The sequence below is a fragment of the Triturus cristatus genome, chromosome 2_1 (genome assembly GCF_964204655.1).
Source record: "Triturus cristatus chromosome 2_1, aTriCri1.1, whole genome shotgun sequence".
Lineage (NCBI taxonomy): Eukaryota > Metazoa > Chordata > Amphibia > Caudata > Salamandridae > Triturus > Triturus cristatus.
This window is the reverse complement of record NC_140581.1, coordinates 46953529-47097707: the sequence shown is the minus strand read 5'-3', so window position 1 is coordinate 47097707 and position 144179 is coordinate 46953529. Positions and strand designations below refer to the sequence as shown.

At 47.5% G+C, this 144179-nt stretch overlaps 1 protein-coding gene across 1 annotated transcript; it reads right to left on the bottom strand.

The window, feature by feature from the left end:
- Positions 1–64845: 64845 nt before the first annotated feature.
- LOC146863699 (uncharacterized) lies at positions 64846–91202 on the bottom strand. The gene is made up of 3 exons (XM_085627839.1): positions 90685–91202; positions 86907–87028; positions 64846–69612 (listed from the first exon to the last, which is right to left on the bottom strand). The coding sequence occupies exons 2-3, from the start codon at positions 86989–86991 to the stop codon at positions 67505–67507; spliced, it is 2193 nt and encodes a 730-aa protein (XP_085483965.1). The 5' UTR covers positions 86992–87028; positions 90685–91202; the 3' UTR covers positions 64846–67504.
- Positions 91203–144179: the final 52977 nt, after the last annotated feature.

Genomic DNA, 144179 nt, shown 5'->3' with positions numbered 1-144179 from the left:
GGAACCACGCCGTCATGTGTCACGGGCGAGCTGTGCTCATGACGGCGTGGTTCCGTCATGACTCCACCCACTTACGCTAATCGCCCGCACAGGTGGGGAATTAGCGCCGCGTGGGCGGAGCGGCCGCCAACGGCCGCAGCATGACGGAACCACTCCGTCATGAGCACACGGCGCCCGTGGCTCATGACGGAGTGGTTCCGTCAAGGGCATGCAAGGGGTTAAGAGTTTGCTCTCATATGGGACAACTTTCATTTTGGCACTGGACTCTAGGACACACCAGTTGTTCCGAATTCCCAAGACAGGATTTCCGCTACACAAATAAACGTACTATTAAGGTGGACTTACATCACAGCAATGCACCAACAACAAGACTAACAAAAGAAAAGGAGGCAAGGTCAACTTACCCACCACAGACACATGGGCTCACCAGCACGCCAGCTGCAACACTTCTTAAGCCAGGCAGGCACTCACATAGCAGTTTAAAACATCTCCGGTCAGGCACACTTACTGTCACATATTAGAAAATCCTGCTCCCTAATAACCATCATGCAGCAAAAATAAAAGCTACCAGGTCTCTCTGATCTGGACACAACCTTAATCATTCCAAAAAGTACTCCTGGCATAGGCACTGACAAAACCAATAGTCTAGTTTTAATGTGACATTGGGGTCTGCCCTGTGGATTCTAGCAGCTGAGAGGCTGTTCCCTGCAATTGCGCCATCTTTTTACGGAAACAACTTCGATAGTGAAGCTCACTCCCCCCTCCCAAGGCCTAACTCTGGGCCTAAATGTACTTTTGGGGGGGAAACTGGAGGTGTCGTAATTAGCGGTCACACAATCTGCACAATCCGCACCTAGGTGATGAGTGATGAGTGACACTTTCTTGCGAGCAAAATCAAGCAATGAAGGTGAGGGAAACATACAAATATTCACAAATACACCCACTTGAGCAACAAGAAACAGGGTCAGCATAGTACATTCATGCTATGTATATATGTATATATATATAGTACATTCATCACACAATGTTCTAATGCAACTATATATATATATATAAATAAACAGTGTTACAGGAACAGAAACTACATTGGAGACTGTTCAGCCTATCATAGCAAATTACAATATCCCCTCTATCTATTCAGAACAACCCAGGAACACTGGAAGCAATTCTGTAAAAGGGCACACATTCTGAAATCATCCCATAGATGAAGGAGAAGTAGATAAGACATCAATCGTGTCATGGAGAGAAGGTGGGTTAATAGGAATGGAATCTTCTCCCCCTAAATTTTTTATCATGCAGGGTTATTCCATTTGACTCTTGAATTAATTCAGCACAGAATGTTGTATGCTTTTAACGCACTTCCGGTTTTGGGTTTAATAATATGAACACATGTATGTTTGAAGAAGTGAGATACAGGATGACCATATATATATCGTTCAAGGATTACTGTGATCGGATAAATTGTTCAAGGATTACTGTGATCGGATAATCAAAAGCGTTGATCTACTTTGTTATAAGGCACGAGGTCACAATTATGGCTGTTGAGACGCAGGAGCTGTTGGACCTCAGGTGAGGTAAGAGTCAGCTCATGTCCCACTTTTTTCTGGGAAATAACAAATAAAGTAGGTGATAAATTGTATTAGCCTTTCTCGAATTTTATCTACATACTAAGTATGAGAGCATTTGTGCACCAGGGGAGGGAAAAGAGGGAGGGGACATATACGAGGTTCCTGGCGCAAGCGCTATCTGAAATGTGTGGTTATAACTACACCTATTGTGATGCATGAGTTATGTTACTGCGGATGTGGTGGAGCCTAGTCATGGCCTGTTCTCACCGGGTATGGCACAAAATATGGGGGTAGTTATATACGTACTAATGCTCTTTAACCCGGTCAACATATGGATGATGGGGTAAAAGTCTGGCACGTGAAAATATGACAAATGAAGCTCGTAGACGAAATTGTGCACCCTAGAAATGGTCAATCCTTAATTACTTATATTTTCAAATTATTCATTGTTGCGTTTCAATTTATTTTCATAAAAGCAGCCAAGACAACTGCCAATGTGTTTTGTTCAATAACATTGAACTTCCCCACAGCTGTAAATAATAGACTACACAGACCAGTGACCTTTCCGGGGTGGGGTGGGGTGGGGTGGTGTGGTGTGTGTTTTCCAACTCTCAGGAATGCATGCAATCCACAAACCTGAATGGGATGGTTCTTCCACCTCTATTTGCTCTTCCGAGGTGCTGGGTTTCCAACATAGAATCCACAAGCCTACATGTACTTTACCACAGCCAGGCACACATACATTACCGCAAACACTACACAGAGCTAAACACAAACATGATGTAGGCCAAGGGTGAGTTAAGTACACAGCAGGAGAACTCGCCATTACTGTGCCTGTGGGTCCTACCCCAGTGAGACACGCAAGATAACAAAACAGCTTTTGATACACAAAATTGGAAGAACCTACATATAGAGACGAAAGATATACAAAAAGGGAATGAGTTTTGAAGCTGGACTGCACTGCTGTATGCCAACTCCACATCAATTACGGGGACTGGGAGAGCAATCTCAGTACCATACACAGAGGAACGAGGCAAGGATGACCCTTCCACGCTCCTCTTCGGAACAGAATGGATCCATTTGCAATCAGACTATGGGCAAATTAAACTAGATTAGAAAATAAATTGTTTGTATAACATAGTAACAGGAAAAAGCAGCCTTATTTTGTTCAAAGAACCTTTACCAATATATAGTAGTATACTAAATGCTTGATGTGGGTGAGGATTCTAAGCCCAAAATAAGTATAATCTTTTCACTTTACACAATTTCTTTTCTAACATGTTTCACCTGCTTTGTGGTGATTTTGCATGTAATTTTGGGAGCTGGTATGGGTGAACCCTTAACCCTCTCACTCCCCCTTCTTGTGGTTTAATGGAAACCCAACTAAACATGAAAGAACATTCAAAGGGATCAGGGTGGGTAACACAAGCCATCATATGTCTATCCGCAGATGACAGTGATAGTTCTAGAAGCCCTACATGTCAAAGAAGAGAAGGCAATCTAAGTATTAGAGAGATTCGGCACCATGTCTGGTCTTAAAGTAAACAGGAGTAAGTCCTACATTTACTCAACACAAAACAACATGGATGCACAGTCCCTTCCTGAAATCGCAGCGATTGAAATGGAATATATTGCAATGAGAAAGCTGGTGGTACAAATAGGCTGAGCACAAAGTGATCTACTAAATGACAACACAACGCCTGCACTGCAGTGAAAAGAAGTGGAAATAGCTTCCTGAATACGCTGCCACTCTCAACAAGTGGGAAACTATCCATTTCTAAAATGGAGGTGCTATGACACCTATTATATTACTTTGCAACACCATTGATATGCATTCCCAAATGAATGTTTAGGAAATTCTAAAAAACTCTCTTACAATTAATATGCTGAGAAATGAGACAGAGTAGCACTAGCCAAATTGAAATTGTCAGCAAAGTTATATTATATATATTATATTACGCAGCTGGGCAAATGTGTTGGCAACTAGATCTATAATTATTTAAACCAAGATGAAGGTAGGACACAACTCAAGGCTATTAGAAACCCTCAACTACAGATGGAATCGTTGCACAGGACAAAAACAAAACCCTCCTAAGCTTGTGCCATCCAACACAGGGATTGCAGTCACTCCAGCAGAGGAGACTAGAGCTGTGAGAAGAGAACAGGATCATTTAAATAGGTTGCTTTTATAAAGGAGGAATGCATAAAACTTTCAGCACCCTAACATCACCATAATCATACATAATGGAAAAAACTGCGACTCACCTCTCCTAGACGGCAAGCCAAATCGCCCTGCACTCCCGACTCCACTGAAGAGAGCGCGTGGTGGCGTGCTGCGTCACTGCTGCACTTTAAGCAGCACAGTGCGGGGGCAGGCCAAAATGATGTCTTGGGCCGTCATTGGTAGCTTTTTTTTGCGTGCTACACGATTGACGGCCCTGGGACCCACAAAACGATAGGCAGCGCACCACACCACCACCACTATGTTGGGTGGTGCGTGCACCCTGCTGCCGCCTAGAGCCTTCACCGCACACCGCACCACCACTTGATTGGTGTCGTACCCTGCTGCCCCCTAGAGCCTTCACCGCACACTGCACCACCACCACTATGCTAGGTGGTGCGTGCTGCCCCCTAGAGCCTTTCACCTGCTACTGCAGTGGCGGCAGATAGCACTCACCAGGCCGGTCAAGTAGGCCGGAAAACTGGCTCGCCCTTCACAAAAATCACTCGCCTTTGCGAGCGGTCGAGTACATTTTTCAAACCCTGTTGTCTATATTTTGGAGTGGGTGTAGCAAGGATTATATTAGGGTATGAGGAGGTGCATCAGATTAACACATGGACGATGTCATCAGTAATGTCATTTGAGATGCCATCAGTGATGTCATCAGTGATGTTACTGACCATGTCATGAATGATGTATTATGTGAAGTCATCAGCAGTGCATTGCAGGGGTGCGAGATATAGTTAGCTCAACTAACTATAATGGCCGAAATTCTCTGGTTTTGTACGACTAAAATGTTCAACTAAATATAACGTTCCTGAAACCTATGTTTTTTTTCAGTGCATTTCAAAGGTTTTTTAAATGCTAATTTCTAACTATAATATCCCTGAAACCTATGTTTTTTCAGTCAATTTCAAAGGTTTTTTAAATGCTAATTTCTAACTATAACGACCCCGAATCCTATGGTTTTTTCAGTGAATTTCAAAGGTTTTTCAAATGCTATTTTCAAACTATGCCTACATAGGTAGCACATATGCAGAAAGAGGAAGAAAGCCACAGAAAGAAGCAAAAGAAATGCAGAAAAAGGCAACAGAAGTCCAGAAAGACAAATAAAGGTGCGGAAAGAAGCAAGAGATATGCAGAAAGAACCAACAGAGGGGCAGAAAGAGGCTTTGTTGCAAAGTCATCCTGTGCCCCAAATTTTTTGCTGATGGGTACTGATGGTAATTGAGTCTGACTAACCAGGCCAAGAGCCAGAACTATGCTAAAACACACTTAGAATACAGTGAAAACACCTTCATACACTAGGGTACACTATGGGTTGGGGTACCCCTGTGATTGGCATGACCTCCCTTGTAAGGCCCTAGTACATAATAGGGCAGGAGTATTAAAACTACCTCTAAGTCATACGTGCGGAAATATGCTTCTTTAACTAGTAGTCACATTTGTAGAGTGGTCTGCGAGGAAGTTGGTTTGCAGAGTGGTGGAGAAAGGGGCGTAGCCTCCGAAGATGTCTTAGCAATCCTACTGTGTGGGACTTACTGGAGGTAACAAGAGGGGCAGTTGACCCCTCCTATTACCTCCAGTCTGTAGCACACAGCACAATTGCTAAGTTCTCATAGCAGGCCACGCCCCTGTGCCCATCACTCTGCAAACGCTCTCCCTGATACTCTCTTGGATGGGGATTGAAGTCCCCTTCATTGCTGGGGGTACTTAGGGGCCAACTAGCCTGCCTCTTACCTCCAGTAAGCCCCACAGTGGGATTGTTGAGAGGTGGACATAGGCCACGCATTTCTTCACCACTCTGCAAACGCGCGCTCTTGGTTGTGAGATGAAGTTCCCTTTCCTAATGAGGGTCTCTGGGGGCCAAATAGCCCACCATGAACCTCCAGTAAGCCCAACAGAGCTGGGATACTGAGAGTGGTCCGAGGCCATGTCCCCTTTTTACACCCCTCTGCAAACGCGCCTCCTGGTGCACTGCTGCTCGGGGGACGAAGTCCGCTTGTGTCCTGAGGTACTCAGGACACAAGAGGACCTCATCGCCCCACCAAGCAAACAGAAGCAGACACACATTTCACATTGCTTCCCAGGTTATTTCAAATTAAAAAAAATAATTCTATTGGGTACACATATCAACCCTTTCAAACTGACCTCTAACTGAACCGAAATTGCTTCTGGAATTTTCCGGAGTTGCTCCTGGACCATGCACCATAAGCGTTGCCACTGCAGATCCATACGAGAGTTGAAAAGTATATTACAAATAATTTTAGCTTTTTTTTTTATTAACACACCACTTCTAACCATAGCACTGACTTGGGAAATCTCACTGCAATAACATATTACTTTAATATTTATAACAAATACACATTTTAATGCCACAGATAACTTCCAACCCTACCCCCATTCTGCTTAATGCCTGTTTTCATAGTAACAGTTCATGAAACACTCAACTGAACTCACAGGTCACAAGTTCAGCACAAAATGTTGCAAATAAAAACAGCAAGTGTGCTTGATTTTCCAAAATATCAGCTTATCCTATCTAATGTACCTTTCAAGCATTTTTTACTAACCAATAAGAAACATGCTTTTTAAACACAGAAACATGCACCCTATTTTTCACTCTATAATGTTCTTAAACAGCCAATCATTTCTCTTCTTTCTTAAAAACGGCATTTTATCCACTATGTTAGATATCTCTTATTCTACCAACTGCCTACTTCAGCTACAGACATCATTTCAGTGCATCCAGACTTCACTTCAAGATGCTTAGAGTATGGATTGTGGGACACAGCTATGTTTTCTGGTGCAATAGGTATGCTGAACATAGAGGTATTGACAAAGATCTAGCTTTGCAAAATGTGGACATTAAATGGATTTGACAAAGAGGATGAAAGTGGCACCAATTGATGCCTTTGGTTGAAACCTTTTTACATCTCAAACCCCCTGACCTCATGATTGTGCACTGTAGTGGCAATGACCTAGGCACATTGACTGGAGTAGCTGTCGAAATGCTAATGAAGGACACTTTTACAGAATGATTTTATGACTTAACAACTACTGCCTAAACCACGACTTCCTTAACAACGAAAGCTTAACAACGAACATTACTTAACCACTACATTTTTATCAACTACTTCCTAAACCACGAAATTAAAAAGATTTAATTACCCATTTACAATTAAGCCCATTTTCTTGTTTCGAATATACTTGAAAAGAGCTGTGTCCAACATCGTGCACAATGTAGCAGAGTGAGATTATAGGCTGTGTTTTACTGCTTACATCTGTTACATCTCTCATGTTAAACAAATAAATCAAGCTGAGCAGCTCTGCACTTACAAAATAATGGAGTTTTGACTCGTTTTCCTTAATTAAAAAATGAGGGTGAGCTTGAATTATTTTCTTTTTATGAATGTTATAAATAATTATATATTTAAAACATATTGTTTCAGTAACGTTTTTGTAAATCACCATATTTTTCAAAAGACACTGCAAAATACCGGACGGGCATGAAAAAAGTAAATCATTCACAGTGTCGCGAATTATAACGTCCATGATCTATTTTCGAACAGCTGACAGTAATGATCACTAAAATGGCTGCATAACGAACTTAAAAAGGTAATGAAAAGCACTTTTTAAAATGATTAAAAAACTCACTTATACAGACATATTTAAACATTAATTTTAAAAACGATTACAAAACATATTTTTTATTCACTAACATTAAAAGCACATTAAACAAGCATTTGCAATGCAATCGGTCTCGCCTTTGGGACCTTATAGGTTTTTAGCTATGCAGCATATTATCCTAGGTGCTAAGAAATGTAAGAAAGACAAATTTCTTTTTGGGCCCATGATGAAACTGTTAAAAGGCCAAACTGCAAAGCCCATAATGCAGCGAGCACATGGTTGAAGAAATCTAAAATAAAAGATGGTTTCCTCTGTCCTCCAACCAAAGAATGGGGTTGTGAAATGCTACATAAATGTTAGTTCCTGGCCTTCTTACATTTCTTTCTCATAGGCAATGAAGGGTTATACAGCCCAGAAGGGGAATGGGCAGAGAGGCCTTTCAGATGTAATCATTAACATTAACACTCCTTAGAAAATCTGCGCTTGGTGTTCTTTCCAGAACAATAAGAGCAGTAACAGTTAGAAGTGTCCAAACTTGACACTCAGAAATATGGATTTCGTTGACTGCTTACACCACCACTGTGAAGTGCACTGCATGAGCAGGTGAAGCCCATGCTGCACTGCTAACCAGCGACAGACGTCAGGGAAGTCAGAAAGGGATTTATAAGTACGTAAACTTCTGTAGCACTAATTTGCTTATTTAAAAAAAAAAATTGCACAACAGCAGGAACTTATGATGCAGTCCAGGCTCCTTAGTCTCAGAGTTTTTTAAACTTGGCTTTTGAAGTTTAAAACAAAAAGTGTGATGCTGCAATGCCACTGCCACAAAACCTCAAGCGCACTAAAATGTCCTATTATTCTCAAACAAACTTGTTCTCTTCTCTCCTGATTTCTAACTTCTTGCTCAACTTTCACTGCTTATCTCTTGTTTACCAGCCTTCCAAATGCAACCTACACGACGGTCGCGCCTCACAGCATCCCGATGTTGCAGTTTCTCTTGTACTTCTCTCTCATTTCTACTCGTGCATCACAATGCCAAGGCTTCCTTGCATTTAAATTATTTGCCACAGTCTCATTCATACACCTTCAACTGTGTGCGGCCCCCTACAAGAGTGATCGCATATTTACTAAATTCGAGTTTTAAAAACATGACTTTTGTTGGAATATCATTGTGTTGAGAACTGTTTTGCCCCCATCTTCCTGAGGATCTGATTCAAATTTCGCACCTCATGCCTATCCTTTCCTACCACACTGACCACGGTTTGCACACGAGCATCGTACATACACCATAGTGTTTACCTCTCTTGTCCAACTGTCACCTTTTAACAGTGGACACAGTCATCAAACGCCATGTCGGTACCCTGTCCACTGCTTGTTATCATGTAATGGGGAGCTGTTCTAACACTCCTCCCTGCTATTAGTCATTAAATTACTGCCCATGCTGACTGAGGGGTGCAAGGTGCACACAGCGGTTTAGAAACGAGCCTCGGGGAGCCATGGAAGTGAGTGGCCATATTTATCCGAACACTTTGAACAAGCAGTAAACTGCTTTATAATATATCTACTCTTAACAACATAGCGTCAGCATATTCGTGTGACATCTATTGTCACACATTCATGTGCTAATCAAACAAATTAAACCTGACGATCACTACTGTATTGAGCCCATTTCATTTAGCTTATATGCTTCTGTGCCCTGGTGGATTTCCACAGCTACCACTCGCTTTTGCAAAGCACTACATTCACAGCGGTCTGCTGTATTGAAGGGTGTGCTCGTCCACTATTAAAACAATCCTGTAAGGACAGCATTCAAGTCACACATGTTTAGACAGGTGGTCTCCCGCTTCTTAAGATTGATCTAGGCGCTTTGTGCCGAGCCTCTAAGAAGGCAAGAAAAGGCAAAAATAACACCCGATAAGATAAAACAAAGATAAACAAAATAAAAAAATAAACACGCACGAGATGCGACTGCCTCCTTCCTTTCGTCTATGAGCCCAGCACCGAATCTGCACTCCACCAAGCACAGTAACTTTTTCTCGCTGTCCCATGTTTCGCTGCAGTCCCGTTTGCAGACGCAGGTTCCGATACATGGGCACAATTTCCTGTTCTGAAAGGAAATAGAAAGGGGACCAGCATACATTTCTAGTGACTCAAGCCTCCGGAAGGCTGCCATAGCGGGTCAGAACTCTCGTCTTGGCTGTAATAATAAAAGTATTTTCCTTGCATCGCATCTAAAGCAGACTCAGGAATGTGACACTATGGCGCGCATGCGTATGCTGTTATTAGCGACCGGGCATAGCGCGCATGTTAAATTTAAATGACTGCGCATGCTTCTGCATGGACACTGTAGGATCCTGTGTCAGAACGAACTACTTTAAAAACAAGCATTTGCAATGCAATACGGCTCGTATTTACGCGAGACGTATTGCATTACAAATGAGAGTGACGGCATTTAAAAAAGCAAGAACAGGACTGGAGGGGGTTATTGGGGGACGAAAAGTGAAGAACTGCGGGAGGGGGCAGCGGGGGGGACATAGGGCATGAAATAATGTTTGAGTAAAGGGGCCAATAGCCTCGGATGTGCACAAATTACGCCATGGCCATCAGGAGGAGGGACTTCCAAGTAGAAAACGAATGAGAAGGCAGCATTTAGGCTGTAAGCCACACAAAAAGATGGGCGGAGAGTGGGCGGAGCTTATGCGAAGCTTCCCCCACTATAGTATATACTACATGCCTCGCAAAGCGAGCAGCGCGGTGCTGTAACGCTATGCGAGACCTAAAAAACGGACACCCACCATTTTGATGTCATTTCAACTGTGACAGCCAGAGTTGAGAAGCATCGAGAAGAGAAAGCCTTCACCATAGTGTAAATTAAAGCAACACTGCCATCTACCGGCATAAACAGGTAAATACATTTCAAACCTATTTCAACCACAACGTTAGCTGTATTAGAAAATGAACTCATTATTTTGAAAAATTTATATTTACCAATTTGCTGTAGACAATAAGAATCCGACTAAATAGCTATCCAAAACAAGATTAATAAGCGACATCTATATTTTTTTTAGCAAATATAAATCAAATGTTTAAAACATGAATTTTTTTGAAGTTAAACATGTGTATAGTAATCTGTAAAAAATAAGATCAATGATCCATCCTCATCCTCATATTTTCCTACACCCTCTTCTAAAAAACCTTTTTTTTTTTAACCGATTACAGATATACCTCTTTGAAAATCAAATGATTTGAAACTTTGAGGATTATAACGACAACCATAAATCTCAAGTATGTTTTACATTTTTATAATGCAATTATATATTTCTTTTTTTCAAAAAAAGAAAAAAAAATTGTTGACTTTTACTTTTTTTTTAAAGTAGATCTATATGTATACTTTCTATTTTAAAAAAACAATGTGTTTGTGAGGGGAGACCCCCCACACCCCCCCAAAATCCCCTATTCAACGTTGTAAAAGCATGCTTTGAAAAAGTGAGCTTTTGAAAAAAAATATGCATTGCAAAAAGAAAAAAAGAGAAATCTAATCTTTTAATATAAATCCTTTCCTTGATTCTAACAACCAAACAACGGCCTTCTAGAATTTACAAAAAGACAAATAGATTTACAAAGTAAGTACCAATAAATCTCTTTAAGTTTTTTATAGTTTCCATTTCTGTACCAAAAAGTGAGTATTAACGTAGCAATTACCCGCCAGCATTGCTCGTTGCCAAAATAGTGACAGAAATCCAAAACCATCAATGCAAATCAACCTGGAAGTCATCACAGAACAGCTATGCACATAATCACTTATTGTACCATGTCAATTCTATTTTCAGGAATCTATTCCTTTTAAAAAACGTTTCCTTGTTTCAAATAACCAATCAGCGACCTCTAAGAATCAACATTAAAGAACAACAGATATACATGGTAAGTACATAAACAAAAGTAAGAACTGATTTTTTCAAATATTGCATGCCACCACCATGTTTTTTTTCCCCTAAACACGTTTTTAAGCCCAAACATGCTTAGATAAGCCAGGCCATTACGACGCATTTTTTTTTTTTTTTTAAACCAACATGTTGGTAGGTGGAGACCCCCCACACCCGCCAATCTTCATCTTATTAACGTGGTAAAAGCAAGCATTGTAAAAGAAATTTGCGCTCACAAACATGTTTTGTAAATAAAAAAATGTGTGTTAAACAAGTTTAAAAAAAAAAACTTTCAAATTCAGACAAAATAAGTGCGTACCAAAGAAGCAAGTGTGTTACAGTGATTCTTAAGCAATATTTTTCAAGCATTTAGAAAGCCATAAAAAAGATATTATGAGAATGCACTAAGACTTTACAACCATGAAATTTGAAAATATATAGGTGCTGATTCCGCTAAAAATAATTTGCGTACGGCCCGTATCCGTATTTTTTTACGTACGAGTCGTACAAGTACCGTACAAACGGCCAAGTACGATTCGTACGTGAAAAATATCTACGAATAGCGTTGGGAAAAGTCTACGAGAGTGCATCGGAAAGTTTTTACGTCCGAATATCGTTGGGAAAAGTGTACGAGAGTGAGCCGGACATTTTTACGTGCAAATCGTAAAACACAAGTCCGAGCGCGCAAGTACGATCCCGACCGTCCGTCCAAATACACAATCGCACATAAAATGGCCCGTACGGAGCCAACGCAGTAGCACACATGTACACGGGTAAACTTATGCCAGTGTACAAGCCGTACAGCCCCCCCACCCCCAAATATGTCAGCACCGTACACCACCCTGTCCGCACTGTACCCCAGCCCTGCAACTGTACGTGCCGTACCCCCCATGTACGCGTCGTACCCCCCCATGTACGCACCTTACACCCCCTTGTACACGCCGTACCTCCGCAGGTATGTGCCGTACCCCAGGGCCACACGTGTACACACCGTACCCCCACTGCATGTACGCACCTTACCCCCCATGTACGCACCATACCTCCGCATGTACGCGCCGTACCCCAGGGCCGCACGTGTACGCACCGTACCCCCACTGCATGTACGCGCCTTACCCCCCCTCATGTACGCGACGTACCTCTGCATGTACGCGCCGTACCCCAGGGCCGCACGTGTACACACCGTACCCCCACCACATGTATGCACCGCACTCCAACACCGTACCCCAGCACCCTCACCCAGCATCGCGTATGTTCGGATCGTACCTACGCGAAAAAGACTCATACAGAACCAGGACACTGTAAAACAGCACAAGGAGGGTCAATTCGACTCGCACAACACCACAAAACACATCTACAAGACAAAATACATCTCAATGACTGACCTGTCACATCCAAACAGCAAACAAATGCCCAAAATCACAACCACCTCTTATAACACACCCATCAAAATTCAAACACAGCCACACCCAAAAATTGACCAATAAAAAGGGCCCACACACACAACCCATGAGCCTTTGCAACAGACCCACTGCTGCCAGACCCCACAGAGAAACAACTCCACATTACTCATACCTTCACTACACCTTCACTCACACACCTTCACACAACCTCCTCCACAAACATCCCCCTCTTCACATTCACACACACACCGTCACATTCACACCCACACACCCACAACCATCCACACCCACACCCACACCCCACACCATGCCCACAGACAAGAATCCAAAGTTCACAACGGCGGAGCTGGACCTCCTTGTCAACGAAGTCATCAGAGTCGAGCCACAGCTGTTTGGAACATTGGTCAGACAGACCAGCATATCTGAAAAATCAGCCATGTGGCAGAGGATTGTCGATAAGGTGAATGCTGTTGCGCCCATCCGAAGGACCAGGCATGAATGCCAAGCCAGGTGGTACGATCTGCGCAGGGCAGTCAAGAGGAAAATGAATGAAGAATATGCCCAGAGTAACATCACTGGAGGTGGGCCGCCCCGCAGACCCGTACACTACCATCCCTGGGAGGAGAAGGTGATGGCTCTGCTACCGCCGGTGGGAGTACACGGAGTCGAAGGAGTCGCAGAGCCTGGTGAGTACACAAACAACTTATGTAGCATGGGGGCAATGGGGTCCACATCACATATACACCAAATGCACGCAACTTCCCCCAAGCACTCACCGCACACAACCACACTCAAAAACCACGCTCATGCCACTAACGTCTCCATACACTCTTCACATATCAAGGCAAGGCCATGTCCAAGGCTACAACTACCACAAACACAAGCGTGGATATCCGGGAGGCTGGGAGGGTGGGCCCCACACAACACATTGAGAAAATGAGACGCAGACACCAATGCCCTCAGCCCAGAGCATAGGTACATACCCATGCACAATGCACAGGGACTGGGAAAGTACTGACAAGGTAGCTGACACTGGGCTCTGCTGTATGCAGCACAAGGCCCTCCTGGGACCACTGTACACTCAAACACCAACTCCACAAGCATGCACCATGAGGGGACAGACACATCACCTGGGAGACCCAATGACAACTCACACTACACACAACAGCAGGCCTGGTCACAACCCCCCCCCCCCCCAACACAAGCACACACCCCCGGGGCAGGCAACGGATTTACACACTCCCACAATGGACATGTGACACAACAAGACCAATCCAGATCCAAATAAGCATCAGAGCAAACAATCTACAGGTCAAACACTCAGGAGAACATCCCAATCTATCCCCCGCAACATACCCATCCCCAAGTGGACATTGAGAGGAATGCTAGGCACATCCAACTACCTGGAGGAACTGTGTCAACTTGAATATGTATGAAACATAGATGTCGCATGAAACACCATTAACATGGTCTCTCTCTCTCATACACAGGGCAACGTCGTCGATCTACCCCCAACACTGGGGGGGAAGAATCACAGTCCCAGGCTCCGTGTGAAGACGATCCCACCGGCAGCAACGACTCTCACCACTCCGTGGATGACCCTGACCAACCTGGACCCTCTGGTGCCCAAGCCCCTGCAGCACCTGCGTCAGGTACATCTGTGCCATCCACCCCCCCCATTCCTGCCACATCCCAGGACACACCCAGGAGCCCTGCTCACACTGAACAACAGAGCCAGTCTGACCAGGAGGGACAAGGTTCTCCGGGCACCCAGGAGGAGGCAGGCAACCCTGCAAATGCCATCCCTCAGGGGTCCTGTAGACCCGATGTGCCCACAAGGGCAGGCCAGGCTCAAGTGGGCAGGGGTGGTGGAAGTGGAGGCACGCGGAGGCGCGAACCTGACCAGCCAGCTCAGGACACTGGTATGTCACACATAAGCAACATCCTGGACTCATACCGGCGTGACACCAGAGGCATCAACCAGGTCGTGTCAAGACTCTCCGAGATGCAGGGGACCCTCGATGAGATTAAGAACCTGCAGGTCGAGCATCATGCCATTCATGAACAACCCCAAGGACGGATGGAGGCAAGACTGGCTGAGCTCCTGGGGGTGCACAGGGACATGAGCCAATCACTCCGTCAGATCGCCTAAAGCATGGGCAACCCTCCCTGTGCCACTAGGCGTAGACCAGCACCAGACACAGGGAGGGAGGAGGAGGGGGAGGATTCATCTGATGGAGCGTCCCCAGCATCGTCAAGGCCTGCATCTGAGGGTCCCCGGAGGAAGGTGCCCTCTGGCGCAACAGCAGCACCTCATCCAATGACATTCTCTGCCACATGGACTTGCTGGTCACAGTCTGACCAATGATGACCAACACTGTGCCCTGGACTCTGATGACTTCCAATGCCAAGGATACCATCTCCCCCTGTGAATTTTGGATTCTATTCCTCCGGTAGAGCACCTAATTTCATCTACCAAAACACGTACCCCACCGCAAATAAATATATCACTTTGGTCATGAGACGTTCCTGTCATTTTGCATTATTCAACGACATATGTGTGTGGAAATGTCTAACTATGCCTGAGTGTTGAACTAACTCCAGCCATCCATACCCTGGGATCAGAGTCTGGTACAGGACACACATGGGTCACAAGGTATCATTTTTGAATTGAAATAAGCTTTATTTCCATAAAACATATCTTAAAAAGCACATACAAATGTAAAATACAAAGTGAGCACAAACCGTAAAAAATGCGGTAACAATCATGCAACCCAAGATATGCAGGAAAAGTTTAAAAAGTACATATAGACATAATAAATAAGACAATATAAAAGGGGAATACATACAGAGGGGAGAATCAATCATCCAGCTTAACTAAGCTTAACTAAGGGCTACAAGGGCTTTAGTTCTTAACAGCCAGGACCACCTCAAGAATTTCGACAGAGCGCAGACATGGAGAGGTCGAGCATCTGATTTCAGAATGCGCAGGGCTATGCGGTGGTCACGTGTTCCCAGAGTTTTGCATAGGGGATTAAGCCAATAAGATCTTGGGATTTTGTATTTCGGGCATGCGAATAAAACATGTGCAATTGATTCAATTATGGACTCACAAAAAGGGCAGTATGGTGATGTCTGGGAGGGTGGTTTCCAGGGTGCAGTCAGCTCACGAACCGGGAGAGTGCCAATCCTAAACTTAAGATAGAGGGATCGGTCATACGGCTTTTGAATTATATCGAGGTAAGGCTCGTAGCACACTACATCTTTAATCATGAGGAATTCAATAGTTCTACTGCCACCAAGAGAGCTAGAATTTCTTTTTGCAATGACCCAACTCCAGTAAAGTTTCTTGGGCTCTGCTTTTGGGGGAGAAGTTTTATTATCCCATGCATCTCTAAGGCCGAGATCAAGAAGTAGAGCTTTGACATCTTTCAACCATTTAATTTTATGCCAAGAAGGGATGGATAATATATCAGATAAACCCTCCGCGTATTTAGCTAACTCAGGGGTCCGCCAAATCCGGGCCCATAGGAGTAGGGGGCGTACTTTTGCCAGGTCTTTCATTGAATGGCACCCTAGGTCCATTAGTAACGGAACTAGAGGGGTGCTCTGCGGAAGTGCCAACAGTTCTTTATAAAAGCTAGATTCAGACTTGGCAAGCTCGTCAATGTTAGTTAGGCCCCATAGTTCGGCACCATAAAGTGCCGAGCTCACACCTTTTGCTTTATATATGTCCAAAGCTGGAGCTATTGGCCGGGACATGGAGGATCGATGCTCCCTGAGGAGGGCGCCCGTAACCCTCTTGTGGGTTAGTAAAATTTTTCGTAAATGGGATGACCAGGACATAGTGTCTGTAATGCGAATACCCAAGTAATCGAATTCTTTTACCCGCTCAAGAGTAACCGAATTCAAAACTGGGGGCCGCCCTAACTTTCTAGGTGGATTTAAGATTAGGTACTTGGTTTTGGTAGTGTTTATAATGAGGCCTCTAGCACTACAGAAAGCTTGAAAGCTATCAAGCAGGATTTGTAATCCCTTTGGTGATTTGGATAGCAGGAGAGTGTCATCCGCGAACAGGAGAGTTGGAATACGGTCGCCCGCCAGGGATGGTGCATCAGAAGGGACTTTTTTCAGATGATCCACTACACCATTCACATAAAGTGAAAATAGGGTAGGGGCAAGAACACATCCCTGGCAGACGCCCCTGTTCACTGGGATTCTCTCCGTTTTCTGGCCCTGAGGCCCCCATCGCACTTGGGCATAATTTCCATCATGTAATTTCATTAGTAAGGCCAACAAGTAAGGAGGAATATTCATATTGGCCAAAACACGCCACAAAGTATCGCGGGGGACAAGGTCGAAAGCTGTTTTCAAGTCGATAAAGGCAAGATAGAGACTACCCTTTCCAAGAAATACGACCTTCCAATAAAGGGGAAACACCAGTCAAAAGGCCTGCTCTATGGTGCCTGTCCCGACCCTAAAGCCTGCTTGGTAGTCTGAGAGGATATTGTTGTCATTTGCCCAAGATAAAATCCTCTCCAAAACCACTTTCCCAGTCACCTTCTGAGATGACTCAATAAGACTGATCGGGCGATAATTCGCTGGATCGTCTCTGGCTCCCTTTTTAAATATGGGAACAACCTCCGCCCCCTTCCAAGACTCGGGGACCGGGACACCATTATCGATGGCATTGATTAAGGTAGAAAGAAGCTTCCCCCATCTAGATGGGTCAAGTTTTAAAACATCGCCAGGAATGCCGTCTGGGCCAGCTGCCTTCAGGGGAACAATAGACTTAATGGCAAAGACTACTTCCTTTTCAGTGAAAGGAGTAATGTTCGAAGCTTTCACAAGGGGGCGGGACGTCTTCAATAGAGGGTGTCCCCAAATCTTCCGACCGGGAAGAATAGACTTTAGAGAAATGTTCGAACCAGGCCATGCTCGTGATGTTACATGTTAAAAGTACATGGGCTGGTCTGGTTTTGGATCTAATTATTTCCCAGAAGGAGCCAGAATCTCGTTTGAGAGAAGCCTCTCTTAGTGTCTGCCAATACTGTTCTTCCCAGAGTTTTTTGGCATTAGAGACAGTAATCTTATAGTCCTTCCTAGCCAACTGGATCTTGGATGGGATCCTAGTTTTAATGGCCGCAATTAGGGCAGATTTTTTCTTCCTGCAAATTGGTGTATACCACCCATCGGTGGGGGTGCGTTTGGTCACACCGCTTGGTGGGCCACCTTTACCCTCTATACGGAATAAATTACCCAGCTTGCTTATAGTATCTTGAAAGACCAAAGAAGCCTTATCAAAGGGAGTCTCGTGGGTACTTAGTAAGGCCAGATCAACTTGCACTTCCTGCAGTATCGATCTTATCAGATCAACTTTTACATCATTTAGGCTCACGTTACGCCATTTAAGGCGTCTCTCGCAGTTGGCGGGACATACCTTATGGGTTTGCATAGTGCTAATTACTGGAAAGTGCAGAAACCCACGTATATCTTCCCATAGTGATTTTATACTGAGAGATAGCTGATTGTGGTCGCTATCGTGTGAGGGGATTATTTCCATATCTACCTCATATGCCCAGAGATTAAGATCAAGAAGTATGTAGTCGATCCGAGATGTATGATTGGTCCTATTGTAAGTGTGCGTACCTTGAAGGTCAGAAGGTGTTCTGCCATTTGTAGCCCTTAATCCAAACTCGAGAGTCATAGTATTTAAAAATATGGCTGTTTTCGTCCATCTCTTTATAGGAGTTAAGGATATCAATGGGATGCCTCTTTTGAAGTCATCCTCAAAAAGATCGGGAAGATCCAATGAGGCGAGAGGCTCATAGGAACAGTTGAAGTCGCCGGCTATTAGTATATGGGATGTATGGTGGGACTTGCGCAATTCACCCTCAAGGAGTGGAAATACAGGCGATAATGCACCACAGCCAAGACCCCTGGCGTAGACGTTATAGATCACAAGAGACTTCCTTCCATGGGAACCCTTTAAAGTAAGTTTTAGAATGTCAGGGGAAACAGTACAAACCTGCCTTACAGAGCACCCAATGGAGATGTTAACCCAAATCAGGAGACCGCCCGAGGGGCGACCTCTTCCTGTTAATGGTAAGATGGCCAGTATAAAGAAAGTGGTATAACCGACCATGTGATGGGGCACTGTACTCCATGTCTCCTGGAAGATACAAATGGAGTAAGGCGTTATTAAGGAGTTCCAATCTGGAAGGTCAAGTTTGCTGGAAAGACCAGCTACATTCCAACTAAGAACCTTAAGAGAGGAAGCATCAGTTGCTATGCCTTGCGTTGTGATGGGACCAGGAGAGTTGGAAGAATCCTGTAGAGAGTTATATGGAAAGGACGGCACAGGACAGTTGCTAGCCTGATGAAAAGAGGTAGACTGCAGGCTACACTGCTGGATATTTTGGGGAAATTCCTCAGTTAGAGCTGTAAGCGCAATCGGATCTTTAATTTTTTGGGCTCCTGCAGGAGGATAAATTTTGTCCCCAGAAAAAAAGGATTCATGTCAATAGGAACCATAGCGCCCATAAGGGGCACAATACCTATTTTGGACAAAAGGAAGGTGGACATTTCCACAAGGAGGCCAATTTCCCATGAGATATTCATCCTGAGGCAGGTGAAGAGGGGGGGGGGGTGTGAATGATAGGAATACACAGGGTCAGAATAAAATTGACTTAAGTCTAAACATTCTATCCCGTTGGTATTAGAGCCTGGGTGTCCATTGTTAAAAATTAGCTTGGTTACATGGGGATCCCTAAAATTTATAATGACGCAATCACCAGACGTTTGCTTTGGTCTATTCCCCACCCAAGAAACCCTCCTAACATGAAGAACATGACCATCCAGGTGCCTAGGGAGTGGCCTATTAATGTTCAGCCAGTATGTTGTCTTGTTCTTTAGCTCGGTAAAAGATTCTGACTTGCCAGCTTTAAGGTGTGGAACACCTGTTAAAACAGCAACAAAGGGCTGGCACTCGGGTGGAAGATTAATGTGAGGTAGTTTTTCCACAGGGTTACTGGCAACGCCATTCAGGTGGTCTTGGGCTGGGTCGTTACTAAGTAGTTTGGAAGAGTTCTGCGCGGGTTTTGCCACGCAACCTGGTGGAATAGCGGGGCTGTCGCTTAAAGCAATGGATAGTTTCTTCCCCTTGGATAAAGTACCTGATTGAGATGTTGATGCCGGGGACTTAGTACCAGGAAAAATAATTCCATTCTTTACCCCTGGGCATGAGGCCGCATTTAGGTGTGGTGGAGCAATTTTAGAAGCAGGGTCAACGTGTATAATTTGGTGGGGGTCATTGGTTACACGATTTTCTTGGCCCATTTTTGAGTGCAGCTTGATTAGAGATTTAAGGGAGAAGAAGTTGTTCAAGGAGGACTGTTCAAACTTCTCAAGCCTCTCGGACAGTATTCTCACTCTATCCATCAGAGGTAATAGAAGGGAGTTAATAAGTGACTTGATTTAATCGATAAGCAGGTGTTGGAATTCTGGAACCTCTAGCGAATCAGAATGTAAAGGGCGCTGCTCAGCAGAGTTTGTGGGAACTAAATTAGGGGTCTGTACGAGAGTTGGTCTAGACCTCTGGTGGTGAGGTTGAGAAGAAACTGTACAACCTGCTTTCTTTTCGAGAGTGTTACGCAATTTCCCTTTGCTTTTCTTGGGGACTTTTGTGTGGTCCTCAATATTACCGCTGCCCACTCTTTTACTTTTACTTAGAGTGGGGTTCGGTCCTGCTGGGGTAGGTGGTTCGGGGGAAACACAGATTTCGGAGGAAGGAGATGTGTTATTAATAGATTCAGAGACAACTAATGAGGTAGGGAAAAGAGGAGAATATGATAAGTTGAGCTGTGAGTGTGAGCCATGGGCTATGGGTCTCGCAAGAGGCACAGCCACAGTGGGTGACATGTGTTGTGTGTGCCCCAATGGCTTCCATCGGGTAAAATTTTATCTGGGGCAGGAGAAATAGCGGAAGCAATCTTTCCAATTGAAGAGCGTTTATCGTTGTGCGCGTCAAGGGACAGACGGCGTTCAGTGAGGGTAATTTCTTTTTCAAGTACAGAACAAGCGCGAATTATAAAATGGTCTAAAGTGCCACTCACTGATGGCCCGCTTGAAGCGCCTCCCCTACCCGACCGGGTCGACATTGCCATTAGCAGGTGGTATGGGAACAGTATAGAACATAAGGTGAGGCTAACAGTATGTTATACTCTCGAGAACCCAGTATAAGTACGGTCAACAGCAAAATAGTCACATTACCGTCCTGGAGCAAGGACAGGAGACCTGGAGGATGGGCCCGGCCCGGCCTCCCTCGGCCCCTGACGGCCACAGATGGCCCGCCCTCTGCCCGGGCTCAGCCCGGCGGCGCCCGCGCGCGTCCCGCGACGAGGAGGGAGCCTCTGTTTATGTAGCGCCTCCGGTTCTAGTGTTCAGTGTTCTAGGCTCACCACCCACCAGCCTTTTCCCTCGCTGCCTCGCTGTTTCACCACTCCAGGCCCGCTCTTGACCCAAAATTCAACTCAACAGTTTTTTGGCGGCGTATAACAGAGTTCAGACCGTGGGGCAATTACGGTGATTGGCCAGTGGATGGCCAGGTCCTTGCAATCCGTTCTCTGAAGGGCCAGAAGGGAGACAAGCGGGGAGACAAGTGGGAGCTGAACAGGGGGCCACGACCAAGCCGAGTAGATAGCCCAGCTCTCACTTCTGCTCCCCCCTTTCGCCCTCTTCCCGCCTCACCTCCGTGTGCAGGTGGCGTCGATGATCCAAGTTCCTGCGCCGTGACTCAGGCTTGTGACTCGAGTCCTGCAGTCCTGCTGCTGCTGCCTCTGTTAAGGGAGGGGCAGGGCTGTACGACGAGCGCAGTTCTCGCCCGACCTCTGCGTCTTGTCCCTAGTCCAGAGCGTCCTCTGCAACCCTCCGTACTGCTCAAAACAGCAGGCGGGCGAGGTCTCACCGATGGACTTGAGCAAGCACCTCTGCTCACTGGTAAACACGTGGGCCCGAATTCGGGGGAAGGAGGAAGCGGGACCTCTCTCTCGTCGCCGCAGACTTAAGGGTGCTTACAGCACTGGTTTCCCTTGACCTTTGAACTTGGAGCAGTGGTCGGGCTGGCAGGCAATGAATGAAGCAGTTGAGAGCTGCCACCGGGTGCCAATGAGAGCTGCTGAGTGCCGCCGCCACACTAACGAGGCACTAACGAGATGGTGCAGGCGGGGCTGCGGGCTCAGACTCAAGCTCAGGCTCAGACTCGCCACTCGCCGCCGCTGCCGCTCACACTGCTGCTCACGCTCACTAGCGCCACCGGAACTGTGTGTGGATCAAGGTATCATTTAATGTAGGCATGGAGCACAACACTCACCTGTGATGGCCTCTGTCTGCTGAGGGGGTGCTTGCTAAACTGTGCGGAGAGACCCATTTGGGAGATTATCATCAAGGCGTAGAGGTCATGGCTCATGTGGAGGTTCCCGGGGAGGGAGTCCCAGGTATGTGTGGCCAGGTGGGAGAACAATGTCCTGTATGCTGGAGTACGGTGGATGTGAAGAACGGTGGCCAGGGCAAGGTTGGATGCACGGAGATGGCCCAACGGGATCTAGGATGACAGACGTACAAGGTTGGTTTGGGGTCGGGGTTGTGGACTGCCTCCTGAGTGTGGGTGGGGAGTGTGGAGGTCATCCTGCAGCAGACAGTAATCAGTTGCAGCTATCTATGGTGGACGGTGAGGTGGCTGGGGCGCAGGGTGTTGAAGCTGAGGTGTGCAGATTCCCCCTGGAAGTGGACCAGTTTCCTGGGAGTTTGGATGTACTTGCTCCATAGAGGGCTGGGCAGTATTTGACATGGATGTTGTCATGGACCTGGGGGATGGTCTGTCTTTTCTTGGAGTGGATCTATCTGTGGATCATGTGCATAATGCAGAGGGCGTTGCAGCATGAGGTACAGATGCTGTGGACTAGCATGGCATATGTGAGCGAGCCAAACATGATGCACACCATCTTGTGTGTGTGGCCACTGGGTGCTTGTGCAGGGCTCTTGCGGGTGGGACACAGGCACTTGACCCAGCTGGAAGGGGACAATCCTCAGATGATCACCTCAGTCCTGTACAAGTCCAGCCTCAGGTGGCTTGTGTTCAGCCATTCATCAATGGATCTCATGCATACTTGAATGATGGAACTGCCAATGTCTGTGTCTTTGTTGAGGGTGAGGAGCACCTGGCTGTCAATGGCATACGAGCTGATGATGAGGTGCTGTGCGCATGTGATGGTGGAGAGGGGGGTCATGGACACTCTGTAGATTGACATGCTGAGAGATGATACCTGTGCCATGTCCCAGACGATGACACCATACTACATGCTGAAGCCTTGAGTCCCACTCCCATGCCCTTGCGGGGCTATAGAGCCTGTGGGGAGTATTAGGGACGTGACCTGGTTGGTGTGACAGGGCCTGGAAGGCGGGGCAGTGCAGTGTAGGCAGTTGGAGTTGCACACTCAGCATGCAAAGGTGTCGTGTGTGTGCCCAGGGTATGTCTGACAGCAGGAGTTAGATGTGCGGATGGACATAGCTCGGAGTGTGGCTGATACATCAGACTGTAGTGTGATGTGGGTTATGCAAGGACAGGATGGTGGTGCAATTTGCACCTTGCATGTGCTGATGGTCCAGCCTTTGGCACCGCGTGGTGGCAACAGTGGCATAGGCAAGCTGAGGACAGCCAAATGAATGGGTGGAGAGAGGAAGTGAGGAGCATCTTGGAGGCGTGTGTGTTGCCAAATCTGGATACTCTGTGGGCCCTTGCTGCAGGGGCCGCAGCAGCAGGCGGCATCTCCTTGCAAAATGACAGAATTTGCACACAAAGACTAGGATGGCAGAAGGACAACTGCAACAGGCGCGTGTGTAAAGTAAGGAGTGCCCAGTGTCACATGGCACACCCAGAGACAATGCATGCACAATCACCAAAGAAGCATGACACCGGATCAGGAAACTGAAGGCCGACCTGCGCACAGGAGACACAGCCTCAGCAGCTGTTGATGGCCCATTGTGTGGACCAACATGCCAAAATACATACACGACCATGTACTTCATGCCCAATAGGGAGCCTAATCCATGAGCAACTGCATGCATGTTGCTAAACTACACATGGACTCCTATGCATAATCTTCCACAACTATGCCAGATATGCTGCATGCAAAGTGGCAAGAGACCTGCATTGACAGAGATGAGGCACCTTGGAGTGTGACGAACACCTTCATTACTCAGCCTCACACCAATGGAAATGCATCAATTGGAACAGACTCACAGGTCATTTGGCTGACCATGTGTGACCTACACTGGACACCCCCTTCAACACACAGATGTGGGAAATCCTACTGAGCTGGCACACAAGTGAAGGGGTTGAGCCTAACACCCCTTGCTGCACACGGAGAGTCTACAATTCCCCATTGAGCCTCATATGGGGATGTCCCACACTATGTCCACCATTAGCATCCCGTATGTTCCTGAGGGACGTTATACACACATTGATGCCTTCATCAGAATCCACAAACCATTACAGATGACTGTCAGGAAGGGTGACTATCAATTCATGGGAGCCATGCAACACGTCATGTGGCCCATGGTGAGTCGACATGTATGCATGGTAACACAACATGCACAGGAGCAGTCCCCACATATCACAAACACGTACCACCCACAAAATACCTTGCTGCACTCCTTACCCCAAATGACTTTTCACCATGTCTGTGCATGTAACTCTGATCCAGCACACGTTGCAATACTCATGAGGAATAGCAGGAGGGCAATGATGACATGAGCAGACGACAGCCGCAAGAACCTGAGGAGGCCAGACACACAACAAGTCAGCGAAGAGCTAGCAATCCTCAGACATGTACATGTACTCTACAGGAATGATGTCGTCACCATGCCCTTAATAAATTTAGTGTCCCAGCTAATATGTGTGGAATGACATCATCACTTGAATGACACATCAGAACATACCTCCAAGTCACTTAGCACACAGTCAGCTCGACACACACATTACAACACATGCCACACAAGGCTCAAAGCGTGCACACTCAGACACAGGGACTCACCATCATGAGAAGAAGTTGCGGATAAGCTGACTCCGGATGTCCTCATCCTCATCCTCATCCTCACTTGCCCCGTGCCCGAGCCCTTCATCCTCCATGGGTGGATGATCCTGCTCATCCGGATCAAGGATGAGTGGCACGGCCTTCTCCACTGCCATGTTGTGCAGCATGCAGCACACAATGAAGATTTTGCAGACCTTCACCGGGGCCTATGGGAGGGTGCCGCCGGTCTTGTGGAGGCACCGGAATCTGCTCTTCAGGAGTCCAAACTCAATCACGCGCCTTGTCTGCCCATGGGTGTCGTTGTACCGGTGTTCTGCGGCTGTTCTGGGGTTGCGGAGAGGCGTCATCAGCCATGGCATGTTGGGATACATGGAAACATCATGTGAAGAAGTGGGTCAGGAGATGCCGAAGATACAAAGATAGCGCTGAACACAGGACTAACAGAGTATACCCACCAACAAGACATGCTTGTTCCGCGTGCAGCTGCAGCATCATTTCTGGCACCCTGCTACGCCTCATGATGTATGCATCGTGTGCGGACCCTGGAAAACGGGAACAGACATGGGAAATCAGCATGTTATCAAGACACACCACAAGGGCATTAATGGAGTGGTAATGTTTTCTGTTTCTATAGGCGACCTCCTGTGCCTGTGGTGGTACCAAAGCCACATGTGTCCCATCAATGGCCCCAATTACATGAGGCCTCCCTCCCAGGGCATAGAACTCACCCTTGACACCTGTCAACTGCTCACGAGTGGGGAAATGGATGAATTCATCCAGGTGCACCAACATGGCTTCTATAACATCATGCAGAACACGGCTGAACATTGTCTGGGACATGCCACCGACATCAGCTATGGTCAATTGAAACGTGCTGGTGGCAAAAAAATGTAGGGCTGCCATCACCTTCATCTTGGGCGTCAGAGCTGTAGGATACCTGTGTTGTGGTTGGAGGTGTGGTGCAAGCCGGCGGGTCAAGTCCTCTATCAACTCTTGGGAGAAGCGGTATCTGCGTATGCAGTCATGTTCACGCATGGCATCCAGGTCTGGCATTCGTCTGGGGATAGGCGGTGCCCTGCAGAGATTTGGAAGGAATAACGAAGAGTGAATACATTACCACACCAATGTCACTGAGGTGAGCACATGTTCAACAGCTAATACACATCTGCTTAATACAGAGTCTGTGCTGTGCAATGCATCCAGGACATGTAGGCCAGCCAGGTGATACTCCTACGAAGAGCCAGCCACAATAGTTGCATGGCAATGTTGACGTGACATGCCATTAAAATAGCTGTGGGCCAGTGTAAGTGACAAGCCAGACACATTACATGAGTGACAGACATCCACATATCAGCATTTGAAGGATGCCATCTCATACAGACAGCTGGCGGGAGTCTAGACACACAGGTCACATGTCATCTGGAAAAGGACAGATAACAGACATTTCCATGAAGGGGTACATGTCAAAAACTGATGACACAGACATTGAGAGAACGCAGATATTGCCTCATGTCAGGAAGTCATCTTCGAACCATCATGACACATGTAACGTGTGAGTCCACATGTGGCATGGTGTGCGTATATGTGTGTCATGCACATATGCACACAGACACATGTTGGATGCTGCAACAGCAGATGAAGTTGATGGAACACCAACAGAAAGCTCATGGGAACACATGACACACACATGACATAGTCACATCGTGGCATGCTGGGAGTCACATGTCAGGTGTAATTATCCGTGTACCTGGCATCAGGGGACAGTTGTGGGTGTTGCTGACTGTGCCATGCCAGTGATGCAGTGCTTGGCACGTGTGTCGTACATGCACACATGTGCAAAGTGTGAAGGGGAAGTGTGCCACGTAGTGCCTCATCACACATGACATGTGTAAACAGCTCATCACACATCTATTGTGCCACAACATGAGGAGACATGTGCCACATCACTGCCGGACACACCTAGGCCCTGCACATGAAGGACTGTACTGACAATGACTTGATGTACAGCCTTGTGCGAGTCTGACACCTCCATTCCTTTCATGTGCGCCTCCTATCACCAGTGTAAGCTGGGAAACGCAGTACACACGCTCTGAGGGCGTGTGTAGGGCCCGTACTCACGCGTGAGTACCTGCCGTACACGCGTGAGTACGTGCCGTTATCACTAGGCCCTACGGTACCCCCAACTACAGTGATAGGCACGTACTCACGCGTGTACGGCCCGTACACGCGTGAGTACATGCCGTATCACTAGGCCCTACGGTACCCCCAACTATAGTAATAGGCACGTACTCACGCGTGTACGGCCCCTACACACGTGAGTACGTGCCGTATCACTAGGCCCTACGGTACCCCCAACTATAGTGATAGGCACATACTCACGCATGTACGGCCCGTACACACGTGAGCATGTGCCGTATCACTAGGCCCTACGGTACCTCCAACTATAGTGATAGGCACGTACTCACGCGTGATACGGCCCGTACACGCAAGAGTACATGCCGTATCACTAGGCCCTACGGTACCCCCAACTATAGTGATAGGCACGTACTCACACATGTACAGCCCGTACATGCGTGAGTACATGCCGTATCACTAGGCCCTATGGTACCCCCAACTATAGTGATAGGCACGTACTCACGCGTGTACGGCACGTACACGCGTGAGTACGGCCCGTATCACTGTAGTGATGGTGCCCTAGGGGTACGTGTGAAACGTGCCGTACCTGTGTGGCGCTTGAATCATCGACCTTCTGTTTCCTATAGTATCACCCACGTCCTTTTGGATGATACAGTAGTTTTACCACCGATGGGAGTACCACTTGACAGTTTTTCTGTCATTTTGACCTGAATTGTCTGTTTTGATTGTTGTTTAGAATGAATGTTTGTCTGGATGTATTATATTCTTATGTGGGACATTGAACAATGTATGTATCTACACTCTTATGTCTTTTTTGAATGAATTGTGAACATTTATGTGTTTTATTGACCTATTAGTGTAATTATTGAAATCTTGAAAATATCTGTACTATCAAAAAAACAAAATAAATAATAGATATATTTTTGTATCCAATTCCATGTTTTTGTGGTGTTCTATGTTATCTATTCTGCTCCGCTCTGTTCCAGTTGAGTCTTGTGTTTGAGTAGGGACCTATATTTTAGGCCCAGCATATACCCTCGTGACAGGTACTGTTTTCTTCCTTTTGAATTGTTTTCTACCCCGTTTGTACCTGCCCTTTATTGAATCGTAGGGGTCCCCCTCTCTTAATTGGACCCGAAGGATTGCCAGTGTCCAGCTGAAGCTGTCGCCACCTCGCAGGAGGGGCGGACGATGGACACAGACCCCCACATGCTCAGGATTCTGGCGGTGGTCTTCCCGTACCTGGATGGGCAGTTAAAGGCTAGACAGCAGCAAGGAGGGGGTAAGTGCATGCATTCTCTGTGCCCAATGTCTCACATGCTCTTTGCACTCCCACATCCTGGTTACACTTCTAAAGATCTTCTGTCTGCTTGTACAGGAGTCATGTGGCAAAAATAGGTCATGTCCCATTCTCATCTGATACACAGGTGTGCCCCTTTCAGTCTGTGACTTGTGTAACTTGGGTTGTGTGTCCCTGCTGTTGTACAAACTTAACGTTGTGAACAGCATCTGCGACCAGTGCATTGTTTGGTCTTCATGAGTGGGGCACTTGATTTCCATGTGCCTGCACATTGCCAGAAAAAAAGACATGTACTCTGTGTGGGCAATTGATATGTGTTCCAATTGATGTTTTGGCAAACCATATGTGCCAGGGGTATTTGACACACAGCCATGTAGCAGCAACGACAGTTTATGGGCATCAGAAAAATGTACATCATGTGTTTCACACATGCATGGACACATGCCTGGTGTCCAGGGTAATCCCATGTTGCACATGTTCCTGGAGAGGTATGTCTACTCCGGACATGAAGTACACTCTGTTCTTCTACTTCTGTGTGTCAGCCTAACATTAGTGCATTGTGAAGTGTGCTATATGGTGTCTGCTGTCGTTGTGAGGTGGCCCAGCCCATTAGACTCCTGTGGTGTTGGTCATTTTGGTTTGTGCAGGTAGCTGGCGTGTGGCCAATGGATCATCACAATGGGTTCATGCATAGGTGTGGAATCACTTGACGGTGCATAATGTTGTATTGCACATCACAGTGCAGGCAGTCTCAATTCATTCTCATCATGCTGTGATGTCATCATGCTTACGGATATGTGCTTGCATTCAGTCATATGTTGCATTTGTATTACGTGTGATCATCAGATGCCTGAAGATGTGGTTAGCATTGGGTGTACCTGTGCACTTGACATCTGCAGGGCTTAAATTCTCATACATGTTAATGGTTGTGACACAGTGCAGCTTGTTTAAATTTGGATGCACTGCCCCTGAGACAGAAGCCAGTGCTGGCTGCTTAGCCATACTGGGCCGTAGCATGGTATCCCACTTGCTAATGTGTATCCCGCATTGATATCAGTTGTACAGCATGCACTCTATTGTGGCCTTGGCCATCAAAACATGTGCACATCATGGTGTTTTGGGAGTGAAACATATCCATTTTAGAGGCAATGAATCTGGCCATCCCTTCGCATGACACATGTACTGAGTCAGTGGCAGGAGATGGCATGTGTTAGTCCTGGCAGATTTAAATCATGAGTCCTGCAGTTCTGAGATATGTCCATGTGGTGCTTGTGCACACATATGAGAAGTGGCATACAACATGTCCCAGACAGATGGGCCAATGGAGGGGCAGGATATGAGGGGCATGGTTGCCTGCAGACTGACAGGTGTCATTTCCCAAAAATGTCTCCACTTTTCACAATATCTGGCACTTGATGCCAAGGCATACTCTGTGATGTGCTGTACTGACTGTGATGTGTCAGGTGAAACAGGTGACTGATGTGGATCTGTTTATCCCGATTGATTGCGGATACATCTACGGCTACTGGAGGACACAGCTCCATTGACCAAGAGGAGCCGCAGAGCCAGACTGGGTCAGCTTCAGAGGATTTTGAGGGACCCAGTGGCACTAAGGGTGAGGGGAGCCACACAGAGGAGACCTCAGCTACAAACACCTCTGCTGAGGAACACAGCATCTCCAGTGAGGACTCCCTTGTTAAGGCGGGTGTCAGCAGACCCCAGACAACACCTAGCGAATCTATCCCCGCCACCACCACCATCTCCACCCTCCCATCTGCTGCCATCCCAGATGTCCGTGGAGGCCCCCGTGTGAGGGAACATGTCACTTTTGGTCCAGGCACCGCACCCCCTGCCCCTATCTCCCCTGTTGCCAAGAGTGTGTAGTCTGTGGACTTAGTGAAGCAGCTCCATGTAGGGCAGACTGTGATGCTGAGTGTTCTCCATTCCCACACCACTCTGTTGACTCAACTGGTGTCCTTCATGGAAGGCATCTCATCCAACATGTCTGCCCTACATCGGACCATTCAGTCCATGGCCTCCACACATATGGCAGCAGTATCCCTCCTTCAACAGTCCCTCACCCCTCCTACCTCTGCCACACCCACAGTCCCCACTACCCTACCTGTCCAACGCACACACACACCAGCACCGGCACGCACCACAACAGATTCAGGCAGCACACATTCACGCAAGTCAAAATCAAAATCCGCAGGCACGCACACTCCAGGGACTGATGGCACACACACAGGGGATGGGTCACAGATACACAAACAGGCATCCACGAGCACTCCGCAGACATCAGATGCCTCTCCCTCCAAAAGCCTTCCCCTGCCTCACCTGCAACCCCCCTTTTCAAGCAGCTCTTCCTCTGTGAACTTGGACTCTTCTCCACCGATCCATCTGCTCAGACGCACAAGGGGAAGAGGAAGTCACCACACACAAGGATGAAGGAGTAGTTCCCCTGCCACACAGTCACCCACCCCCAGGTGCCCGGACACTGAGGCCCCCATCCACAAGTCTCCCCGGAGCAGGAAGAGCAAGACCACCCAATCCCACAGCTCAAAGTCACAGTCTACATCCTGCAGCCCCCTGACCCCCACTCCATAGGTCCCCCGCCACACCCTGCCCCTGGTTCCCCCACACACCGATACCGCATCCCCAAAATGCTTAGGCCATCCCCTCCTACCACATGCACTTCCACCCCCACCTCACATGCTCAGCCTATTCCTGCCACTGATGTGGGACTGTGTCCCCCTCTGTCCTGCCAACCTAACCTGAGCCCCATGACACTCCCTTCGAGTTTTGCACTGCAGTGGAGGCCCCGTCCCAACCATCTGTCCTTCCCACTACAGTGCTGCCAGTAACAACCCCATCTGACTTGGGCCCTGCATTGGTGTCAGCACACACCCCATTGGACTTGGGCCCTGCCGTGGTGACGGCGCCCACAGTGTCAGACACCTCCGCTGCAGTTGCCAGTGACACTCCTGCACCCACCAGCCCTCCCCTGCCCCATTCTGCTGTCCCCTGATCCTGTTACTGCAGTGCCTGGCCTGCCCTTGTGTATGCCCCTCCAAGGGGAGATGTCCACTGCCCATAGCAGTGCAGGCAAGCAATGGTTGACGACTTGTCACATCTCACCCTGTGAGGACTCCAGAAATGGACTGGCCATTGGCCTCTTGACATTGTGGGTAAATGGTTTCAAAGAGTTATGTCCCCAATAAAGTCAATTGTTGTTATCCAGCATTGTTGCATCAAATGTACATGATGTTGATGATGAGTGTCATGGACGTGCTGCTGTACAGGTGTTTTAAAGGTATAACAGAATGATTTTTTGATGGGATGTACTCCATGTGGTCCCTGAAATCTGTGTACTTTTCAGATATTTATCCATGACATCCTCAGCTGCAATTTCAGGGTGTGATGTTGGCTACATGTTCAGGGCCGGATTTTACTGTTGCACATAGGTTGTGCTTACATTTGGGCACATGGAAAGATTCCCTGACTTGGACAATCTCCACTGGACAGGCATGTGTGTGCATCCATGTTACACAAGTCATCTGTCCAACTTGGTGTACATGTGTATTGCATATGTGCAGATGACTGAGGGAGGACTCCTGTACACAAGCTTCTGCGACCGTAGCTTTTCTTGAGTTGTAATAGTTGGATCACTGTGCAAGTGTTGTGCTGGCATGACAGAAGCCTGCACAGACAAAAGTTGGCACAACTGACCTTCCCCAGGAGTGCAGTCCCCTCATGGTATTGTTTAGTTCCATGACATTCTCTGGGCACATGGTGTGTGTTGTGTGAGCATGTCTGTGTGTGTTCACTTTACGTTTTTGGATGCAGCCTGTGTTCCAGACAGATGTACCTGTTTTGTGGACTTGCAGACTTGGCCTGTGTTCATCTAACTTCTTTGCCCTGCCTTTTCTGGGATGTAGGTGCATGACAAACTACTGCTAATAAGGGTGGCATCCCTGGCTGTTTCAGTAGTAAATTCCAGGGATGTTGTCCAACGCACGTGGGACACATTTTGGATTACCATTGGAACTTATGTGTTACCAACATCATGTTGTTTTCCCTATGTGGTATCTGTCATTGACAAGCTCACTTGTGTGTGTGTGTGTGTCATTGCTGCTATGTTGTAAGGTGTCGACCTTTGTGCATTGTGGCTCTCCTTTGGTTCAACATTGGTGTAGGTGTGTGGCAGGGTTCCGAATGAATTGTGTAGTTTTCACGTAATGTTGATGTGCCGCATGCTGCACAGTGTGGCAGACCTTCACAGGTGTTGTTATCAGCCCACGTGTGAGGATTTGTGGGTACCTTGGATCCCCCCCGGGATTGTCATGTGTGCACGAGCAATATCACCAGTCCCTGTGTGACTAGCTGATGCACATTGTTGCAGATAAAGGTGTGTGGTGTTGAGGGAGGCAAAATGGGAGTTGTTTCATGTCTAGGCCCATGACTACTTTTTGCCCATTGTTTGCAGGCCATGGCCAGTGATTTGTGTTTATGGAGGTATGATGTGAGTTTGTGGTCCCGGACACATGACCCAGGATGCACATCTGACTGTGCTACGCAGTATGGGGAAAACCTAGCTTTATCATAACAGTGGGATTGGCCTACAGGCTAATGTCACTACAAATTAGGGTACTAGAGGGTAGTGCTGTGTTGGGTCTGTCTCTTGCTGTGTTGGTTGCTGTTCCACCCACCTTGGCTCACATGAATCCTTTGTGATCCCGCTTACCTGACAATGCCTGCTTGCCCCCAAAGGTGTGCCCAGTCAAAGACTTACTTTTGTATGGCACTGTGAACACATGTGTGTCATTGTAGTTCAGCCCACCGTCATGTGTTGTGTACTATCCTGGGGACACTGAGACACACACACGTGTTGTGTATAATATGCAGTGTGTGGCAGCCTATCTGTATTTGTGCATCTGCGCCTCTGCATTGGTGTGGCTTTAGCGTTCCATTGGGGGGATGTTGTTTGGAGGTTTGTCCCTAGTGTCCATGCTTCTTGTAGCTCATCATCCTGCAAATTGATCAGGTTTGGTATGTCCCATTGCTGCCATAGTATGTGACTTTGTTACCTAACATCGACAGTTTCCACAGGATTCCGCAGTTTGCGTGTCTGTTTGTAGAGATATGTGTGTATGCATCATGATGCTCACTTTTCACACAGTCTAATTGTACACTGTTGGCATTGTCAGGGGTCATGGCCAATGCTTGTCTGCACATGGCAGAGGAAGTTCTTGTGATACACAGCATTCTTTGCCTCTCATATCTATGTTTGTAAGTGACACAACCACCACATTGCCACTACGTTGGTTGCAATAGTCACAAATGCTGGTCTGGTGATGCTGCACTTGTTATGTCCACATTCACCTTTTGGTCACTGTAGTGATGGGGGTTTGTACCCCATTACCACAATGATCCGACAATGCTGTTTTTTTGGACCCCACACTCACCTTTTGCTGACTGTAGTGATGTGGGGTTTAGACCCCATTACCACAATGATCCTGAAATTGTGTTTTTGTAACCCCACAACAACCTTTTGGGCAGACATGTGATGTGAGTCACATTGTATGTTCACTGTCGGAATCTGGCTTGTGGTCATTTTGCACACACAAACATATGATTTTGCCAAGATGTTAAGGGGATGGTTTGCTTGGTCAACCTATGAGTGGGGAGGGGAGTGGTGCAGGACATACAGCCCCCTATGAGTGGGGAAGGGAGTGGTACAGGACATACAGCCCCCTATGAGTGGGGAGGGGAGTGGTGCAGGGCATAATTCCCCTATGAGTTGTGAGTAGTGGTGCAGGACATACAGCCCCCTATGAGTGGGGAGGGGAGTGGTGCAGGGAATAATCCCTCTATGAGTTGTGGGTAGTGGTGCAGGACCTACAGCCCCCTATGAGTGGGGAGGGGAGTGGTGATGGGTAACCCCCCAGGTGTGGTGAATGCTGCTAGTGGGGACCATGCTACTCCTGTGGTTTTGCTGTTGCTGGTGGAAGGGATTTCACCCTGCCAATGTGTGTGTAGCATTTCGCATGTTCGTGAAGTTAATTTGTGGGTGTGTCTGACTGACCATCTGCGTTTTGCGCGTCTGTTCCTGATCCGGTCATTGATGTACAGTACTGGGATGACCTGAGCGATGGGATTCATCGTAGGTCCAGCTCGTACTTGCTGCTTGTTGCTCCGTCTTGTACACGTTGAGAATTGGTTCGTCTCGTAGCCGTGGATCGTGTTGTGGCGCAAATTGGACCTGATATGCAGGTCTCACGGATGCTGTGACGTGCTTCTAGTGGCGACCCATCTGGCACATAGGATTTGCGCATCATACTAGTCCGGCCGGAAACTGCTGTGGGAACTGCTTCCGGGCGACACGAATCGGCGTTCGGAGGTACGGCTCGTACGGGAAATGCAGCTGGAATTGCAGCCTACGTGTCTGATGGAATTGTGTCAGTTATGCGCATCGTACTTCATCGCCAGGACGGACCGGCTCCCGGGACGAGTCGGTCACAAGGTAAGGCTCCGGACAGCTCTCGGAGGGCTGTCCGACCCGGATCGGAATTGACCCCAGAGAGTGAAAATCGGGACAAACTAGTTTATCTTTGCTAGCAGGATAGAAAGGCCCTCATTACAAGTTCATGGCTAAATGCCAACCACTTCACAAGAAACTCTGTGAGCACATCACCTAGAGCCACTAACATACTTGATAAAAAAGAAAGCTCTCTTTTTCAACTCTTTTCACACTAATCATCTAAATATTTTCCATATGATACATTTAATATGCACCTCATTTGGTTTTGTTCGGAACAGCACATTTTCAGGAGAGCAGGAACCTGCATATCTCCATCCATTTCAAAACTTTAAATAAGACTCATACCGTTTAGACTGTTGTATTTGCTCTTATTTACCAGAACTTGGCAGTTCAGGATATAATTTAGTATCATATATCTTAACTTTGAAAGATACATTGCAGCAATCAAGTATGTACACGAGGCATACATGCAATCACAGACACACTCACATTGAATGCCCACACAGATGCAAACACAAACATGAGCACAGAGAACTGCTGTGGAAGATAAGGGCACAGACACATACACTCACACAAACAAAACAAAAGCACACAGGTGCCCAAACACATGCACATCCACATAATGCATGCCCCCACAAAAGCACCCACAAACACGCACACATGCAAACACACAGAAACGTGCCTTGAAAGACAAAGCACACACACCGAAGCTTACAGAAAGAAGCAAAGGCAGGTGTTTGCAGCCCAGCCAAGTGCCACGCATCACACGTGATCCTAACGCATTTGAAGGCAAGTCCCCGCATCACTGCATTAGAAATAATCATCACGCATTATAGCGCTTCCTCAGTGTCAAGCAGGAGCACTGCAATATAGTAATTCGCAGTGTCTGTCTGAGCAAAGCTGGCAGTGCTGGTACGTGCTGCTCGCGGCTTGGGGGCACACTCAGCTGCGCTCCGCTCTGGATACATTTTACCTGGTCCCAACATTCTGATTCACGTGACCCAACGTCATGAGAGTGACTGTAAGGATGTATCCAAAGACTGTGCAGCCACGAGGGGACACGTAAAGGCGGGGCACAAGCGGGCAAGCTGGCAACACTGGCCTGAGGAGCTCGATGTGCTCACTGTTTTATGCTCAGCCCTCTTTCCTTCAGGTCGGATGACTGTTCTGACTGAGAGCAGTGACGCAGCGGCAGCCGAGCCCGCACAACAACTAACTGCGCAGCAGGGAAGGTGGTTCAGTGTAGCCCCTAAGGTAATCAATGTCAGGGACAATTCAGTTTACATTTCACATTTAACTAAATATTGTATTGCCTTGAATGCGGACAGCAGCTTTCACCATTCCACAAGTGTCCTGGGCTCCAGTCTGGCACTTAAATCCACATTACCTTTACACAAAAGGAGTATTCCCACCCATTCCCCAAAGCTCTAATAAATGACACTAAATTATAGAAAAGACTAATGACAAACACCAGCAAGTATCAGTTGAGGGGAGGTGAGACGCGAGAGTGTAAATATGGGAACGGGGCTAGAGATCCTTAGTTCCTACATGTTTATTATTATATTTACCCCAACAAACACGAATGAAGGTACTATGAATGATGTCACTATTATACGTAAGATTGACATTTAACCAACGGAGGGTTCTTGTTTAGGTTATCGAGGGCTGTATTGTGATAAATTTACACCCATGCAAAAACAACATAGCATCCATTTGCACCACTGGCAAAAAGCATGTGCACCAATGCCCTTCCGGCGCTGCCGTACTGCCCTATAAGTCTGTCCGACCCTGGCACCCAAAAGAAAAGCAAATATTATTCGATGGCGGCCACAATCTTTAATATGTTACAAGTTCCGTGTGCATAACGCACCTGCCTGTTGCAGCAAAAAATGTCTGCTTCGTGTGAGTGCATGTAAATCAGAGCCACTTCTCCCAGCTTTGGTCGTGCAGGCAGCATTTCCTCCTCCAATTATCTTCTATCTGTAATAGAGCAGCCTCCTACAAGCTGCTAAGCTGTGTGAGATGCGAGTTCGTTCTTGTCTATTTCGCATGTATCACTTGTGTTGCGCAAAATACTACTTTTGTTAAGTGGGCTGAATGTAATAATTGAGTTGACACTACTATAGTGCAATACTTTTGATCGCTTACAAAGCGATGGAAACTCAATCTGAGACATCTTGAACTTGCGTTGAAATAGAATTTTCATGAATTAGGTAAAAATTATCTAAAGGGCACAACAACTTTGAGTTTGAGTAAGAATGTAAGTAAACACAGGCACAGTGAATGAGTAGAAGTGTTTAATTGTAATGCATTTAGGGTGACAGGCCATAGATCCTTTGCATAATAGCTTCCACTCAACATTCCAAACAAAAGCTGTCATACAAATTGACCTTTTATACAACTGTGAATATTGTGTACGACTATTCTCATCACTCTGGTACTGTTTCTCATACTATACAAGTTTATAATTCCTTCTTGTTGTATGTAAGTTCTTCTTTGTGACTGTTACTTAACCTATGCATTTTTGCGTGCATCACTATGCTACTATCCCAGAAATTGTGATAGTCGGGTATTCTCACTGGGCGTCATAATTTAATGTCTGTCAGGGGCCCATAGTGGTTCTCGCTGCTCAAATGGGAGTAATTTCTGATATTTACATGTTTTTCATGTTTTCATTGATTAATTTTGCGCGCGAGAAAGTGTCCCTCATAGTCATTGAATTGTCACTCATAATTACACTAAAATTATGAAAATGTCACACATAGCAATCTGAAACCTTGCCAGCTATGTGCTTGAACTAAAGTAAGTAGATATACAAACATGCGTGCCCTCCACAGATCACGGTGAAAGTGGCACAAAGGCATACATGATTTTTCTCAGACACACAAATATATGCTCACATACCACAGAGATATTAGCGCACATAAACTTGAATAACATTTCAATAAAGATTTTACTGTAAATCACTTTTTAATCGTGCATCCTAAAAGAACTCTGCATCTGGGAACGTAATTGTTTAGCCAGCAGTTGGAAATGGCCCAGAAAAGAATTGTAATATGAGCTAATTTCAGAACCATGAATTATTTTCTCTCCTGTCTCCAAGACGTAAGGGATTCAATGGCTGTTTAAGAATCACCTAACTGCAATGCGTGCGTTTCTATCGGCAGCTCTGCTCGGCGCGCAGCTCCTTCTGCCTGCTGGAGCCGAGGTTCCTCTCTCCTGGCATGGGCGGGGCTGGTGGGGGCTCGTCCGAGCTGCCCAATAGGCAGGACGTACGGAGTATGCCGAAGAGCAGGGGATATAGGGTGACCAACTGGCATGGGTGCAAATTCAGGACAGTGAGTGTAAAAATTCAGGACAAAGGGTCAAAATTCAGGACAAAAATTCAGGACAGGAGGTCAAAATTCAGGACAAAAGGTAAGTTTTACAGACACATCAAAGGAGGTTGCGCAATAGTATATAAGTAAGTAAATAGACAACCACTTAAGTACAAGTGAAAGTAAGTTTATATTAGGTTGAGACAATTGTGCACTTCATGGGTTTTCAGTATGCGCGCAGCTTTAAGCAAATGTGCAGGTCTTTTTGTGGTAACAAAACCACCCCCACCTTTCCAGCTCCTAGAGAAAACGCCTGATGCCCGGTCCAGCCGATCTGGCCTTGCTACCACCCTCCAATGGCGCCCCTCATCTTCACATAGACCGTCTCTCATATGTATTTGATTTCTTCTATAGTGCTACTCATCCCAAGTATGTGGGGCAGAGTGTTGGAGTGCATTACAACACACATATTATATAGAGACAATCACTCATATAAATGTTAAAGTTAATGTATAGGAAATGTTGCTTAAGATAATGAGGCTTACAATGTGTAATCATACTTTCATCCATCATTCAGTCTTTCACCATTGATTCTGTCCTTCCATCTGTGTGCCCATCCATGTCCATATTCGACCATTTACAAACCTAACCATCACGTATCCTTCCATCCATCATTTCACTCATCCATGCCTGCATCCTCCCTTTTACTCATCCATCCATCCATTATCCATCCATCCATCCATCCATCCACCCTTTCACCCTATCCATTGTACACTCATCCATCCACTCTTCCACCCATCCATTCACCTATCCAGCCATCCTTTCACTTACTCATTCATCCACCCAGTCACTCATCCTTCCACCCATTCACCCGTTCAGTCATCTATTTACCCATCCTCCCTTTCTCTTTCAATTCCCCTTTCACTTAGCCATCCATCCTTCCATCCACCCACCCATCCATCTACTCATCCACTCATGAATCTGTCCATTGAACCTCACTCATCCATCCTTTTTCTCACCCATCATCCACCCTTTTACTCATCCATCCATCCATCATTTCACTCATCCATCCATCCCTTCACTTACTTACTCACTCACCTTGTCACATTAATTATGAGCTGAGCCTTTGTCTGCAGAGTTGCAGACAGAAGAGTCCCATCAAGAACTCCACCCTCACTGTAGTTTCTAAAGCAAGGGGTGGGGTGGGGCAGGGTTCACTATTCCCCTGCACATAGGTAATCTGAAAAAGTGGAAGGCATGAGTCATGCATGATGCACAGTGCCTGGAGGTGGGGTGACTGTGATATGGTGTTGTTTCCAGAGTTTTAAGTGGGATGAAAAAACTAGGGGGGTCACGATGTAATTAAGAGTGTGGCTTAAAACACATAAGCTAAAAATTTGTGCTTAGCATAATGTGCAGCCCGACTGGTATTGTTTGTTGCTTTTTTCATTGCATCCAGATATATAATACAAGAAGTAACGTTACACCTAGAACAAGTAACATTACACCTACAACAAGCCAGAACTATTGGCTTTGTCAATAGTTGTTAGTTGCATAAAATAATACAGCAGCAACCATGGCTTCCTTGATTATAATATTGAAAATGCGTCAGTTCTAAAACGATGCGACTCTGAGAGAACTATTATCCTTTCCTTTGAACTTCTTTCGACGCCTTCCTTTGATTAACTATTGGCATTCTGTATGTGGCAGTCAGCCCCACACAGAATGACAATGGGCGGGGTGGGGCTGCTCTTGCACTCAGAGGAGTGCGAGGCGGCCCCATCACTGAGCTGAGGCCTTTCACAAGGGAACAGCTCTGTTCCCTGAAAGGCCCAAAATTACAGACAAAAGGCGTCCGTAAAAAGGCAACCTCACGGACAACGGACGGGAGGTCCAATTTACGGACGGTCCGTGATATTTACGGACGGTTGGTCACCCTACAGGGGATACCAGATCTCGAGGGGATACCAGATATTACATAACACCGGCACCCATGTAACCAGACACTCAGAAGTGTTTTCACCCTGAGAGTAGCTACACCACGGACTAATTAGCCCGACTGGCAAAGCTCAAACTGTCCCACGCCAGGAGTGTACAGCCCTTTTCCACAATTTAATTATTTACAGTCTCATAATTGTTCCCTTCCCTGAAAACGGCGGTGTCACCCACAAGCCATCAAGGCCACTCCCTTTACGGTTAAGGCAGCTCAGGTGCTGATACCTGATAGTACATTTGGGCGTAGTCTTTTTTCTGCAGTTTGGAGCTCACATTTTCACTTTTCTTATTATATACGTTCATGGCGAAAAATGTTAGAGCAGGATGATATACTCACCTCTGAAAGAAGACAATGTGAGAGTTTGACTCGCCGTTGGTTTATCGGCAGGAACTGCAAAGATGTAACCCCATCAGTGCTTTAAGTGGGCCGGGTCCTGCTGGTGCTCAGCAGGCAGTTCTTAAAAGCATGTGCTGAGATGGGTCCCAATCGGCTTCCCATGACTGCAGCACCACTGCACACAGCCTTTGATGTAACTTCCAAGAGACTTGTTATAGTTTGTTCACAGTCTCATGATTTCACAACTGAAGCCTTTTCAATGTCATACACAACAAAGCCATAGTTGTTGCTTATTTGTCTTATGCAACTAACCATTGACAAAAGCCAATCATCCTGACTTGTTGTAGGTGTAATGTAACATGTTGTTGTGTATAGCTGGATGTAATGACAGGAGCAGCAAAATACCAGTCTGGGAGTTTATATGTTTTTAAGCCATGTCCTTCATTTCATCAGCCATGCCCCTGTGAGAGACCCCGCAGTTTTTTTATTCCACTTAAAGCCCTGAATGCCATGGTACCAAGTTGAGAGACTGAAGTAATGAGGTTTAATCCAAGAAACACCTCAGATCCTCTCCTTCAGCTGTCTCTCTTCCTTTTAAAAGATGCTCTCAGACTCCATCTCTGTGCATCATTCTATGTGGAATAAGTTGTTGTACATGTATAGTATTTATATTGTCTTCCAGTCTCAGCCAAATTGTAAAGCTGACTGCTTTAAAACTTTAAAGGCCAGATGTGTGAAGCGTTTTTAGGTGGAGACTAGCAGATTGCATGCGCTGCGAGGCACCCTGTATTCAGTACATAGACTTCAAGCCGGCCCTTCGCTTGCCATTCATTGGCTGTTCAGGGTGCCTTGCTAAATTCCTTACTTTTAAATGGTAACTCGTGCCCAATTGTCACTCCTTTTGGTCTGTCGTCCCCTCCCATAGTGACTGGCCCCGTTACAGGGCTCATTTCGCTTCTGTCCATTTCAGTTTGCTTCACGCACTATTTTTTCCGATTGCCTGCCTGGTGTGCTGGAAATGTTGCAAACGAGAGCAGCTGACCATTGTTACTGCTTTCACCTAAAGCCCACTGTTTCTCCGTGTGTTCTCCCTTCCGCAGCTTAGCTTCCACTTATAATCTACAGAGTATGGGTTACTGAGGATCAAGATAAGCAGTCACAAAATGAAAATGTTAAAAATGTGACTTTACTCGCTGGCTCCCTTTCACATAAGCTTTAGTTTTTAGCATTAATTATCTTTCACTCGCTGTGAGCTCTGTTGCTCCGTTTCTATAAACAGAGCTGTAATTCTTGCTCTTTTTCTGTCACAAATGTGGCAGCTGTGTCTCTGATCCCAGAGGTAATTCCCCATTCTTAGTCCTCTAGGCAGTCCTGCAGCTGTGTCTCTGATCCCAGAGGTAATTCCCCCTTCTTAGTCCTCTAGGCAGTCCTGTAGCAGTGTCTCTGATCCCAGTGGTAATTCCCCATTCTTTGTCCTCTAGGCAGTCCTGCAGCTGCTTCTCTGGTCCCAGTGGTAATTCCCCATTCTTAGTCCTCGAGGCAGTCCTGCAGCTGCGTCTCTGATCCCAGTGGTAATTCCCCATTCTTAGTCCTCGAGGCAGTCCTGCAGCTGCGTCTCTGATCCCAGTGGTAATTCCCCATTCTTAGTCCTCTAGGCAGTCCTGCAGCTGTGTCTCTGATCCCAGTGGTAATTCTCCATTCTTAGTCCTCTAGGCAGGGCTGCAGCTGTGTCTCTGATCCCAGTGATAATTCCCCATTCTTAGTCCTCTAGGCAGTCCTGCAGCTGTGGCTATGGTCCCAGAGGTAATTCCCCATTCTTAGTCCTCTAGGCAGTCCTGCAGCTGTGTCTCTGATCCCAGTGATAATTCCCCATTCTTAGTCCTCGAGGCAGTCCTGCAGCTGCGTCTCTGATCCCAGTGGTAATTCCCCATTCTTTGTCCTCTAGGCAGTCCTGCAGCTGTGTCTCTGATCCCAGTGGTAATTCCCCATTCTTAGTCCTCGAGGCAGTCCTGCAGCTGCGTCTCTGATCCCAGTGGTAATTCCCCATTCTTAGTCCTCTAGGCAGTCCTTCAGCTGTGTCTCTGATCCCAGTGGTAATTCTCCATTCTTAGTCCTCTAGGCAGTCCTGCAGCTGTGTCTCTGATCCCAGTGGTAATTCCCCATTCTTAGTCCTCGAGGCAGTCCTGCAGCTGTGTCTCTGATCCCAGTGATAATTCCCCATTCTTAGTCCTCTAGGCAGTCCTGCAGCTGTGGCTATGGTCCCAGAGGTAATTCCCCATTCTTAGTCCTCCAGGCAGTCCTGCAGCTGTGTCTCTGATCCCAGTGGTAATTCCCCATTCTTAGTCCTCTAGGCAGTCCTGCAGCTGCGTCTCTGGTAATTTCCCATTCTTAGTCCTCTAGGCAGTCCTGCAGCTGTGTCTCTGATCCCAGTGGTAATTCCCCATTCTTAGTCCTCGAGGCAGTCCTGCAGCTGCGTCTCTGATCCCAGTGGTAATTCCCCATTCTTAGTCCTCTAGGCAGTCCTGCAGCTGTGGCTATGGTCCCAGAGGTAATTCCCCATTCTTAGTCCTCTAGGCAGTCCTGCAGCTGTGTCTCTGATCCCAGTGGTAATTCCCCATTCTTAGTCCTCTAGGCAGTCCTGCAGCTGCGTCTCTGGTAATTTCCCATTCTTAGTCCTCTAGGCAGTCCTGCAGCTGTGTCTCTGATCCCAGTGGTAATTCCCCATTCTTCGTCCTCTAGGCAGTCCTGCAGCTGCGGCTATGATCCCAGTGGTAATTCCCCATTCTTAGTCCTCTAGGCAGTCCTGCAGCAGTGTCTCTGATCCCAGTGGTAATTCCCCATTCTTAGTCCTCTAGGCAGTCCTGCAGCTGCGGCTATGATCCCAGTGGTAATTCCCCATTCTTAGTCCTCTAGGCAGTCCTGCAGCTGCGGCTATGATCCCAGTGGTAATTCCCCATTCTTAGTCCTCTAGGCAGTCCTGCAGCTGCGTCTCTGATCCCAGTGGTAATTCCCCATTCTTAGTCCTGTAGGCAGTCCTGCAGCTGTGTCTCTGATCCCAGTGGTAATTCCCCATTCTTAGTCCTCTAGGCAGACCTGCAGCTGTGTCTCTGATCCCAGTGGTAATTCCTCATTCTAAGTCTTCCAGACAATGCTGCTGGCTGCTATTCTGGTCCCGTTGGATATTCCCACATTCTGACTTCTCTAGGCTGTGCTGCAGCTGTGTCTCTGTTCTCAGTGGTAATTACTCATTCATAGTCCTCTAGGCACTGCTATTGTTTAATATTTCTGGCAACTGCCTCTATTTAACGTTTTCTTAATACAAAATGACCAGCAAAGGTCAGTTAAATACCAGAATCACTTTAGCATTCTCCAGATTCCAGTCTATAGAAATTGTCTTCCACGAGCACCTATAGACAATAATATTTTTTAAAATATTGCTTTGCTGTGTCGCTGGGGGGCCTTAGCACATGGGCTCTTAGTACAGGCCTAACACGTGGGGCTCAATAACGACTCCCAGTCCCAACAATAAAACTTAAACAGTCTTACTTTACGTAGTCTCGTAGCCGGCACGAAGGCGCGGGGTGCGGCCTCAGGTCATATCGCATTCCGCCACGTTCCACAGCAGCATCCTGACCTCCGCTCCCAGAGTCATCTGCTGCGTCGTTCTCTCCAGCCTCGGGCACGCCCGCTACTCCAGGCAACAAAGACTCCGGCCGGTGCTGCGTAGTGTCATGTCCTTGACCTGTGGGCTCTACTCTCACACCCGCCTGGCCCTCGGGTTCTGAGAGTCCTTCCTCTCGCGGCCTGTCCCTCATGATCCTGTCCTGGCGTCGTTCATCCCCTCCAGAGGGCACGGGAATTTTCTTGAAGAATGAGACGTTCCTCGTTATTCTTTCAGCACCCTTCCGGGCTGTCACGCACGTGCCTCGGACTTTCTCCACCATCCAGGGCTGAGGTTCGAAGTTCAGACGAAATTTGCCCCCTGGCACCCGATTACGAATTAGTACATGGTCACCTGGGGCTATTGGTGAGGACACCGCCCTCCGGCGGGCGTCGGCTTGGGCAAACGCTCCACGTCGCTGCGCATCAATGGCACTGTCATTGGGAGTTTCGAGCTGCCATTCTGGGTGATGTGGAATTGAATCAGTGACAACTCGCCCCATTAACAAGTGCGCGGGAGCCACTCCCGTAATGGAATGGGGCGTTTGGCGATAGCTACGGAGGAATGTGAAAATGGCAAGTTCTACAGACTGGTTCTTTTCGTGGGCGATCCGTATCACTTTGTTGAGGGTCCTCATGAAGCGTTCTGCTTCTCCGTTCGCTTGAGGCCATCGGGGGGTGATTCGCCGGTGGTGAATCCCGAGAGCCTGTAGGTACACCGCGAAGTCTTGGCTCTGAAACGGTGATCTATTATCGGTTCTGATCTCTTTAACAATGCCATGGGTTGCCATGATTTTCTCGATCTTCGGGATTACTTCCTGAGCACTCAGAACAGTCAGTATCTCAACCTCCGGATACTTGGAGTGGTCATCTATGGCCACCAAGGTGTGCCGTCCGTCTGGTAGGCTGCCGAAATCGACGCTGATCTTTGACCAGGGCCTCCTCGGGCGAGGCTCCATCACCACAGGGGCCGGCCGGGGCATTTCACCGGTTAGCTGACACGCCTGGCACTCTCGAACGGTAGCCTCCACAATTTCGTCCATGAGAGGGAACCATACTTTGGTTCGGAGCCGTGACTTAGTCTTGACCATGCCCTGGTGACCGATATGGGCTAGATCCACCACTCTCTGGGTGAGGGACATCGGTATGACCAGCCGGTGGCCTCTCAGCAGGCATCCAGTCTCGTCTTCCGTCAGTTCTGTCCTCACGTGGTACAAGCTCTCCATTATCTGTCTCGCCTGAGGCGTCAGGCTCTTCCACTCCTCTCGGGCGCGGGTCCAGCTGTTATCTCGGACCGCCATTCTCGCTCTTTGTAGGCACTCGTCTTCACTGGTTGCCTGGGACAGGCTGGCCATGGACACTGGCCGGGGGCATGACCGCGCCGTGATGCACCGGACGTACTCTTCTGTTTCTGCCGCCTCTTTTATTTCTCTTGGAGTTGCTGTGCGGGGGTGGCGAGATAGGTAGTCTGCCGGGTTCCGCGCCCCCGGCTGATACTCAATCTTGCAGTTGTAGTCCTGCAGTTGCAACATCCACTTCTCTATCCTTGGCGGCGGCTTCGTTGAGGTGCCTGCGAACAGGGAGACCAATGGCTTATGGTCGGTGGTCACAACAAAGGGTTTGCCATAGACGTACAAGTGGAAGTGACGACACCCCCAATGAATGGCGATCGCCTCCTTTTCTATTTGGGAGTATCTCTGCTCCGTCTCCGTGAGTGACCGGCTGGCGAAGGCCACCGGGGCCCATTCTTCGGCATCCGTCTTCCGCTGCAGCAGGACTGCACCCAGCCCGACTGGACCGGCATCGACGGCAATCTGTGTCAGCTTGGCCGGATCGAAGAAGGCCAGCGTCGTGGCTTCTGAGAGTGCGTGTTTGACTTCTTCAAATGCTCTACTCTGGTCACTGTTCCATGTCCAGGGGGTTGATTCTTTTGTGAGTTCTCTCAGTGGCGCTGTGAGGTTCGCTAGATCCTTGATGAACCTGCCACAGTAATTCACCATTCCTAGAAAACTCCTCACCTCCGTGACGTTTGCAGGAGCGGCTGCCTCCTTGATATCCTTGACCTTGTCCGGATCGGGGTTGACGCCATCAGCTGAGAAGATGTAGCCGAAGAACTGGATCTTCCGGCACAGGAATTCACACTTCTCCCGATGTAGCGTGAGGCCTGCGTCTCGTATTCGTCGTAGCACCTGCACCAACCTCTCGTTGTGTTCCGCTACCATCGTGGCGTGTATCATGATGTCATCGCTGACGTTGAGCGCCCCGGGGATTCCAGCGATCAGCTCTTGTATTACATTCTGGAATACCTCCGCAGCGCTCGATACCCCGAAGCTCAGCCTCGTGTAACGCCTCAGACCTACATGGGTGGAGAACGTGGTTATGTTCCGGGATGCTTCATCTAGAACTAGCTGGTGATATCCCGAGCGTAGGTCCAGCTTTGAGAACCACTTGGCTCCGGCCATTTCCCCAACGATGTCATCGATGGTCGGGGTGATGTGTCGCTCCCTTTTGATGGCAACGTTCGGGAGCATCATGTCCACACATATACGGACAGCGCCTGGCTGCTTGGGTTTCTTCGCCACGACAATTGGCGACACCCACGGGGTCGGTCCGGACACTTTCTCAATGATCCCCGCTGCCTCAAGCTTCTTCAATTCCGCTTCCACCAGTGGCCTGAGGTGGAATGCTATGCGGCGATGCCGGAGTGCTATCGGCTGGACCGTGGGATCGATATGTAGGTGAACTTCTTTCCCCCGGAACTTGCCTATCCCTTGAAAGATTTCCTCGAACTCCTCCAGAGTGTGGTGTACTGACTCTTGGTGTACCCCAAACGCGAAGGTTACCACTCCCAGATCTTCCGCCGCTCGACAGCCCAGGAGCATGCCTTGCCCGTCTTCGGTGACGTAGACATTCGACGTGATGGACCTTGTCCCATGGGATAACACCGTTCTGAACTTTCCTCGTACCTTTAACGGCTCTTCCTGTCCATAGGCGAACACTGTGATAGTCGAGGGCTGTAGTGGGGGCTGTGGACGCATGGACGTGTGCATGGCGGCAGCCATGATGTTGATGCTGGCTCCTGTGTCTACCACTGTTGTAACTTCCTCTGACCCTACTCGGATGCTGCATTGCGGCAGTCTCCTAGTCCGGCGGGCCGCCGTGCCTATCATGTGCACCCGGTGTATGACTTTTTCCTCCTCTTCATCGTCGTCCATATCACTGGCTCCCGGACCTCCTTCCTCGACCGTGTGCACGGCCTGGCGGGGCTTTCGGAAACCCTTCGATCGGCACACTTTCTCAAAGTGGTTGAAGCGTCCACACCCTCTGCATTTGGTCCCCCTTGCTGGGCACTCCGACGGGGCGTGGGGTGAGCCCCCGCAATATCCACAGGACTTTTGCTGTTCTTGAGCAGCCGGGGCTGGCTTTCGTCGGGGCCACCTCTGTTTCGGCTTGACTGCCACGGCATTGACCGGCTCGACCTTCACTGGCACTTGCAGTGCCGCCTCCATGTGCGCAGCGCGCGCCTTGGACAGCTCCTTCGTTCGGCCCATCGTCAGGATGTCCGCCAGGGGCTTACCGGATTCCTCCAAGATTCTCTCCCTGAGCTTGGCGGACGCACACCCTTGTATTATCTGGCCTCTTATCTCCTCCGTCTCGTCTCGAAACCCACAGGTGGCCGCTAAGTTCTTTAGACAAGCGTAGAATTTGTCGAGCGACTCCTCCGGCGATTGGCGCGCTTGGCGAAATATGAAGCGTTCATAGTCGCGGTTTGCCATTGGCTCAAAGTATTCGTTGAGAGCTGCTATGAGCATCGTGTGCGTCTTGGGGGTGGCTTCCGCGAGCGTCTTCACTATGTTGTGAATTTCTTTTCCACCTAGGTGAATTATCATTGCACGCTTTTGATCTCTGTGGACCTTCGTGGCCTCGAAGAAGATGCGCACTCTGTCCTCCCAGTCTCTCCACCGGGCTGCTACTGTCGATGGGGACCCCTCGACGGAGAACGGCTCTATTGGCGGGATTGTCGCCATGTTGCGCGTGCGTGGCCTGCGCAAGGTTGGACCTCCCTCTCTCGTGCGCCCTCACGCTGGGCGAGACCTTCTGGCACGTGTGCGGCTGGCGCGATGCGAGACCTCTTCTCCCTTGGGCAGTTCAGATTCCCCTGGGCGAGACCTTCTGGCACGTGTGTTGCTGGCGCTAGGCGAGACCCCTTCTCCCTTGGGCAGCTCAGATTCCCCAGGGGGCGTGTGTGTGCCAGCCCCTCCCTTGTCCTGCGATGCTGAGGGTTTATTCAGGCTCAGGGGCGCTTGACCCTACCTTCCTGGGCCTCCGGTGAGCAGGACGACGCTGTGTGTGTTTCACTGTCTGGCTTCTGGTGTGGGGATGCTGGGCACGGCAGATGCTGCGCGCTCCCCAGGGCAGGAGGGCAGGGCACGTGAGGTCCTTGAAACGCGCTGGGGCGCCGATGGCAGAGACGGCCCCAGCGCGAGCAGCCACACACAACGGAACGCTCCGGCGCTTCTGCGCAAGTCCAGGGCACGCTATCAGCGCGGGGACTGCAGCGCACTCCAGCGGGGCACGAGCACCGCAAGCGAGGAGCGCTAACGGCCGCCACACCAACCGGACGCGCCGATTCTGAGCGGGGGCACGATCCCACCCTCGTCGCCAACTTGTTGTGTCGCTGGGGGGCCTTAGCACATGGGCTCTTAGTACAGGCCTAACACGTGGGGCTCAATAACGACTCGGGACACTGGTGGTGCTTGCTTGCCGTCTCCGCAGCCGTGGCCCTTCTGCCGGCGTTTCTGCGTGACGTCATATTTATTACTGTACGTACAACGAACGTGCCCTGACGTGAACACCATCGCATATCACGTCAGGGACGAGTATCGCGACACTACATTGCTTCATCAGTGATATGACCACCGAAGGGCCTGATTTTATATTAAAAACAGTGTGGAACCAAAGATGAGTCCGAACACGCAGGCAAAAACTAATAGCCAGCTTCGATGGAAACGACACTCAGCTAGCATGTAGGTTAGTCCGATTTATGAATACAGCAAATACTAGGTTAAATTTAACTACAAAATGACGATCCAATCAAATTAGGCTATTATCAAAAAACAGATTAAGCTGCATAAACTAGAATTCTGAAAGTCTGCCTAAAGTTTTGTTTGCAGACTATTGTACCGACAGAGCAAACCAGCCGTTTGCTTTGAGGTATTGCGAGCGAATTTCGACAACAGTTAATCTGGAATGTCTGGTTCGTTTATTGTATTTTTAACCCTACTAAGAAATGGAATTTCATATGTACTTTTAACGATTTTTTACCCTGTCTAATTGTAACTCATGAGAAATATTCAGCAATAGCACTTCCTAAAATACAGTTGTAAACGGCACGTCTGATGCTGTAGTAAGCGAGCTTACTACAGCATCAGACGTTCGGTTTGCGTGGTGTCACATACGGGAGCCGGCTTACCATGGCGTGGTCTTCCCTCTTTTAATTACCACTCTTGACGATCTGTTATCGTTTGATTTACACAGATTGCTGACTTACACAAGTCGTGGCTCCTCCTTCTGACATATTTACCTGCATTAGCTTTTCAGTAATCCACCGTACTATAGTTACTCAACATATACTCATTACCTGTACCATATTGGTCCTGCTGTTCCGTATTGCCGATAATTGTATATTTCCAAGAGAGCTATAGAGACTTTTTTGATGTGTCACGCCTTCTCGTTCTTTCTATTGGTTTTGACGCGCTCTTAAAACTTGAGGACCACTGATTCATTGCGGTTTTCCACTACCGATGCTGTTGCCTTGACAAAGTCTGCATACCTATTGTGGTACAGACGAAACACGTGTTGGCCCGTTTTTCATTTGTTGCTGGGAATTTTCGCACTCAAGAACAATCAAAGAAGACTTGTATACATCGCTTGCGGACATGCCTTTATGAATAGCATATATGAAACGTTTTCTGTTTAACTTAAGAGCAGACACTGCCGTTTACAACTGTATTTTAGGAAGTGCTATTGCTGAATATTTCTCATGTTTTGCACAGGTTTCTGATCTGTTGACCAGCACTGTTGGGTAATCAGTGTTTTCAGTACTCACAGCACTCCTACCCTACATACTATTTGGGCGCTTTTACTTTCTCAATATAAGAGATAGGTTTCTGTCTACCAGAAGTGCGGCTTACCCCTCATTAGGGATTGCTATTACCCTCTTCGTGTTCGCTAATTGTAATTCATGACTAATTTTAATGTAGACTACTTTGAATTAGTTTTTCCTATTGCAAGGATTTTAACTAATCACACAATAAAGAATTTTTGTAAAAAAAAAAAATACATATATTAAAAAGAGAGCTTTGGACTATACCATTTCCCGCTAGAAGGCAATATTTTTCACCCTGCGTTTCAATACCGGGTGTGTCACGCAGTTTGGTGCTTACTTTCTCGCCATGCTAAAGAACAGCAGATGTTTCAGCACCCAGGCTAATATGCTGCATAGCTAAATACATATAAGGACTCAAAGGCGAGGTCGATTGCATTGCAAATGCTTGTTTTTAAACGTGTCTTCTAGGCGTTTAATGCCAAGCTGAACACCATTCTCCACCATGTGAGGGAATAGATATTTCTGCAATACAAAAACAAATCCATAATAATAGAAGCCGCAGAGTTCTCAATTTCTTTTACCATGTTTTATAAAACACCACAACGTTTTTCAATCCTGCTAACAATACTTTATAAATGAAATAAAATATGAAATATCCATGATAATACACCCTACTCAAATGATATTTCATTATCAAACTAATGTCCTCATTCCTCTCCTTGTACCTGCTGTCCACTTTCGATCTTGTAACAAAGAAATTGCATTAATCTTTTACCATATTCGGCACCCATCATCACACAGAGGAGATGACGCTGACTTTAAGAAGAATGTTAGTCCTGCGGCTGTCACACTCTGGAGAGTAATGCACACACCCCTCTCCCCATGCATCCAAAGGCATCTCTTTACAGTTCCAGAAACTTGCTTACAGCAGCAGTTTGTATGTGCTATGGACAGTTGTTCCTGTCTTCATCAGCGAAGCAAAGAAAAATAAGCGACGGGTGGTATGTTCGTTGTGTAGAATGTTTCGGCCATCGGGGGGCTATTTTATGACTTTGGCTGATAGAAAAGGGGATTTCTTTTCTATCTCAACCTTTTGATGTTTTGCTTCACAGCCTTCCTCTTTGTCTTCTTTGGGCCTTATTAGGATTTCAGGTGGGACACTGTCCTGGCTATGGGTCAGACCGACCTCCCGTCGGCAGTCCCGACCGCTTAATTTTGATGCGATCGCACATGGTGCGGTTGCAAGCACCCTTTTCAGTATGGGACCTTGTGCTGCTGTCGGAAACTGACCGCAGCACAAGCTCCCGTGCAGAAACAGGAGTATGTGTTCATCCCTGCACCGCATGGCAGGCACCTGTAGGTGCCTGCCACCTGCTGCAGGGACCAACAGGGGGGCTCTTAACTGGAGGCCACAGGCAGAAGGGGGCTCTGCTACGGCCCCCAACTCGCTTTCCGAAAGGTTTTCCATGTCGAAAAGCCCGGCATGTAAAGCCTGTTCAAAACTGACCATCATAATCTGGACGGCGTAAAACCTGAGCGCATCAGAAGCCAGCTGGAATGTCTGGCCGGGGTCAAAACCTACAGCCTCCATTGTAATAAGGCTGTCGGTTTTGCAACCGCGATGAGGTTCTGAAAGCCTCCAAACGCTTTCCGAGCCTCATCATAATCGGTGCCTCTGTCGTCTTCTTTATCTTGAACTCAATCTTCTTCATTTACTTCTTCTTCATCTTTTTTGCCTTCTTAATATTTCTCTTTTTCTTCATCTCCATCTTCTTCATTTTCTTTTTCTTCTTGGTTTATTCTTCACCTTCTTCTTTTTCTTCATCTCATCTTGTTCTTCATTATCCTATTTTCGTCATCCAGCTCCTCTGTTTATTTTATATTTCTTCAAATAAATCCAGCTCCATAACATCACTAGAGCCTTCAAAGTCCAACTCCCACAGGTCTATCGTCTCATCATCATCATCTTAATCATTGTTCTACTCTGGTCTCTCTCTGCCGTTTTAGATGTTGCAGACTTTCTTTCATTCTGATAGCGCTGTCCGTAGGATCTTTGTCCACAGTTAGGTGTTTAGCAGAGGAATTTGCTCAGTGCCGGCTTTAGGGTGGTGTGAGCAGTGGGCGCTGACCTAGAGGGGGGCACTGACCTCAGGGAGGCCCTGTGTCTAGCAATAATGTAGGATTTTAAAGCCCCTGCTACAGAGCTCCTTATACACCCAGCTTTCAGGCACCTAAAAAATGTCATGATAACTCATATAATTAATGTTTCTGCTAGAGAGAGACTTTGGGGTTTTGTCTAGTGGCAGTTTTGATTCACCATAAAGTAGCGTCAAGGGTTAAAATGCCTGCTGCAAAGAACTGTTCTGTATTTCTTGTGGATAGCTGAGTGGATTAGTAAAGCCAGCCTTTACCAGCACTTTAAAAAAGTTAAATGTATTTGAGAGAGGGGCTATGGAAAGATGAGGGCATTTCACCGGGTAGTAGTGAAGGAATCTGAGGGGAAGGTCATGGAGGGGACGCCAAAAAAAGATTGTCGCACCGGGCACCAAGAGGAGCTGAAACCGGCCCTGGATGACATTGTATCCGTAGGTGTTGGCTCCCACTTTTCGTGTATATTGTAGAGAAGAATATCGGCATGTGTGTCATTTGCTTCCTTCAGCATTGATGTCATAGCCTGCCCTAAAGTCCCCTGTTTAGGTTTTTACCAGACATTTTCAAAGAGTTCTAAATTGTTTGCTTTCTTCTTTAGGAAGTTGAAAATTCTCAGCCTAAGGTTGCCTATATCTGATGCAAGCATGCTTACCACATCCCTAGCACAAATCTAGACTCATATATCAGCGTAAGGTTACTTCTCAATACAGATTGTTTTCTTTGGGAGTGTGCTGCAGTACTTGTGAGTGATCATGTTTGGCGGGAGGCTTACTCCAATGTTGGGCTTGAGTACATTTATATCTGTTTTGTGAGCTTTAGGGCTGTAGTACCCTTAGAAGTGTTGTTTGTGAATTGCAAAGGTCATACTATTTTGTGGTTATGTGTTTGCATTACGACGTCGCTCCTGAGCCCTTCCTTACCTTTCCATTAAAACCCTCCGATTTAAATAACACCACATCAGGCTCCTGTAATTGCTCTGCCTTTTTTACTAATGCATATGATATCAAAGTTGTTATGCACAGAAGTCTGCGATACTTTGTGCAGAGTAACGTCACTATTCATCGTGCAAGCATTAGTGCAGATAGTACATCTTATGCTAGGCTTCAGGGTACTTTAGAATGACGAAATGAAGGAGTAGGATTTTATAAAGCGCAACACATACGCAGAGATAGGGTGTCCTGGTGCTGGAACTGAGAAGCCGGAACCATCATATTGACAGACAGGTTTTCTAAAGGTTTACAAAAAGTGATGTATTATGTTGTATTATGAAGATGAAAAGGAAATAAGTTGCGAGAAACAGCTGTGGTTACAGAGAAGACTCAGTCTCCAGCAAAGAATTTGTGATCCATGAGGACATTCAAGAGACAAGAAAAGCTGGCGCAGAGCACTGTGGAGGGCATTGTGAATTTTATTTATTTATTTATTTTACTTTTTTTTTTATGGGATGGACTTTGCACAAGGGATTAAAGCACTTTATAAGACAGCGGGAAATAAGTTCTGGATAACAAACATTCTAAAAATAACTTATTTGGACCAAGAAAACAAGGACACAAGGGACAAACTGCTTGCACCATCAGGCCATCAGAGACATAAGAAGATAGGATGTAGTTAAGTAACCATCATAGTGAATCAACAATAATTAACCACAAGAGCAGAGAGAACAAGTATTTCAGGACAAGTCAACACTAGAGATGAGCAGCAATTCTCACTTTAACTAAAGAGTCTTCCAAAAAGAAGGTTGTGAGTCCACCTTTAAATGTAATCGGACAAGAGGCTGTGGGAAGGGCTGGTGAGAGGCAGTTCCAAAGCCTGTAGTGCCACCAGAGTATCTCCATCTCAAACACAATTCTGGAATTAAATTTGGAGGTCACCATTTCTTGATCCTCGTTGAGCTCCAGAGTCTTTCAGTTTTCCAGCCAGGTAGGAGGGAGTGCCAGTGTGGAGGACTTTGAGTAATGCACGCCATGTTAAATTGGGCATCAAAGGGGACCATTGCAAGCAGCAGAGAACAAGAGACATGTGGTCGAATGTCCTGTGGCCTGTCTCCATGAGGGCAGCAGTATGGAGCACTGCTCTCAGAGGAGCTAGATGCACTTTAGGCAGACCAGAGAGGAGTGAGTTACTTAAAGCAGACCAGAGAGGAGTGAGTTACTTAAAGCAGACCAGAGAGGAGTGAGTTACTTTAGGTAGACCAGAGAGGAGTAAGTTACCATAATCTATCTAAAAAAAACTGTGCCTGGACAACAGGTCCTGCTGAGCAATCAAGTGTCTTATCCGGTGGCATTCGCTTTAGGCAGTGACTGAGAATTGTGCATGAATATCGAGATGGCCGTCAAGGGTAAAGCCTGAAAAGTTGCAATCGCCACAATGAATGGACTACAGTTCAGGGAGGAGAAGAATTCCAGACACTCTTTGACAAAGAGGTTGGATGGTTGTGGATTTTAATAGTAGGTCTGTTTTCATTGGATCGGGTTTTGAGTGGTGGTTGGATACTCATTGTTGAGCCTTGTCGAGGGTGGAGGAGAGAAGACACACGTCTTTAGGAAGATCTGGGTATCATCTGCATATTAATGATAAAGAAGGTCAGATGCTCTCAAAATCTCACTCAGATGTTCAAGATCCATAAATTACACAGGGTTGGGGAGAGAATAGAGCCCTGTGAAATCCCTTCTTTAGCTTGGTTTTGCCAGAGACAGAGCTCTCTATTGTCTTGCCAAGAAGGCCAGATGGTTTACCCCTGAACTTCGAGAGTCCAGGCGCACCAGCTGCAACCTCGAGAAGACCTGGAGGAACTCCAAATCCACAGAAGCCCACAACAACTTTAAAGCCGCCACCACCGTCCACCACCAGCTCATCAGAAACACGAGGAAAACTGCAATTGAAGACAGAATCTCCACACATGCACACAACAACAAAGAACTCTTCAACATCATCAAACAGTTCGCCCAACCTACCAGCGAGTTGACTGACATTCCCCCCTCACAAGACCTCTGCAACAAAGTCAGCACCTTCGTCCACCGCAAATTCAAGAACATCTACGACAACTGCGACGAAGACAACCAACAAAAGGAACCCCCGACACTCTGAAGCCAATGATTGACAGCTGGACAGCCCTCACCACCGAAGACACACTGAAGACGATGACCCCACAGACCCCTGCCCCAACACATCTTCAACAGAGCCGCTGACACCATCGCACCCATGCTTCGCCATACCATCAACCTCTCCCTGGCGAACGCCTCCTTCCCCAATGACTGGAAACACGCCAAGGTCAACCCCCTCCTGAAGAAGCCCTTGGCGGACCCCACCGACCTCAAAAATGACAGACCCATCTCCCTGCTCCCGTTCCCAGCGAAAGTCATCGAGAAAGCCATCAACAGCCAACTCGCCTCCTTTATCGAAGAGCACAAAATCTTCGACCTGTCTCAAACCGGCTTCAGAAAAAAACACAACACAGAAGCCGCTCTCCTCGCCCCAACAGACGACATCCGCTCCCTACTGGACAAAAGAGAAACAGTAGCGCTCATCCTCCTCGACCTCTCAGCGGCCTTCGACACAGTATCCCACCGCACTCTAATACGCAGACTCCACGACGCAGGTATCCGGACAAGGCCCTCAACTAGATCTACTCTTTCCTCCCCGGCAGAACGCAGCGGGTCCGACTCCACCTTTTCCTTTCGGACCCTACACCAACAACCTGCGGAGACCCCCAGGGGTACTTCCTCAGCCCAACACTCTTCAACGTCTACATTACTCCTCTCGCCCCCATCGTCAGTACCTATGGGCTCAACATTGTTTCTTACACAGATGACACCCAACTCATCCTCTCCCTAGCCAATGAAGCCAACGCAGCCAAACAGAACTTCCAAGAAGGCATGGAAGTTGTCGCCAAATGGATGAAAAGCAGCTCTCTGCAACTCAACACTGACAAAACAGAAGTACTCATCATGGGCCCACACCCCAACACCTGCTGTCCCCCCGACCTAGGTAGCCCACCCACCCTCATGGACCACGCACGCAACCTTTGAATCATCCTAGACTCCGAACTCAAAATGGACCGCCAGATCAACTCTGTCTCATCCTCCTGCTTCCACATCCTCCGCCTCCTACATAAGACCTTCAAATGGATCCCCCTCGAACACAGAAAAACCGTCGCCCACTGCCTCGTCACCAGCAGAGACGACTACGGCAACGCTCTATACGTCGGAATAAACAAAAACCTCACCCGCAAGCTACAAAACATCCAGAACACCGCTCCAAGACTGGTCCTCAACCTACCACGACACCATCACATCTCCCAACACTTGTGCACGGTGAACACCCTAAATATCGATTCCAAAATATCGACTGCCCAGAATATCGAAGTTAAAATATAGAGTGGACAGAATATCGAATTATCAAAATATAGATTGGTCAGAATATCGAAATTGGGGTACGAAATATCGATTTCCATAATATAGAATGTTAAAATATAGATTACCATAATATCGAATTTAAAAATATAGATATCTATAATATCGAATTTTTTTTACTGTTATGTATGGTAGTATATGTGTTAAAATTATGTATTATTTTTGTAATGTATGTTTAATTTAAACTAATGAATGTTATGTTATTTAATTTTTGCGTAATTTAATTCCGTAGCAGGTTGTGGGTTTATAGGGGAATAGGGTGGGAAGTAATTTAATTATGGTTAATTAAATATTAATTATATTTATATGTTTTGATAATTAATTGATTGATATGTAATTATTAATTGGTAATTAATTGTTATTAATTGGTAATTAATTTATATTAATTGAATAATTGATAATTATGTTAATTGTATTTTTTATTATTTGGAGCGGGTTGTGGGTTTGTAGGGGAATTGGGTGGGAAGTAATTTAATTGTAATAAAGTAAATAATATTTTTTTTATTTATGTGTATTGCTAATTAACTGATAATTAATTATTAATTGGTAATGAATTTGTATTAATGGGTAAATAATTTGTATGAATTGCTAATTAATTTTTATTAATTGCAAAATTATTTTTATTAATTGATTAATTGATAATAATGTTAATTGTAATTTTTATTATTGGGAGTGGGTTGTGGGTTTATAGGGGAATTGGGTGGTAAGTAAATTAATTGTAATAAAGTAAATAATAATTGTTTTATTTATGTGTATTGATAATTGATAATTAATTATTAATTGGTAATTAATTTGTATTAATCTGTAAATAATTGTTATTAATTGCTAATTAATTTTTTTCAATGGTAATTAATTGTTATTAATTGGTCAATCTTTTTAATTAACATTTTATTGGTATTGATAATTAATGTAATCCTATTTTAAAAATAAATTATTACTTTCCTTACTTTTGCACTCTCAGGAGGGGGAATAGTATTTTTTACACTCCCGCTATCCAACTCTTTCCCTACTGTTGCACTCACTGGAGTGGGAATAGTAATTTTTACCATCCTGCTATCCAACGCTTTCCCTACTGTTACACTCTTTGGAGTGGGAATAGTAATTTTTACCCCTACACTATCCAGCGTTTTCCCTACTGTTGCATTCACTGGAGTGGGAATAGTAATTTGTACCCCTACGATATCCAACGCTTTCCCTACTGTTGCACTCACTGGAGTGGGAATAGTAATTTTTACCCCTTCGCTATCCAACGTTTTCCCTACTGTTGCACTCACTGGAGTGGGAATAGTAATTTTTACCCTCCTGCTATCCAACGCTTTCCCTACTGTTACACTCTTTGGAGTGGGAATAGTAATTTTTACCCCTACACTATCCAGCGTTTTCCCTACTGTTGCATTCACTGGAGTGGGAATAGTAATTTTTCCCTTCTTGCTATCCAACGCTTTCCCTACTGTCACACTCTCTGGAGTGGGAATAGTAAATTTTATCCTCCCGCTATCCAACGCTTTCCCTACTGTTGCACTCTCTGGAGTGGGAATAGTAATTTTTACCCTCCCGCTATCCAACGCTTTCCCTACTGTTGCACTCTCTGGAGTGGGAATAGTAATTTTTACCCTCCTGCTATCCAACGCTTTCCCTACTGTTGCACTCTCTGGAGTGGGAATAGTAATTTTTACCCCTACGCTATCCAACGCTTTCCCTACTGTTGCACTCACTGGAGTGGGAATAGTAATTTTTACGCTCTCACTATCCAACAAAATCTCTACTTTTTTTACATTACTTTTATTATGTTTACATTTTAAGCTTTTTTATATTATATTATGTATGTTTTATTTAATAGTTTTTAATATTTAATTACTTTTATATTATTTTTAATACATTTAAAAAATTCGATATTTTAGCTAACTATATTTTAACATTCTATATTTTGCAATCGATATTTTAGTACTTACCTGTTTGTAGATAGGGAGTCGATATTCTGTCCTTCTATATTTTGGCGTCGATATTTTGTGTAGTCGATATTTTGTCTCTCGATATTAAGTCACTGACCCCTTGTGCACACTCCACTGGCTCCCCATCGAGGCAAGAATCACCTTCAAGATCCTCACCCACGCACACAAAGCCCTCCACAACACCGGACCAGCATACCTGAACATCTGAATCAACTTCCACGCACCCCAAAGAACCATACGATCAGCCCAGCTCTCCTACGCCATGGTTCCCCACACCAGAAAGACCAGATCAGGAGTCCACTCCTTCTCCTTCCTCGCGGCCAGAGAATGAAACGCCCTCCCGGTCCACCTCAGGCAGACAACATCACTCCACATCTTCACAAGAAACCTGAAAACCTGGCTCTTCGACAGACCCCCTCCTTGATGGACTGGAACCTGCACCTCCCCTCCTCCCCAGCGCCTTGAGACCCTTACGGGTGAGTAGCCGCGCTTAACAAACCTGTGATTGATTGATTGATGGTGTGACGTTATACAAATAGGAGTTGAAGTGAGAGCTCTTACAAGGCTTCCCTGTAGAATGAAGGACTTCTGACTACGGCATAAGGTCTTAAGAGTCAACGTAAGCGATAGGAAGCCAATGAAGAAACTTGAGCTGACAGAAGGTCTTGTCTGATGGTGACAAGAAGCTGGTGATTGAAGCCTAACCTAAACCTGGCAGCAGCATGTTGTTGTTAGGGTTAAGTGATTTGTGTCCATATAACGTGTGATCTTGTTATTAGTTCCGTGCCTATGAAGCATGTAGGGTTACAAATTCTCTGGGCGCTACTCTAACAAATGAAGTGATATTAACTTTCACAATGCTGTTGGTTCTTCCTGTAACAATTGCAAAATTGATAATCTGTTTTTCATGTGCAATGTCTTTGTAGAAGGTCTCTTTTATTGTTTAATCATTTTAATAGGAAGGGTTTTAGAGCTAACTTGGGCTCCGAGCACACTGTGTTTCATCCATTTCAGGTTTACCAGGAGGAGTATTCGTCTGGCACGTCCGAAGCAAGCGGGGGCAAGTGACACAAGTACCTAGCTGAGTGTGGGCTGCATTACGGGTGTCACCTCACAGGATTGCGGGTTAAGGATCGGGTGGGGGGATGCCGACTTCTGCAGACTCTTCAGGGTAGGGATCGGATCCAGTTCATGGCTATTCCTGAAATCTCTTCTGTCACTGAGCCAGTCTGGCGACCCCCTTATTCTGGGTTTCAGCTCCTTGAATGCTCGCAGTAAACGGGCCTCCTGTGCCCAGGGCCTGTTAGTGCTAAACCCGAGCCTGGCTGGGTTAACGAGGGATGCAGGGGGGCTAACAGACGGGTGTGTGGAGCCATCAAATCCATCTCTATGGACAGAGCTCGCCTGGCTGCTTGTCGAGCTGCGTATAAACAAGCATAGGCCCTAGAAGGCTGGCAGATACACCAGAAGCGTGGGACAAGGCTGCATCCTTGCAGTAAAGGGCGGCAGCGACTTCTGGGAAGTCATCAATCGACCCCAAATCCCCAAAGCTCGGACTGAGGGGCAGCTGTCAGTGCAGAGCTCTCAATTATTCCTATTAAAATTATGGGGCATATCAACAAGCGACATTTCTCCTATTATCAAGGATATTGTTAACCCTCTTAGCGATAAAAAAAAGCAGCGCTAACCATGGTTAACGCTGCTTTTTTACGTCTGGTATTTTTCTGACTTAGCAATGTCTACCCCTATCAGCAAGCTATCGCCAAACCTTGTGGGATTATCGCTGTATTTCCAGCGATAATCTCACAATTGGCAGCTTGTGCTCTGAAGTTTATCGCTTTGGAGATAAGCGTTGCTGACAGCACGCTATCTCCGCGATAAAATTCAGAGTTGACCGGCGATAATTATCCTCATGCTAAGAGCGCTGAGCGATAATTATCGCCGGCCCTTGCTGATATGTCCCCAAGTCTTCTTTTTCGGACCTTACATATGGCAGCCAGGTGGCAGCCATGCAGAATTACCGCCGTCTCTCCCATTGAATATCAGAGTTTGTTTATCCGAGGTGTGTGAAGTGACAAGCGTCCACCGAGGATGGCCCCAGTCTGAAGGGTCCAGGTGGATCCTTACAAGGAGGACATCGGGTTTTGGGGCGCCTGTTATGAATAACGCGGCTGACAGTGACGCCATCAGCGGTCCCCATAGTTCCTGCCATACAGTTGTGGTCATTCCCGTTTAAAAGAAAGGCTGCAGACATGATCCCAGCTGTTACAGGCCAATGTCCTTGTTAGATTCAACTTTCAAAGAGATTGTCAGCATCGTCCTCGTAAGGATTGAGCCCTGGGCCGGCCCTGCAGTTAGAAAGCTGCTGTCATGGATCATCTAGGGCTGGGGAGCGCTCAGCACATTGACCTCAGTGTTTACAGAAACTGCCCCCAGGGTAGGCTGACACATCACCGCGCGCGCCACTGACACCCCTGTGGAGCATGGACACCCCAGGGACATGGGGGCGGGGCCACATGGGGCCATTGTTTGTTGTACTGTGTCTATGACTGAGAAAGTACTGTGGCTAATCTTATATCAGCAAACGTACTGCACCTCAATGGGCCATGTCCTTATAGCATAGAATTTAAAAACATGCAATTCAAAGTATAAAAGTCAAATGGAAAACAGGGTGATCTGCCACCCCCTGGGGCTGGCTGTGTGCATTGAGAGACGAAAGAGAGCGAACACCAGGGAAGGAACCGAAAACACCGATCAAAATGAAGGTACACACTGTGAGAATTCAGTGATGTGGCAATGCAAAGAAATGCAAAGTGTAACCCAGAACGTGTTTCCCAGATTGTGCTGCTTTGTGTGTTGTTGGGGCTGCACACTGTAGGAGAGTAGGGTCTGCAATCCTATGATCACCCAGATTTTTTGCTTTTACTTCATTGGTTTACGACTTTCCCCGGCTGCGGGCCTGCCAATCAGACCCACAGCCTAGCTGTTCTCTCTCGAAATTAACACACATGTACATTAGGTGCATCCACTAATTGGAACTGGGCCGCCTTATCAGTCCCTGTATCAGCATACCACAGGTATCCAGGGCATCGGTGTACCCAGGGCCTACCAGGGGCTGCAGCATGTATTATGCCACCCCTGGATGGCCGCCCAAATCTGACACAACTGGCTGCACGACAGCTGGGGCAAGGTGGTGTAATCACCCATTGCTGTAGGTGTAGTATTCCTATACCTAACCCTAAAATGGACGCATGGATTCCTGTCAGTCACTCCTATGGCAGGCCTTATCAATCCTGAAGGCAGAGTGCTGGGAATCATGTGAGATGGTGCTCTGGCGCGAGCTGAGCCCGTCGACGGCTTGCGGAACCAAATCCTAATAGCCGTTCCATGGTGACGCGGGCCAACTACTTTAAAGGGCATTATAATCCTCGCGGTTATTTGCTAACTTTGGCATCGCATCACCCAAACATGTCGAGTAAGGTGTCATACGAATTGGAATACGAACCCCTCGCCAGTTCTGGCGACGGGGTTAGCATTCCACCCTTCTAGACGGACACGACATGGAAGTAACCTTGAACCCCGGTTAAAATTGACTCAAGCCTCAGCATCACAAAATGGATGCTGCCACCAGGCACAAGTCTGACCTCCTGCTGCTGGGAGACCTTCCAGCGAGGGGAGCTTGGACAAAGGGTTTCCTGTCGAGGGCGGTGTTAGCACCATCCCAGACAGGGTTTGTGTATCCCAGGTAGGCAGGGCTGAAAGGAAGGTGATTGCAAGTGGCACCCCGGTGCTCACTGTGCATAGCCCGGCTCAAACCAGTTTCGGGGGCACACCAGCCCCTGAGCTGGGGCGAAGCCGGACAAAGGATAGGGGTGTAACCACCCCCTCCTGGTCCCACCCATAGGTAGGACCTAGTCACGGGCCAGACCCTTTTTCCTAGAATAAAGGTGGGAGAGGGTCCCCTTCCCAAATTGGATAATTCTGAATCTTGAACTACTTTCCACGAAAGGAACTCTTGCCTATTTCTGAAGACTCTCCCTTGTGGCTAAGGAGTAGCCACCCTGCACCAGCAGGCACCACCTAAGCGCTTGCGGTTTGCTGCTCGTCTCTCCCACGGATCAAGACTGCCCAGCTCGACGAGACCCGGGTTCCCTGCCATCTCTGACCTCTACCTACATCATCAGCCCAGCTGAGATTCGTAGGTGTGACGAGACCTGCGGGACCGGCCATTTTCAGAACCTGCACGACGCTTAACTAGCACGCCCACCGAGGGACCCTCGAGTGAGTGCACCTAGGGTTTGAGAAGCCCTAACCCTGAGCGGCTCCAGCACCGAAGTCTGCCTCCCCAGCATCCACGGGATCTGCGTGGGGGCCCTTCTGCTCCTTGCTGCTCACCGCGTTGTCCGACCACTCGCCGACCGGCTTGTGGCCCTCTTCACGACGCACCACGACAGACTTTCATCACTGGTCTGGTTGCTCCAGACTGGCTCTTGCTCCCCTTCAATAGAGGAGTACCTCGGACCCTCCTGGTCCACTCCCGACGCCATCTTGATTCTACCACGTGGGTTTGCCACTGCGAAGACCTGCTGCCCCATTCCTGGGCCCAGCATCATCGACAGCAGACACCTTCGTGGGACAGCTCGCCCTCCATCCTGGTCGCCGCCGCGCCTCCTGGTCCGAGGAACAGCCGAGTCCGACGTCATCCACTCACCTGGTCGAGGTGACTTCATCCGGTACCTTCCTGGTACCCACACGATCGCTGGCTAGCGGTCGAGAACTGAGTCCCCTCTGCTTTCAGGTTTTCTTCATCACCGATCCAGGCTTGGATCTCTCTGAACATCAACACTGGTCGCCTGCCAGCAACTTCTTCTTTCAGGCTCCTGAGACTACAACGAGGACTCCCGACATCTTGCTGAACCCCACGCAGCCGCAGCCTCTGGGCTAGGTAACTCGAGCATCTCGGTGCTCCATCGTAGGTTCACTCTACAAGTGTCCAGTTCCTTTTTCGTTTAGTCCCACTGATCGGATTCCTCCGGAAGCAGTAACTTTAAACTATTCAACCTTTCCCATTCCACTTGCAGTGTATATGGTTTCGTGCCCTTCGGGCATTTGTGTAAATTGTGCAACCAGAAGTATTTTCATAAGAGTTTTGTAGTGTGCTTAGCTCCCTGACTCATAAAGAGCCAGGGTAGTCTTGTTATAAATAAATATCCTTTATTTTCATAACAACTTGTGTGGTGTCCTTTCACTTGGTGTTCAAGGGGTATATGTGATGGTAAACAGCTGGCTTAACACGCCCTCTAGAGTTTAGCCTGAAGACTGCTCTTGTCCACGCTACTAGGATAGCTGGGCTATAAGGTTGACTTACAACCAATCATCAATAAGGGTCGTTTGGAATGATACACAGTGATCACTAGAATAGTGAGCACTACATATCAGGCCAACTTCTCACACACACACCGACAGAAGCGCTTGGAAAAAAACAAGCATTGCAACATGCAGCAACAGAGAGACCGCGCTCAAAGCTATCACGAAGAGCGGGAGAAGTCACGGGGGATACAACTGTGCAGTTGTGCTCGTAAAAGGTGTCACAGAAGGGAGCTCGGGTTGGGAGCTCGTGTTGGGAGCTCGTGCTGTGGGCTTGTTTTGTTCTGTTTTTCTCCCCTGAGTACATCTTCCCCCCGTGCAGAAACCCCGTGCATGGCACGCGGGACTCGGGGGGAGCTCTGATCCCACCTCCACTGTGGACACGGTTTCACTGCTTCCCTTGGCAGGAGCGGGCCTCCGACTATTTCCAGAACGAGAAAGAGCTTCAAATGTATGTGTGCATCATGCACACCACGCTCAGGGGCAACCCCACCCTGGACACGCCCCCCCCGCCCCCCCCATGGGAGCAGATTCACACATACTTAATATTGCACAGTGGAGACAGGATGCTCGTGAATGGGTTTACCAGTGTGCATGTGTAAGTTCACCCTATTAATGCAAGTGGCTTTGTGAGCCAAGGTTCTGGTGTAGCTTGAACAGCCATGATTATAGGGTCAGAACTAAAGGAAAGAACATGCAAGGCCCACGGATCCATTCCCATTACAAACAAAAAGAGACAGTGTGTAGAGAACTTTATTGATTCGCAGGTTACAATAGCTGCAAACAAACAGACACGTGTGTTAATAGAGAAAGTAGGAATTTGGAACATGATTTAAAGACAATACCCCCCTGCCACACGGAAGCACACACATTCTTTAGTTTAGAGGATGAATACAGAGGGCATTAGGGTTTACACCTGCCTGGCACCGCCCTTCTGCAGAGTGCCTGCCCGGGGCATTAATGCAAAGTGGAGTGATGCTCAGAAGACGTAGTGGGGGGTTGTTGCGTTCCAGGACAAAGGCTCTTGAAAACATTTGGGTGCAGGGGGAGCTTTGTGGAATCCCTTTGTGTTCAAGTGTTGACGTAAATGGCATGGCTTTGACTCCAAGGGTCGAGGTACTTGAAATGTTTTCACGTTGAACGGTCAAGATATATGCATAACTTTGAGTTTAAGGTTTAAGTTATATGGCATACCTTTAAATTTAAGGGACAACGCGTATGACATGCCTTTGAAATCAAGGATTTGGGTATATACCATGTTTTTGAGTTGAAGGGTAGAGCTTTATCAAATGTTTTTTCAAGCATCAAGGTATATGAGGCATATGAGGCTTTGAGTTCAGGGTCCTGGTATAAGACTCACCAGTGAGTTCGAGGGTAGAGCTCTCTGAAATGCCTTTGCGTGCAAGGCTGAAGGAATATGGCATGCTTTTGAGTTCAAAGGTTGGTGTATCTGAGTATATGGCATGCCTTTGAGGTCAAGGGCCAAGGTGTATGGCATGCCTGTGAGGTCAAGGGCCAAGATGTATGGCATGCCTGTGAGGTCAAGGGCCAAGGTGTATGGCATGTCTTTGAGGTCAAGGGCCCAGGTGTACGGCATGCCTTTGAGGTCAAGGGCCAAGATGTATGGCATGCCTGTGAGGTCAAGGGCCAAGGTGTATGGCATGCCTGTGAGGTCAAGGGCCAAGGTGTATGGCATGCCTGTGAGGTCAAGGGCCCAGGTGTATGGCATGCCTGTGAGGTCATAGGCCCAGGTGTATGGCATGCCTTTGAGGTCAAGGGCCCAGGTGTATGACATGCCTGTGAGGTCAAGGGCCAAGGTGTATGGCATGCCTGTGAGGTCAAGGGCCCAGGTGTATGACATGCCTGTGAGGTTAAGGGCCAAGGTGTATGGCATGCCTGTGAGGTCAAGGGCCCAGGTGTATGGCATGCTTGTGAGGTCAAGGGCCCAGGTGTATGGCATGCCTGTCAGTTCAAAAGCTTAATTATGTTTCATCCCTTTCAGTTAATGGGTCAAGGTGTATGCATGTCTATGAGTCCAAGAACCGATATATGTGGCATGTCTTTGAGTTCAAGGACTGAGGCATATGGCATGCCTTTCAGTCCAAGAGCCAAGTTCTGTGGCTTGCCCTTCAGTTCAAGCAGAGGTATAGAGCTGTCTATGCCCTGACAGGCGGACACGTGTGACAGGATTATGAGTTAAACGGTAGCGGTGCATGGCGTCTGAGTCCAAGAACCGAGGTTTGTAGCATGGCTTTCATCCAAGGGTGGAGGAGGTGTCAAGGGCATATGGGTTAAAGGACAGCAATATCTGGAAACCTTCCAAGTTCGACTACAGAGAGATGTGACACACTCTTGACTCAAGGTCGAAGTGTCACACATTCCTGAGTGCAGGGTCGAGCCAGTAGGGCCCGTCTGTGACTTCACTTAAATAGATTCCTGCAGGATTTAAGGACAACTTTCACTTCAAGGAAGATGACCTTGCTTGCCATGCTTGGGAGTTAGGCAAGGGAGGCATGAATGGCTTCTAAGCAGTGGTTCATTTGTAAAAAACAAGTGCCCAGACTCTCGTCATGAGGCCACTACCGCTTACACCACCATTGTCCCTGCTACGCTGCCAATGACAGTACCAACACAACTACTAACCATCACACTCCTACAAGTGCGACAATGCAGACTATTTCAGGCCCCCAAAGCTATAAGAATGGCTGTGTGGCAGGTATTAGTCATTTTTAATGTATATTGAATTAATAAATAACTGTGGTTGTGGTCATCTCTAAATTAGCCAGAGAGCGCCACCTTGTGGCAGACTGTCACAAGCGCCGGTGTTGACTATTAAGTGCCAGTGCCAAGCACCAGAAACCACCGGCTCAAACTAAGCACTGCCTGCCAAGATACAAGGACACATTTCACTTCAAGGTAGATGATCTTTCTTGACATGCTTTGAAGTTTGGCAATGGAGGATCCTGAATGGCTTCTAAATTCAAGGTCAGCACCATCAGTATCACAGGAAGGCGTTTGACATGCCCTGGCTCCAGCGATGTAAGGCCATCGGACACAGCACTAAAGGACCACAGTGTGCTGAGTGTTGGCAGCTGCAGCACACAGCACACTGTGCTCCCATTCTCAAAGGCTGTCAGGTTAGTTGCAGTTTAGAAGGAAGCATGCCTTTGTAGAGCTACACCTGGAGAAAACGCAGAGAATATATCATGACTGACATAAACACCCAAGCAAACAGGGAACCCTCTTTCACCCTCAAAAACAACTGATCACTTTATAACCTAAGTACAATAAAAAAAGAGAAATAATAAGACGTGTCAGCAAACTGCCCTAATCAAATTCCTACGCTCCCTTTCGTGAATAAAAACACAAAGGTTTGGTTGTGTTTTGTTGCTTGTTTTAAATGATCTCAACTTTCTGTAAATTTTTTGATGGCCTTTCCTCTTTTTTTCCAGCTTCCTCCGAGGGTTTATTTTCATCTTCCGGCAAGGCGCGGATGGCCGCGCCCAGCTGGCAGTTGATGGCATTAACCCGCGCCTCTACACTTTGATCAAACTCTTGCTTCTTGGAAATGACCAGCGCTTGAATGGCCTTCTGGGCATCCGTACAACCATCCTGTAACTTCTTGCGCTCGTCGTTGAACATCGGGCTTGAGGGGTTCATGCTGATGAGCCTTCCTAAGGCGCTCACGCGGTCCATCAGGTAGAGCTGGGACACCTCACAGTAGGTCGCGGAGATCATGTTGACCAGGTTGGCAATGTTGCTGGCTTTGAATGCTTGATTGTACAGCATGTCCTTGACAAAGTCATCAGTAGAATAGTTGGGCAGGCTCTGGGCACCTTTGGCGGTCTCCAGTAGGTCTTTGACAGACACAGCGAGGCAGGACTCAATGAGGTTGGATATCATCTGAAAGAAGCGGATCATCTTCTCCCACTGCTCCCGCACTCTCGCCAGGGCGTCCAGGCCTTTAATGAGCATGTTCTTGGCTCTGGTGAAATCAATCTCCTCTACTTTGAAGCTCCTCATTTCAACCAGGATTGCTGTTAGTTTCTCATTTTCTTTTTTGAGGTTCTCAAATGACTGTTGATACACCTCCTGAGTTTTTTCTAACTGCTGTGTGGCCATCTTCAGATTGGCCTGTGCGTTTTCTGCTGCCTGGGTGCCCGCGCCTCCACCTCCTCCACTCCTCGCCATCTGCGGCGGTTTTAACTGGACAGGTGAAGCAGTCGTCCTTTTGGAACAAAACTGTAAAACTTTTGATGCTGTGACGTACAGTGATTTTATTTTTTCAACAATATTCTTCAAGGTGTTCTCATTGGTGTCTTCAGATGTGGCAGCACCTTCCAACTCTTCACAAACTTCAATAGCCGGTTGCAAAAAACTTTTCATCTGTGTTTGCGCCTCACAGGCCTCTTCATTTTCTATCTCGTTCAACAGCGCAACTATATTATTTTTGGGGTAGTTGGTGTGAACTTTCTGAGTCTTCTCATCATAAACCTTTGTCATGTCAATTGAGTTCTGGTTACTGTTTAGGACAAATTTAAGGCTATCGGCCAATGCTTTCAGCCGTGAACACTTGGAACAAATACTGTTGGTGCTCATAAGTGCCTTTGTGTCAGACACAGCCTCATTGTCACCAGCTGGGCTGACTTCATCGGAGCCCTTTTTCTTTTGGTCAATGTTTACGCCCAGCTTGCTTCCTACAACAGCTGTTGCAGCTGAAGTTACTGTTTCAAAGAGGGTGCTCACAATATTGAGGCTCATCGTTTCCCACACAGAGGGGACTTTCTCCATCGCCGTCTTGTAGGCCTTAGTTGCTTCTTGTAGTTGCCCCTCAGTTTTTTTCTTAAACTCTTCTGCCATTTCCAAAGATTTGTTTGCAGATGCTTCTTTCAAAGTCAGCTGCTCCAGGGCGATCTTCACGTCGGTCAGTTTCTTCTCGTAGCCTGCCTTCGAGTTCTGACAGGCTTCCAGCACCTCCTGTATTAGACGGATGGCATCTTGGAAGCTTGCCTCCACAGCCTTAGCTAAGTTCGTGCATTCAGTGGCCAGTGAGAGTAAACTGTTCATCTGCTTTGGCAAGAAGACTTCAACGATCTTGATTGGCTGGCTCAGAGTCTTGACTATCTGTGTATTGGCCCTTGGGATCTGACTTGTGAGGAGCCTGATCTGGTCCATGTTTTTGTTTGCTGTGTTGAACGCAAACCAGGCTGAATTGCAGACCTGCATTAGGGATGCAGAAAAGGATTCTGGGTATTTCATGTATTTAAAGCCATTTTTTGGTGGATTCAGGTTGATCGAGAAGTCCCCCTGACCTGATGAAATGGCTGCCAGCTCTCCCAGAATGGCGATGGAGATGGGAGCAGGCATCAGGAACTCTTCCCAGTTGGCGTAGGGTTTCATCATCATCTCAGTATCCCTCCTGACGTCTTCAGCTTTGCTTACACTCTTGATTGCTTCATTGAGATTAGCAGCGGATGTTTTGCAGTCCACGTCTCTCCTGCGTCCTAGAGAAAATACAATTTTATAAATCAGTTGCGTTAGCTATAGGAAAGACACCCAAACATAATATGACAAAAGATTATTAACAACAAAATGGAACCCGCTGCTTGGCATTCACTATGTAAACCCAAAGTATCTTTTAAATTTTGAGCACAGAAGCTTCTTGACAAGCACACTTTCATGTGTTCATTGCCTCGTTAGTTAGCGCCTTGATGCCTTCTAGGGTAATTAGCCACACTTTAAAAATCCTGATAGATTGAATTCTCTCAAGCCAAAGAGCAAGTATGTGTCTCCTCCCATTCCTAGCCCAATCCATGATACTAAACGACTGAAGGGCCATCAGCATTGGACTCTCCAGCGGGTTAGTGGCCCCACCCATCGGGCTGGTCATACACTTGACTTTCTCTTCTCTAACAATCCAAACTTGGTCACAGCATCTCCCATTCCTCTCACATGGTCAGACCATTTCTTAATCCCGTTTCGTATGGTGATACCCTCTCGTTCAAACAATTCTTCCAGGGCCCGGGATTACAGCAGGAAATGGTTTAAAATTACCTGTAATGCTATGACTCCTGCTCTTTCCTCCACCCCCCTTCAGCTGGTTGGTGATCCGGAAGTAGATGTGTCTAATTTTAATAGCTGACCCTCCTCAGCCCTTGATTCTGTCGCCCCCCTGCAACCTATTATCTCCTCAAGACAAAAACCATCAGTCCCATGGTTTACCCCGGTACTTCGCACCGAGAAAAGTTGCTGTAAGAAACTTGAGCGGAGATCATCTTATGATCCCGGGGCTAAATTAATCTATAAAATAACTAATTTTCACAAACTTGAGCGCTCGCCTTGAGAGAGTACTTCATCAAAAAAGTCAACATCGCTGGTAATTCATCAAAAACTCTCTTCCAAATAGTTAAAGATTTTACTAAGCCTTCTGCTTTATCAAGCACAGTTCCTCCCACCCAGGCTCTCTGTAATGGGTTATCGGACTTCTTTCAAGATAGAATTCTGGACATCTATTCAACGTTTGCCCCTACACCTTGCTCCCCTATCCAAGACACCGAGGTAGCCAATAGTGATGCTTTGACGCTTTTCCACCCGATCTCCACCGATATGTCACTTCAAAACCTTCTCGGCAGTAAATCAGGTCCCCCAAGGGATCACTGCCTGGCACAATTGTTTAACTCCTTAGCCCCCCTCATTGTTTCCCCTCTGAATCTGATTTGGAATTCCTCCCTGCGCTCTGGGATTTTCCCCTCAATCTGGAAACAGTCCCTCCTAGTACCAATCCTAAAAAAATCTGATGCTGACCCTTCTGTCTTCAAAAACTTTCGTCCTATTTCTCTATTACCAAAGCCAGCCAAAGTCCTGGAAAAATTAGTTGAGGAACAACTGTCAAGCTATCTCGAATCCCGGCATCTTTTCCATGATTCCCAGTCCGGGTTTAGGTTCGGTTATAGTACTGAGCTTGCCCTCCTTGAGGTCTCTGAGACCGTTTGCGAATGCGTGGACGTAGACAAAGCAGCTATGTTGGTGCTTCTTGACCTGTCTGCGGCATTCAACACGGTCTCTCATGCTATTTTGTTTGAGAGACTCCACAGTCTTGGGATCCAGGGCACCCGTCTGTCCTGGATACGATCCTACCTTTGTTGCCGCACCCAACATGTTTCCCTGCAGCCATTTGTCTTCAAGGAGAAACCCTTAAGCTGTGGGGTCCCCCAGGGCTCTGCCCTGAGCCTACTCTTTTTTAATGTATACCTCTCCCTTTTGGCTACACTGGTAGAATTCTTCTGAGTCAGAGTGATCTCTTATGCTGAGAACACACAACTGGTGTTCTCATTTAAGATCACTCTGAAGCAGCATTTTCCAATTTCAGACGCTGTCTGTGTAATATCTCCACTTGGATGTCATTAAATACGCTCAGGCTCAACTCAGACAAAACCGAGGTGTTGTTTTTCAATCAAAAAATCCCCCCTCTTCCATCGCTTTGGTGGCCATCTGAACTGAATCCTCCCGCGAAACTTGTGGACTCAGCTAGAAATCTTGGGTTCCGGTTTGACAATGATCTATCCTGCAAATCTCAAATCTACCAGGTCTCTTCTGCTTGTTTTGGTAAACTGCATATGCTCCATAGAATCCTTCCCTTTCTCCCTCTGCACGCACATTAGACCATTACTCATGCCCTGATCACCTGACATCTCAACTACGCAAATAGTCTTTATGCAGGGGCACCAGCTTATCTAACCAGATGCTTGCAGATCGTTCAAAACGTGGCTACTAGGCTGATTTGTAACATCCCATTTCACCATTCGATTTCGCCTCACTTGAAGAAGCTTCACTGGCTTCCTGTGATCAAACGTATCCAGTTCAAGTCTCTTGTCTTGACTTTTAGAGCGATCCAGGGTTGTGGTCCAGCCTATCTTAGAGCTCGACTCAAGCACTCTCAGTCCAATCGTACCCTTAGATCCAATCATCTTCGCTCTATGGTGATTCCCTGTTTCCGCTGGTCCAGACTGGGTGGCAGAGCTTTTGCAATGATTACTGCCAAACCCTGGAGCAGCCTGCCACTTTCTCTGCGTATGAGCGAGTCTGAATCCATTTTCCGACATACTTTGAAGACCTGGCTGATTTCCCGCCCTTAGCCCCGTTCGGGTACTTGCATCTGCCGCCAGTCTTAGCGCCCGGACACCCCCGTTGGGGGTAGCTGTGTGCTTTATATGTTTCTAAAATAATAATAATAATAATTCATTCATGTTTCTTGGAATTCTGCTGATGGTGGCGCATGGAGGCTTCTTTGCCGGATACATGGTTCTCGCCAGGTCTACAGAGGGCCATCCGTTGCCACCTGTATTTTCACTAAGTCAGTCCTTCTCAGAGTCCTCTTCGTTTATTTATATTTAAGGGTCTACAGGTAGCATGCAGGAGGTTTGTGTTTAGTGCAAAGGGAGACTCAAACTGTTTCAGCATGTGAAGGGTTGACTGTAAGCAACAACAATGACTGGAATCCTAGGTCAGCAAACAAGACATAGCGCTGAGGTGCACGCTGATTTTTATATTTATAGAATGGAGATTTTAAACTGCAAAATGTCAGCATGGGAGTCCCACAGAGGCTCACTGGTCTTTGCCTGCCACCCAAAGTTTGAAGTGCTGGCCCAGAGACACACCCAAGCAGCTAAGCACAAAACCCTGATAGACCCCGTCCTTGGGATGCAACTACTTTCCCAGTCCTCCTCACTGGCCCCCACCTGGGATCCTGGGTGCTCTATGAGGTAGTTCCTCTACACCTACACAATCTCCAAAGCAATGTACACAAAGGAGAAGGATTGCACTACTAGAAAGCATCTTTGATACAGGGCAGGGATGCATCCAAAGAGGGCCCGTGGAGGAGGAACAAGTCTGTGGAAGATTTTTCGGAATGAGCAATGGTGATGTGTAGGGGTTCAAGAGCACTGACATGGGCAATGCATTGCAAAGCATGTGCACATGGCCCAACAGTTTGTTAACCATACTGAGGCAAGAATACACGGCTCTAGTACATTTAAAATGCATCCAAGCTGAAGTAGGGCTTGCACCATCCTGGTAACATACAGTAGGGAGAGATCTGTTTGTTATAATTTATGAGACTGAGTAAGAAGAGAGATGATACAAGGTGAAGTGATTTGTGAGCTACTTTAAGGGAGGGAGCAATGATAACCCCAACATACCATGCGTTGGGTGATTAATATCAGTTTTCTTATGTAATGTTACGATATGTTACATTAGGTAAAGGACTTTTATTCCCCGCTATCAGAATTGTAAGGAAGCTGCTGGACTCAATTCTTGAACCCTAGCATTAACTTGTGGTAGTCTGCCACCAAATCTGGTCTCTTGCTTAGCCACAACACAGGTACAATGGTAAAAAGTCTTACAACCTGCTATGTATGGCACAAAAGCAGAATTTTCCCCAGAGAAATGCACGTTTACTATTTAAACAGCATCCAAATAATATTAAAGTCAGGGAAACAAACAGGAAAATGATCAACACAATGGAAGAAAAGTACCTAACATTGGTCAAACACAGTTTAGGAGAACCATAAATATCATTTTAAAAAGCTTTTAATTCAAAAGCACAGAGAAACCAGATAGCACCAGAGGATCCAGTAGACGTAGACCGAGGCACAATTTGAGTCTGGCTGAGATGGAGCCGAACCAGAGGAACTATTCATTCCAGCATCTTCTAGGTCAATCTTTCCTCAACCTTCTGCTGGATGTTCTTCAAGATGCCCCTTTCTTAAGCTTTTTATGTCTTGAGGCCACGGTGGAGCAGCTGAGATTACCCTTGAGAGACCCCGCACAGCAATGATAGAAGCAAAAGCTGCATGGAAGGCTCAGTCCTTCTCCAGGCAGATAGCCGACAGCAAGCCGACATCATCTTCTTTCCTCAATCTCCTTTACGGTTACTTGAGTGTTAGTAGCATGTGGTGAACAGAAGTTCTCATAGGGTTTATGTGTCAGTGATTTTTTGACTAGGCATAATCCAGTCTTAGAACATTTCTGCTTAGGTCTCATTTGCACACTACAAATGAATCCCGGAAATCGCTAATCTAGGGCCTTCGAAATGTTAGAATCCTTGCGTCTGTGCACAGAACTTTTAGTGCCCACACTGGGAAATGTGGAAATCACCTGGGAAACGTATGGCGGCGGTTCAGAGACTCGGCCTCCTTTTTGGAACCGGAGCACGGTGGGAATGCCAGCAGTGCACTAGACCTTTTTTCATGCAAGCATGCAATCATAGAGGTTTCCGGCAGTGGTTTGTGTGGAAAGGGTCTAGATAGGTATGCAGCGATCACCCCTCCAGCCTTCCTGCCATCGCCACAGGCCCATAGTCCTCACACACTTCATTAGTGGCTCCTTACTACCACAGGAACGTTGAGAGAGCCCGGCCCATTGGAATCAGTTATAGGCTTGACTCTTGCAGAAAAAAGCAAGCTGGAATATTATCAGTTTTCAGTACATTTAGCAAACTGTACACCATAAACATAGGTCTTTGAGTAGGAACAAAGAGGGTGCAGTTGATATTTATAGCCACTTCCAATCTCGGCTTATAAAAGCTACTATTTTCCTTCGCTAGAAGGCTTTCACAATAAGAAACATTAATTAGCAAAGCGAGTGGATCTCGCCAATGCAAGATCTATGGGCTTTGTCAGTGTTTTTAGCCATGCGAGTTTCTGCACCTGCTCAACATCCTGTGATTCTGGACAAGTCACTTTGAGATCCTGTTCCTAAAAAGATAAATGCAAGCTTGTGTATTGTTGCTGGTGCTCATGTCAAAGCACTCAGGCCATGTTCCAGCTATATAAAAATTCACAAATAAACATAGGGAGTGGATGAAAATATTGGAAATAGGGTTTGATGTAGGCAGGACTGAAAGAGCAGTAGGAGGCCAGTGGAGATACTCACAAGGGAGGCTATAGGAGAGCAGGGGTCGGGTTATGTTGGGCCGACTTCGCACTAATAAAAATGTCCAAAAAGAAGAAATAGTACCTCAATCACAGTCCAAGCAGTGGAGGGACACTAATAAAGTTTCATCAATCTGTACTTGGTCCATGCTCCACACAAAGAAGAGGAAGTGATGCAAGAAGTGATGTGTTCCAAGCACTGCCCAATTAGAAGACAGCAAACAAGAAAGAGTATAATGGCAACACATGGTAAGTAATATACAGGCCAAAAGCCCCTTTTCAGTAGAGTTTTTTTTAAACACAAGAGATTGTTGTCATAGCAACAATGCTTGCGTGTTGCCTGCAGGTGCAACCTAAAAACTACAACAGTCTTGGCAATGAAGTTAACTTTTCAGTGCAGGGACATGCCACTATTCATACTGTCCATGTATCTTCTATTACATTATGTGACCAGGGAGTCTGGTCCAAAGCTCGCTAACATGAAAAGGCGGCTTCTGAAAATCTAAAAAGTGGTTTCTTTTAACATGTGTTGGTTGCAGAGCTGGCTGCAGATATCCCGACTTAGGATTGCAGCCCTGAAATTAGGTTTGTAGGGTGAGCATTGTGGCAAACATTCAAATGTAGCTTTACCTTCAAAAGGAGAGTCATAAAGAGTTATTTGCAGACTCTGGGGTAAAACTTGAATGTAGCAACCTGCTAGAGGCAAAGAGGGGAACTGAGAAAAATTAGTAACACAAATCTCTAAGGCTGCAACACATGCAGGGATGTGCAAGCGACCAGTACAGCAACTAGAAACTGCATTTGACCCTATATAAGTACACTAAAAAACAATAACGAAAGAGGTAAGGACATAGGAAAGTTGATGGTGTTGCAGAAGGTACTGAGACAAGCTGACTTTATTAGAGAAAAACGATAGGTCATTAGTGGGGTCATATTTGTTCTCATACTCTCTGTAGGAAATGGGTTCCGCCGATTTGATCCCCAAGATTTATTTGCTTTTTGACTGCAAGGTTTATTATTTTTAATGTGAGTGAGTCTCCCCAAATTCTGTGCAAAGCGACTGAGAGTTCAACTGCCAGTGTTTTTTCTTTTAAGAAAGATGCTATGGGCTGGTTACTCTCGAACGCGTGAGCACACACATATCCAGACATGTGTGCGGGCTGAGCCTGTAAGTTGAACATCTAGCACAGCTCAGTACCCTCGCACAAGTAGCCTGTTGCAGAAGGGACCAGTCAGGCATTGGTAGCGATCTGGTGTAGGCCTCATAATGCGAGTTGGTCTTTATAGGGTAGGTCTGTGGTGCTTTACTGAAAAGGCTCACTGCATTGTACCTTAAAGGCAAAATCTAAAAGAGTTCCACCATACTTAGGCCTAGAGAAGCTGTTCGGGTATGAATCTCAGGGTAAACATGTAGCAAGAGTGCAGATCTACTGTAGTGTCACTTTTGTGATTTCTGTACTCTTGATGGCACTTTGAGAATCATCATATGTCCCTGTCTCGGCCATAAGCAGATTCCAAACGTTTTTCTCCCCTACTGGGCCATGCTCATGACTCTGCTGGGCAGCAGTAGAATCAAAAGCCTCCCCACACACAGAGCCAGTTGCTAGTGCTTGGCCCAGTTCCTAGACAAGGAAGAGGTGAGGAGGGAATCTGCATGTGATAATTAACTCTTCATACTACACCTGTCCTGGGCAAGTCCAAGACCACAGAAACAAAGGTGGAAGCTCAGACCTCTAGACTTCTCGCTGGAGGGGCAAACATTTGACTTTTCCATACAAATGGATCAGCCCGTTGTGTAAGCTGGGTGCGGGGCTGAAGGTCTCAGGGAAGATCTTTCGATAGACCTCTGGAAGCGGCTGTGTTGAAATGGCACAGAATGCTGTGTAGGCGGAGCCACGCCCACTGCGAGGCCACGCCCACCGACCACTACAAAAACGCTAGGAAAGCGCAACTACTGCCATTCTTGATCCCCTCTGAGGCGGAAAGCCGGAGGTTTTGCTCAATCTGCTTTTTTAAAATTGTCACGAATTACTTGTTTTTAAACTCACAAAAACGAGCTGTCTCACCTGTCAGTCGAAGCGCTGCCGCTTCGCGCTCACACAGACCCCCTCCTTCAGGAAACCACAACAGCGCCAGCGCGCCAAAAGGCGGAGCCACGCCCACTGCGAGGCCACGCCCACCGACCACTACAAAAACGCTAGGAAAGCGCAACTACTGCCATTCTTGATCCCCTCTGAGGCGGAAAGCCGGAGGTTTTGCTCAATCTGCTTTTTTAAAATTGTCACGAATTACTTGTTTTTAAACTCACAAAAACCAGCTGTCTCACCTGTCAGTCGAAGCGCTGCCGCTTCGCGCTCACACAGACCCCCTCCTTCAGGAAACCACAACAGCGCCAGCGCGCCAAAAGGCGGAGCCACGCCCACTGCGAGGCCACGCCCACCGACCACTACAAAAACGCTAGGAAAGCGCAACTACTGCCATTCTTGATCCCCTCTGAGGCGGAAAGCCGGAGGTTTTGCTCAATCTGCTTTTTTAAAATTGTCACGAATTACTTGTTTTTAAACTCACAAAAACGAGCTGTCTCACCTGTCAGTCGAAGCGCTGCCGCTTCGCGCTCACACAGACCCCCTCCTTCAGGAAACCACAACAGCGCCAGCGCGCCAAAAGGCGGAGCCACGCCCACTGCGAGGCCACGCCCACCGACCACTACAAAAACGCTAGGAAAGCGCAACTACTGCCATTCTTGATCCCCTCTGAGGCGGAAAGCCGGAGGTTTTGCTCAATCTGCTTTTTTAAAATTGTCACGAATTACTTGTTTTTAAACTCACAAAAACGAGCTGTCTCACCTGTTAGTCGAAGCGCTGCCGCTTCGCGCTCACACAGACCCCCTCCTTCAGGAAACCACAACAGCGCCAGCGCGCCAAAAGGCGGAGCCACGCCCACTGCGAGGCCACGCCCACCGACCACTACAAAAACGCTAGGAAAGCGCAACTACTGCCATTCTTGATCCCCTCTGAGGCGGAAAGCCGGAGGTTTTGCTCAATCTGCTTTTTTAAAATTGTCACGAATTACTTGTTTTTAAACTCACAAAAACGAGCTGTCTCACCTGTCAGTCGAAGCGCTGCCGCTTCGCGCTCACACAGACCCCCTCCTTCAGGAAACCACAACAGCGCCAGCGCGCCAAAAGGCGGAGCCACGCCCACTGCGAGGCCACGCCCACCGACCACTACAAAAACGCTAGGAAAGCGCAACTACTGCCATTCTTGATCCCCTCTGAGGCGGAAAGCCGGAGGTTTTGCTCAATCTGCTTTTTTAAAATTGTCACGAATTACTTGTTTTTAAACTCACAAAAACGAGCTGTCTCACCTGTCAGTCGAAGCGCTGCCGCTTCGCGCTCACACAGACCCCCTCCTTCAGGAAACCACAACAGCGCCAGCGCGCCAAAAGGCGGAGCCACGCCCACTGCGAGGCCACGCCCACCGACCACTACAAAAACGCTAGGAAAGCGCAACTACTGCCATTCTTGATCCCCTCTGAGGCGGAAAGCCGGAGGTTTTGCTCAATCTGCTTTTTTAAAATTGTCACGAATTACTTGTTTTTAATCTCACAAAAACGAGCTGTCTCACCTGTCAGTCGAAGCGCTGCCGCTTCGCGCTCACACAGACCCCCTCCTTCAGGAAACCACAACAGCGCCAGCGCGCCAAAAGGCGGAGCCACGCCCACTGCGAGGCCACGCCCACCGACCACTACAAAAACGCTAGGAAAGCGCAACTACTGCCATTCTTGATCCCCTCTGAGGCGGAAAGCCGGAGGTTTTGCTCAATCTGCTTTTTTAAAATTGTCACGAATTACTTGTTTTTAAACTCACAAAAACGAGCTGTCTCACCTGTCAGTCGAAGCGCTGCCGCTTCGCGCTCACACAGACCCCCTCCTTCAGGAAACCACAACAGCGCCAGCGCGCCAAAAGGCGGAGCCACGCCCACTGCGAGGCCACGCCCACCGACCACTACAAAAACGCTAGGAAAGCGCAACTACTGCCATTCTCGATCCCCTCTGAGGCGGAAAGCCGGAGGTTTTGCTCAATCTGCTTTTTTAAAATTGTCACGAATTACTTGTTTTTAAACTCACAAAAACGAGCTGTCTCACCTGTCAGTCGAAGCGCTGCCGCTTCGCGCTCACACAGACCCCCTCCTTCAGGAAACCACAACAGCGCCAGCGCGCCAAAAGGCGGAGCCACGCCCACCGACCACTACAAAAACGCTAGGAAAGCGCAACTACTGCCATTCTTGATCCCCTCTGAGGCGGAAAGCCGGAGGTTTTGCTCAATCTGCTTTTTTAAAATTGTCACGAATTACTTGTTTTTAAACTCACAAAAACGAGCTGTCTCACCTGTCAGTCGAAGCGCTGCCGCTTCGCGCTCACACAGACCCCCTCCTTCAGGAAACCACAACAGCGCCAGCGCGCCAAAAGGCGGAGCCACGCCCACTGCGAGGCCACGCCCACCGACCACTACAAAAACGCTAGGAAAGCGCAACTACTGCCATTCTTGATCCCCTCTGAGGCGGAAAGCCGGAGGTTTTGCTCAATCTGCTTTTTTAAAATTGTCACGAATTACTTGTTTTTAAACTCACAAAAACGAGCTGTCTCACCTGTCAGTCGAAGCGCTGCCGCTTCGCGCTCACACAGACCCCCTCCTTCAGGAAACCACAACAGCGCCAGCGCGCCAAAAGGCGGAGCCACGCCCACTGCGAGGCCACGCCCACCGACCACTACAAATGTGTCGACCAACCAAGCGCAGCGGACGAGCGCAGCGGGAGCGCCGTCTGCGCGCCGAAGGCGCGCCTAAGGCAAGCCCGTCTGCGCCCGTCCGCGCCAAGACCGCACCTAGCGCACGAAACTCTGCGCAAACCTCAACCATCATTAGGTACCTCCCTGAAGACCTCTATCGATTACAGGGTGGCAAACACTGCCCCTGTATACTCGATCTAACAAAGTCTGCGGACACTATCAGCTGTAAAAATTGCAACTGGACGACTACTAATCATCCAGCCTCTATACCCACTCCCCTATTGCATCCCAAGGCCGCCCCAACGCTCTTTAAAGGAGGTTTGATCAACGCACGTTCTATGTGCAAGCATAATCAAGACATTTGCGACCTCATCTGCGACTCGGACCTGGACTGCCTAATGATAACCGAAACTTGGCTAACAGAAGATAGCAATCCTGATATTGCTGCTTCCCTACCTCAAGGCTACACATTCTTTAGGCAGGACAGACCAAAAGGCAGAGGAGGAGGTGTCGCCATAATACTTAGGAACACCTTCCCATGCCACTCCTTCAACCTAGAGCCCCTAAAAAACACGGAAGGTTTAGGTTTCTCAATCAAATTGAACGAGCAAACCTCCTTCTCTGGTGGCCTCATTTACCGCCCGCCCGGTAATGCCACTGAATTTCTTGATTCATTGTGCGACTCCCTGGGCCACTTTCTTCTCCGATACCCCCACTTCACCTTACTCGGGGATTTCAACCTACATCTCGACTCCAAATCTGATACCCAAGCCATCAATTTCCTCCAAACACTAGAAATGTTTAATCTCCAACAACTAGTCTCCCAGCCTACCCACCTGCTTGGTCACACCCTTGATGCTGTATGTACCAATCTCTCTTCCCTCATCACCCTACCCCCGCTCCCGCAAATCTGGACTGACCACAGCTTGATCTTGTTCCACATCCATAGCGTACATTCCCCCTCTCGCAATAACACTAACTCACGCCCCTCCAACCCTATCAATTGGAAAAAAGTCCAAGAAAGCTTGACTCTTAAACCTATGGATCAATCCCATACCCCTACTCTGTCCGGAAATGTAGAAGTCGACGACGACCTCTTTTACAATTGGCTCACACAGGAAATGAAAACCAGAAACCCCCCCAAACGTCAAGGCATCTCTCATAAAAAATCCAAAATCAATGCCCCCTGGTTTACCCCCGAACTTGCCACCTCTCACCTACTTTGTAGGAAAGCAGAGCGAAAATGGCGTAAGTCCTATGACATTGACGATCGTCTCTTATATACTCAAACAAGAAAAGCCTATCTTGCGAGTATCAAAACAGCCAAGATGTCCTACTATGTGAACGCCATCAAAGAATCCCATCAAAAACAAAAGACCCTGTTTTCTATAGTAAAGTCATTCACCCAGCCCAAAGCACTGCAACCTGAAATACCTCCATCACAAGACTTATGCGACAAAATCTCCGACTATTTTGAAGAGAAAATTGTTTCCATTCAAAGCAATTTCCCTCCTTTCTGTACCTCCTCATTCCCCCCTCCCTCTGACTCCTTTCCCGGAAATTTGAGCAGTTTCTCCCCTGTAACTCTGGCGCAAACTAAAGAAGTCATCCTGGCCTGCAAATCAGGCTCCCCTTCCGACCCCTGTCCCCCCAAAATTCTTCACCAAATTATCGACGTGATCAACCCAGCAATTAACGACATAGTCAACTCGTCGCTTAGCACAGGAATTGTCCCCCCCCGGTGGAAGAAAGGAATTGTCAAGCCTCTTATGAAAAAGGCCAATAAACCACCGTCTGACTTGACCAATCTTCGCCCGATCTCTCTACTCCCAGCCTTAGGAAAAATAACCGAACAACTGGTCTATAGAGAACTCAGACAATACCTGGAAGCAAATAACATACTCCATCCGCAGCAGTCTGGTTTCCGTCCCAAACATTCGACGGAAACAGCGCTGATAGAATTATCAGACACGATCAAACTGCTACAAGATCAGCGAAAAAATTCAATCCTCATTCTTCTTGACCTGACCGCGGCGTTTGACACCATTTCCCATTCCATCCTCATCAGTAGACTGATGAACATAGGGATTTCAGACTACGCTCTATCCTGGTTAAAATCATTCCTTGCTGACCGATCACAGACTGTCGCTCTGGGCCCTTTCCATTCAAAAGAGAAAACGATTTCCTCAGGCGTCCCGCAGGGTTCTATCCTAAGTCCCCTCCTTTTTAACATCTATCTCATTCCTCTCCTGTCCTTGATTGAATCCTTTGGAATACCTGTAACCTCCTACGCCGATGACACCCAGCTCATCGTGCCCTTGGATGGTAACTCCACCAGCGCCGAACTCAACCTCAAGAACTGCCTAACGGAGGTCTTCCATTGGATGAACGCAAATCATTTGAAGTGTAATTCAAATAAAACGGAGATTCTCCCAATTGGAAAGAACACCTCCTTCCGCCCAGCCCTCTGGTGGCCAGACGACTCAATCGCCCCCCCCCAAACTGTAACTACGGCCAGGAATTTAGGCGTCATTTTCGACTCAGATCTCTCCTTTGATCAACATGCTAAGACTGTAACCGGCAAATGCTTCGGGACAATAAGATCCTTAAGAAAGTTCTTCAACTTCCTCCCTCTCGACGCCAGAAAGAGTGTAACAGTAGCCCTTATAATTTCACGACTAGACTACTGCAACGGCTTACTGGCAGGGGCAAAAAAGAGCACTCTCGCGAAACTCCAGAGCGTGCTCAATACAGCTGCTCGACTTGTACTCAAACTGCCCCGTAGAGCTTCCATCTCCGCAGCCCTTCGATCCTTACACTGGCTACCTCTCCACAAGAGAATTTTATTCAAGATTCTAATCGTCGCCTTCAGAGCTTTCAATAAATCCGGTCCAAAATACCTCCACAGACGTTTTCCCCACTACACCCCCAGGCGATCTCTCCGTTCGTCCCAGGACAACCTCATCCTGCCTGCAAAGTATAATCTGAAGACGAAGGGAGGTAAAACCCTAAGCTACCTGGCCACCAAAGCATGGAACAATCTGCCCAAACACCTCAGGCAACTAACGCAAGAAAAACCATTCAGAAAGGCTCTGAAGACTTGGATCTTCAGCCTCCCCGATGATCTCACTAAAGCAGCCATCTAATCCCTCTCTGTCCCCAGACCGGTCATCAAGGATTCTCAGCGCCAAGATGCTCCTTCCGGAGCGAACGCCGCGCTTTACAAATACCCCTACAAATACAAATACAAATAGGGAGGTTGGGGTGTGGGTGGCACCTTAGGCTTTAAGCAGAATGTTCCAATCCACCGTAACATCCAGAACATTCCAACCCCACTGCAAAAAAACCCAGCACAAGGTACACACACTTGAGAAGACACTGCACCTAGGGCTTGCGCACTGGAATAATGGCCAGCTGGAAGGAGAGAGGCCCCAGAACCTCTGCAAGGATGGAATTTGGAGGCTATGAAACTACAGCTGGCACCCAGAATTTGGATGGGCCTCACCAGGGCCAATGGCGCTGGCCCACTTATTCCCCCTGAGGAGAAGAGGGCGAATGGAACTCCTAAGGGACCCTGGGTGTGTGGCTACCCTGGTTCTTCTATGGACTGGCTACTGACTCTACAGGCATCTAGGTGCACGAGGCTGTGGGACTAGGTGAGTGCAGTTGATTCGGTTTTCTGCTGTTGGCTGTGCCGGGGCTGTGGATGATGCCCTCGTAATAGGAGGGAGCATTAGGAGCACAGGCAGTGTAAATGTCTTGCGAAGAAAGACTTCAAAATGAAGCTCCAGGAATAAGAACTAAATAAAGCCAGGATACCTGAGGAAAATACACCTGGTGGCTAAAGTTAGCCACAATGAGCAAAACTACTCCTTATCTCTGCAAACCAGCCCTAAGGGGCCGGAGAAACTAAGGAAATAAGCCTTGCTCCAGGGGTGAGAGGACTGAGAACAGAGTATTAAAACTAAGCCTGGGCAAAGCACTACGCTACGCTCGCGTAGTTTGCGAAGTTCGCGCTACTTCGCACTACGCGAACTGCACGTAGCACAGTGCGAACACGCGTAGCGTAGTGTTGCTTAGTGCTGCGGTCATTTTTTGCTTGCTCGCGGTCCTCAACGTCAAGTTGGCGACCGCGAGCAAGCAAAATCACATCCCGGCGAGACTTTTTCCTTGTTCGCGATCAGCAACATCAAGTTGGCGATCGCGAGCATGGAAAATAAACCTCCCGGCGAGATTCCCAACGCGAGGAGGTCAGGTTTCTCATTGCGAGTGGTCGCGTATGCTCGCGACCGCTCGCGATGAGAAACTACCAGTTCGCGTTGAGAAAGCTGCCGTTCGAGTAAAAATCTACTCGAGCAGCAGAAAATTACAGCTCGCACTGTGCAAGATGCCATTTTCAATGATTGCACAGTGCCGGTTGCTTGTCCGTACTGTGCAATCATTGAAAATGACATCTGGCACAGTGCGAACAAGGAACTTCGCAGTTCGCGAAGTGCTACGCGTAGCTCGCGTAGTGCGAACTGCACTTTGCGTAGCTTCGCGAAGTGCTACTTCGTGAACTACGCCCAGGGTTAATTAAAACTATCCCAGGGGCCAGTGCCACCTCCAGAATACATTGTTATGGTGAGGGGCATGTGTGGGGCCCTTCTCAGTGATCACTTTGGCCAAAGAATTCAGGATTGTCCAAGATGACCCCATCCCCCTCAGGGCCAAAGATGAGGCGGGTGCTTCTCTCTCCACCATCTGGCTGGGCCTGGAGGGAGGTGGACACACATGAGCAGCCTTTCTTACCCACACTCCACTCAAGAGGGAGAAAAGTAACATTCTGACACAGAGTAGTGTTGGGTGAGGTGAGCCAGCTGGGCAGTGAGGGAGTGACTTCCTGGCATTGACCTATCCAGATATGGCACTGGGTGCCTGATTTAAAATGGGCATCTGAAGGTAGGAAAAAATACAGCATGAGTCGGTTAAAAGCAAAAAAGATAAGAGCTGTGTCAAAGCTGCTAACAAAATATACATGGTCCCCTCAGCTACATGTATATTTTCTCCAAGGCAATGCCAAGACAGCTGCAATTTTTAGCCACACAAAAACTTGGGCTCTGAAGGCTGGGGATGTGCAGGGGAGTGTACTATGGAACTCCCCAGTGTCCATGCCAAATAACACTAAATTCCAGTTTAAAGTGGGCCCTGTACCCACAACAAACGAGGAGACAGAAGTCTGGTGGGACACAAGCCGGTTTCTTCAGCTACTAGGCAGGGGATATACAAGAATTGTCTTGGCACCCTGTTTGCTCCCTTTCAAATGGCTCGTCTAGACCTGTCAGGAAGGATTTGACATTGTGGTGCCAACAGGATGGCAACCCTCAACCGTCAGAGCTCAAAGGAGTGATTTCTGCTTATTCACGTCAACCTTTCACAGTGACCCAATGTAGCTCCTAGGAGACTTTTCACATCTCATTGACACCTTATTCACTCCAATTACAAGCTGGAAGAAAGCTGGATAGTTAATGAAAATTAGTCTCCTGGAACTTCAGGGAGGGAAAAGGTAACTTTTTTAAAGTTGTCTTTCCTTACTATTTAAATCCAATGTAATCATTGAATTCGATTTTTAATAGCAATTAAACATAATTGCACAATTATCTTTCTAGCTGGTCTCATTCCCAAGATGGCAGAATTAGTATTTTAATCAGTTGTCCTATTTTCTGCATAGAGCAGCTAGGCCTTCCACAGTAAAAATAGCTTATAGGTCTCGTCACTGTAAGGACATGGTAACATTCATTTTCCACGTGTCATACTTTTAAATACCATGCAACCTGTCTCATGGGCTACAAAGCCTACATAGGGGTGCCATAGTAATATTTAAAATGGAGGTTTTTACATGTCAAAAATAGTTATTTGAACAGGTCACACTGCAGATTTAAACTACAGCAATCAGGATACAATGTCAGACTTGAAGCCATGCATTCCTTGTTACAGTAGTGGGTGACACAGATGACAATTAACTTTCTATGCCACAATATACAATGACCTTATAGGGAGTTAAATACACCCACCAGGAAGTAGCTAACTCCTACTGGTTTTGGGGGGCATTGCACATATACTGGGCAATAGACAGTAGTGCCTCAGGGTGCAGAGTCTAAGGTCCAACAATAAAATTCAGCAGACAAATGGGGCTGACCACGCAACAATTAGCATTTTCTCACCCTTAGATTATTAAACATACTTACAATAACAGGGTGTCAATATACATGTTAATATATATAATACATATTTATAAATATCCTTGAGGGATAGATTAGATGGTGGTGGTAGCCTGACAAAGTCAATAGGCTTTACATTTTATAAATGCACCTTAATAAATTGGGCCCAATTCATACTAGTAAACTTACACTATTCTGTAAGTTTACTAGTTTTCGGCATTCACAAAGGTAAACTTAGACCAAAAGTCCATCTTTCGACTTTTCGGTATTCACAAAGGTAAGTTACTAGTATTAAAGTTAGACATTTGTTCTACATTTATCCTTGAGACTACCGAAAAGTAGTAAAGTTAGACATTTGTTCTACGTTTATCCTTGTGACTACCGAAAAGTAGTAAAGTTTGACTTGTGGTCTAGGTTTACCTTTGTGTATACTGAAAACTAGTAAACTTACACAAAAGTGTAAGTTTACCCTTGTGAATCCGGCCCGTTGTGTCTATACATGTGTGTAGGAGTACGGTGATACATGGGTCTGTCTTGCTGGGGGGCTAACTGTTCTGGGTTATTATCACAAGTATTTCAAAAAAGTTATTTGTAAACTAATGTGTAGTATATAGTAGTATGTGTGATGAAGTAGTCCTTTTTGTAAGATACAGCACTGGCTGAACAATGATTAATTTAGAGCCCACACCACCTCTGTTTAGAAGACCTTAGAAATTCTCTTCTTCACTAACCTGAGAGAGGTATGTGCTATGATGATGTGTTTGGTTCCCACTAAATGGAATGTGTGGACTTATCATTTGCTAAAGCGATGCTACATTAGACATTTGCTGATCAGTAACTCTCTCACCCCACTATTGACATCCGGGTCAGATCACTTACTGTAAACGACAACTGGGCCAGAGTTGGTACTTTCTAAGAAAGTGAACACGATTCCAAGGATGAAAAGGAATTTCGGGGAGCCCATGATGTTCTTGGGATGCTCAACTATCAGTTTATTTCACCTGTGGAGAGAAGGACAGAGAAATTCATACACTGATATTGACACATACGATTTCAAAATATGTGGGGTCCAACTACAGCAGGAAGTGGGACGCCCCGAACCGAGGCAAGATGTATGGGGAACCGATGATCAATACTCGATGGATGTGTCTGTGATATTGATTTGCAGGAATATGATGCCATGATACCAGTTGTGTTGCCAACGCAATCCAAATGTTATGTATGGATTTATATGCATTTCTATATGGTGTGACCCACACCTCCCTGCTTGGGGAAGTAGGGATGGGACAAGCAACTGAACTGTAAAATCGCCTTGTTCCTAAAATCAATAAACACATTAATGACTAGGAAAAAGGTGCCCTAAGGCTTGGGTATCACTGTTGAAAGACCTGCTGGAGGGTGTTCATGCCAGCGCATGACATGGTTCCGGTCACATGTATCGCCTTACATGATGTGCGTCACTTTCATCGCATCACATATTATAGTTCACCTGGATCACTGTATGTAGCGTGCCACTTTCGTTGCATGTTATGACATGTTAGTGGCAGTTTTCTTTCATCCAATCGGACACGGTAATTGCATGACGTGGAGTGGCTCACGTTCATCCCATTGCACGCTGCGTTTCACCACCAGTGCACACAAGGATGTGAAGGCGCTACATGCGGTCACTAGCAGTGTGAATAGTTCTGTGAAGGAAACCTGGTGAATGTAGTTGATTTTTAAAAACTGTGAAGTGAGACATGGCACAGAAACTACAAGAAATCAAACAATTCTATTCGTCTGATTCAAGTTCCTTGGGACCCAGGCGCTTTTGAGCGCAATAGATACACAGCAGTACCCTCACATATGTATTTCATCAGCTCAGATGACTGGCACCTGTCACGGATTTTGGGGAATAGCATACAGATTTTGATGTTTAAAGCACAATAATCCGCACTGTATGGTAAATACCACACACTTTTCTCTTCTAACTTGCAAACGATTTTACCAGCTGAAATTGAATGAATGAATGAATGAATGACCCTTGTGTATGGCGTCCAGACTGATTCACTGCACATTAACCGTGGGTGTGGGGTTAGATAAGTGGTGCTTACCTGGGATGCGGTAGACCGGGGGGATGAGAAGAGCTGCAAGGAATGAGGCGCACCTGCGGTCGTGGGGGCCAGCGACTAAGGAGTGCACAGTTTCGGACATCTCAACCATCCGGGAAAACTAATCTCTCAAAAAAATGTGCTACTCCTGTGGTGGGAGGGACATGAATCTCTTGAGGAGTAAAGCTCGTAGGGGGAGGGGCCAGTCACTCAGTTGGTGAAATGATGGTGCACATGAAACATCAATCACGAAGCAGTGTTGATCCTGGACTGTGTGGGGTCATGAATGACTCCAGGGGTGAAGCTCTCAGGGCTAGGGGAATGCTAGGCACTGAACGGGGTTCAGCAGACATGCATCCCCTAAAGTGTGCTGGTATTAAGCTGTGTAGGGCATACATCTCTTGAAGGGTGGAGTCCCGAGGGCTGTGGGTGCCCAAACACTGAAGGTGCTAGATTGTGTGGGGTGCAAGACTCCCCTCACAGTCAGCCTGCACTTCGTCATATTGCCATCTGTGCTGGGCAGGCCGAGTGTGGCCCTATAAGGAGGAGTGGAGACAGGACACTGGCAGGGAATCCTCCCAGCTATTGCAAGTGGAATCAATAGATTCCTCTGCTTGTCCACAATGTTTACTTAGAAGGTTTAGGATTGGATTTATTTATTTTTTGGTACCTTGGTGGACACATTATTTTGCTTGATTTCAATAATTTATTAATTGTTCCTTTCGAGTCGCCCTCTCTGCTCCTCTCCGAATCCTTGGTGTTCTTGTTTTCTGTACCTTAATTTGTTCATCAAAATTAATTAATAAAAATACATGTTGGAAATGTTCCATGTGTGCTGTGGCTGGATCAGAATCTGAGCGGACCGTGACAATACAGGGGTGACTGAGCTCACAGAGAAGCGCAATCACTCGAGTGCTATTGCTGGAGCGGGTAGTACAAAATTTTGTATACCCCCCCATTCTGCATGTTTATATTAATCCGAATAATCTATTAATTGTAATATTATTAATCCGTTTGAAGTGATAACTCAGCAATTATATTAACAAAAGAATTACACGTGGGATTTGCAGTTTGCATGGCTAAACTAATTGTAAACTAATATATGTACGCATATTAATGGTAGAAAATTAGAATATTGTATGATATATGTTGCTTTTGTGACGTAATTGTAAATTGCACCAGATGACATCACTGGGTGGATATAAACACTTTGAATATCGCTATTATGCTAGATAATTACTTACACATAGGGGAATTAGTGAGGGTTAAAGATTTTATCAGTCAATTCTATGTTTTAATTATGTTTTGTGTTTGTTTTGCTTAAGTTGACCATTTGGGCCTCAGAAAAGATGGCCGACTGAGACACTCGATGTGACTGCTACTGTTTCGCGAGCTTTTGGGTGAAGTGCGCCTGCGCCACCGCCAGCAACAATGGCCTCGACCGGACCCCAGGCAAGATGTACCAACCAAGGTCGTACTGGGAGAGTTGCCAGGACCACAAAACAAAGGACTGTCTTTAAAACCGGAACCAGCAAGTGTGATGACTTAATCGAATGGACTATGTGAGAACTTTTCCAAGACCCTAAACCAGCCAATCAGGGCTATCTAAAACTGATTTTTGTTGCATTTTGACGTTAGTTTCATTATAAAAGTGGGTAGACAAGGCTAATTAGTAGTCTTCCTTCCTTTTGGCCGAACTTTCATTTTCCTGACGTTATGCTGACGGAGAGGACGGTGACACTGCTGGACAGCTGTTATCCTGAATCTTTGAGAGACTGAATTGAGGCCTGACTTTGACGAATTTAAAGATTTTTCCACGATTTGCCTGACTTAGAGGACGACTAATAGCCAGATTAGGTAAATATGATGTTCTGCGGTTTTGTCGATGATTTTCTAAAATTTGCATTTAATTAGATAAACGATGCTTTGATTAATAGACAAATGTGTTGAGTTGTTTCTTTTGAAGAAATTAGATTAAGAGAAGAGCATAAATAAAAGAATTGAATTACCAAATTACAATCCAACGGACTGATTCATCGCCAAATGAGGGGAATATCACAAGGTTTGAAGTTAATAAAGGTATCCAATGTATATTAGGGTTTAGGTGAAAAGATATTCCTTCCATGTCAGCGTATGGAAACGTATCCCTCCCGGGAAAGCAGATCAATGAAGTATGAGTGTTGGTGTTATGGGCCCCACCAATGAATGTATTGAGTTAATGGGTTATTGAGATATTTGGTCTGTGACGAAGGGAGGATATGACATTCCACGCTACATCACAATCGCCTTCTACTAAGGGGCGGGACATGCGGACATCCCTAGACGCACATGAATTGTTGGCCCTGGCAATGCATCCAAGGTCCAAGGATCAGACCTAAGGACGACAGTAACACGCATTCCATGGAGTGATCATGCGTGCTCAGGATAGGATCAGCAATCTGGCCATACAGAGTCCTCTGATGCGCCTCAAGCCTCCAACCACAGGAATGTGAACCACCAATTGGCTAGAATCCCCCCCAAAGTCCTACAACACTGCACCCAAGAGAGTGGTGACCACAGAGGCTTACCTCCTGTCTGATGGCGCGAGGGCAGGTCTCACTGTGGCCAGCTACTCTCTTCAGTCAGCTCTGGAGGGATATCCCACAATCAGTGAGTGAAGGGGTCAGGTCTCACCGCTGCCTACAGCTCTCTTCAGTGAGCTCCCGCGGGATATCCCACACTCAGTGAGTGAAGGTGTCAGCTCTCAGCACTTCCTGCAGCTCGCTTCAGGGAGCTGCGGTGGGATCTCCCACACTCAGTGAGTGAAGGTGTCAGCTCTCAGCACTTCCTGCAGGTCTCTTCAGGGAGCTGCGGTGGGATCTCCCACACTCAGTGAGTGAAGGTGTCAGCTCTCAGCACTTCCTGCAGCTCGCTTCAGGGAGCTGCGGTGGGATCTCCCACACTCAGTGAGTGAAGGTGTCAGCTCTCAGCGCTTCCTGCAGGTCTCTTCAGGGAGCTGCGGTGGGATCTCTCACACTCAGTGAGTGAAGGTGTCAGCTCTCAGCGCTTCCTGCAGGTCTCTTCAGGGAGCTGCGGTGGGATCCCTCCCAACCTCAAAGAGTGACAGTGAGGGAAGCATCTCTGTAGATATAGAGCAGGAAATGCAAATTAGTAGTAAGCTCTGAGACAAAGAATTCATGACGTCACTCACCAGCATCAACTTCCTGCCCTGCAACTTTGATCAGATGGACAAGAAATATTACAACACTTACTAATGTTTTCAAACAAACGCAGCCTCTCCATGGCTTACACCCTATATTTTATCCAGTAATGTACAGCGCCGTAGAAGCATAAACCAATTTTATGCAATATGAAAATATCCAAAATAGGTTTAGCATTTTTATTAAGATTGAGAGTGTCACTCAAGAAGATGTTAGTTAATTAAACTGGACATTAATTAACCTCTGAAAGTAGGGACTGAACAACTGCTCGTTCCATTTCTAGAAGTAAATTAAGCAGTAATGGAGAACCATCAAATGTGCTCATTCTCAAAAGTTGGAAGGGGTTTACAAAAACAGCCGACATTTCATTTACATTTAGAAAAAAATGAACCTTTACTGTTATATTTGGCCAAATAGAAACTATGAGTTAATCAGCCCCCCTCCTTTAACGAACCTGCTACTTGAGTTCATAACAGAGTCCGACTTTTTATATATCGATTTGTGAAAATTCTATAGCACTTTCGCCAAGCACTTTGCGCTAATTTCAGCGGTATGGTACAGCAGTTAGGGAGAACCGATGAAAAAGAGAGCAGAGAGCAAATAAAAGAACAAAGAGAATATCTGCAGTGTCACAATGTGGCCGAAAGAAAGTAAAACAATGATGTTTTCAGCAAAAATATACGAAAAAAGCAATGAAACAGTCGCAAAAAAATGTTGCTAAAAGTCATGAGTTTTCAGAGCTAAGTTGCAGTTACTCTCTTCAAAGAATGGGAGAGGCAAGACCCAGTTCTGTTATGATTTAGCGTGGCGGTACGCTGTGCAATGTAGCACAAACAGCAGTGCTTAATTTGAACCGGTAGTTTCCGGTGCTCGCCACCAGCACTTACTTTTCAACACTGGGGCTTATAGCACGAACTTGACCCAAAGGTATTGAGTGCTTTTCATGAGCACTAGTTAAGGACACATTCGTTTTTGGTAGGCACGAGAACATTGAGTGATTATCCCAGAATCACAGGATGTTGAGCCTACGAGGATACTCCAAACTTGTGCCCCATCTCCAAAGTCGGCAGCTCTGGCTGTTCCGCCACATCTTCCCCCCACTTGTAGGATTTCATGGTTAGTAGTTGGTTATGTCACAGGCGGCACTAATAGGAGCAATGGGCTGGTGCAAGCTGCCTCCTGACGAGAGCCCCGGCATTTATTATTAAAAAAAATTAACCACGGACAAACAGCTGCGTCAATCAACGTTCGTATGCAAATGGGTTTTAGTGCTAAAACTTGACGCAAGTGTAGTGCTAAATGCGTATGCGTTAGATAGCACCCAGCCACCGATGATAAGAAAAAGTGTGGTTGAAGCAAGTGGCAAATGCAAGGGTACCGTGAGGACCCTATGAAAAGTAAACTGTGCAAAAGTCACGCAGAGTGCCAGATCCGGCTCTGCGTGGACTTCTACCGCCTAATACAAGACCCCAGATTTTCAAAACAGTCACGGACTGCAGCAACCAAAAACGCTGCACTGCGTTGCGTGACAGGGAGGGAAGAGGATAGCGACGTATCTACAGAGATATGGCACTGTCCCCCCCTCTCCCTAGCGCCGGCACGTATTCTAGCTGCCGTGCGCCAGGTACACACACCATAGTGCTAGGGTGCGGGCTTGAGTCTACCATAGGCTATGTACTGGAAGGTTACCCTCCCAGTACAAAATACTATGCTTCGACAAACCTTAAAACTTGTCCCACTTTGTATGTGTGGTGTACAGTGCAGCACACATACTAAATCGCAAAAGAATGGATTTTTTTTTTCCTTTTAATGCCTCCTTTTAAATGGCGTTATCTTTTGGTGCTAAACCCTGTCTCCTATCGTCTGTAGAAAGGGTTTTGCGTCAAAAGGCGTGGGTGGTAGCATCGGAACTTCCATGTAGCACCCAGGTAACACGCTCTTGGCGCTACGTAAAGCAAAGCAGTGCTTTGGGCTGCTTTGCGTTTCCTTTGGGGTAATTTCCAACGTAAAATAAGTTTTGCACTGGAAAGTAAATTAGGAAAAAAACATTTTATGTAGGTTAGTGTGAGTTTTGTGATACTAGCCCAGAGTAAAATATTTGTAAATCTATCCCAATGAGGCCCAGACAATGTGAAAAATGGCAATTAATTAATTTTCCTACACAATCTGTTTTATTTCCGTGAAATAGCACAAAGTACAGGTTGTCTACGATTAGCGACCTGCACACAAAAGTGCTTCAGATACAAATTTCACTCACCTCCATTCGCTGTTCTTTGTGTTATAGCGCAAAGTTAAATTGTGTTTGGCGTTGAACAAAAAGGGCATTTCCAGCACAAGTGTGGCCAATGACATGGTTGGTTGGACCGCGTAGTAATCCCTGCGCGGAGCTGTTTGTTTCCAAATCGCACAACACAAGACGCAGAGTCCCATGTTGTATTCCTACAACATGCAGCATGTTGTAGGACTTCAGGGTCTGGTATTATGTGAGGAGTAGGGGTGTAATACCACACCTACACCTGTAGGGGTGGAGTGACACTGCTGGATTTATATATTACACCCCTGGGCGGTGCTAAGAAGTGCAGTTCAGCTCTCAACAATCCCGCTGTGGCGTTTCTACTGATTTGATTATGGATTTCCACAGTGCTCTGGTGATGATACTCTGCCCTGGCTCAGATAAATATACTTTACAGAGTACATTTTGTGGCATATTTACAACGCAGAGTCAACACATATGTCAACTGCGAGAAAGCTTGAATTATAGTGACAGGTGCAAAAGCAAACTGTAAATTGTCCACAGTTGTCACGTCAGACTATACAGTTATCCATGCGATGAATGAGACACTTCAAGGGCTTGGCGTTCCCTACGTATGGAGTAGATGAAGAGCCCGGTGCGCCGGCGCTGGCGTCTGTAGTAGATTATGAGGTCTTTCAAGCCTGTCCTGAGTGGCCCACTGGATTGACCTATCAGGCACTAGACCTTTGCTTGATTGACCTATCAGGCACTAGACCTTTGCTGGATTGACCTATCAGGCACTAGACCTTTGCTGGATTGACCTATCAGGCACTAGACTTTTGCTGGATTGACCTATCAGGTACTAGACCTTTGCTGGATTGACCTATCAGGCGCTGCTTATTTCACCCAGAGTTTGGACACACCGAGGAAGGCTGTGTTCTGAGGCGGCGAGGGTCTGTTTAGTTGTGGGTTGGTTTTCCCTCACTCCCTTTACCAAAGGGAAGCCCCCTAAACCCCCACTGCACTTGCTAATAGAAGAGAAGGCGCACCTACACTGAGAGGTTGTCCCCCTAACCGTCCCCTGTGGACCATTGTTAGATTTCAGACCAAGTTACATGGGGCCGATGGGCGGGACTTCCTGTAAAGGGGAAGTATGGCAATACTGTTTTAAAGTGTGTCATTGTCTGATCAGTCTGGACAGCCAGTCAGGCGCCGCACTGTCCTGCTGTGTGCACGCATCCTTTCACTATTCGACTGCACACAACGAATGGTTGGGTAGCCCTGCGGCACAGTACTGAGAGAGTACTGGAAGTGACGGCTGTAACCCTGTCTCCTGAGAGACTACTGGAAGTGAAGGCTGTAACCCGGGAAACAGCCTTTACCACGAAGGCTTTTCTACGCGTTACATTTACAACGGTACACTTACCTTGTAAACGTCTTCACAATGCGTATTGCTTCACCGACCGGCTTTACCTCGCAAGCAACGTCATCACGGAACGTCTTCTTCCTCATCCGAAAAAATGCGTCAGTCCTTTTATAGTGTCGGTGAAGACGTGAGAAAAAGGCAAAAAAAAGAAGAAAGGAGGTTTGGGGGGGTCTCCCCCCCAAAAAAGAAAAAGCGGGGTAGAGGAAAAATCGAGGTAAAGGCAATTGGTAGAAAAAACATTCCGTTGTAATGCTGGAGCAGGGTTTTCTATTTAAACTCAAACTTCAGTTTATATTTCTATATGTCATAATTAAAATTACTAACGAATAATTATTAAATATTAAGTTTTGTCGGGTGTTTTAACTAATCAACCTTACTAATGAAAGAATTACACGTGGGAATGCAATTGCATGGCTTAATTAATACGTGAACTAAGTTGGTGAGCAAATTAATTAAATAAGTGTTGCCAAAGTGCTATTTGTTATGTGTTTGCGCTTTAAAATAATATGCTTTAATGCTTCTTTTTGTCGCAGATGGCTAGATAATTACATACACATAAGGGTATTAGTGGGAATTAACACTGTATAATCAATACGATGTAGTAACGTTGTTTTGTGTTTCTTTTAATTAAGATTGCCCATTTTGGCTTATTGAGAAATGGCCGACATTTACAGCCTGCATTTGAGTAGATGAAATACGAAAAGAGGCCTTGCTGAATATGGTTGAAAACATGACCTCGGCCTCTGTCTGAGCTGAGAGTTACGAAAGGACAGCAGCTCTAGGCTCATCGCCAGATATCCTTGGAAGAGAACAATTGTCACAATGAACATTTTGATAAACTTGCGGTGGCTTCACTATAATTCCGGAGAAGAGCATCCATGGATGTTGCGAATGTAGTTTGTGCTTCCTTTTTCCGTGTTTTTATTTTTGAGATGTTCGAGAGCGGAGTTTTCTCTAAATGTTGCGAGCCAACATCCTTTCCTTCTCGCTCTGCTCAACGGACGCTTAGAGCTTGTTTGTAACTTTTAATGTGTAAGTTTTAGTATAAATATAACTAGACTAGAGAGGGTCTAAGGCCACTTCTTCCTGAACCTATGCTCAAGAGGATCGATGCTGATTGAGAGGACGGCGACTCGGGAGACTTTACTGAGAGACCTGTCCTGACCTAAATACGACATTTAGCTAGAATAGGTAACTATGAGAATAATGATTTTGCTATTGGATGACTTTCATTTGAACTAATTTAGATAAAATAACCTTTTGTTTGAATTACAGTGTCAGGTGGTTATTTCTTTGTCATTTTATTGAGATCTCAAATGTATTTTATTGTTTAAATCATGACTCGAGACAAATCAATTAGGTTGCATTGACCTCAGTTTAGATGCAGATTGATTTTGGAGTTCTCTCGTATATTCAGAGTGTATAGAGTAATAGAATGAATGTTGGTGTGATGGGCCCTAGCGTATGATGAGTATATGTGCGTATGACTGTGGAATTACTCTATCCGTGGAAGTAGGGAGAATTTATAAGCTCTGATCTGCAGCAGTAACGCATGCGTGTTAAAGGCATGCGTTGCAAAGGAATGCGTAGTAATGTGGTAAATAATTTAATTACCGGGACTGAATTTGATACAGAAAATTAATAAACATAGCTCAGTAAAATAAGAGGCAGAATCCGTGGTATAAGAGGTTCGGAATGGGCTTTATTCCAATGGACAATTCGAATTGTGGACTCCAGGTTCCATCACCACGGAGGTTCAGGAAGTGAAGTACACTACATTATTGACAAGTAATCATTTTTATAGAATAGACATTACAATGAAACAGATGTAGGAGGCGTAACAATTGATAATACAGATAACATCCTACATGCGTAACTGAAAGGGGCGTAATTGGGCGTAACAAAGAAACGTCATTGGTTGTGATGTCACAAATGGGTGGATCTATGAAATAATTTCGCAATGTCAGCAGAAATACTTGGCAGAGATGCGCGCGCAGCAGCATGACGTGTGATTGACGTGCAACTAGGGGGTGAAGGGGACTTGACATTTAGCTCTACATGTGGAGACATAAAGTCTGGGGGGTCAAGTCAACCTAATCCCAAATCATATCTAACATCCTATGTTTAAAGAACTATGTTATCCACAAAGGAAGGACTTTTGGACAAAATCTATTCTATACTGACTGTGTGTGCGTGCACAAGCGTCTAAGTGTCTACATGAGATGCAAGGGGCAGAAATCTTCCATGGAAACAGGGCTATGAATTACTTGCATGAAGACAGAGAAGCCGGGCCCTTTGCTCAGTAGCTGGAAGAAATGTTTACTTAAACTATTAGACAGGAATGCATCGGCTGAGGAACGAAGCAGATAACTTGAAGGTGAAATACAGTTTTTGGCAGGCAGGCAGACCGGCCGAGTCAGGCACCGTTAGCCGCACAGGGAGTAGGACAAAGTTCATGGATACAGATGCGAGCTCAGACTGGAGCTGTCAGAGGTAGAAAGCAGGGAAAGGCTTGATGGCAGAATAAGGGCCTACTCGCCTGAACTGCAAAATGGAGTAACTGAGCCATACAAAGTCGGTGGCCTTTCGTACTTAGGAATCAAATATCCAGCCCATTCATGGCGGATCTGAAAGAGGACATGTTGACGGTGGACACACATGTATTTGCGTCTTCATAACTGGAACTGGAGGGAACATACATGTATTTGTAGCATGTACATGAAACCGTTGGGGTCCAAGATAGGGGACATAACTGATCATAAAAATCCATATTTCCACATTCCCTCCTTGTCCCCTACTTGCCCTTTAAGAGATATCAATCTTCATTAATCCATTGATCTGTTCATATAGCATCATTTGTTCTTCCTTCTTCTTTCGGGATCTTGAGTGAAAACCTTGATGTGGAATACACGATGTGGCACACAGGCCACAAATCGCTGGTCCACATTGCAGGCATAAGCAGCAACTGAATAGTATAAGAAGGCCAATACCTAGGAAGGATAGAACTCTCCATCCCCAGGCTGATAACACGCTCCAAAACCACCCGGACCAAGTCCAAGTGCCTGGATTCTGGTGTATCTGGCTCACAATCTTATGAAGGCGGGTTATAGCTTTATATACAGATGGCGAATTTTCTGGTATGAATACGCAGCAGCTTGATCCGATGACCCTACAAGCTCCGCCCCTATCGGCCAGGATGACGTCAAGGACAAGACGATTTTGAAGAACAACAATCCTCATCGCAGACTGCTCCTCTGTCAAGTTGCCTAAGGCGGAAATAGTTTCATTCACTACGGCTTCAAGAGTCCTAGTTAATCTACGTATTAGCTTACTATTGGTAACTGTACCTATATAGGGAAAGAGGCCTTTATTGAAATCTACATACTTTTCCCATGTCGTCTCAGTGTAATCGACAATTGGGAGATCTCTCCGTTCTCTATTGTGTACTAAATGAATATTTCTATGATAATCAGGAGGAGCTAGAAAAACAGGTGGCAAAAGGAATGCAATGTAACAGGTACCATCCCAATCTAGAGGCAGACGTATATATGCAGTCTGACCACATACGAAGTAAGAATGGCGAGAAGCTCTAAATGAAGATTTGCCTTGGTCACTAAATTCTATTACAGTATTGCATCTACTATGGCCCATATGTATGGAACCATTCTTTCTTACACACAATTCACCCTTAGCTGGGAACACTGACATGGCAGGCAAAATTGGTGCAGCTTCGGATTCAACATTCAGAATCATGAGATTAAGTGTAAAATTACCTAATCCATATACTTCATTTTCTAGATCAGTTCCTGTTCTTTTGGGACGACCCTCCTTGTCAGGGTAGCAGGCTTTGAGTAAAACTAGGTTCAGGTTTCCCCATACCCAATTATCTTGATAAACTGCTGTGTTTGAATCTAAAGAATTGATTAAACTAAACCATGCTCCACAGGAGCCATTGTGTGTAAACGGATATGGAAAGAGGGGCAGAACTCCCTTATAATTCTGATAGGGAGGGAGTCGACCACATATCCAACAATTTGTAGCATTACTAGTCTGATGGGAATGATGTAACATACTAATGAAAGTGTTATTGCGCAGCGCAAATCTATAGGACAATTCATGCGGGGGTAGGTCACTAAAAGAATGTTCAGCAGTGACATTGTAGACATGTTTAGAAATAGGATGATATATGTGCAACAATATACTTGCAGTGAATATTATAAGACTTAAGAAAAACAAAATTAATAACGTCACTGTACAATGACTACGCAGGGATTTACAGTACGCATGTCGTTTCAACATTTTTCGGGTTCTTTCTCTATTCAGGTCTAAGGGAGACATGTCAGAGACAAATTCAACCGCTTCACCTTGGAGAGGACTTAAACAATCAAATTGTCTGACTTATTAGACCTCAGTTTTAATTTATATAGTTCCTGGTTACTTTGTTCAACCAAAGGAAGCTTTGAGTCAATGGGTGAAGACACACGAGGTGTGGTATTTACATCCGATGGTAGTCCATGAAATTTCTTGATATGACTTGAATGCACCCAGCCTTTTCGGCCCTCGATCTTCACGGCTGTCCTTGTGGTAAGCAAGACTAATTGTGGCGACTTCCACCTAGGATCCAGCTGAGTCTTCCGGTCAAAGTTCCTCACTAAAACAAGATCCCCCGGAACTACGTCATGGGGTTTCACCTCAGTATTGTCAGGAAAGGCTGCAGCTACCTGTGAACGACAAGATTGTAGTGCAGACATCAAGGAAGCCAGGTAATCTGTCAGTATATTACAGTCAACATCAGTTATTTTACGGGGTATAGGCGTCCCCCACATATTCGGTGGCCTTCCAAAGATCACTTCATAAGGGGATAGCCCTGTTCGAGAGTGCGCTACCATTCTCATGTAAAAGAGTGCAACTGGTAAAGCTACTACCCAATCGACACCTTTTTCTCTACATATTTTGGACATTCTGATTTTCAAAGTTTGATTGTGTCGTTCCACGAGACCTGCTGCCTCGGGGTGTCGGACACAATGAAACTTCCACTGATATCCTAGCAAAAGTGAAACATGTTAAACCGTACCGTGGGAAGAACTCTCGAACTAGCTGCTTGGCAGTAGTCGGGGCAGTGTAATCTGAGACTGGGTACGCTTCGGTCCAACGGGAAAGAGCGCAGACAACTACAAGAACATATTTGAATCCTCGACATCGTTCCATCTGGATATAATCCATCTGGAGGACTTCAAAAGGGTGATCAGGAGGCTGAAATCCACCCTGTTCTACGGGGATGCTTTTACCTGGGTTAAACTGACAACATATCATACAGGTACGGACTTTTTGCTTAGCTGCTGCTCGTAAATGTTTGTTGAACCAAATGTGTTGAATGCTGTCTAGCATAGCTTTCTCTCCTAGATGCGCTGGACTGTGTATTGTATTTACGATAACTTGGACCATAGAGTCAGGAAGAAACCATACCGATTTCTCCTTCGTCATCCATCCCTGGTCCGTTTGGATCCCTCCTAATTCAGTCCATTTCTTTATCTCGTCTGGTGTAGCATGTGTCTGTATGTCAATTACGTCAAGAGCGGGATCCTTAATCGTCATACAATGTGTTGGTGTCGGGACTATTGTCTTTGTCATGTCAGATGTGTGAGTTTGAGCAGTCTGTTTAGCTGTTCTGTCAGCTAAATCATTGCCTTGAGAAATGACATCAGTAACTTTCGTATGAGCTTTGCATTTCATAATCGATATTGCAGTGGGCAGATGAATTGCGTCTAACAGAGCATGAATGAGGGATCCGTGCTGAATGTGGGCACCATGAGAAGTTAAATAACCTCTCTCTCGCCACAGCACGCCGAAGTCATGTACAACTCCAAATGCATAACGTGAATCTGTGTATATGTTGACTTTCTTATTTGTGGCTTGGATACAGGCTTGTGTCAGAGCAGTAAGCTCTGCTGCTTGAGCTGACAAGGTATTTATACAGTTTGTTTCAATGACTTCAGTATCTGTTGTGACTGCATACGCGGCCACTAAATCTCCTGTACTTGTTCTCATACATGAACCATCTACATACAACGTCAGGTCTGGATCTAACAATGGGACATCTGTCAAGTCTTGTCTGGGTTTCGTCGTGATTGTAATAACTTCAATACAATCATGAGCTAGTGGGTCTGTTCCGATTACAGGTAAAAGTGTGGCAGGATTCAATGTATTACAGCGTCTGATTTCTATATGTGGCTGAAACAATGTTAATTCGTACCCTGTAAGTCTTGCTATGGTCAAGTGTTGTGTTTGCGTTCGGTTCACAAGAACCTCTACTGCATGTGGTACTTGTACTGTCAATGGATGTCCTAACACTATGGCATCGCTTTGTCTGATTGCTAAAGCTGTTGCTGCCACTGATTTCAGGCACGCAGGCAAAGCCTGAGCTACGGGATCTAATGTACTAGAGAAATAGGCACATGGTTTGCGTGATCCTGCTTGCTCCTGAGTGAGTACTGACAAAGCAGTACCTTCGCGTTCTGTAACAAAGAGTGTAAAATGTTTATGGTAACATGGTGTTGCTAAAACAGGTGCTTGACATAGAGCTTTCTTTAAGCTTTCAAAAGCTTGTGTGTGTTCCTGAATCCAAGGGAGGACAGTCGATGTGGCCGCCTCCTGTGTTGTCAACTGAATGAGTGGTTTCGCTAAAAATGCATATTGAGGGATCCACTGCCTACAATATGAAGTGAGGCCTATAAAAGCCCGCACCTCCTTTTGTGTCTTGGGTATTGGCATGTTAGCAATTAACTGAATGCGGTCGGGTGTAAGCTGCCTTCCCTCCTTGGACAGCGAGTGTCCAAGATAAACAACTCGCTGGACACAGAATTGCAGCTTAGAAGGGGACACCTTGTGCCCCTTTTCGGCTAGAAATTGTAAAACCGTCAGTGATGCTTTTTCACATTCGGGTTCGCTTCGGGCGGTGATCAGCAGATCATCGACATATTGAAGCAGTGCAGTGTTAACTGGCATGTGTATACTGTCAAGTTCTCGTTTCAGTGCTTGGCTATAGATGCTGGGGCTTTCTGTAAATCCTTGAGGTGCGCGTGTGAATTTAAAACTTCGTCCGTTTAAACTAAATCCGAACAAGTATTGGCTTTCCGGATCTATTGGGACGCTGAAAAAGGCATTCTTGAGATCAATTACAGTAAAGAACGTTGCTCTTGAATCAATGGCTGTCAGTAATGACGAGATATCGGGGACCACAGGGAATTGTGGCACAATGCATTTGTTTAATTCGCGCAGATCAATAACCAATCGATATACTGGCGGGGCCTTTGGATCAGTTCGTTTAAGAATCGGAATTATCGGGGAATTACATACATTGGAGTCGGTTTCCACAACCACTCCTTGGGCAATAAGCTCGTCAATGATTTGCAGTAAGGCCACTACAGCATCTGGTGGTAACTTGTATTGTCGCATTCGTGGTAGTACCACTCCTGCCTTTAGTGTGACTCGATATGGTGTAATGTTCATGCAACCAACATCAGTAGGGCCTTGTGCCCATAAATGTGTGGGTAAAGTCTGCAGTCGGTGATCCATGTCTCGGGATACATAGTGACCTTTGAAATCTCGTAAAAACAATCTTACTCCTTCCGGAGAACAACATATTATCGCTCCTAGAGCTTTCAATGTTTTTATACCTAACAAGTTTTCTGGGCATGATTTAGTAAGCAATAAATCTGTAGTTCGTGTCAAGGGTCCAATCGTAAGTGGAAGAGGCTGTGATACTTCATTAACAATAGGTTTTCCTGAAAAACCAAGGGAAATATTCTGTGAGCCTGAGAGGGGTGCCCCTGGAACTTCACTACGTTTTATGGTTGTTCGACTTGCCCCTGTATCAAGTAAAAATTTTCTATCTTGGCCTAATAATTCACTGTGCACATAAGGTCCTTCTTGATCTACAGGGACCTCGATAAGGGGTAAGTCAACTTCCCTCTCTAGGCTAGTTCATGCATATCGTTGATACTTAGGATATTCATACTGTGCGGTCTGGTACATTTGTCGTGTCGTGGTTTGTGTGGCAGCAACAGGCAGCGCTAGTGCAGCTGGCACAAACTGTATAGACTGTTGCGGAGCTGGCATGGACTGTGCATGCTGCGGGGCTCCTTGTTCATTCTGATCCTGTCTAGGTGGTCGTGGTCTTTCCTTTGCAAGACCTACGGCGATATTACGTTTCAGGACTGGACAATCGTGTACGTAATGACCTGGCTGTTTACAATAGTTGCATGTCCCTTTTACAGGAACTGCTGAATCTCCAGACTGTGTCACACCCTTTTTGTGACCGTCAGTTGGAACTGTCTGGGAGACTAGCATTTTCATTTTCGTGTCTTTCATACGTCTTTGTTCATGTTCATGTTCTTCTCTAATTCTATTGTGATGATACTGTAACATCTGTAACATTTGTGATGGGGTGTTACCTTGCCAGGTACTCTCGAATTTCAATACTCTATTCTTCACTTGGGGCAAGGAATTTTCAACTAATTTTGTCACAAACAGATGTGGATATGACTCACTACTTGCTTTTATGCCACTATTTATACCAAAACATTTTTCGAATCGGGCATAGAAATCACTAGTGTCTTCATCTTGCTTTTGTTTACAGGCTGAGATTGCACCCCAGTCTTCCTTTTTCGTAGTCAATAAACGTGGCAGTACCTGTACTAGTAAACCTGGTAGTGCTTTAATTTTATCCCCAAGCCCTGCTCCTGCCGTTCGGGCCTTTTCTTCTGCTTCTAATGCTGTCCAGTCTATCTTTTGGTCTCCCACTTCCCATTCTTTTTCCTTAAGTTTTTCATAAATGCCAGCGGGCATTAATACCTTTAATATGGTCATAATGTCGGGATAGGTATACTCTCCCATGAGTAACATGTCTTTAATTTCTCGGTGGAAACCCGCTGGGTCTTTGTCATGACTTGGTACTACTTTCTTCATTTCTAACAATTCTATTTTAGATATGGGCGTATATACAAATACACGTTTAAACTCATTGTCCTCGCCTTTTATTGGGTGCACTTCTCGTAAGGGATTCTGTCTATCCATGTAATACGTCGTTCTTTCCTTGATGGGTAGTGAGACATGTTCTGGGCATACAAAAAGAATGTACTGCTTTCTGGATTCTAGTATTTCTCTAATTAACTTAGTACCTGAACCTCTCCATCTATTCGTGAGTAATTCAGTTAATATATCAGGTAAGGGACCAGGATCGGAATGTTGGCTTTTATATAATATATGTAGTTGTTGAATCATATAAATCCCAGCTAAACGCTGTTCATCTGGGGTGAGATTCAAAAACGTGTGTGCTACTGTATCATCACCATATTTTCCGGGACTGTCAATCCAGTGAACGGCTGATCTGGCTAATTCTTGTTCATCCATAGAATCGAGCAGGTGATAACCCCTTCGTTCTCGGAGTAATTTGTCAGCGGCTTGGAACGAATGTTCGGGAGACCTTATATTTATTATAGGTGTTGGATAAGTCCTGTTATTATCTGGACATATCGGACGTATCGGATCAGAAAAACATCTAGTATTATTACAAGATCTTCCTCTACCTACATAGGCTATAGTTTCTGACTGTCTTGTGGGTAATTCTAATTCTCCCTCTTCGTTTTGCTCAAACTGGTCTACCGCCAATCTCTCTTCATGTATTCGTTCTATTTCTTTACGGATCTTTCGGCACATGGCTACTATACATGATTGCCTATCATGTTTCCCTATTGGAAACAATGGGGGTGGCAAGTCTTTTGGTATCTCCGGAGTAGCCTTAGGTAATCCTTCGGCCAGAAGGGGATACATACCATTCATAAGGGCATTTCTTTGTCTATCTGCTTGTTCTGATTTTACTCGTGTACCTTCTTCAATTAACAGATTTTCTCGAACTTTATTTGAATTTTCCTTACTTTTCTCTTCCTGTCTGAGTGCTTTTTCTGTGCGTCTATGAGATTCTTTACGCCATAACTCAACGGCGTCTTTCTGCGACTGTCTAGCTTTCCTTTTCCATAACTCTTCCTCTACTTTCATGATGCACTCTGCATCCCAGGTCCCAGCTGCGGGCCACCTCTGACTTTCTGGTAGATCCTTGGTGTAATCTACCCATAAATCAAGGAATAATATGGCGTCTAAGCCATGTTTGTGATACATGAAGTGTCCTGGAGTGTCCCTAGGAGGAATAGGAACAGCTTCTTCTAGTACCCCTTTCCTAGTTGTGATCTGTCTTAATTTCGAAAAGAGCGGCATATTGACAACTGATCTGATACTTAATCTTGAACACACTTAATACAATAAACACAATGATGAACAGTCATTCATACCACAATATGCAGGACATATTAACATTTAACATTTAAATGAACAACAATGATGATGATGATCTAAGAAACTAGTCACTAAGCATAATACTCGGCAATAACTAGACCCTTCTGAATTATATACTCGACATACTTGATATACTGCTAAACAGTACAGATACACTGCTGAAACAGTGCAGACCGGATTTGTGTACCCAAACCCGTCTTGACCGGCACAACCTATGTGCACGTCAGAACGCCTCCCCAGCAATGGTACTCACCGGGTAGCTCGGAAACGGAAGGCCTCGGAACGGAACTGAACTGAACTGGACTCGACTCGAAAACTTCGGAACTTTTGGAACATCGGAACCTCGGAACTTCGGAACTTCGGAACTTCGGAACTTGGTGGGCCTCTGTATACCTCGGATCTTGCTCTCTCAGCTAGGCTCTGGTCGGGATACTTCGCACTTCTCACCGCCTCGTCTGGGTGTTGATCGCAGCCTCAGTCGCCCCCGCTTGACCGGAGGGAGATACAGGAAATCCTGCTGGTACGCGTTGTTGTCCGTCCAGCTGTGGCAGGAGACCGGGCCTGCAACGCACCACCGGCGCGTGAGATGAGAAAGTGTCCCTTTTCGGGCGCCAATCATGTGGTAAATAATTTAATTACCGGGACTGAATTTGATACAGAAAATTAATAAACATAGCTCAGTAAAATAAGAGGCAGAATCCGTGGTATAAGAGGTTCGGAATGGGCTTTATTCCAATGGACAATTCGAATTGTGGACTCCAGGTTCCATCACCACGGAGGTTCAGGAAGTGAAGTACACTACATTATTGACAAGTAATCATTTTTATAGAATAGACATTACAATGAAACAGATGTAGGAGGCGTAACAATTGATAATACAGATAACATCCTACATGCGTAACTGAAAGGGGCGTAATTGGGCGTAACAAAGAAACGTCATTGGTTGTGATGTCACAAATGGGTGGATATGAAATAATTTCGCAATGTCAGCAGAAATACTTGGCAGAGATGCGCGCGCAGCAGCATGACGTGTGATTGACGTGCAACTAGGGGGTGAAGGGGACTTGACATTTAGCTCTACATGTGGAGACATAAAGTCTGGGGGGTCAAGTCAACCTAATCCCAAATCATATCTAACATCCTATGTTTAAAGAACTATGTTATCCACAAAGGAAGGACTTTTGGACAAAATCTATTCTATACTGACTGTGTGTGCGTGCACAAGCGTCTAAGTGTCTACATGAGATGCAAGGGGCAGAAATCTTCCATGGAAACAGGGCTATGAATTACTTGCATGAAGACAGAGAAGCCGGGCCCTTTGTTCAGTAGCTGGAAGAAATGTTTACTTAAACTATTAGACAGGAATGCATCGGCTGAGGAACGAAGCAGATAACTTGAAGGTGAAATACAGTTTTTGGCAGGCAGGCAGACCGGCCGAGTCAGGCACCGTTAGCCGCACAGGGAGTAGGACAAAGTTCATGGATACAGATGCGAGCTCAGACTGGAGCTGTCAGAGGTAGAAAGCAGGGAAAGGCTTGATGGCAGAATCAGGGCCTACTCGCCTGAACTGCAAAATGGAGTAACTGAGCCATACAAAGTCGGTGGCCTTTCGTACTTAGGAATCAAATATCCAGCCCATTCATGGCGGATCTGAAAGAGGACATGTTGACGGTGGACACACATGTATTTGCGTCTTCATAACTGGAACTGGAGGGAACATACATGTATTTGTAGCATGTACATGAAACCGTTGGGGTCCAAGATAGGGGACATAACTGATCATAAAAATCCATATTTCCACAGTAACGACATATATTCCTGTAACCCTGTCTGTGTACAGTGTACTGTGAGTCAGCCTCAGTTAGGCAATAGAGAAGATACACAAATATGATCAAAATGTCTTGTACTCATCAAAACAGCCTTTTTAAAGCATAATGTATTCGCAAGCACCTCTCCCTTTTGTTAACTGTGTATTGCATGCTGAAAAAAGTATCTGTGATTTTACGATAGGTAAACATACTGTGTACTTTTATTTGTTTTGTGTATCTCTCACTCAGTCACAACATCATCTCAGGGCACTAATGTTAAGCATTGGCCAAGTCGATAAGTGTAGCACTAGATGCTAATCTTTTGGCTTTGCCAGTGCCTATTTTGTTTTGTCATTTTTTTAAAGGTTTAGTATAAACACTATTACAAAATGTATCACTCATTCCTGGATACAGGTGCATTGACAGACATCTGGAAAGGTGTTTATTACAAAATTATACTTAGATATTCAACGATGGTCCCCTACGTGTGCCTATGTGCATGTCTGGCATGCGCATGAGCCGCTTGTCCAATGTTTTTTCTTTAATAAACACCACTCAAAGATAGCTGCCTAAGTGTCCATATGCCCATATGTGGGTGACCATCTCTGTATGGTTTTTTATCAGTGGATGAGTTAAATGGTAAAAACATTATGAGGTGGAAGCCAATGCGGGGGCATGCAATGGACAGCAATCATTGAATGGTTTGTTGTAAATTAAAAAAATTAAAAGCTGTGCGCCCATGCATACAGATGCAAGCACCAGCATGGGCACACATGGGAAAGCCTCCTAGATGCTTTTCTTTAGAAAAGAATTATGTGGGTGATGGCTACCTAAAAAAGGTTTCCTATCGCCAGCTCAATTGCGGAATGGGTCACTCCAGAGTGAGGAGTAAGAAAGGAGTCACATTAAAAAGAATCCCGCGATGGGAACTATCAGGTTTTGAAAGGTTTCCGAAACACAGGGAGTGCGTCACATTCTCTTAGTGTTGCAAGCAGGTCGTGCCAGGGTCTTGGTATGTTATCAGAGAATGCGTGACCTCCTTGGCGGGATTTACTAATTCTAGGAATTATGGTTGTGAAAAATGATATATCATGAATCTAAAACAGAGAGGTCCGAAATCTTATAGGCATTTGTGCATATAGCATAATGCCTTAAGTTGCACATGCCGCTCAATGGGTAGCCAATGAAGAGTCTCTGACACACTGGCTGCAGCGGAAACATTGGGGGTGAGGGGGTGAAGCAAGAGATGGGCAGCAGCATTTTGCACAGTCTGGAGGCATTTGAGTAGTGATTTTGCCACCCCCAGGTACAAGCCGTTCCCATAGTGCAGCCTAGAAATAACTAGGGCCTGGACAACGGTTCTCTGAGCAGAGGAGGAAGGCAGTAAAGGATCTTCTTGAGACATATCAGGATGCCAAAGCAAGTGGCTGCTACCTTGGTAATCTGCTGACTCATAGTGAGTTTATGATCACAGCCAGACTCCCAAGTTCTTTACAACAGGCACTGGATTAGGGAGAATTACCCATAGTCACAGGCTACAAGTGGGAGCCCAAAGGAGTCTGGGATTACCCACCAACAAGGGCTACCTCTTGTCTCTGTTCAACTTTAGGTAGTTAGCACACATCCATGATGAATCTTTGGTGAGGCAAGAATGCAAGGCCATCATATTCTTGGTGTCCTTGGATGACAGAGATACCACAATGTGTGTGTCGTCTGCGTAGTGTCCCCTAGTATAAATACATGCCAAGGCTTGTTATGCATTTCTAATATAAAATATGGCACAAAGAATCTTGCCATAAATGCTTCACTTTCCACATCTTCCAGAGGCTGCAGAACGGAGCTCATAACGTGCTCGGGCCAGGGTCATGGTTAGGTCATGGGTAGCGGAGCGCATGTGCTGCACTGTCTCGGGGGCTCAGAGCACAGATCGGTGCTCACCTACACTCTGCACCAGTATTCGGGGAAACACCAAGGTACAGGCAATTAATCTGCAAAGATGCGGATGGAGGATACATTGAAGGAGCCTTGTGCATAGGCAGTGAGTGTTGCAGCACAGTTTGAGGAACTCCTCCGACCTCCTCGCATTCAGGAAGCAACTGAAAACATGGCTCTTTAAATCATAGTCCTCTCCAGCTACACGTCCGTGCTACCCTGTCTCGATAGAGTTAAGCTACCAGCGCCAGGACACCCTTGGGTAATCGTGCGCTTTACAAGTGTTACTAACATAACATAACATAACAAAATAGCATGAAGCACCATTTTCCACGTTATCTGCCAATGGCCTGACATATAGGTTAAATGGAAAAGGACTCAAAGTGGATCCCTGAGGCACAGCAAAGGTTAAAAGATGAGGTTTTAACCTATGTTGGGTAGTGTGCACCTGAAAGGAGTGATTATGCAGGACTGATTTCAGCCAGGATAATGCAATATCCTGTATTCCCGTTCCCTCTAATCTTTGTAGGATCATGTTGTGATTGACAGTGTGGAATGTTGCACTGAGATGTAACAAAATCAGTGCAGCCGCTCCACCCACGGCCAGTTGATGCCTCGAGAACGCCATGACACCAAGGAGTGCCGATTCGGTACTATGCAAGCTCGAAACCCACATTGCAATGGGGGGAGTAAATAATTAAGTTCTATGTGTCTTGTAAGTTGTTGATTTACATATTTCTCTAACATCTTGAGGGTAACAAGGATATAGGCCTAGAGTTAGACCATGTGACAGGGTCCACGTTAGGTTTCTTCAGTTGAGGGGTGACCAATGCACTTTTCCAGAATTTTGGAACAATGCCCTTCACCAATGACCGATTTAGTAGTTGGGTAATCGGATCCACAACTGAGTGGGAAAGCTTCCCAAGTACATCTGGGGGACAGGGATCCAATGGGGATACTGATTTCATAGGAGCTAATTTGGCCCTAAAGCATGGGTACTCACAAACTTTCTCTAGGGGGCCAAATTTACAGTGTGGTTTGTGGCCAAGGGCCGCACCAGTGGGGGTGGGGTCAGAGGGGGAGGGGCAGGGCTAAAGCAAAACAAAATTGTGACCATGAGGTTGAACACAGGTCCCTGCAGCAGACGCCTTCGTCCACTGAGCCACCAGACCCGGCATACACACATCTCTCTCTCTCTCCCTCTGCCCCTCCCCCCCCCTCCCTCTCCCTCCCTCTCTCCCCCTCTCTCTCCCTCCCTCTCCCCCTCTCTCTCCCCCTGTCTCTCTCTCCCTGTCTCTCTCTCTCTCTGTCTCTCTCCCCCTGTCTCTCTCCCTGTCTCCCTCCCTCCAGCACCCTCCCTCTGTCACCCTCCCTCCGTCGCCCTCCCTCCGTCGCCCTCCCTGTCTCTCTCCTTCCCTCTGTCTCCCTTCCTCTCCCTCCGTCTCTCTCCCTCCATCTCCCCCCCTCTCCCTCCCTCGTCTCCCTCGTCTCCCTCCCTGTCTTCGTCAGCCTCCCTGTCTCCATCTCCCTCCCTGTCTCCATCTCCGTCTCCCTCCCTCCGTCTCCCTCCCTCTGTCTCCCTCCCTGTCTCTCTCCCTCCCTCTGTCTCCTTCCCTCTCCCTCTGCCTCCCTCCATCTGTCTCCCTCCCTTTCCCTCTGTCTCTCTCCCTCTGTCTCTCTCCCTCCATCTCCGTCTCCGTCTCCCTCCATCTCCCTCCCTCCCTCTGTCTCCCTCCGTCTCCCTCCCTCCCTGTCTCCCTCCGTCTCCCTCCCTCCCTGTCTCCCGCCGTCTCCCTCCCACTGTCCCCCTCCCTCCCTCTCCCTCCCTCTGTCTCCCTCCATCTCCCTCCCTCCCTCTGTCTCCCTTCATCTCCCTCCCTCTGTCTCCCTCCGTCCGTCTCCCTCCCTCTGTCTCCCTCCCTCCGTCTCTCTCTCTGTCTCCCTCCCTCTATCTCTCCCTGTCTCTCTCCCTCCCTCTGTCTCCCTCCCTCTCCCTCTGTCTCTCTCCCTCTGTCACCCTCCGTCTCCCTCCGTGTCTCCCTCCCTTTCCCTCTGTCTCTCTCCCTCCCTCTCCATTCCTCTCCATCCCTCTTCCTCTGTCATCTCACCCCATGTGTGTGTCAGCCCTCAGCCAGGGCTGAGACAGCTTCCCAGCGTGCACACACAGCTGCAATGAGACACCTTCCCAGCGCACACACAGCCACACCCGAGTACTTCACAGGTCTTTAAAAGACCATTTAAATGTTAATAAAGCTTTGTTGTATTTCACCTCTGTTAGACGGACCGGGAGGGTCGGCCGAGGACAAGGGGAGAGGTCTCCGGGGAGAGCCGTCTCCAGCGATCGTACAGACGAGTAACTTCCCCCCCACAGATGTACACCACATAAAGATAAGGTTTTGACGTTCTTTATAAGCAATCTTTAGGTACGATGAATGGTACAAGGAGGTCAGGACTCAGGGGTCCCCTCGATACTAGTTTCTTGGTTGGGAAAGGGGGTAGCGGGACAGTCTTGTTACCAATCTGGTAGATGCGATGATATGATGGATAGCTCACAATCCTCGAGCTCGGTGATCTAGATTGACGGGTCACGGCAGCGCCAGCAGGTCCCGGTGAAGGTGGTCGTTACCACGGACCGCGGCAGCGCCAGCAGGACCCGGTGAAGGTGGTCTTTACAACGGTCCGCGGCAGCGCCAGCAGGTCCCGGTGAAGGTGGTCGTTACAACGGTCCGCGGCAGCGCCAGCAGGTCCCGACGAAGGTGGTAGTCACAACGGTCCGCGGCAGCGCCAGCAGGACCCGACGAGGATGGAGAAAGCAGAAGGCCGCGGCAGCGCCAGCAGGCAGGACGATAGTTCACAAGGCAGGGCTACGGCAGCGCCGGTAGTCCGTCAAGGATGAGTTCTTTACGGTGTCTCTCGACTCCAGGATACAACAGCCTTCCTGCTCTGGAGCTGCCCCAGTTATAGGTCTGGCGCCCTTTGATGTCCGGACCCTCGCACTTGGAGATCGGGAGGTCCGGGATGAGGGAGTCCAGACACCCAGCAGGGGGGTGGAGCCAGCGCCCGGGGGAGCTGGGGGGCGATCGGCACCTGGCGGGGGAGAGCCATCGACACTTCTTTCTCCCATCGACCTGCCAAGTGGTCCGTTCACCTCCTGGGTGGATGGTGGTGCCGGGATGTCGGGGCCTGGCCAGGCCCAGGGTTAGGGTCGAGCTGAGGCCACGCGGCCTCGTGGTGCAGTGTCCAAGATGGCGGCCGGGCCGGGCGAGGGAGCCGGTAGTGGTTCGGCCCCATGATACAGAGATGTCCGGGGGCAGGAGTCCCGTCTGGAGACGGGGTGCGGGTTGTTTCTGTGGGTAACACCTGGAGGGCCGTGGCTCGGGCCCTGTCATGCGGGGAGGGAGCAAGCCCTTCATGTGGCCTGTCCAACATGAGTCCCCCCCAGCTGAAGGCGGGGAGAGTCACCCATCCTCTTGGGGACTCTCCTCGTCGAGGCAGAAAAAGCGTGACAGGCCATCTGCGTTGGCGTGGTCTTGGCCCGGTCGATGTTCCACAGTGAAGTCCATCCCCTGCAGGGAGATGGACCAACGCAATAGTTTGGGGTTTTCCCCCCGCATCTGCATTAGCCACTGCAGGGGTCGATGGTCTGTTTGCACCCGGAAGTGGGTACCGAAGAGATAGGGCCGGAGCTGTTTGAGGGCCCCCACCACTGCGAAGGCCTCCCTCTCGATGGTGCTCCAGCGCTGTTCTCGGGCCAGGAGGCGTCTGCTGAAGAAGGCCACCGGTTGGTCCAGTCCCTCGGAGTTCAGCTGGGAGAGGACCGCCCCGATGCCATGGTCGGAGGCATCTGTTTGCACGATGAATTCCCGACTGTAGTCGGGGGCCTGGAGCACAGGGGCAGTGCACATGGCGGCTTTCAGCTTCTCGAAGGCCGCTTGACAGTCTGGGGTCCAGTTGATCTTCTTCGGGTGGTTTTTGGATGTGAGTCCCGTGAGGGGCCCCACAATGCTGCCATAGTCCCTCACGAACCGCCGGTAGTAGCCGGTGAGCCCCAAGAAGGCTCGGACCTCGGTCTGCGTGACTGGGGGCTGCCAGGACTGGATGGCAGTGATTTTGAGTTGCAGAGGGGCCACCAGACCGCTTCCCACCTGGTGTCCGAGGTAGGTCACGGACCCCTGTCCAATTTGGCACTTGCTGGCCTTGATTGTGAGGCCGGCCCGTTGGAGGGCCTGCAGGACCTCTCGGAGGTGGTGGAGGTGGTCGGACCAGTGGCGGCTGTACACAGCGATATCGTCCAGGTAGGCGGCGCTGAACTCCTCGAGGCCCGCCAAGACCTGGTTCACCAGTCGCTGAAAAGTAGCTGGGGCATTCTTCATGCCGAAGGGCATGACTTTGAAGTGATAGTGGCCATCGGGGGTAGAAAAGGCGGATCGTTCTTGGGCCCGTGGTGTGAGACCGATCTGCCAGTAGCCCGCTGTCAGGTCGAAGATGCTGAGGTAGCGGGCAGCCCCCATGCGGTCGATCAATTCATCTGCTCGGGGGATGGGATGAGCGTCGGTTCTGGTGACAGCATTCAAGCCCCGATAGTCGATGCAGAATCGGAGCTCAGGAGTGGTGCCGGGGGCAGCAGCTTTGGGGACCAGCACGACCGGGCTGGCCCAGGGGCTGTCCGAGGGCTCGATGACCCCGAGCGTGAGCATCTTTGATACCTCCTCTTGGATGCAGGCCCGTACCCGATCTGGTACGCGGTACGCCCGGTGTCTGACAGGGGGACTGTCCCCAGTGTCCACGTCGTGCAAGCACCAGGGGGTAACCCCTGGGGTGAGGGAGAACAAGGTAGCAAACTGCAGCAGGAGGTCCCGGCAGCCTTGGCGCTGTTCCGGGGTGAGGGCATCGGAGAGCCGGACCCCGTCCACGGAACCATCTTTCTCCCGAGTCTTCAGGAGATCAGGGAGAGGCTCGGAGTCTTCTTCCGCTCCACTGTCTGTAGCCATCAGGAGGCTGAGCTCCGAGCGCACAAAGTGAGGTTTGAGTCTGTTAGTGTGGAGGACCCGGAGGGGGTTCCGTGGAGATTCCATATCGATGAGATAGGTGACGGGGCTCTTGCGTTCGACCACTTTGAAGGGCCCCGTCCACTTGTCCTGCAAGGCACATGGTTCGGTGGGGGACATCACCCACACTTGTTGGCCAGGTTCGAATTCGATGGAGGAGGCATTTTGATCGTACCATTTTTTCATGTCCTCCTGACTGGCCTCAAGGTTCGCTTTTGCCATTTCTCTGAATCGCCTGGTCTGATTGCGTAGGGTCAGGAGGTACTTGAAGACGTCTGGAGGGGTCTTTAGGGGGGCCATCTCCCAACCTTCTTTGACTAGGCTGAGGGGCCCTCGCACAGGGTGCCCGTACACGAGTTCGAAAGGGCTAAAGCCGAGGGACTTCTGGGGAACTTCTCGATAGGCGAAGAGGAGGCACGGAAGTAGTACATCCCACTGGCGACGGAGGGGCTCTTCCAACCCCCCAATCATTCCCTTGAGCGTGCGGTTGAACCGCTCGACTAGTCCGTTTCCTTGAGGGTGATAGGGGGTCGTGAATCGGTAGGTGACCCCGCACTGTTGCCAGAGGGACTTCATATACTTCGAAATAAAGTTTGTGCCTCGGTCGCTGACGACTTCTCGGGGGAAGCCCACCCGGGAGAAGATCCCCATTAAGGCCCGGCCGACCACCGGGGCTGTTACAGTTCGCAGGGGCACAGCCTCGGGGTAGCGGGTGGCGTGGTCCACCAGTACCAGGATGAACCGATGTCCTTGTGCTGTACGGGGGTCCAGGGGCCCCACAATGTCTATTCCCACCCTCTCGAACGGGGTGGTGACAACTGGGAAGGGTTGCAGAGGTGCTTTGAGTTTGCGGCCGCTCTTCCCACTGGCCTGGCACGTGGGGCAGGACCGGCAGTGGTTGAGGACGTCGTTTCTCATCTTTGGCCAGAAAAAGTGGGTCACTAGGCGACTGTAGGTTTTGTCCTGGCCCAGGTGTCCAGCCAGAGGGACATCGTGGGCCAAATTTAACAGGAAGTCTCTAAAACGGAGGGGCACCACCAGCACTCGACTGGCCCCTAACTCCGCGATCCTCTGTTCACTGTACAATAGGTCGTTGTCCCAATAGATCCAATGAGCTCCGGTGGTGTCCCCTGCGCTCTGGGCGAGGGCTTGCTGGCGGAGTCCCTCGAGGGAGGGACAGGTCTTCTGCTCTTGACGGAACTGTTCCTGGGTGGGCCCCCCTTCTTGACGCCACTGAGCCAGGTTGGGAAGGTCCTGGGGCTGAGCGAGCCCTTCGGGGGTTTGCTCTGGGGGGGTCGGTATGGTCGGTGTCCTCTACTGGAGCGATCGGGGGAGGAGGTGGTGGCCATTCTGGTTCTTCTGGCCGGGGGATGGCACGGGCGGCCATGGACCGGGTGGTTACGCACGCCCAGTCCGGGAGGCCCAACATCCCCAGGTGCTCTCTTCTTTCTACGGCGGCCCACGGGGAACTCTCAAGATCATTCCCCAGGAGACAGTCCACGGGGGCATCATCTCGGACCGTCACCTTCAACATGCCGGAGACTCCTCCCCATTCGAAGGGGACGCAGGCCATCCGACATAGACTCTCCGAATTGTCGGCTGAATGGACGGGGCAGAGAATGTTCGGCAGGATCTGCTCTGGTTTTACCAGGTGACAGCGGACGGCCGTCACACTGGCCCCCGTGTCACGTAGTGCTTCGGCCCGGCGTCCATTAATGTTCACCCACTGACTATATTTCCGGGTGTTGGCGGGTAGGGGAGCCCGCGGGACCATGTCTTTTCCCCCTAGGCACGCTAGAACCATGGCGGCCGGTTCCCACTCTTGTTGTTCCTGCTCGTATTCTTCCTGTTCTTCGGAGATTTGTTCTCCCCCCAGGGCGGCGGCAGCTACCTGGCGGGGTCTCGGAGTTTGGTTCTGTGGACAGTTCGGGTCATTTGCATAGTGGCCGACTCGCTGGCATCGGTGACACGTGACATTGGCTCGGAACCCCGGGCGCATCGGGGTGTTGCCCCGGCTGGCCGGGGGCGGGGTGCTGGCAGCGGGAGCGGCCGGGACGGTGTCTCTTCCTCGTCCCTGGCCTCCTCCCCCTCCTCGGGGATGGTGCTGACCTTGGTTGTTCCGGTTCTGTTCGTGCGGCCCTCTCCGGCCCACTCGGGTGCTTTCCCACCGGTCAGCTTCGGCGGCGAGTTGCCGTGGGTCAGTCAATTTACTGTCGAGGAGGTGCTGCCTGAGCTCGACGAAGCAGTTGTTAGAGAGGTGCTCCCACACCATGAGATTAAAAAGTTGCTCGTAGGTCGTTACGTGGCTTCCCTTGATCCAACCCTCGAAGGCTCGGCTGAAATAGTTGACATATTCCACCCAAGTTGTACCCGGGATCCGGGTGCAGTCTCGGAACCTCTGGCGGAACATTTCGGGTGTGAGCCCATATCGGGTGAGGAGGGCAGCCTTCATGTGGTCATAGGATGACATCTGGTGGTCTGGGAGCTGTAACAGGGCATCGCGGCCTTCATTGACGAACCTCCCCCATAGACCGGCTCCCCGGTCACTTCGATCGATCCGGTGGGAGGTCTTGGCGATCTCGTCGGCCTTGAACCACTGTTGTATGTCGTCCTCTCGGACATACTCTCGAACGACATCCTTGGGGATGTGGACTTTCTTTTCTGTCGCTCCCGGGGTGCGCGGTCGCTCAGGCACCTCCAGTTCTTTGTTCTGCTTCCGTAGGTCTATTTCTGCCAGTTTGCGCTCGTGTTCGTATGCTAGTCTCTTTTCTTCGAGCTCTCTCTGCCTCTGTTTTTCTTCCCGTTCTTCTCGGAGCCGCAGATGCTCTAGGTTCAGTTTTTGTTCGGCTAATTTTAGTTCACCGTCCATTTTGAGCCGTGCCATTTCTAACTCATGTAGTCTGTTTTTTTCTCTCTCTTGGATCTCTTCCTGCGAGAGGCCCGTTCTTCGCTCTTCGGGAGCCGTGGTGTTCTTCTCTGATGCTGCAATGTTTTGGTCCGGGGATCTGGCGGCCCCGGTTTCTGCCCACAACTCAATGGCGTGCTTGAAATCGTCTTTGGTACTCATGCCGGTGGTAGCAATGCCTAGTTCAATGCAGAATTGTTTCAATTCACGATGGCTGTACTCTTCCAATTTCTCCATCTGGAATTTCTCGGTGGATCCGCTCTCTTTGGTTGACATTGTGGTTTCGTCGTGGGGTGAGCTACTCTCTGTACGATTACGCGTTGGTTCGGATCGCGCCGCTGGCCACCAATGTTAGACAGACCGGGAGGGTCGGCCGAGGACAAGGGGAGAGGTCTCCGGGGAGAGCCGTCTCCAGCGATCGTACAGACGAGTAACTTCCCCCCCACAGATGTACACCACACAAAGATAAGGTTTTGAAGTTCTTTATAAGCAATATTTAGGTACGACGAATGGTACAAGGAGGTCAGGACTCAGGGGTCCCCTCGATACTAGTTTCTTGGTTGGGAAAGGGGGTAGCGGGACAGTCTTGTTACCAATCTGGTAGATGCGATGATATGATGGATAGCTCACAATCCTCGAGCTCGGTGATCTAGATGGACGGGTCGCGGCAGCGCCAGCAGGTCCCGGTGAAGGTGGTCGTTACCACGGTCCGCGGCAGCGCCAGCAGGACCCGGTGAAGGTGGTCTTTACAACGGTCCGCGGCAGCGCCAGCAGGTCCCGGTGAAGGTGGTCGTTACAACGGTCCGCGGCAGCGCCAGCAGGTCCCGACGAAGGTGGTAGTCACAATGGTCCACGGCAGCGCCAGCAGGACCCGACGAGGATGGAGGATGCAGAAGGCCGCGGCAGCGCCAGCAGGCAGGACGATAGTTCACAAGGCAGGGCTACGGCAGCGCCGGTAGTCCGTCAAGGATGAGTTCTTCACGGTGTCTCTCGACTCCAGGATACAACTGCCTTCCTGCTCTGGAGCTGCCCCAGTTATAGGTCTGGCGCCCTTTGATGTCCGGACCCTCGCACTTGGAGGTCGGGAGGTCCGGGATGAGGGGGTCCAGACACCCAGCAGGGGGGTGGAGCCAGCGCCCGGGGGAGCTGGGGGACGATCGGCACCTGGCGGGGGAAAGCCATCGACACTTCTTTCTCCCATCGTGGTCCGTTCACCTCCTGGGTGGATGGTGGTGCTGGGATGTCGGGGCCTGGCCAGGCCCAGGGTTAGGGTCGAGCTGAGGCCACGCGGCCTCGTGGTGCAGTGTCCAAGATGGCGGCCGGGCCGGGCGAGGGAGCCGGTAGTGGTTCGGCCCCATGATACAGAGATGTCCGGGGGCAGGAGTCCCCTCTGGAGACGGGGTGCGGGTTGTTTCTGTGGGTAACACCTGGAGGGCCGTGGCTCGGGCCCTGTCATGCGGGGAGGGAGCAAGCCCTTCATGTGGCCTGTCCAACAACCTCTTAGGCCCCTGCATCTCCACTTTGACAATCACTGGAATCCCCAGGCCCCACAGAGCAGAGTCTCAGAGTCCGGGCTGCTGCACCCGGCAGTGTTTGCTAACACTATTTAATTTTTTTTTAAAACACAGGTAGGATGTCTGCAAGGTCCGCGGGCCGCCAAGGAAGGCTTGCCGGGCCTCTGGCGGCCCGCAGGGCGTACTATGAGCAACCGTGTCCTAAAGGATGGCACATGCAAAGGCTTGAGCCCCTGCAGCAGGCTGTTCACATCTGATGTCCTCATAGCATAGAATCCTCATAGCAGTGCTGTGGGAGCTGCTAGATAGACACTTGCCAATATAAAATGAAAAAATTGGCTAAAGGCAAAGGTTTTCTTTTTCTTGCAAAAAGCACACAAACCCATAATAGCCAATGACATTGAAGGAAACTACCTTGTGTGTAGATGTGCTCCTTGCAATCATTCACAATGGAGTTCACCACATTCCTGAAAGGGAATGCATATCCATACATAATTCAGTGGTTTGAAAGGTTTGAGTAAGAACTGTCACTCACATTTTTTTTAAAACATATTTTATTGTGTTTTTACAGTACCACTTGGGCAGTTGCCCAACATAATCCATTTTGAGACAGGATAATGACAATGTACCGAGCATGGAAACATCATTGGGTACAGTTTGCATATATAACAACAAAATCAAAAACTTTGTGCAGACTTTCCCACCTCACCCACATTGACGGGCATGTTTAGATATCAATGTATGCTCAAATAGAGAAAACAATATACAGTATATTATGGCCCATAATATCTGATGTAAAGTGCTTGTCAAGGGGTTGGTGAAGGAAGAGGGGGAAGGTCTATGCCCCGGCATATAGCCCATCTAGACTAGATTTTCCTGTGCTTCTGAGCGCAACCCCGCACCTGGAAGACCGCTATCTCCGCACCCATGCATTTGTCTAGTTCCTTTCGCCATTTCCCTATTGTCGGGGGGAGGCTCCCTTCCATAATTGGGCAATGTCACGCTTGGCTATAGTGAGGGCAAGGAAGAACAAGTGTTGTTTGTATCGATTCCCCCCTATGTCATCAGTGCTATGGAGCAGGAACAGTCTAGGGTCATGTGGGAGATCGCAAGATAGCACCTCTTTTAGACAAGTCGAGACCCTGTGCCAGAAGGGCTGTATTGCGCTGCAGCTCCATACTGTGTGTTAAAATGTCTCCTCCATTTCACAGCGTAGGCACTGAGAGGATGCAATAACCCCCATCTTCCAGATATGGAGACGTGTGTAATACACGCGATGGACATATTTAAACTGAGTAAGATGATATCTAGAAGACACCGCAGCACTCCCGAGGCTAGCTATTGCGTCCGCCCAATCATCATCAGTCAGGTCTGGGATATTGTCTTGCCACGCTTTCATGGTCTTATGGAGAGTCGTGGAGGAATGTGTTGTCAATGTTTGATATATCTGCCGAATTTTGTGGGCACCCAAATCGCCCATAAGGAGGCGACCCTCTAAGGGGTGGAACTCTGGGAGGCCGTCCCAATTTGAAAGCAATGGGGTAAGAGCATGGCGCAGTTGGAGGTCACTCACAGTTTAACAGTGGTTTTTACAGTGAAAGTAATTGTTTTTTAATAATTTACTTAATTTTCAAGCCCTGTTGCGCATGTCCTTGGGTCATGTGCCTGCAGTCTAGCCCTGCTCCCAAACAGCCGGAAGAACCTAACAGCCCACGCTGCACACAGCCTTTGGCCGCAGACCAGGCCCTGTGCCCAACACACTGGGGCCACTCACTGCCCACTGTGCATGGCTTGCTATGTACCCATTCTGTTCTGTGCACAACCTTTACACAGGCCCTTTGCCCAACCACCTATGGCTATGAGCGAAGGAGGTTGGTTGGTTTTGCACTGGGCTCAATTTGCTAGATGCCAAATTTCTTGCAGGCAATTGAACAACAGCAAAGTTCTTAATGAGAAAAACTGTAATTGCTCTACTATTTATCCCTCAACAGATTGGCTCAAAATCTGGCAAAACCAACAGAATACTGGAACAATGGAATACTTCTGTACCGACCTCCTGGTCCGAGGATTGATTTCACACATAATCTCATCCAGCTTTTGGAACCCTACTTTGGTCGAGACAACTTCTCCATTTTAGGGGATTTCAATTATCATCTAGAACGGCCTGACCTATCTGATACTTCCTGTCTTACTGAAGCCCTGGCGTCCTGTGGACTCACGCAGCGTGTCCGCGGGGCTACCCACCGTGGAGGTCACATTCTAGATGGCATTTTTTCTAATGACCATCGTTTGACCGTCAAGGATCCGGTACATGTATCTTGGTCCGATCACCTTGCGGTCCCATTTCTTTTAGAATGCCCTCTGATGGATGGAAGTAAAATAGGGAAACATACAGTGGGAGCTGGCAGAAATTTTAGGAATATCAGTAATGACTCCCTTTCACCATGGGCTGTCAGTCTTTCCACTGTAGGCTTGGATAGCGGCCAGACCGCGGTTGGTCATTTTGAACAGGTCATCACCGAGGCCCTGAATGAATTGGCCCCATTACAGAACTGCCGTCGAGCTAGGAAAAGACCCTCTGCCCCCTGGTATTCGGAATCCCTCAGACTCCTCAGGCAAGAAGTGAGGAGGATGGAGAGGCTCTGGCATGCAAGTTGGGACCTCAAGAACAAGGAAGCTCACAAACTCTTAGTTAGGAAATATAAGGCTGAGATTGTGCAGGCCAAACAAGATTATTTTGTGGCCACGACAACCTCGCTCTCCTCGTCGAAGGAGCTTTTTAGAATCGTTGACTCCTCAGTCAACCTACAAACACCTGACCCTGTTTTACCCTCACAAGATCTGTGTGACAAAATTGCTTTCTTTTTTCACACCAAAATACAGGATATCTACCGGGCTCTTGAGATACAAAGAGCCTCGATTAGTGGGTCCTCTGTTCCGGCTGAGATGAATGGGACCACCTCAGACAGCTCTCCATCGAGCACTTTGAATTTCTTTCCCCCGCTGGCCTTACAGGATCTGGAGATCCTGCTTAATAAAACCGAATCTGGCTCTCCCCTAGACATCTGTCCTTTGAAGATTATTAAGCAGTGTAGGGAGACCCTCTTACCGCCCCTACTAGAAATTATGAATCTAGCTATGAGGGACGGTGTCTTTCCCCCGGAATGGAAGAGCGCAGTAGTTAAACCCTTGCTAAAGAAGCCTTCCCTTGATCCAGAGGTTCTAAAAAACTTCCGTCCTATCTCACTGCTTCCAGCCCCTTCAAAGATGCTTGAGGCACATCTTAACAAGCATCTCGCTGCCTTTGTGGAAGGCTCGGGCTGCTTGGACTTCTCTCAGCATGGATTCAGGAGGGAATTTAGTACTTAGTCGGCCCTCACTATTGTGCTTGATAAGATCCGCACTAGAGTGGATGGGGGCCAGACCACCCTCCTGGTCCTATTAGATCTAACTGCGGCCTTTGATACCCTCTCCCCCTCAGTACTTACATATCGTCTGAGGGAAGTGGGGGTGAGGGACGCAGCTTTAGATCTACTAACCTCCTTCCTTGAAGGAAGGGAACAAAGAGTCAAGCTGGGGGAGTTCCTATCTCCATCCTGACCGGTGCTATGTGGGGTCCCGCAGGGGTCGGCTCTTAGCCCGACCCTATTTAACATCTATATGACCCCACTGGCCAGATTAATTAGATCTTTCGGGATGGAGGTAGTCTCCTATGCAGATGACACCCAAATCCTCGTCTCTCTTTCCCATTCAGACGTCCAATTTTAGATCTTGTATGGAGGCAGTTGGTCAGTGGATGGTTCAGAACTCACTTAAACTGAATGGGGAGAAGACTGAGGTGATGGTGTTTGGAGGGAATGAGAACATCTGGTCAGCCAGCTGGTGGCCTGACTCGCTCGGAGTGTGTCCTTCCCCCACGACATCTGCTAGGAATCTAGGGGTGATGATAGACCCTGCACTGGACATGGGCGGTCAGGTTAGTAGAACCATCTCTACCTGTTGGGGCTTAATCCATACCCTGCGAAGAATCAGGAAATACCTCTCCATGCAGTCCAGAAAGCAGATAGTTATCGCTCTTATCGGCTCGCGACTGGACTACTGTAATGCGCTGTATGCGGGGCTAAATAGGAGCCTACTGCAGCGCCTGCTGGTAGTCCAGAATGCCGCAGCCAGATTTGTTCTGGATGCTCCAAGACGCTCCTCGGCCACGTTGACCAGGAAAACGCTGCATTGGCTACCGGTAGAGCACCGAGTGCAGTTTAAAGTCCTATGTATGACCTACACTGTCATTGCAAGGAATAGCGACATGGGAGTTGGTTCTATCATTTCCCACTATATACCTGGAAGGGATCTGCGTTCCTCCAGGAAATTGCTCCTGACAGTCCCCCGTGTACGAAGAGCCAAGTGGGGTGGTAGGGCTTTCTCCACTTTGGCGCCTAAATGGTGGAATGACCTTCCTTTGGTCCCTACCCTCCCTACAGACATTCCGAAGGGCCCTTAAAACTCGCCTCGTCTTGCAAGCCTATGTGTAAGGTTTTCCTCTCTTTTTATCTCTGTTTTGTTAGGCGCCTTGATACCTGCGGGTTATTGTTTTGCGCAATATAAATCCTCTATCATCATCATCATCAGAAAGCTAAACTCGCTAAATGTCTTACATATGTTGTGTGAATTCATCAAACACTGGCAAATGTATTAGCTAGTGAAGACTTGTTTATGCCCCTTCCTTGAAATGTCTCCTGTTGATTGACTTGCATGAAAGCGAGAAAACCAAGCACAGGCTGAACATGCCTAGTCTGCAAACGTTATGCGCATCCATTTGATGGGCCAAAGTTATTAGAAAATAAAAAAATATTTTGACCACCTTTAGGAATTGATTTACACAATACCTGTAATTATCTGAACAGGTAGCAACGTGCAAATTGCCTGCCACAGAAATTTGAGTCAGACTCATTAAACAGTGCTAATAAATAAGTTATTAAACATTTTATTTTCTACCATTAACTTTGCCCCCCTTCTTGGATTGGTACAAAAAGTGGCATACCAATAAAATTTCATGCTTTTAAAATTTTTTTTTTTTATTTGTTGTAGTGACATGTCATGGCCAATTCATCATCAGATAATACAAGCAGGCTTTTATAATATCTTAACCGATCATCATATCATCATACATACAATCATCAGAGAAAAAAAGAATACGTATCATTGCATACTCCAGATCCTAAAAAATTAAAGCAAGGCTAAAAAACATTGAAAAAGGAAGGAAAAGCAGTAAGAGAAAGAGGGGCGAGCTGCTGATAAAAACGCAACAATAACTTTACCTGGCTGAAAGGTCTACTGCTACCCTGCACTCTCCTGCTGCCCTGTGGGTCTCTCCCCGCCACCGCGCCTTCTTGCACCGGCGCGGTCGCAGAGCGGGAGGGACTACCACTCCCAAGATCCTTAGCGGCAGGAAGCCGTCATTTGACACCACCGATTTGGCGCCAGGAGGAATATAAATTTGGAGGACACTCCCGGCAGAGCGGGCGAGCTGCTGATAAAAACGCAACAATAACTTTACCTGGCTGAAAGGTCTACTGCTACCCTGCACTCTCCTGCTGCCCTGTGGGTCTCTCCCCGCCGCCGCGCCTTCTTGCACCGGCGCGGTCGCAGAGCGGGAGGGACTACCACTCCCAAGATCCTTAGCGGCAGGAAGCCGTCATTTGACACCACCGATTTGGCGCCAGGAGGAATATAAATTTGGAGGACACTCCCGGCAGAGCGGGCGAGCTGCTGATAAAAACGCAACAATAACTTTACCTGGCTGAAAGGTCTACTGCTACCCTGCACTCTCCTGCTGCCCTGTGGGTCTCTCCCCGCCGCCGCGCCTTCTTGCACCGGCGCGGTCGCAGAGCGGGAGGGACTACCACTCCCAAGATCCTTAGCGGCAGGAAGCCGTCATTTGACACCACCGATTTGGCGCCAGGAGGAATATAAATTTGGAGGACACTCCCGGCAGAGCGGGCGAGCTGCTGATAAAAACGCAACAATAACTTTACCTGGCTGAAAGGTCTACTGCTACCCTGCACTCTCCTGCTGCCCTGTGGGTCTCTCCCCGCCGCCGCGCCTTCTTGCACCGGCGCGGTCGCAGAGCGGGAGGGACTACCACTCCCAAGATCCTTAGCGGCAGGAAGCCGTCATTTGACACCACCGATTTGGCGCCAGGAGGAATATAAATTTGGAGGACACTCCCCGCGTCGCGGGATCGCGCGCGGGCAGCGCCGGGCTAAGCCCGGGCAAAGGGCGGGCCCTCTGTGGCCCTCAGGGGACTGAAGGAGACGGGACGGGCAACCCCCCTAACAACTTGCACCCGGGTGCCACCGCCGGAAGGTGATACCATCGTGAGACGTAAATGCTATTGGGCAGATGTGTGTGTCTAGGAAACCCTAATCTGTTTTATCTCGACACCTGTATCCTATGTATATCTGACTAGGTAAACATCTAGCTCAATATGACCAAGTCTAGAAAGACCACTATGGCGACTAGATCAACAACAAGAAATAAGTCCGTGCCAGTAACACCATTACCATCTCTTACAGCTATAGATCTAATGCTGCAAAAAACCATTGGAGTGGTCGCCGATGCAATCCAAAACACGGAGAGACGCCTCTCACTTACTCCTAACTTGTGTTTCCCTAATTTGTCTATGCACACTTCTGTGCAGAATAACACCGCGGAATCTATTATTAGTGTAGAGGACTCGTTATTACTGCAGTCTTTCTCGGGACTGCCTAATGGTAATAGCTGTAGAAGAAATACGTCTCCAATCCCTCCCATTGTACCTACCAGTAATGAAGGCAGCCCCCAATCTGCCCCTACCGGTGAGGATACTCCACATGTATCATTCTTAGGAAACAAGTCACTGACTCCCCCAGGGGCCGTTCTTGTGGAAAGCTCTCCTTTAACTAACCTCATAAGTGCAGATAAATCTCCTTCTCCAAAATTAAAGAGTCTGCGCTATGGAAGGAAACAAACGAAACCAAAATCAATCATGAGGAAGACATATAAACCTATAGGCAAACATAAATCTTCAGCTAAAGACGTATGGTCAAACTTTAGATTGGCTAAACAAACACCCAGTACCTCTAACTTAACTACAAAAGCTGTTGAGCAAGTGGTAATATTGCCTAATGAAAATTCGTTTACGACTAGCAAAGTTGTTATAACCGAGACAACACAGACTGATGAGGTGTGTGTAATTGATAAATCATATTCATCGAGACTGGAACAGATGATTAAATCCCTTCTCCACCCTATAAATGAGAAATTATCTAGATTAGAACAATTCTTAATGAATCTAGATAAATTTCAACTTAAGGAAGTTACCAATTTGTCTAATTGTATTAATACCTCCACTCAGACAGATAACTTAGAAACCATGGGTCATAACTTAAAAACTTCCTTGCTACTGAATTCCAAAGCCCAGAATAACCCTAATCAACATATAAGTATATGTAATACCGCCTTAATCTCTCCGGCTATGCCTATTACCATGATGGGACTCTCACCCAATAGTGACGAAAGTGAATGGGCCACGGAAGGCATATCTACCGCAATACCTGATGCCCAGGCTGAGCCCGATAGGTCTACCTTCACAGTTCCATCAACTGATAATATACGACCAGCGCAAAAGTACGTGCAGCCCAAACAAAATAAGAAACCCATTCACATTAATCTTCCCCCTGAATCCCAATTTTACACCATAGTGATGATAGGTGTACCGCAATTAGAATTGGGAAAGACGGAGAGATATGGTGATTTGAAGAATAAAGTTAGTCATTGGCTAACCAGCCATAGGCCACTCCCTCGTCATATCAATGGTAAGATCACAAATGTCAGGAGAGTCGATTGGGTGGGCCATAGATTCAAATCAACCGAGGGAGACTGTATTATTGTCACGTTTTTTGACAAACGAGCGGTTGGGCATATTACCAGTTGGAAGGATAATTTGATCCATAGTCTAATTCGTACTAAGGACTTAAGCTATTTCTATCCCCCAAGGAATCATAGCAACATACATCCTAACACTGAGGTTGAGGCAAATTACACCATGCATAATTCAATTTACAACGGTGTATCCTCGAGGAATTATGAACCCTTTATCATAAAGGATCGAAGTCACTCTAGAAATGATCTACTAGGTATGTCCAGCAAAGCTAACTTCTCAACATTCCAACCTGAGAATTGGGAGGATTTAAATGGATTATATAATAATCATAATACTCCCCAATTGACATATCCTAATATCCAATATAATGTTCCTATCTCTAATAGATTCAACGCCCTCTATGAGCGTAATGGCTTAGAGGGAGTTGACTGACTGTATGATTTTCCAGCCACTTCTATGTGTACTGATTTTAAATTTAGTAACCCTGTCCATGACAAGAACCATTCCCCCACCCATATTAATTCAGATAGTAACGACCCTACAGAAATAGTTATAGATCCGTTTTCGGTTAGTTCTGAATCTGATGGCTCGGAGCACATCAGTACAATGCAATATCAGTTAGAAGCTTCTAATATTCATCCAATCCATATAGACCCAGAACCCAGTGCAGTAAATATTATGGGTGCTTTTAACGTCGAACATTTTGATCGAATATCAGATCCCATTGTCATCGAGGCTGCACCCGATACTATGAATGCTGTTGTATGTAATATGAACTTAGTCTCTTGGAACGTAGCAGGCCTGGCTGATAAAATAAGTGATCCAAGCTGGCTTGCTTTTGTTAAAAAATTTGCGATTATATGTCTCCAAGAGACCTGGATGGAAGGAAATAATGCCTTCATAGATGGATATCAAAGCTTCCTTAGGCCTGCAGCCCCCTCAGCTAGTGGCAGAGCAAAGGGGGGTCTTGCTATTTTTGTTAATTTGTCTCTTTTGTGTAATTTAACTTACCAGAAAACTGTTAACTGTAATATTCAATTGCTTGTATTGAAGCGAGGTAAACATACTCTAACCCTAGTTAATTTTTATAATGCTATAACTGATGAAGGGGAGAGTAATATAATATCATTGAACGAACTGCTGAAAGATGGTCTAGGCACACTGCCGTGTAATGTCCTAATTGTAGGAGATTTTAATGTTCATCCTTGCGGTAACCCCCGAGACACCCCTATGGGTGACCTGGGGTGTAATAGCATGGATGGATTCCATTTTCGACACACTAGGCAAGGGTCACTTTTAAATGACTTGATAAACGAAAATAACCTGTTTGTAGCTATGTCATTGGCCCCTGAGACCAAAGTCTATGACGTTCCAACATTCAAAGGCTCTGGGTCCGGGTCATTCATAGATTATATATTATTATCTGCCGATCTTGCCAATCAGGCTTCTAATTTCACGATTCAAACAAACATTCACAGTGACCATAACCCACTTTCCATTAAATTGAATGGGGGTATATTTGAACAGCGAAAGCACTGTGAAGACGTGGGCATATTAAAATGCACCAATGGAAAACGTCGCTTGAAATGGCACATGGTAAATCAGGAAAATCTCTATAAAGAAATTAACAAAGCATGCGGCAGGGATCTAATGGACTGTGTATCGACATGTTTGCACCCAGAGCAAATTTTGGAAATTTTTGAAGGCATAGTAACAACAGTAGGGTCGCTGTTATCAGTTCCAGCGAAGGGGCAGGTTAGAAATATTCCTAAATGGTTCGATAATGCATGTTCCTCGGCAAGTAAAAACTTAAGAAAGGCTTTAAAAAATAAACCCAGAGACTCAGGTAATATTAAAAACCTCCGTCTGATATATAAAAAAACTCTTGCCAAACGGAAAAAGGAAATAAAAACCCATATCTGGGAGTCCCTACTTGACCCCTTAGTTCTGGGCAACAGTAGCAAATTCTGGGAAATTATAAATAAACCTATATTTGATAACCTGAGTGATACTGCACTTGGTACAAACATCCCAGAGAAAGATTGGGTTACTCATTTTAGTGCAATTTTTAAAAGTGATGACCAACAGACAGCATACAATTTTTTAACATTAAAGGAGAATTTTTTACCTTTTTCTGATATTGAAATAGAAAAGGCTATCCAAGGTTTAACTGGCAATAAGGCTCCAGGTCCAGATGGTTTGCCACCGGACCTTTTTAAATCGTGTACCTCGGTATGGGCACCTGTTCTCACAAAGGTGATAAATGCAGCTGCAACGTCTGGATGTCCAAAGTCTTGGGGACAATCCACCATCGTCCCCGTATTTAAGAAGGGCGATCGTAGTAGCCCACTATGCTACAGGCCAATATCGTTAATTAATTCTGTAGCTAAAGTGGTAGGTGGCGTAATCTTGAATAGGTTAACAACATGGGCATCAGATAATAAAGTCATATCTTCTATACAATATGGCTTCAGACCTGGTCATTCTACAATAACCCAATGCCTGAATCTATACCTGATTGTAGGCAAATACACTATGGCCCGACAGGGAACCATTCACATGGCTTTTATGGACCTATCGTCCGCTTTTGATTGTGTTGATAGATGTAAACTGTGGGACATTATGTTAAAGATGGGCGTCGAGCAGAATTTAATTTATATTTTGGCTGACCTGCACTCAGACACCAGAGCTAATGTTCGTTACACTCAAGATCTGAAAGTAACAAGTGACATTAAAATCAATCGGGGTGTCCGCCAAGGGTGTATCCTAGCACCATTTTTGTTCAATTTATATATTAATGAGCTAGAGGATTACCTGATAAAAACAGGAGCCGATTACCCCTATGTCGGCCGAAAGGGCATCCCGGTTCTGCTATATGCGGACGACGCCGTCCTTATTTCCAGGACAGCGAATGGCCTTCAGTTACTCTTAAACTCATTTCATGATTTTATGAGCTCTCGAGGCTTGAGTATTAATAACTCAAAGTCATATGTGATGAAAATAGGTCAAGGGTCACGAAAGCCTAACGTGTTTTCTATAAATGGGGAAAAAATTCCAAATTCTAAAACCTTCTCATACCTCGGGGTTTTACTTGATAATCAATTAACCTGGGGCACAGCTGTTACAAAAAAGAAGGGCGAGGTAACACGCACAAATGCAGCCATTCTCGGGTTTGCTAGAAAAATGGGCAATAGCCCGGTGGCTGCTTTACTTAAACTTTATCAAGCTAAGAGTGTTGCCATTGCCTGCTATGGCAGCGAGCTCTGGGGTTATAGTCAAACGCAAGCCCTGGAGACTGCAGAAAACAATTTTTTAAAGAAGGTTTTGAGGCTGCCAAGGGGTACTGGAAACTTCTCGGTCCACGAGGAGTTAGGTGTACCTTTTCTCAGTGATAGATTAGCAGCAAGCCCCATGATATGCTGGCTGACCTCCTGGCTAAACAAAGACATACCTCTCACACATGATATATTAAAAGAAGCCTTAACTTGGGACGGCAGGTTTAAGGTACCATGGTTGAGGTATATAAATGACCAACTCACGGAATTGGGACGCTCTGATTTGTTTTCAGTCCCAGAGATTATAACTAGAGCTGATGTTACCTTTGTGAAAAAATCATTCTTGTCCATAAGGAATTTTGCCCGGGAGGAGGGCGAATTGTTGAAAGCTAGTGTCAGGAAACATGCTTTACTCCAAACAAGCCCAAGTATGGAACCGTACCTAACATGGCCTATGTCTGGCTTTGAACGTTTTTTGTTGACAAGGTTCCGTTTTGATTTGATTCACCTCTTGTTGGCAACTCCGAAAGGGGTACACCGAGGTCAAGTGCTACCTGCTTGCGGCTGCGACGGGAAGTCTCCGCAAGATTTGGTGCACTTTTTATTTATTTGTCCTTATTATACAGTACCACGGAAGTTATATCTAAAGCCTTGCTTAAAAAAGTTGAATTTTACACAGATTAAACCAGCTCTTTATTACCTTCAACTCCTAAATAGTGACTGCACTTTATATATATGCAGCTTTTTGAAATTAGCCCTTATTTTTAGGAAAAGTATGGAGGGATAATTATGCTGTTTTTATTGATGTACTTCTCCCTTATTTTTAATCTTGTATACCTATTTATATTTTTAACTGGTTCAATTTGTCTGCTGTCTGGTTTTATAACAACTTTGTAATTTATTGTCTCATAACTTTGCTGTCCTAAATTCGGAACTGGAGGATTTATCCTTTTTAACGTTTATTTGTGAAAATCTTGCTCATGATTGTATATTTGTGATATGAACTTTTTAACTGTTTTATGAAATTTGGTTTATGACTGTATATTTGTGACATGAACTTTTATGATTGTAAAGATTACAATCGAATAAAGATATTTGAACTTGAACAGTAAGAGAAAGGCAGAAAGCCACCCGAAAAAATAAAAGAAGAAAAAAGCTGGTCGCTGCTTCTACACTAGGTTGTCTTGCCTTATTTTACCCTATCCATCCAGTAATAGGAGCCCATATTTTTTACCCCATTTCTCGTCTCCTACGTCCTCTTAACCGATATACTGAGGCTTCAACATTATATATAGCTAATATCCTGGACCGCCAATTAATAAAAGTGGGAGAATCAGGGCTTATCGACCTGGAAGTAATAAATAATCGCATTATAGCCATAGCAATAAATACAAATCCGATCTCAAACCTTGTCCGCGGGTTTCCCTCCATATTACATTCTATACCAAAAATTATTAAATCTGATGTCATTGTTACCGGGATGCTTAAAATCGAGTTCAGAAAGGATTCAATGTCCTGTAGAAAGTTTGCTAATTTAGGACAAGCATAGAACATGTGAATGGTGTCAGCGGCTCGTGTCCCACATCTGCTACATGTGCAACCCCGTGAGCTCCCCCATTTAGATACCTTTGCAGGAGTATAATATAAATCAAAAACAGACATATAATGCTGGGTCATCAGGCTTTCTGTTATTAATATCTGGTTAGCTAATTCCAATGCGCCCTCTACATTTACTCCTTCCTTCCCGAACTTACTCTCCCACTTAGCATTCTGGGTCCTTATATCATCGGGAAGAGCTTCCAGTAATATTTGGTAGATTTTCCCAATCCAAGATCTACTTCATATTGTTTCCACCAGACCAATTTTTTCCAAATTTACCTTAGACCCATGCATAATTTTACCCAAAAACTCAAGGCAAGATGGCGGCCGCAGCGTCGGCCGAGTGAGCTGGCTAAACGACCTTTTCCCGGCTAACTCTCTCCCTCCGATTTTCTGCTTAAAATAATGCAGTGAGGAAGAAAGGCTACTCCTCTGGTTACCTGGGATGATCTGGCGCTTGTGGTTCTGGCTTTGGGGGCTGCCTTTGGCGGCGAGATTGGCGGCTGCAAGGGCATCCTTCCCCGCAACGATTCGTGCTCCTTTTATGTGTCCAATAATACCGATGCCGCCGAAAGCCTCCTCCAGAGGCACCAAGACGAGCGGGCTGCTTGCAGGCTCTGGAAGTCCTAGGAAGCTTCCTCCGGATGGAGATGGAGTGGCTGTAGACGTCGGAGGACGCCGGTCCGCTGTGGGGACAGCTACTGGATTACCAGGTGCGGGGTATCGAACTGGCAAAGGGGGTGCTCCCGTCGACGGATGACATACGGTCCCTGCGCTCTTCAAAGCACAGAACGGGAAGAAGAAATTATTGCGGGACCCAGGGGCAGGAACAAACGCTTCCCTCAAAACCAGACTGTCTCCGATTACACCCGAGCCGGCTATTACACCTCAAGAGGATGTAACTCCAGGTACTGAATTATCCCTTTCCGAAATAGTGGCGAATTAACTGGGTGGCGAGGGAGCTGGAAGGGGGGTGGGCGTGAATTTGAGGGCAAAGTCTGTTCTTCCGGTGGCACTGGGCAGGTTGACAATCAAGAGGCTGTGATTGTTGTTGGTAGCCTACGGGAGGTAGTGGATGGAATTGCGATTAAACAGCAAGGAAGATGCATTATGGATACTGTACTTTTGACAGACACTTGTCAGGAAAAAGCAGAGGGGGAGCAGGAGAATGGAAACAATACCAACAAGGGGGCTGACAGTCTGGAACCTGGTCTGCAGACACCTCAGGAAGAGTGCGTAGCCTCAGGATCTACAAAAGAAGTGAACTCATGGGATAAATTCTATTTCATGTCGGATCATTCCAACTCCTTGGGGGATGATAGTCTCGGAAAAGACTGGGCTGCGGATGAGAACGATGGTAGTAGTTTGCGCTGGGAAGAGGATGTAGATTAGTCTCCGCACATCTCAGGAACGGTCCATAAAAAAAAAGATCAAGCTATTATACTAGAAAAGATCCTAGGCTCAGCTGGCTCAATGGAATGGGACTATTTTTTCTCGCCCAAACTGGATGGGAATGAAGCATTGGATGACGGCACCTTTAGAAACCACAAGAGTAAATCTAAGTGAACCTGAAGAAATTACACTCTCTACTATATACCAGAGCATCATGGCTCATCGTGAGGAGGCCCGGTTGGAGATCTTTCGTACTCAAGGTGAGATCGCAAACTGCAAAGTTCTATACGCAGGGTCGCAAAGACTTGCTCTGATTTTGCAGTTAGAATTGGTGAAGCTGAAGTTAAAATTTCCTTACTTGAAGATGAGTTGGCTGCACAAAAAACCTTGACTCACTCTATGAAAACCCTGAAAGAGGACAGACTCTGGAAATTGACCGACCTTGAGAATCGCTCAAGGAGGAATAATTTGCGTATTCTGGATATTCCTGAGGGCAAGGAGGGGGCGGACGCTAGGCAGTTTGTGATTGAACTTTTCGTGGAGGCATTCCCAGAACTCAAGCAATGGGACTAGAAAATTGAGCTACAAAGGGCCCATCAGCGTAAAAAAGGGGGGCTAGTTGATGATCGACCACGGGCTATCCTCATATGTCTTAATAATTTTCTGGCCTGAGAGGCATTGTATGACTTGGCTAGACCAGACCAGAAAAGGATATTAAAGGCCTGTGAATTTTTTGTGAGACCTGACTTTTGTCAGGTAACAGTTGAGAAAAGGTGGCTACTGCACCATTTAATTCCTATGTTTCAGGCAAAGGGAGCCCAGGTTTTCCTACTCAATCCTGCTAAATTGAAGGTGGTATTTTAGGGGCAAACGCATTTTTTTCTGTCTGAAGTCTAAGCAAAATAATTCATGCTATCAATGTAAGAGATAGAAGGATTTGTTAATAGAAGGCTTCATTATTCCGTTTTTTCTATGGTGGGTAGCTTTGGAATGTCCAATCTAAGGTTAGTTGTTGCTTGAGGAGGTCTTCCTTCTTCTTTCTTTTTTTCATTGTCTATGGTTCTTTTTGCTTTTTCGTCGTGCCTCACTGCATACCCTGTCATTCTATAGGGAGGGAGGCTTGCCGAAAGGAAGGGGTGGTGGTTAAGCTCTCCATCACCAGGGAACAGTGGTCCTTATGCCTCATAGGGTGGGTGGCAGGGAGGTGGTTGGGAGGGTGGTCTAAGGATGGAGGGGGGATCGGGGGGCAGTGCAGGGGGGGTATTCACAAAATTGTTGTTTTGCATGTTTTGTCATGGCATTTGTTTCAATTTAAATATGAAAGTATATATCAGTGTTTTTTTATGTTTAAAACGTTTTTATTGAGACAAAAACAAACCATGGGGGAGGGGGATAGGAGGGCAGGATACATGGAATACAGTCAAAGAAAAAGGGTGCAACTCCAGAGGGTTGGCAATAGGTAGCGCGGTGGGTCAGGGGGAAAAACACAGTAAATGAGAGCTAGAAATACAAGCTGTGGAATCCCCGCACGCGTATCCGACACCCCAAATCTAAGCAATAAAACCCCCACCCCCATCAACACCTCAGCAGAACACAATCCCCCCCCTTCCCATTCCCCTTCCTCCCAGTGACGAAACAACAACACTCCCCCCCCCGTCCTATGGTCCCGCATCAGAGTGATCCTAACCAAGGAGCCCCGCGCCCCCCCCCCTCCCCGGGGGGTCCCGTCTCACATGTAAGCTAGTCCGCCGGGGTCACCGGCGGCGTCAGCCTAAGAAGCCTAAGATACCTCGGGCAGGTGAGCTCCCGGATTTCAGTGGACAGCAGCGCTAGGAAGGGTTGCCACAGCTCTTCAAATTGGTCTATCTCCCCCGCAACCGTCAGCGACAGCTTCTCCATCCCCAGCACATGCCAGAGCCTATGCAACCAACCGGTGATGGAGGGGACGGTGGTTGTGCGCCAGTGGATTAGAATGTTCTGAACCGCAGACCCCAGCGCGATTGCGATCTGCCTACCCCTACGGGACTTCAGTGGATACATTAGGTCATTGGGGAGGCCCAACAGGACATACGCCGGGAGTCGCGGCAGCTCTATCTCAAAGTGCTTATCCACCTCGTCCAAGACTTCCCTCCAGTAGGCGGTCAGCACTGGGCAATCCCACAGAATGTGTGTAAGGGTACCTTCCTGCCCGCAGCTCCGCCAACACCCCCTGTCAGTGTGTTTATGCATTTCATACAGCCTCTCCGGGGTGTAGTACCAGTATGTGGACACCTTAGTAAAGGTCTCCGTAAGGCCTGTGTGATATGCCGAGTGCCGCGCCCGATACGCAATTTTGTCCCATTCCTTGTGGCTAAGTGTCCTACCCAATTCCCTGTGCCAACGCTCCCTCCCCGGGTTGTAATAGTGAAACGGCGGGGGTTGTAGGTATTTGTACAGATCGGTGATCAATTTAGCGTCGGAGGTCCGCGTAGCCAACCACCTCTCATACGGTGTAATTGGACGGGCGGCGGTGGCACGCACCTGGGGCTGGAGGGCCCAATGCCGGACTTGCATGTAGCGCAATCTGTCCAGCTCCGTCAGGCCGAACTCCTGGCGGAGTTGCTGAAAAGGAACCACTCCTTCCGGGCCATAGATCTGGAAGAGTGCCCTGCAGCCCGCTTGCACCCAGTGGGAGAAAACCCCCGGCTCCATCCCTGGGGAGAAGTCCAGGTTGCCCGCAATGGGCGTGAGCGGCGAGGGGAAGGTGGTAAGGCCCCGGGCCTCACAGACCGCGTCCCACACACGCAGGGGGACCCGCGTAACAAAGGAAGCGTAAAGATTGGGGGGGCGATGCGCGCGGCGCAGGAATGGAACTTCTTGTAAGGTGCGGCCCGCCACTGCTTGGTCTTGGAAGAGCCAATGTTTATCGGACTCCCACCTGCTCCACTCCACCAGATAGCGAAGCTGCGCCGCCTGAAAGTTCTTACGGAGGTCCGGAATGCCGAGACCCCCCGCTTCCGGAGCAAGCGTGGAGAGGACCCTCTTCATGCGTGGCCTGCGGCCCTGCCAGACAAAGCGGGAGATGTCAGCCTGCATTTGTCGTATCCAGCCCACCGGGGGTTGGAGCGGAAGGGCCCGAAAAAGATATAGGGCCTCATGTAGGTAAATAAATTTTACCGGTTCATAAATACCGAGCCGTACCGAATCGGTAAATTAGAACCGGTAAGTTATATGTAGGTAAAAATTCGGTAACAGTTACCGATTCGGTAACATTCGGTAAATACGAATCGGAATTCACCGAATCGGTAAATACCGAGGTGGTATCCACCGAATCGGTAAATACCGAGGTGGTATCCACCGAATCGGTAAATACCGAGGTGGTATTTAGCGAATCGGAAAATACCGAGGATACTACCACCTTCCCTTAACTAAGTAGCCAATATCACAATCATGTCATTATAGAAGGTCTCTCAGGCTTGAATAGGGGACCCCATACCTCAAAGATCAGCTTAGTGAAATCACATCACAGGAGCATCAGGAGTCTCCTCGCAGGAAGGCTCGTCTTCGGTCTGAATAATAAACATGATGTCTGCAATATTAAAAGCACCAACTTTCAGGTATGTGCAGCTGCGCGTGTGCCATGGCTAAATCGTGGGTCGAACAACCTAGAGTGGAAAACATGCATTGTGTAAAATTCCAGACTGTGTGTCACAGCATGTACAGACCAAGGTCGCTGCGCAGAGCTTGGGATGGGAACAACAGAATGCACTCGTCTGAAGGAAGTCTCGAGTCAGCAGTTTATTCAAGAAAGAACATGTAAACGCAGTGTCGTGTGCAAAGACACAAATATGGCTACATAACATTCAACGTGGGCATGCCAACTGAACAATGCATGTACGTATTCAGGGAGAACTCACTACACGCCCCCTTGAGCGAAGCAATATGTAATAGGCAAGAAAAGAGAGAACGCAGAGTTCAGTTTCGTCAGAGCAGGACAGGGCGTAACCAATGCAGCGCCAAAGTCCTACAGTCCAATTAATTGCAGCATACAATTGCAAAAAACACAATGCAAGTATAGTAAAAAACTCAAGCAGACCATCAGGAAGAGAAAAACGAGAAATAAAAGAAATAAATGTTGCGCCAGGGTGCTGTCCAGTAGCACGGGCGCAATGGACGACAGTCCAGTTAATCCATGAATGTATAGGCAGCATATGTGGCCACGGCTTCCAACAAGCAATCGTTTTCAGGGCCACTAAAAGTCTCAGCCATCCAATTGAGTAAAGAAAAGGAACATACGTGTTCTCCAACCAACGGAGCCTCTAGCACAATCAGAGGGCACCCGGAATGTTCCTCCAAATAGCTCATGGACAAGAAGTCGTAGGCTGCCGCTGAGATGTCCCAATTACCCAGGATACCATGCGCCGCTCCACACGCCATGATCCGGACACCAGAACAGGCCAACTCGTGAGACACTAAGGGCCGCATCAGTCGATCGAAATCCGGCACCGGAGACACCATGTTGGTCAAGCACAAATCCAGAGGCCATTCAAAGGGACAATCCAGGCAGTGTAATACAGGTTGTACGCAGGTGAAGTAGGAATACCTGAAGGATAATCCATAAGCCAGGCTCAAAGTCGCCAATGGCAAAGTACCATAGAAGTCAAGCATCCTATCACGAAGAAGATGCAGACGGGACAGGTGCTCGTGTGGCACAGAAGGAGCAGCCATTCCGTAGTATGAAAAGTAAAAGCAGCACACCTGCCACCAGCGCCAGAAGCAGCGGAACACCTCCAAAGATGCTCGAGAACAGTGAATGTACAAATGCCGGAATTACACCAAAAATAGTTTGGAAAGAGGTCACGAGACCCGAGCCCCACATGTTAAAAAAAATTGAGCCAGGCCGGTCGTGGACGAGGCATTGATAATACTTTGGATCAAAGAGCCGAAATGCAGGGGGAGGTCAGTATTCAGAAGCGCCTGTTCCTCAGTGCGCGTAGTAGCAACGTGAAGGACAAATATTTCACGAGGGAAGTCAAAGGCACCTCTTTGTGGGACAATGGCGCTCTATTCTGCTCAACTTGTTGGACTCTGCTTTCAAGGTTGGAATCGAAGGCCAGATGGAAACATCCCGCCGCCCATGCGGGGGTGGAATAAGAACGGTATTGCAGCAGACAACTTCATGCGAGACAGTTATGTACGGGATTACCACTCACATCCCGCAGCAAACTTCATTAATCATAATTAAATGAATACCGTTTGCAAGCACAGTGAAAGAAGGTGTAATCACAGGCACTGGGATACCTCGTAGGACGCACGCCAAAATCGGGGCTTGTACATTGCATGCGCCGTGTACTTGCATGTGCCTATTGTCTCATGTATGAATCCTAGAAGTGAGAGTGCTAGAGCTAATATCTATAACGGCTTAGGCCTTCTCCATGTTTGCTTGGTCAATAGCTCTCAGTCTGGAAGCCGCCTCACTGTGCGACAACTTGCAGACCTCGTTGTAAATAGCATACGCGCACCTTTTGGTTCTGCCACCCACGGGACCATTCACAATATCATTCCATTCGGTATGCACATTGATGGAGTGGGTGGACTTCCTGATCCTGTAGATGTGCTCTGTGTCAGCTGGTGGACAGAGTGGGATGTGTGTCCCATCAATGCAGCCAATGTAATGGGGGAAGAAATTCCTGAAGGAACGGGACAGGCAACTCTGGGATACACCACCCACCGCAGCTGTCACCACCTGAGAAATGCCGGATGCCAGCAGATGTGGCCTGCAGAGCACCTGCACATGTGGGGGTATGGCGTGCGCCCTTCTTATTGGCTGGTCCAGGAGTGGGTGCGGGTCCCTGATTGAGTCCATGATGGTTTCGGGGTGTAGCCTGTACCTCTCATGTATCTCTGCATCAGTCAGCTGGAATAGTGTGATGCGCTGTCTGTGGATGCGTTCCTTCCGTCGCCAAACCCTCAGTCCTGCTGCCTGTAGACGTAGGCGCATTGCAATGACGTACATAGCTGCCAGGGTGTCCACGCTGTTGCATTTTGGGATTGCTAAGCTGCACTGTTGTTGGTTACCACCTGCTTTCAATCCGTGTTAATTACCGACTCTTATTTACCGATTTTCCTGGATTTCTTAATTACCGAGTGCTCCTACATGTCATTTTAATTTTTACCACTTCATATTTACCACTTCATGTTTACCGAATCGTTAATTATGTATTCGGTATATCTGATTCGGTATTTTTGAATTCGGTAAATATGAATCGGTATTTACCGCCTCATATTTACCGAAAAGTGGTTTTTGGACTCCTACATCTCACTTGTCTGAATACCGGTCGGTAACGGCATATTTACCGAAAATCGGCCGTTACCGACCGGTATTTCGCTACCTACATGAGGCCCATAGTATCTGGGGCAACACCGTCATCTTGACCGCCGCGATTCGCCCCAGCCAGGACAGCAGGCCTTTGTTCCAGCGGCCAAGCTCGTCCTTGATCTTCCTGCTGAGGGAGGCATAATTGGCCGTAACCATCTCCGGTAATGTGGGCGCCAGCAGAATCCCCAGATACGGCACCGTGGACGAGGACCACTGCATGGGGAAGAGCCGCTGAAGATCCCTCCTGGTTTCCGCAGCCAGGGACACGTCTAATGCCATCGACTTGCTCATATTCATTTTGAAGCCGGCCACCCCCGCAAAGGCGTCCAGCTCTCGGAGGCAAGCAGGCAGCGACCTCCTAGGGTCGTCCAAAGTCAGCAGGACATCATCCGCGTAGAGACTGACGGTGTGAACGTACTGGCCCATCCGGACCCCGACTGCATCCGGATTATTACGAATCCTCTGAGCAAACGGCTCCATGTAGAGGGCAAATAAGAGCGGCGAAAGAGGGCAGCCCTGCCGCGTGCCGCGCTCGATGGCAAAGCCACCAGAGCTACACCCATTGACCCGCACCGACGCTGAAGGATGCTTATAGCAGTTAAATACCATGGTGCGGAACTTATCGCCGATTCCCAGTTTCTTGAGGACCAGCTCAAGATACGGCCAGTGAACTCTGTCGAAGGCCTTCTCCGCATCAACGGACAGCAACATCCGCTCCCCCGAGATCCTTGAGGCCTTCTCCAGAACATGCGTCACCCTCTTGGTGTTGTCAACCGTCTGTCTGCCGGGCACAAAACCAGCCTGGTCCGCCTCCACCAGATCGGGGAGGTGTGGACTCAGCCTGGACGCGAGAATCCCCGTGTACAACTTGAGGTCGACATTTAAAAGTGAAATGGGTCGGTACGAGCCGCAGAGGGCCCGGTCCTTCCCAGGTTTCGGGATTACTGCGACCGTCGCCCTCAGGAGATCTGGAGGGATAGCTCCCGGTTCGGCGAAAGAGTTAAATAGCCGAGTAAGGACAGGGGCCACGGCCGTGCAAAAAGTCTTGTAAAATAGCGACGTGTACCCGTCCGGGCCCGGGGCCTTTCCATGTTTCAGCCGCGCGATAGCGGAAATCACTTCCTCAACATGGATGTCCCGCTCCAGGTGGTCAGCCTGAGCCGGATCCAGTACCGGGAGGGTCACCGACTCCAAATAGCCGTCGGCATCCCGTGGCGAGGAGGGCTCCTCAGCATACAGCGCCTCGTAGAAGCCGCGGAAAGACTCCGCTACCTCCGCGTCTCCGGAGACAACCCCCCCGTCCGCGCCCACCAATTCTTTCACAACGCTGCGTTGTTGCGCGACCCGGAGCCGGTGTGCTAGGAGCTTGCCACATCTGTCCCCCCGGTGTAGTAGGCATGTTTCAAGCGTAGGGCGGCGTACTCCGCCCTGTCAAGATCCAGAGCCGACAGGAGCTTCCTCGCTGCCTTCAGCTGCCTCCACACCCTCGGCGCCCCCGTACGGCGGTGGACCTGCTCAAGCTCCCGGACTTGAGCCGTCAGCTCTTCCCTTTTCAGTTGCCGCTCCTTATTCTCAGCTGCAGAGATAGAGATGAATTCCCCCCGGAGGACGGCCTTCAATGCTGCCCACTGTGTCGCCTGTGAGGTGTCAGTGTTGCTATTGTGGGTGAGATAGTCCTGTATGACCTCCCCGATGCGTTGCACCACCGACTTTTTGTGTAGAAGTGTATCCCGGAGGCGCCACACCCCCCGAGAGGGGGAGGCCGCCGGCCACTGGAAAACGCCGGTGACTGGGGAGTGGTCAGACAGGGTCAGGACCCCGATGTCCGCCGCCGTGGCAGCGGCACGCATCGGTCCACTCACCAGGAGATAGTCCAGCCGTGAGTAGGTGCGGTGTGCGTGCGAGAAGTAAGAGTAGTCCCTATCCGTAGGGTGCATGGAGCGCCAGAGGTCGTGCAAATCCATTTCCGCAATCCGGGCCCTCCCAGCCTGGGACAATTCCCCCGTCTGCGGGAAGCGCTGCGCCGATCTGTCCATCATAGAGTCAAAGACAATGTTGAGGTCTCCCCCCAAGATAACGTGGCGGTCGGGGGAAGCAGTGACATCCACCAGCGCGGAATCTAGGAAGCGCTCTTGGTGATCGTTTGGGCTATAAACGGAGCCGACCGTAAATGCTATGCCTCCCAGGCGCATGCGATACGCAAGGAGCCTCCCCTTCTGTTCAGCACACTTATGCAACACCTCCCCCCGAAAGGAGCTCGCTAGGAGAATAGCTACCCCCGCCGTCTTGTTCGCTGCCGAGGAAAAGAACTGGGTAGGGAACCTAGCAGAGCGCATCCTATGGCAATCTCGGGGCAATAAGTGTGTCTCCTGCAAAAGGCAAATGTCCGCCTGCGTCCCCTCTAGCAACGATAGGATCGCTCTGCGCTTCACCGGGTTATTCAGACCCTGAACATTAAGGGTCACTACCTTTAGGCCCGGCATTCCTCGCGGGGGTCGGGAGCGCCATGCAATGGGCAGGGAATCAGCGGGTGGGGCGCGCGGAGCCGCAGCGCAGGACAAGCCAAAACAAAGCGGGCATAGACCACATCGGACGGGACCTTCCCAACCCCAAAACAACCCCCTCCCCCACCCAAAACACAACCCTGGCAACTAGCCACCCACAAACTCAAACACCCCATAGTCTCAGTCAAGCCCCAAAACGGGCAAGTCCGTAGGAAAGAGCGAAGTGGACGTCCAGCCACTCACCTCCAACCGCTCCCCCCCAACCCCCCCGCCCCATACCAAGCAAGTAAAGAAGCTAAAGACATCTCCCCCCGGAGTGTGTGTTAGGCCGTCAAGGCCACGCTAGAGGAGCCGGTCGAGTCCCCGGCCGCCGCCCTCAGGGCGTCTGCCATGTCCGCTCTGATGGTAGGGGAGTCCGGGCGCCCCACACTGGTCGCTGAGCGCCGCCTCGATGACCTCCGCCGGTTCCGTCTCTCCGAGGACCTCCACGACGGCGTAGCTCCCTCCTCCTCCGCCGCCGTGAGCCCCAGGACCCCACAAATGTCTTGCAAGGAGCGTAGCTGGTGTAACACTCCGTTCCACCGAAAAATCAGGCGGAAGGGGTGACCCCAAGAGTACGGCGTCTCATGCTCGCGCAGAAAGTCAGTGGCAATCCTAAAGGACCTGCGTTTTTGCAGAGTGATGGCGGAGAGGTCCTGGTAAAGCGCCACCGGCCGATCCCGGAAAGTCAGGGGCTGTTTCCTGCGGGCCTCAGCCATGATGCGTTCCTTTAGTGGAAAGTCGGGCAGGAAGGCCAGAATGTCCGGTGGAGGTGCCGATGACTGGCGCTGCCGGCCAACCCTATGCGCCCTGTCAATGCTGATGGGAAAGTCCGCAGCTTCCCCTAGGATCTCTCGGAACAGGGCCCGCAGGTAGCTCCCCAGATCGGACCCCTCGTCTGCAGTCGGCACACCACGCACTCGAATGTTGTTCCTCCGAGATCTGTTCTCAAGGTCCTCAGAGTGGGCCTGGAGCTCCACACACTGTTCCCGGAGGCGAAGAACGTCCTGCTGGAGGTGGACTGTGGAAATTCAGTTTTTGATGGACGAAAGCTCCTCCATTTTGTGTTTCTCAGTCACCATTTTGTGTTAGTTTTTCTAGCCTGCCACCTCAGCACATATAAATCTGCACCGTCTGCACAAAGAAATGCTGGTACATTAAATGACCCCATAGCACATGTTTGCATTCTCAGTGATAGCGTGCAAGTAGAGCAGGGCATTGACATCAGGTCAATGACTCATTTGTGTAACTTTCCTACTGATTGAGATCACATGTATTATAGCTAACAAAAGACTGCTGATGGTAACAAATTATTGTTGACACAAGAAATGTGACCTTTTGTTCCAAGTAGATGATTAATGAAGTGAGCGCCTGACTTTGTAACCAAAGGCGTGTCTATGTTTTATTTCTGGCACAAGTTATACCCAGTTCTGCTTTATTTCTGTTGACCACGGAATTACTGATGATTGATGGAATTTAGTGAGCAAACTTATATTTGTGTTCTGTATGCCACGTATACACATCTGCAGAGGAACTGGTCCAGACCAGTTCATCATATTGTCTGGAGATCATTAATCATCCTTGGCAGTTGCTAATCTTTCCTACCTACTCCCACCTACTCTTGTTCCAGCTCAACCATATATAAGGCCTCTTGTGACTGTGTAAGTTGTCCACTTCTCTCATAGCCACATGGAGCTGTGAGGTGGTGTACCCGCTTGAGCGCAATAAATCTTTTTATATTTCAGTTACCTCCGACTGCTGGTCTTCCTTGTTGTAAGCGTACCTGGGCGAGGTAGGAAAAGATCCACTTCCTCAAATTGGCGACTCTGGTGGGACCTCTCCGTGGGACATCCAACGGCTAGTTGAGTCCGTGGTTGGAAGGTGCGACCGAGGACCGAATGATCGTGGGGGCCCCTGCACGAAGGAGACAGAGTTTCTCTACAGCAGCTGCCATCTGAAGTCCCGACAGGCCTTTTGACACAGGATTTCCCCGGCAGAGGTCCACGAGCTGATCCCTTTTGAAACAGACGTGTTGTCCGAAGACCAACAGTCGGACGATCCAAGGACTGCAAGGAACACCACAGATTGGTGAGATTGTTCTGTTGCATGTTTTTGTTAAAAGATAAGGGTTAATTGAGTCCATTGAGGACTGCGGTAAAGGAATAGTTATAACTAAAAGAATAGGAACAATGAAGAAATGCATTTCTAAAACGTTCTGTTGTATACGTTCAGGTTATCGGTTAGACAAAAGTGTCCCCACTCCCGTTGAAGATAGTCCTGGTTGGATATTAATGATAAAGAAAGGAGTGAATGTGAACTTATACAACAAAATATGGCATGAGTACACAAAAAAGGATAAGGAATTACAGTTTCCTATTGATGGTACCTTTGATTTAGCTAAATTACAGTATTTACAACAATGTATGATGGAACGAAAGGTTCGACCTGCTATGTTCGAAGTATTTCAAACATGGGAAAAATCTGCAAGAACACGAAATATGAAACAGAAAAGAGATAGGGAAAAAGAGCAGAATAAAACACCTATGGCCAAGGTA

Excerpts from the sequence above, each read along its gene's own strand:
- LOC146863699 (XM_085627839.1), bottom strand. The coding sequence starts at position 86,991 with ATGGGCTCCCCGAAATTCCTTTTCATCCTTGGAATCGTGTTCACTTTC. Across the intron at positions 69,613-86,906 it reads TGGCCCAGTTGTCGTTTACA|GACGCAGGAGAGACGTGGAC; the intron begins GTAAGTGATCTG and ends TATTTTCTCTAG.